This window comes from Heteronotia binoei, chromosome 18 (genome assembly GCF_032191835.1).
Source record: "Heteronotia binoei isolate CCM8104 ecotype False Entrance Well chromosome 18, APGP_CSIRO_Hbin_v1, whole genome shotgun sequence".
NCBI lineage: Eukaryota > Metazoa > Chordata > Lepidosauria > Squamata > Gekkonidae > Heteronotia > Heteronotia binoei.
Window position 1 is genome coordinate 38,020,706 of NC_083240.1, and position 138,862 is coordinate 38,159,567.

At 47.2% G+C, this 138,862-nt stretch overlaps 4 protein-coding genes across 5 annotated transcripts in view; 2 read left to right on the plus strand and 2 right to left on the minus strand.

Moving 5' to 3' along the window:
- Nucleotides 1-15,951: 15,951 nt before the first annotated feature.
- TRPV3 (transient receptor potential cation channel subfamily V member 3) lies at nt 15,952-62,614 on the plus strand. The gene is made up of 18 exons (XM_060258888.1): nt 15,952-16,079; nt 22,574-22,606; nt 25,034-25,138; nt 26,214-26,300; nt 28,989-29,146; nt 31,002-31,178; nt 34,587-34,727; nt 36,532-36,812; nt 37,995-38,171; nt 40,620-40,778; nt 42,949-43,050; nt 46,740-46,813; nt 48,577-48,742; nt 50,323-50,389; nt 55,775-56,046; nt 59,118-59,230; nt 60,905-60,975; nt 62,520-62,614. Exons 1-18 carry the CDS (start codon nt 15,952-15,954, stop codon nt 62,612-62,614), a joined length of 2,406 nt encoding a protein of 801 aa, XP_060114871.1.
- Nucleotides 62,615-65,038: 2,424 nt separating this feature from the next.
- ASPA (aspartoacylase) lies at nt 65,039-96,584 on the minus strand. Of its 2 annotated transcripts, XM_060259034.1 has the most exons (7): nt 96,442-96,584; nt 89,262-89,524; nt 82,750-82,948; nt 78,927-79,020; nt 74,502-74,609; nt 71,070-71,179; nt 65,039-66,671 (listed from the first exon to the last, which is right to left on the minus strand). In XM_060259034.1, exons 1-7 carry the CDS (start codon nt 96,451-96,453, stop codon nt 66,474-66,476), a joined length of 984 nt encoding a protein of 327 aa, XP_060115017.1. In that variant the 5' UTR covers nt 96,454-96,584; the 3' UTR covers nt 65,039-66,473. The 2 variants fall into 2 exon arrangements, with proteins under 2 accessions (XP_060115017.1, XP_060115018.1); XM_060259035.1 differs by lacking the exon at nt 74,502-74,609 and having other exon boundaries at nt 66,456-66,671.
- A 9,970-nt stretch (nt 96,585-106,554) lies between these two features.
- SPATA22 (spermatogenesis associated 22) lies at nt 106,555-118,592 on the plus strand. Its single transcript, XM_060258976.1, has 8 exons — nt 106,555-106,622; nt 107,795-107,923; nt 109,608-109,668; nt 109,841-109,940; nt 112,605-112,949; nt 116,369-116,498; nt 117,711-117,808; nt 118,367-118,592. Exons 1-8 carry the CDS (start codon nt 106,580-106,582, stop codon nt 118,556-118,558), a joined length of 1,098 nt encoding a protein of 365 aa, XP_060114959.1. The 5' UTR covers nt 106,555-106,579; the 3' UTR covers nt 118,559-118,592.
- Nucleotides 118,593-131,814: 13,222 nt separating this feature from the next.
- LHFPL7 (LHFPL tetraspan subfamily member 7) overlaps nt 131,815-138,862 on the minus strand; it is a 180,372-nt gene continuing 173,324 nt past the window's right edge. The window contains exon 3 of the mRNA XM_060259066.1: nt 131,815-132,749. Coding sequence (XP_060115049.1) covers nt 132,523-132,749 — 227 coding nt within the window. The 3' untranslated portion in view covers nt 131,815-132,522. The remainder of the gene's footprint in view (nt 132,750-138,862) is intronic.

Here is a 138,862-nt window from a genome sequence, read left to right on the forward strand (position 1 = left end):
CTGTGCGAGAAAAAGTTATTTCCTGAGGAAAAGGTCACTGAATTGGGTGTGAGCAGGGAGGCCAAGAGATGTTCCTAAAATTATGAAGGGCGAGGAGAGAACAGAAGGGCCTTTCCCACCATGCCAGAAATCGATGTAGGGGGAGGGCAAAGGTCGCAACCGGCAGGAGGTTCAGGCCAGGCAAAAGAAGAACTTTGTCACAAGGCTGAAAAATTAAATTGGGACATTCGCTAATACCGGAGATGTTACAGGGGGCGGACACAAGCGTGTGTGCCTTTTTAACAAAACAATTAAACCAACGCACAACTGTTTGCCATTGTAGTTAAATGGAGCTTCCATGTTCAGAGGCAGCTAGGGTTGCCAAGTCCAATTCAGGAAATAGCTGGGGACTTTGGGGGTGGAGCCAGGAGACTTTGGGGGTGGAGCCAGGAGACTTTGAGGGTGGAGTCAAGAGCAAGGCTGTGACAAGCATCACTGAACTCCAAAGGGAATTCTGGCTGTCACATTTCAAGGGACCGCACACCTTTTAAATGCCTTCCCTCCATTGGAAATAATGAAGGATAGGGGCACCTTCTTTTGGGGCTCACAGAATTGGATCCCCTGGTCCAATCCTCTTGAAACATGGAGAGTATTTGGGGAAGAGGAACTGGATGCTATGCTGAAAATTTGGTGCCTCTACCTCAAAAAACAGCACCCCCCCCTTCCTGAGCCCCAGGTACCCGTGGATCAATTCTCCATTATACCATATGGGAATCGGTCTCCATAGGGAATAATGGAGTGCCCAGCAGACATTTCCCACCCCCCACCTCGCTTTCTGATGACCCTGAAGTGGGGGGAGGGCCCCCAAACTGGGGGATCCCCTGCCCTCACCTGAGGACCATATGACAAGGAGAAACAACAGAAAGGCTAATTTTCCCTTCTTGTTTGCTGCCAGAGACTCTGTTAGATGGAACCTGGCCTGATCCAGCAACATGAGTCCTGTGTTCACAAAACTCCCATGCATGAGGAAGGCCCCGTTTCCCTGGGTAACAGAAGAGAGGGGTTTGTATGCCCTCCCCACTGCTGTCGGCATTAATGAAGCAAGCAGCTGGGCAGGGAGGGAGGGGTGGAGAGCGGAGGGTCTTGCCTCAAGGATCTAACCAAACATGCCGGTTTTCTAGACTGATGTTATCATACCCGTTCAGGCTGCAACACGATTTAATTCATTCTGTGGGCAAAAGACAAGGAACACTGCCCGGGGTGGGGGTGCAAGATTGCATAACTCTTTCTACTCCATCCATTTTCCCATTCAAAATGCTCCACTGACTTCCCTCCTCCCCTCAAACCAGGGGAAAGTTAAATACATCCCCATCTCTTCCCCTATGGGTGGAAAAGTTGGTGTGTGTGTGTGTTAGGGTTGCCAAGTCCAATTCAAGAAATATCTGGGGACTTTGGGGGTGGAACCAGGAGACTTTAGGGGTGGAGCCTGGAGCAAGGGTGTGACAAGCAGGATTGAACTCCAAAGGGAGTTCTGGCCATCACATTTAAAGGGACCACACACCCTTTTAAATGCCTTCCTTTCACAGGAAATAATGGATAAGGGCACCTTCTTTTGGGGCTCCTAGAACTGGACCCCCTGGTCCAATCCTTTTGAAACTTGGAGGGTAATTTGTGGAGAGGCACTGGATGCTATACTGAAAATCTGGTGCCTCTACTTCAAAAAACAGCCCCCCCTGAGCCCCAGATACCTGTGGATCAATTATCCATTATTTCCTATGGAAATAAGTCTCCATAGGGAATAAGAGTTCCCAGAAGACATTTCCCTCCCCTCCCCCTGCTTTCTGATGACCCTGAAGTGGGGGGAGGGCCTCCAAACCAGGGGGTCCCCTGCCCCCACCTAGGGATTGGCAACCCTAGTGTGTGTCAACTTTGTATGTAGAAATGGAGAATGGGAAAAGGTTTCTCAACTTGAACTCGCAACCTCCTGAGTCTGCTTTGGGGTTTGTTTGTTTTAAATGGAGGGAGCTACAGCATGACTCACCTGTGAGGTCAATGTTACAGAGTGAATCGTATGATTTCCGCAGAGGTGGCAGCACACTCCATCTCCCAAACTCAACCGTCATGGTTCGAACCTTCAGGCATGACGCGGTGATTCAAAGAGTTCTGGCTGGCCTCATTCACCTCGACGGAAAGGGGTTGCCCCAAACACTCTTTCCCAGTTGAGGCAAGCATTGCCTGGGAAGAGTTTCACAAGACCAGTGGGGATGCCAACCTCCAGGTGGTGGCTGGGGATCTCCCACGCATCAATTATAATTGATCTCCAGGCAGCATAAGTTGGGCCTAGTTTTCCTTCACAGACTTAGCAGTTTTCTGTACAACCATAGATCAGCTCACCTGGGAAAATGGCTGCTTTGGGAGGTGAGCTCTGTGGCATTATACCCTGCTGAGGTCCCCCCATCCCCAAACCCTGTGTCCTTAGGACCCACTCACCCCCCTCCAAATCTTCAGGTATTTCCCAACCCTGAGCTGGCAATCCTACTGTGTGTACTACCACAAGAGGTGGTGGTAGGGCTGCCAAGTCCCCGCCCCCACAGCCTCCGGACGCTCTAGCATTTTGGGAGGGGAAAACTCTATGGTACCTATTGTACCATAGAGTTTTCCCGCTCAAAATGCTAGAGCATCCAGGAAAACCATAGAGTTTCCCCAAAAATGCCTAGAGAGGCCAGCGTGCGATGTCGCCAGCGCGATGCCATCACTTGTGGGACTGGCAGGTTGGAAACCTCCCAGGCAGGAGAACCCCTGCCTGGACAAGGGGCTTGGTAGTCCTAGTCCTCAGTGCTCCCCCCCCCCCTCAAATCTTCAGGTATTTCCTAACCCTGAGCTGGCAAACCTACTGTGTGTACTGCCACAAGAGGTGGGGGCAGCTACAAGCCTAAACAGCTTCAAGAGGGGATTGGTTAAGCCAGGGGTGTCGAACTCATTTGTTATGAGGGCCGGATCTGACATAAATGAGACCTTGTTGGGCCGGGCCGTGTTGGGTTGGGCCAGGCCATGCGTGTACCTATTTAAGATTAGGTAGAGGACAACTATGGTGAACCTGGGCAGTATAATAAAAAAGTAGAGACATCACCCTGCCAACTAAAGTCGGTATAATCAATGCGATGGTATTCCCAGTAGTAATGTATGGCTGTGAGAGCTGGACCATAAGGAAGGCCGAGCGCAGAAGAATAGATGCTTTTGAGCTGTGGTGCTGGAGAAGACTCTTGAGAGTCCCTTGGACTGCAAGAAGATCCAGTCAGTCAGTCCTAAGGGAAATCAACCCAGATTGTTCCCTGGAAGGTCAGATGCTGAAGCTGAAGCTCAAATACTTTGGCCACCAAATGAGAAGGGAGCACTCACTGGAGAAGACCCTGATGCTGGGAAAGACAGAAGGCAAAAGAAGAAGGGGACGGCAAGAGATGAGATGGCTGGGCAGCGTTACTGATGTAACTAACGTGAATTTGAGCAGACTTCGGAGAATGGTGGAGGACAGGAGGGCCTGGCGTGACTTTGTCCATGGGGTCACAAAAAGTCGGGCTCGACTGTGCGACTGAACAACAACAACAAAAGCAGAGATATAAATGTTATAAAGAACACTGACTAACACAAATCTTTTTAAAAAAAACTTAAAACATTCTTAAAACATTAGCACTCATTGGTCTTAAAGATGCTTTCTTTGTATTTCTCCCATGGGATCCAGGAAACTGGGCAAAGGAAGCTCTGGCTCTTTCCTGCCTTCCCCAGGGGACGGGGGGGGGGGAGCCTCAGCCAATAGAAGGGAGAGAGGCTTGGTTCAGTAGCTGTGCTGTGCAATTGAGAGAGCCTGGCAAAGCAAGCTATTCCTCTCCCCATCCTCCCCAAGGGAGGAACCTCAGCCAATGAAGAAAATAGAGGTTTTGCTCTGTAGCTCCTGTGCAATTGAGCAAGCTTTGATGCAGAAGGAAGCAAGAGAGAGGGAGAAGGAAGCAAATGACAGCCAGTTGCTCGGGGACCTCATAGGAACCCTCTGGGGGCCTGATTCAGCCCCTGAATGGCATGTTTGACACCCCTGGGTTGAACAAATGGAGCAGAGGTCCATCAGTGGCTGTTCGCCACAGGCTATTGTTGGAACTCTGCCTGGGGCAGTGATGCTCTGTATTCTTGGTGGGGCAACAGTGGGAGGACTTGTAGTGTCCTGGTCCCACTGATGGACCTCCTGATGGCACCTGAGTTTTTTTGGCCACTGTGTGACACAGAATGTTGGCCATTGGCTTGATCCAACATGGCTTCTCTTCAGTGCCGGATCAAACCCTGTGGAGGCCCCTAGGCAGTTGAAATCTTGGGGGCCCCCTTGCAAATTATCTCAGAGTCTGAGCGCCTGCCCCACCGCCCATGGCCCCCGCTGCAGCCTGCAGGCACCTTCTTAAAAGCCGCTTTTGCTAAGCTGCAGGGGAGAGGCAGAGAGAGGGAAATGTGGCGACAACGCCAGTAGCAGCTGCACCAGGCAAGCTGGGCAAAAAGCAGCTCAGTTTAGGATTGCCAAGTCCAATTCAAGAAATATCTGGGGACTTTGGGGGTGGAGCCAGGAGACTTTGGGGGTGGAGCCAGGAGAAACAGTGTGACAAGCATAATTAAACTCCAAAGGGAGTTCCTGCCATCACAAAGGGACCACACAGCTTTCAATGCCTTTTTTCCATAGGAAAAAATGGATAGGGGCACCTTTTTTTGATGCTCATAGAATTGGACCCCCTGGTCCAATCTTTTTGAAATTTGGGGGGGGGGGGTAATTTGAGGAGAGGCACTGGATGCTATACTGAAAACGTGGTGCCTTTACCTCAAAAAACAGCCCCCCCCAGAGCCAATGTTCCCTCTAAGCAGTAGAGTCTTGTGAGCTACTGGCATTCAAATTGTGAGTTACTGCATAAATTAATTTGTTCTAGGGCCATTTTTTCCTGAGCTGAGGCAAAAATGTGTGAGCTGGAGGCTAAAAAAATGTGAGCTAGTTCACACTAACTCAGCTTAGCGGGAACACTGCCCAGAGCCCTAGATACCTGTGGATCAATTCTCTATTATTTTCTATGGGAATAAGTCTCCATAGGGAATAATAAGAGTTCCCAGCAGACATTCCCCTCCCCTCCCCCTGCTTTCTGATGACCCTGAAGCGGGGGGAGGGCCTCCAAACCGGGGGATCCCCTACCCCCATTTGGGGGTTAGCATACCAAAGGGAATGAAGCTGGGAAACAGGGGAGACCCGTGTTCTGCAAAAAAGTCAAATTCAGTGACATTTCCAAGGCTATGCTGTAGTCGCTCAGTACAAAGAATTTTTTCAAAGACTCACTATTAAAGGAATATCTCATACTGCTTTATAACATATAATGTTGTTGTTCAGTCGCACAGTCGAGTCCGACTCTTTGCGACCCCATGGGCAAAGTCACGCCAGGCCCTCCTGTCTTCCGCCATCCTCCGAAGTCTGCTCAAATTCGTGCTTGCTACATCAGTCACGCTGTCCAGCCATCTCAACTTTTGCCTTCCCCTTCTTCAATTATAAATTAAAATTACAGTAGAGCATTTGCCATTCTTCATCATGAAAGAGTCCGTGTAGAATAAAGACTCCAAAGAGTGCAAAGTCCTAGTAGGTGCAGACTCAGCACATGAGGCAATAATGAAGTGTAAATGACAACACGTTTCCTAGGTTTAAAAAGCCGTGTTTCGGTGGTAGACCTTCGTCTTGCTCAATTCGCTTCATATTATCTGGAACCAACGCTCACGACAATACGCACGCGACTAGTCGATTTCTTTTAGCAAAGATTTCCGGTTTTCGCGGCCGGTAACATCATTAGGGTTTGTAGAATCTTTCGGGCTCAACGCCACTGAGGATGTTCTCCGCAGCTGAGAATGAAATGTCTGGAAGGAAAACTTTCTCCAGTAGAACACGGCACTTGAGCCCGAAAGATTCTACAAACCCTAAAGTTGGCTTCTTTATTTGGCATGACCCTGAAGCGGGGGAAGGGCCTCCAAACTGGGGGATCCCCTGCCCCCACCTGGGGATTGGCAACCCTAGCTCAGTTGGTGGCTGCAAGTGCAGGCTGGGAGGGCTGCAAGCAGGGAGGAAAATGGGGGGGGGGGAAGCTGGCCTGGGGCCCCTAAAGGCATGGGGGCCCATAGGCCAGTACCTACTTGGCCTAATTGTTAATCCAGCTCTGCTTCTCTTATGTTCTTAATAATCCAGTTTTGACCTAAGCAGGGTTTCTTCTCCATTGCTAGAAAGCCAAAGAGATCCTTTAGGGGTATATCACCTTGAAGGGTATGTGTAGGGACAATCCTTCTTCCACCACCAGAACAGGGTACGCTGCTCCTTGAAGAATATACACCACTGGCTCTTCTTGGGGAACAAGAAAAGAAAGCGATTCTAAGTGATTTAGGTTGGGGCTTTTTTTAATCATAAACTGTTTATTCAGAAGCATCCTGGTGGCAGGCAGTTCCATAGGCTTCTCTTTTTGTTTCCCATGCTGACCCAAGGCCATTCCAGCAACTGCAAGTGGAGGAGTGGGGAATCGAACCCGGTTCTCCCAGATAAAGAGTCCGCGCGCTTAACCATTACACCAAAAGAAAGCATGTGGGGGAAGGGGAAGCGCACAATACTGATAAGGGAGGAGGGTATCCCCAAGAACGAGCCATTTTTGTGTAGTGGTTAAATGTGCAACCTCTTATCTGGGAGAACCAGGTTTGATTCCCCACTCCTCCACTTGCAGCTGCTGGAATGGCCTTGGGTCAGCCATAGCTATCTCAGAGCTGTCCTTAAAAGGGCAGCTTTTGAAAAAGCTCTCTCAGCCCCATCTACCACACAGGGTGTTTGTTGCGGGGGAGGAAGATGAAGGAGATTGTGAGCCGCTCTGAGACTCTGATTCAGGCTGGAGGGCGGAATATAACTTCAATGTCATCTTCTTCTTCTTCTTCTTCTTCTTCTTCTTCTTCTTCTTCTTCTTCTTCTTCTTCTTCTTCTTCTTCTTCTTCATACAGGGAGAATCAGTGGGTCAATGGAACAGCATCTGCTTGGGGTACAAAAGCTCCCAGGTTCCATCCCCAGAATATCCTACTAAAAAGGATCAGGTGATAGGAGAGATCACTGCCTAACCTAGAAAGCCACTGCCAGTTGGAGTAAACAATACTGACTTCAGTGGATCAAGGAGAGTCTGATTCAGTAGAATCATAGAGTTGGAAGGGACCTCCAGGGTCATCTAGTCCAACCCCCTGCACAATGCAGGACACTCACAAGTACTTCTCCCTAAATTCACAGATCTTCATGGCTGTCAGATGGCCATCTAGCCTGTTCAAAAACCTCCAAGGAGGGAGAGCCCACCACCTCCCGAGGAAGCCTGCTCCACTGAGGAACCGCTCTAACAGCCTAATGTTGAGCCGGAAACTCTTTTTGATTTAATTTCAACCCATAGGTCCTGGTCCTACCTTCAGGGGCCACAGAAAACAATTCCAAACCATCGTCTATATTAGGGGTGGCCAAACTGCGGCTCAGGAGCCACATGTGGCTCTTACATATGTATTGTGTGACTCTTGAAGCCCTCACTGCCCTGTCAGCTTGCTTGGAGAAGGCAACTCTCTCTTTAAATCACTTCTCCAAGCCTAGCCAAATGGCAGCTTAGAGAATGCATTTAAAGTTAATGTTACTTTCTTTCCACTTCCCTCTCCCCATCTATGTCCTTCCTTCCTTCCATCTGATGTTGCTGTCTTGCGGCTCTCAAACATCTGATGTTTATGTCTTGAAGCTCTCGAACATCTGATGTTTATTTTAAGTGGCTCTTATGTTAAGCAAGTTTGGCCACCCTTGCTCTCTATGAAGGCAGCTTCGTGCATGCAGGTGTTGTGAATCAAGACCCCAGAATGGACGTACAAGCTGTTCTGGTTGGGATTTCTATAGCAATGCTGATCCTGTGAATTCCGAGGGAGGTATTTGTAAATTTCCCGCATTGTGCAGGGGGTTGGACTAGATGACCCTGGAGGTCCCTTCCCACTCTATGATTCGAGGATTGAACTCCCCTTGAAAGCTGCACAGTTTGGGGGTGTTTCCCGATTCATCACTGTCTCGGGATAAGCTCAGATACCAATTGCAAAGAAACCATCCTTGACCACAGTCACACACACCTTGGTAACATCCAGACTGGATTACTGTAACATTATCAAAGATTTCAGGTTTTCACGGCTGGCATCATCATTAGGGTTTGTAGAATCTTTCGGGCTCAAGTGCCGTGTTCTGCTGGAGAAAGTTTTTCTTCCAGACGTTTCGTTCTCAGCTGCGGAGAACATCCTCAGTGGCGTTGCAGCCAGAGCAGGCGCTCTGACCTTCTTGGCTGCTGTGCTGAGAACGAAATGTCTGGAAGAAAAACTTTCTCCAGTAGAACACGGCACTTGAGCCCGAAAGATTCTACAAACCCTAATACTGTAACATTGTCTATGAGGCTGTACTTGAAGACAATTCGAGAACATTGTCTGGTGCAAAATACATAGGCCAGGATATGGATGGAGAGCTGCCATTTTGAGCATGTTGTAGTGAAGGTATGTCAACTGGGTTGGCTATCAGTTCAAATCAAGCTCAAATCAAGGTGCTGATGTTAACCTTTAAGGTCCTCAAGCCCTACACCAGGGGTGGCCAATGGTAGCTCTCCAGATGTTTTTTGCCTACAACTCCCATCAGCCCCAACCATTGGCCATGCTAGCTGGGGCTGATGGGAGTTGTAGGCAAAAAACATCTGGAGAGCTACCGTTGGCCACCCCTGCCCTACACCATTTAGTTCCAAGGCACTGCAAGGGCTATCACCACCCAGGCACTTCTGCTTGAGCTCTGATGTTGGTCATGGAAGCGGAAGCTTAGCGCTGTCGAAAGTGAGACAGACAGGTGCCTGCAGCAGGGCCTTTTAAACAGTGGCCCCCAGATTGGGATGGTCCCTCCATTGGGATGCATCTTTGGTGGCCATCCGGCACCATTTGAGCATGTCTTTTCTGGAGTGTCCTTTGAGACTGCTGGATTATGAGCCAGCATGGTGAAATGATTAAAGTGTCAGGAAACGGGTTCAAAAATCCCCACTTTGCCATGGAAGCTTGCTGGGTGACTTTGGGCCCGCTGCGCATTCTTAGCCAAGGCTACCTTGCAGGGTTGTTGTGAAAATAAAATAGAGGAGAGGAGAACTAAGTAACCTGCTTTCATTCCCTGCTGGGGAGATGTCGGAGGTCACTCTGTTTGGCCTCCCGAGATCTTTTGACTGTCCCTGGCCCAAGAGATGCCCGTCTTGCCTCTACCAGGGTCAGGTCCTTTTCGGTCCTGGCCCCGACCTGGTGGAATCAGCTCCCTATGGAGATCCAGGCCTTACCTGGCTTGTTAGCCTTCCATGGGGCCTGTAAAACGGAGCTGTTCTGCCAGGTTTTCAGGTGAGGCGGTGGGCATCTATCCACTAAATCGGTTGGCCTCCCCTACTGTACTGTCCTACTGCGCTGATTTGCTGTACTGCCCGGACCATCCTGTCGTACTGAATACTGTAATGGGTTTTTATTATGATGATGTTGTGATTTTATTGTGATTTTATTATCTATGACGTCCTCCGCTCTGAGCCCCTATGGGAAGAATGCGCAGAATATAAATAAACAAATTAACAACAACAACAATAATAATGAATAGATATGAGTGCACTGAAGTCCTGTAGAGCTCTTATATGCGTCTTAGACAGGCACCATATTTTATATATGGGTTTTATTCTGCCTTGTCCATCATGATTTTGTTTTGGTCTTCCTGCTAATAACCTCTTGATATTTTAGCGGAAGACACTGAATCCGTCGGTTGTCCCTTAGCGCGTTTGCAGCTTTTGGTAGTTTAGATATGGACCATTAAGTATCGATTTTCTTTCTCATTGGGCGTTTTCGCACTGACCTTTTACTGGCGCGACCACCCTCCTCACGCCGGCGGATCTGCAGGGATTTCGCACCAGAAGCGCCGGCGCAGCCAAAAGAGCCGGCTACTTCCGTCGCGAAACCCGCTCAAACGTTTTCCTGCGTCTTGGCGGTTTCCGTTTGAGCTGGTTTTGCGACGGAAGTTGCCGGCTCTTTTGGCTGCGCCGGCGCTTCTGGTGCGAAATCCCTGCAGATCCGCTGGCGTGAGGAGGGTGGTCGCGCCAGTAAAAGGTCAGTGCGAAATCAGCCATTGTTATTTTCTCCTTATTTATCGTATGCCCCCTGGCTGTTTCTCAGAATAGAACGGGGAGGGGGACAAACATCAACAAAATAAGCACACTTATCTCCAGATGTTGATAGTCCCAAAGCAACATCTGCCCAGTGCTCCTAATATCTTAAATCAGGAGTGTCAAAAACATCCAGCCTGCGGGACAGAACCGACTCACCCAGGGCTTTAATCAGGCCCATGGGGCTCTTTCTCCTCCCCCTCCTGTCCTCACTCTTTGAAGCTCAGAGGCTGCAAAGTTCCCTGCTCTTTCTGCCTTGTCTTTGCTGGCTGCTGCAGGAAGCAAAGCAGCAAAGACAATGCGGAGGGGATTTTCCATTAAGGTCTCTGGGCCCAGATAAATAGGAAAATCCATTCCACATTTTCCTTGCAACATTGTCTGTGCTGCAATGTATTTCATTGGAGTGGAGACCAGTTTCACTTTTCGATGTTCCTAGAGCCAGCTAAAACTCATGCTTTCTGGAGTGGCGTCCTTGCAAATAAAGGGTTGATGCTTTGAGCCAGCTTGTCTCTGCCAAATGTACCTGAGAACTGGTGCCTAGTGAGTGCTCTAACCTGGGAACCCATAGCCAAAGGGTGATGTTACACTGAAGAGCCACTACCAATCTGAGTAGACCCTGGGGGAAGGGGAGAAGCTTGCAATGTCCAGCCATTTCATGTTTTTCCCAGGCTTGGAGCATTTTATATTTTTACAGGGCTTTTTTGTAGCAGGAACTAATTTGCATTTTAGGCCACACACCCCTGATGTAGCCAATCCTCCTGGAGCTTTCAGTAGGCCCTGCACTAAAAGCCCTGTAAGCCCTTAGAGGATTGACTACATCAGAGATATGTGACCTATTATGCAAAGGAGTTCCTGCTGCAAAAATGCCCTGTCTTTTTATACTTCTGCTGTGATCCTTGTGCTTTTTCTTGATGTTTTAATTTTAAAATTGCATTGCCAAATCCCAAGATTTCCCCACTTTTCCATTTGCAACAAAAACTGTGCAAGAGTTTTAAGCATGTTTGTATTTTAAGTTTTAAAATAATATCTTTAATTGTGTTTGTCTGTGTCCTTTATAAACTTTATATCTCCGCTACCTCATTTCACATTTTGTGACACGCTTGGCCTGGCCCCAGGCACAGACACAGACACAAGTAAAGATTTTTTTTTTCAAAACTTAAAATAAAATATGCCTAAAAGATTAGCACTCTTGCAATATTTTATTGAACAGTTTCTGATTACTGACGCCTCTTGCTTTGAATTATTGCATCAAAATCTGGAGACAAGGTCTGCGCTGTAGCAATCTTGAGCATGCCGTTCAGGTGTGTGACTGTAAAGTTGCAAACCTACTTTGGATTTATTGACATTCATTGCAGAAATCTCATGTCAATGCTTTGAGCCTAAGACCCAGAGGATAATGTGAAATGGCTATGCATTGTGAGCTTTTGTACGAAAGTTTCTTCATGCGCTGGTCAGCCAACGGAGAAAATAGAGGCTTTGCTCTGTAGCTCCTGTGTTTGGCAAAGCAAGCTGTGATTCAGAAAAAAGCAAGAGAGAAGAAAGCAGATGACAGTTAGTTGCTTGCAGGCCTGAGAGGAGCCTTCCAGGACCTGATCCGTCCCTCGGGCCACATTCTTGACACCCCTACCTTAGCAGTCTTGGTTTCATGATACGCAATGGATTCAGGATGGACAGGGGGAGTGTTTCTTCACTCAGCAAGTTATTGACTTGTGGAACTCACTGCCACAGGATGTAATGAGGTTCACTTTCAGGGAGAAGAGGTCCATCAATGGCTACTGGCCATGTAGGGTTGCCATCTCTGGGTTGAGAAAACTGGAGCTGTTAGGGGTGGAGCCTGGGGAGGTCGGGGTTTGAGGAGGGGAGGGGCCTCAGCAGAGTATAGTGCCAAAGCGCCCACCCTCCGAAGCAGCTTTTTTCTCCAGGGGAACTGATCTTGGTCAACAGGAGATCAGTTATAATAGCGGTATCTCCAGGTGCCATCTGGGGGCTGGCAACCCTACCATGGGTGGTTTTACATTCAGTTTGATCCAGTGTTTTAGAGTCTTCAAATCGCCTGCCTCTGTTGCGCTTTAATTATTTTCCTTTTACATTTAAGTGTTTCAATTGGGGGGGGGGGTCTCTGATCAGAGGGCAGCTGGAATCCCAGTGCTTAGTTCAATATATACGATTGCTTGGAAATCGTGTCTACGCTGCAAAAATAATACAAATTTAAATTTCTAGATGAGGCAAGCAATGATACGTAAAAATTTTAAGTGCGGTCAGTTCTCATGCAAATTACTGCACCTTGTGGCTTTCGGAGGAGACTTTTAAAATGCATGAAAACTTCTATAATACAAGTTTGAAACACCTGTAGAGAAAAGACCAGATCAAAACTAGTGTCGAGAAAAACATTGCAGCAGCAGCTCCGAAACGCATCTCACCGAAACGAATGTAGATGCTTTGGGCAGCAACGATGCCAAAACAGTTGTGAGAACGTTAGGTAATGTAAAAGGTGAGTTTCCAATGCAGTGATAGAGAGCCACAAACTGTCAGTGTAAAAACGCCCCATGATGATTAAATGTAATTTCCATGTACAGAAGGTAGTACACCTCTGAATGCCAATATCGGGGGCGGGGGTGTGTGTGTGTGTGTATACACACAGGAAACCACCGCAGATGGATTGAACGACACAGATTGCTGGTGAAAAAGTCTTAAAGACCACTTAAATCCTTTGCAAGCCAAATTCTATTATATGCATAGAACACATCAAAAAGAGCATATTCTGCTTCTCATCTGTTACATACATCATTCGTATCATTACATTTAGAACATAAACCCTTATCAACGTTCTTAAAGTCACAGTCCCAGGCACTTGCAATGAGTGGGCCCTGCAGTCATCACTCTGCTATTGAAATATCCAGCACAAAATCCAGTTGCCGACTTTTCTTCTCTGCTGGGTGATGTTGTCAGGTAGCACTTGTAGCGCTATTTCTTTAAAAAAAATAGGTGGCAACACGAATCCTAGGTTGACTTCATGTTTCTGTAATCCTTTTTCTCGGCCGCAACTAAGATCAGAACCAGTGCTTCTTAAAGGTTGTTTTTACACCAACAGTTTCTGACTCTCTATCACCGCATTGGAAACTCACCTTTTACATTACCTAACGTTCTCACAACCGTTTTGCATCATTGCTGCCCGAAGCATCTACATTTTCTTGAGTCCGCTTGCGGAGAGGGCGGGATATAAATTGAAAGTAATAAATAAATAAATAGTTTCGGTGAGATGCGTTTCGGAGCTGCTGCTGCAACGTTTTTCTCAATACTCGTTTTGATCCGGTCTTTTCTCTTCAGGTGTTTCAAACTTGTATTGTAGACATTTTTCATGCGTTTTAAAAGACTCCTCCAAAAGCCACAAGGTGCAGTAATTTGCATGAGAACTGACCGCACTTAAAATTTTTACATACCATTGCCTCCTCTAGTAATTTAAATTTGTATTGTTTTTGCAGTGTTGACACGATTTCCAAGCAATTGTATACATTGAACTAAGCACTGGTATTCTGGCTGCCCTCTGATCAGAGACACACACACACCCCCGCCCCAAATAGAAACACTTAAATGTAAAAGGGAAATAATTAAAGCGTAACAGCGGCAGGCGAATTGAAGACTCTAAAACTCTGGCTCAAACTGAATGTAAAAACACCCATAATCCTTATTCTGGCTTTACACAGCTCTCAGTCACTCATCATAGCACTATAGTTCTACAAGTGCTACCTGTAGGGTTGCCAAGTCCAATTCAAGAAATAAGTGGGGACTTTGGGAGTGGAGCCAGGAGACTTTGGGGGTGGAGCCAGGAGACATAAGGGGTGGAGCCAAGATCAAGGCTGTGGCAAGCATAATTGAACTCCAAAGGGAGTTCTGGCCATCGCATTTAAAGAGCCATCACCTTTTCAATGCCTTCTTTCCATAGGAAATAATGAAGGATAGGGGCACCTTCTTTGGGGGCTCCTAGAGTTGGACCCCCTGATCCAATCATTTTGAAACTTGGGGGATATTTTGGGGAGAGGCACTAGATGCTGTACTGAGAATGTGGTGCCTCTGCCTCAACAAACAGCCCCCCCAGAGCCCCAGATACCCGCGGATCAATTCTCCATTATTTTCTATGGGAATAAATCTCCATAGGGAATAATAGAGTTCCCACCAGACCTTTCCCTCCCCTCCCCCCGCTTTCTGATGACCCTGAAGTGGGGGGAGGGCCTCCAAACCGGGGGATCCCCTGCCCCCACCTGGGGATTTGGCAACCCTAGCTACCTGACAACATCACCCATCAGAGAAGAAAAGTCTTCTATGGGGGTGGGGGGGGGCAACAACAGAGACAGGGTTTGCTTGTTGGCATTTTGGGGGCACCTGGTCATCTGCTTCAAGCACCAGGGTGGAGGTCTCGGCAGAGCCCTGCTCTGACCCAACAAGACTCTTCAGATGCTGTTTCAACTCAAACAGTTGGATCCCCTGTTCCTTTCCTGAAGAAAAGTATGCTGAGGCCTCCTACTTAAAGGATTCTGGCTGGTGGGGAAGGTTCCTAGGTTCCAAGATTCCCTCTAAGCTGTGGAGTCTTGTGAGCAGAAATTCTACTTGGTGAGCTGCTATTGGCGTTAACGTTGTGAGCTGCGGCCTAAATTAGTTTGCTCTGGGGCCATTCTTCCTGACTGAAGACAAAAATGTGTGAGCCAGAGCCTAAACAAACTGTGAGCTAGCTCACACTAACTCAGCTTAGAGGGAACACTGCTAGGCTGCTAGGCATGCTCACCTGTACTCCTGCTCATCTATACATTTGTGAATAAGCACATTGAAATGATTGACAAGAATCGAACTCAGGTCATGAGCAGAGAGTTCAGACTGCAGTACTGCAGCTTTACCACTCTGAAAGGCATCTTGTTAAACGTAATTTTTGCTTGAAATGCTGAAGAGTCACTGGTAAGCAGTACATTCTGAGTTAGTGTCCAGGGCTTTTTTTTTTTTTTTTTTGCAAGAACTCCTTTTGCATATTAGGCCACACCTCTCTGATGTAGCCAATCCTCCTGGAGCTTAAAGTAGGCCCTGTACTAAGAGCCCTGTAAGCTCTTGGAGGATTGGCTGCATCTGGGGGAGTGTGGACTAATATGCAAAGGAGTTCCTGCTACAGAAAAAAAAAGCCCTGAGTGTCTCTGATACTTTGTGGTTGGCTTCACCTCCACGGCAGCCATTTTGTGGTTTGCTCCAGCTCCCACGGTGGCCATTTTGTGGCTGTGCCCACTACATCCTCTGAAAATTGCAAAGGTGCCTACAGGCTCAAAAAGATCAGGGACCCCTGTAATCCAGGTTTAGGAGAGAGGGGGGCCAAGCAGTCCCCATCATGGAATCCAAGATATTTTTGGGCCTCCATTTTGTATTAATCTACTGGGATGCCAATAAGAGCCCCGGCGGAAGCTGGTTTCAGGTACCCGGCTCAGGTTGACTCAGCCTTCCATCCTTCTGAGGTCGGTAAAATGAGTCCCCAGCTTGCTGGGGGGAAAGTGTAGATGACTAGGGAAGGCAATGGCAGATCACCCCATAAAAAGTCTGCCGCGAAAACGTTGTCATGCGACGTCACCCCAGAGTCGGAAAATATTGGTGCTTGCCTTTAAAGGACTACCTTTACCTTTTCACTGGGATGCCAAATGAAATTGAAAAGTTCACTGACTAGACAATTCATTCCAGGACGATGATCAAGGACGACAGTGAGAACAAAGAGATGGCTCCTTTGATGGGCAAGAAAGCGAACCCCCCGGGGACTCCACCCTCCGGGCAGCCAGAGAAGAGGCCGTCTGAAGGCACCCCCCCAAAGAAAAGGTAGGCCCCAATGGCACAAGGGGGGGGGGTCTCTGGAGAACTGTGGCTCACTTGGAGGACTGAGATAGGGCTGCCAACTCCAATTCAAGAAATATCTGGGGACTTTGAGGGTGGCGCCAGGAGATTTTGGGGGTGTGGCCAGGAGCAAAATTATGACATGTGTAATTGAACTCCAAAGGAAGTTCTGGCCATCACATTTCAAGGGACTGCACACCTTTCAAATGCCTTCTCTCTATTGGAAATAATGAAGGATATGGGCACCTTCTTTTGGGGCTCATAGAAATGGACCCCCTGGTCCAATTGTTTTGAAACTTGGAGAGTATTTTGGGGAGGGGCACTGGATGCTATGCTGCAAATATGGTGCCTCTACCTCAAAACACAGCCCCTCTAGAGCCCCAGATACCTATGGATCAATTCTCCAATATACCCTATGGGAATTGGTCTCCATGGGGTGGCCATAGGGTTGCCAAGTCCAATTTCAGAAATATCTGGGGACTTTGGGGGTGGAGCCAGGAGACTTTGGGGGTGGAGCCAGGAGACACTGGGGTGGAGCTAGGGGGGAGGGGGGAAACGGCGCCAAGGAGCGTGGCGAGCCGCCCCATCTCGGAGCGGGCGGCCGCTGCGCTGCTGCCGCCTCTTCTCCGCTCACCGTAGCTCCTCCTCCTAGAAGGACCCAGATTCGCGGCTCGCCACGTTCCTGGCCTGCCTCCAGCCTCCCCTTCTCTGCTTTTACCTCAGAGGCGGAGCGGGCGATGGCGCTGTGCGGCTGCCGCCTTTTCTCGGCTTCATCTTAGCTGCTCCTCCAAGATGGGCTCAGCCTGAGCCCATCTCGGAGGAGCAGCTACGGTGAGCGGAGAAGAGGCGGCAGCCGCGGAGCGGCGTCGCCCGCTCTGAGATGGGGTGGCTCGCCGCGCTCCTTGGCGCCGTTTCCCCCCCCCTTCCCCGCTTCCGTTTTTTTGGGGAGCGGGGGAAGAGGTTGGAAATCCTGGGGTCCCCCGCCAGGGCGGGAGGGTTGGGAAGCCTAGGTGCCCAGCAGACATTTCCCTCCCCTCCCTCCACTTTCTGATGACCTTGAAGCGGGGAGAGGGCCTCCAAACTGGGGGAACCCTTGCCCCCACCTGGGGATTGGCACCCTACTGCTGGCACTGCTCAGGAGAGTTCGCCTTCCCTTTTGCACATCCCACAAGGATCATTCCAAAAAGAAAACTGGCTCTGTACCCCGGCTGGGCTTCGTGGTTCTTAATCATGCCTTGGAGCTATGCCATGCAGTGCAGGAAGAGCTGTGCACAGGGAAAGCGCATGTCAGCACAACTGTGGAAAGCCACAGGTTCATTTGCCAGATTCCATCCTCCGGTGTTGGCAGTGTGGAGGGGGCTGGGCGGGGATGCTTCCTTCTCCGCCTTGCTCTGGGGACATGGGGTGTGGCAAAGCACATTCCTTCTACGCAAGCAACAGTGGTCACGTGAGCCTTAATTGCAGAGATGCACTCCCTGGTTGGGTTTAATTACATGTTTCCCTGCTTCCCTGCTTCAAATTCCTTTGCAATATTTTCAAACCTAGGGCTCTGGCAGGTGGATTTTACTTCCGGGAAGCATCTCTCTTGTCCCATCTTCTTTCCTTCATGCGCCAAATTGGTGTCTTCTTCTCCAGGGGTCACAGAAGGGTTACATTTCTAAGCCCTTCTCAACTAGGTCAGGGTGTTGGGGTGTACCTGGGCATGTCACTGACTCAAGGTGGCGATCTGACCCTGGAAAGTTTGCAGCTGGAGTTGTGGTATCTTTTTTATTCCTGGATGTCATCGCAGTGAATATTTTTTTTGTCTGGCCCGTTTTGGTTGCTTCTTTGACACCACTTTTCCATGGCGAATTGCGGAAAGAGCAATGTGGAACTGTCACACCAAAAAATTGCAGCGATGGGAAAAATTCAGTGGGAGGAAACAGAAAATGACCTAGCAGAGACTGGCAGAGTTGACTCTTCCACGAGGAAAAGGCAAAAAACGGCTTCTGGGTTTCTGAACGGAGACAGCTGCCAATTGTGAAGTTTGTGTGTGGCTGGCACAGGGGGGTGATGGTCCGCAGAGCAGCTAGGCTCCTTTTCTACTTCGTTGTGTTTTTACAACCATAACGGAGGGCTTTCTTGGAGGCAAACTGCGCAGCGGAAAGACCACATGAACATCAGGTGCCTTGGCTTTGTATTTTGGGGAATTCAAAACATCGCTGACTTTTGGGGCCAAGAGAATTCATTCCGTTTTTTGCTGGAGAGTTCCTTCCCGTGGGGGAAAAGAAAGCTCTTTGAGAATATGCAGCAAGGGACCATGTAGGGTTGCCAAGTCCCTTGCAGCCTCCGCCGGGGGACTTTCTTCGCTTGCACGTTGACGTCACCATCGAGTGACATCATCGCACCGGCGACATCATGTGGCAGCCACTCTAGGCATTTCCGGGGAAACTCTATGGTTTTCATGGATGCGCTAGCCATTTCGGAGGGGGAAACTCTATGGCACCTATCGTACCATAGAGATTTTCCTCCCAAATGGCTAGAGCGTCTGGGAAAACCATAGAGTTTTTTTTTTCTGGAAATGCCTAGAGAGGCCGCCGCATGACATTGCCGGCGTGATGATATCACTCAATGGTGACGTCAACGTGCACGCGAAGAAAGTCTAGAGAGTGGCGACGTCACTTCCGGTCAACGTCATCGCGCCGGCAACGTCGGGGGAGGTTCCCCCCGCTGGCCCAATGTGGAAGAAGAAGCCCAGCAGGAACTCATTGACGTATTAGGCCACACACCCCTGATGCCAAGCCAGCTGGAATTGCGTTCCTGCTTAAAAAAAAAAAAAAAAAGCCCCGAGCCGACACCCCCCTCCCCAACCATCAGAGCCCAGAGGGCCAGAAACTTGCTTTCAAGAAAAGCAGGCAAGATGTGGATGCTGAATTCTGTGCCCAGCTTGTCAAGCCTCTCTTTGCCCAGGCCTTGAGCGGAAGCGCAGGACATTGCCGGGTGTTCCTTCATATGAGAATCTGCAAGTTGGCTTTGCTGGGTGAAAAATACTTCTGTGGGTTTTTTTCTGAATTGTTCCCAGCAATATTCAGTCATTTGTTCCAGTCTGCCAGCTCCACAGGGCTTTCCAAAAAGCTGCCTTAACTACCCTGTTTCCTGGCAGGCCACCCTGACGCATTGGCTTTCTCCCCTGCCCACGCACCCCGCCATGGGCTATAAACAGCCAAGGCTTTGGTGCCCAGAGCAACGTCCAAAGCGCAGAGCTTTGGAATCCATACACTGAGGCCTGGGGTGTGGGAATGCCAGGCGTGAGCTGCCCAACCTTGGCATTGCTAGATTCAGAGCAAGATGTGCCTCTCAACTTCATCCAGCATGCTGTCACCTCGGCTGTTGCGGTGACCCCTTCCAGACCCAAAGCCTCAGATTTAGGGTTGCCAAGTCCAATTCAAGAAATAGCTGGGGACTTTGGGGGTAAAGCCAGGAAACTTTGGGGGTAGAGCCAGGAAACTTTGGGAGTGGAGCTAGGAGACTTTGGGGGTAGAGCCAGCAGCAAGGTTGTGACAAGCAGAATTGAACTCCAAAGGGAGTTCTGACCATCACATTTAAAGGGACCGCACACCTTTTAAATGCCTTCTCTACATTGGAAATAATGAAGGATAGGGGCTCCTTCTTTGGAGGCTCACAGAATTGGACCCCCTGGTCCAACCGTTTTGAATCGTGGAGGTGTTTTGAGGAAAAGCCTTGGATGCTACACTGCAAATTTGGTGCCTCTATCTCTAAAAGCAGCCTCCCCAGAGCCCCAGATACACACAGATCAGTTCTCTATTATCCACTATGGGAATCGGTCTCCATAGGGAATAATGGCATGCCCAGCAGACATTTGCCTCCCCTCCCCACCGCTTTCTGATGACACTGAAGTGGGAGGAGGGCCTCCAAACCGGGGGATCCCCTGACCCCACCTAGAGATTGGGAACCCTACTCAGATTCAGGACATTTTTTCTGCTGGAGCCCCCAGGAGCAGAACTCCACCTGGACCGGCCAGGGCTCCAAAAGGCCCAACCCACCATGTAGAAGCCATGCGCTCCCAGGCCAGGGGGTGTGGCCTCATATGCAAATGAGCTCCCCTTGGGGCTTTTTCTACAAAAAGAGCACTGCTCAGATTTCTTTATTGACTGACTTCATTTAGGCCCTGCTTTCCTCTCCAGTGGAGACCCAAAGCGTCTTACATTATTCTCCTCTCTGCCATTATTTATTGGAAGCCTTTTATTTATTTTATTTGATTCGATTTTTAGCCCACCCTTCCCATAGAACAGGCTCAGGGTGGGTTACATCATAAAAAACAGTCAACAGTCAAAACAGTAAAAGACCAATTTAAAATATATAAAACCTAACATCTAAAATGGCGGGACACCCTGACACGTTTTATTTTATTTATTTTATCAGATTTATATTCCGCCCTCCCCTGACGGGCTCAGGGCGGCTAACAACAGCAAATTAAACCACATAAAAAAACAGATTTGACAATTAAAATCAATCATACAGTTTATAATCATTAAAACCAAGATGTGCGTTTCTGATAGGGTTGCCAAGTCCAATTCAAGAAATATCTGGTGACTTTGGGGGTGGAGCCAGGGGACTTTGGGGGTGGAGCCAGGAGACATTAGGAGTGGAGCCAAGATCAAGGCTGTGACAAGCATAATTGAACTCCAAAGGGAGTTCTGGCCATCACATTTAAAGGGACGGAACACCTTTTCAGTTCCTTCCTTCCATAGGAAATAATGAAGGATAGGGGCACCTTCTTTGGGGCTCATAGAATTGGACCCCCTGGTCCAATCCTTTTGAAACTTGGGGAGTATTTTGGGGAGAGGCACTAGATGCTATACTGAAAATTTGGTGCCTCTACCCCAAAGAACAGGCCCCCCCAGAGCCCCAGATACCTGCAGATCAATTCTCCATGATTTTCTATGGGAATAAATCTCCACAGGGAGACATTTCCCTCCCCTCCCCCCGCTTTCTGATGACCCTGAAGCGGGGGAGGGCCTCCAAACCGGGGGATCCCCTGCCCCCACCTGGGGATTGGCAACCCTAGTTTCTGATTACTCTGATGTTCTTGATTCAGTTATAATAATTTGGTGGGATCATCGGTGCCATGGAGTAATATGTACCTCCCTTCAGCCACTAAAAGCGAGTTTAAATCATTCAGTTTTACAGGCCCTGCAGAACTGTGGCAGGTCTTGCAGGGCCCTGATGTTTTCAGGGAGGGCATTCCACAAAGCAGGGGCTATTACTGAAAACACTGTGTCTCTTGTGATGGACAGTCAAGTCTCTTTCAGCCCGGGGATCTTAAGGAGGTTTTGAGACCCCGAACGGAGTGCTCTCTGGGTCACATATGGGGAGAGGCAGTCCCGAAGGTAGGCAGGTCGCAGGCCATATAGGTTTAAAGGTTTAGTAGCCACCTTGTGAAACTCAAGGCAGCTTGCAGAGCAAATAAGACAAGGATGATAAAAAAAAACAAAGAAGACCACAATTTAAAATCTCGGCTAGGACTTCCAATAAATGAAAACTAAATTAGTCAATGCACTCCTAAATAAGACCTTCTTCAGCTGTCTCTGAAAGATGGGAAGTGAGGGAACCAGGTGCACCTCTCTGGGGAGGTTGTTCTACGATTGAGGGGCCACCACCAAAAAGGCTTTGTGCACTGGATGAGCTTCTTTGACTGGTGGGACAGTCAAAAGGGCTCCTCCCCGTGATCTTAATTCCTGGACAGGAATGTCTGAGACAAAGCAGTCCTTCAGCTTTCCTGATCCCAAGCTACATATATCCTTACAACAACCCTGTAAGGTAGGCTAGGCCTAAAGTCAACCAGCAAGGCAGAAGTCCTCCTACCAGATGACAGCTAGACTTATGCTGTGATTGTCACATAGGTTCAGATATACAGGTGTAGTGGCTGCAAAACATTGGGGGTGGAGCCAGGAGCAAGGTTGTGGCAAGCATAATTGAACTCCAAAGGGAGTGCTGGCCATCACATTTCAAGGGACCGCACGCCTTTTCAATGCCTTCCCTCTATTGGAAATAATGAAAGATGGGGGCTCCTTCTTTTGGGGCTCATAGAATTGGACCTCCTGGTCCAATCTTTTTGAAACTTGGAGGACATTTTGGGGAGAGGCTCTGGATGTTATGCTGAAAAATTGGTACCTCTACCTCAAACAACAGCCCCCCCACAGAACCCCAGATATCCGCAGATCAATTTTCCATTATACACTATGGGAATCGATCTCCATAGGGAATAATGGAGTGCCCAGCAGACATTCCCCCTACTGCCCCGCTTTCTGATAACCCTGAAGCAGGTGGGGAGGGCCTCCAAACTGGGGTTGGTCCCCTGCCCCCACCTGGGGATTGGCAACCCTACCTCCAAAATATCGTACTTCTCATTTGTGCTTTGCTGGCCTGATTCAAATCTGCTTTTTTTTCCTCCCCTTCTGTTGGCATGCACCGCCCAGGCAGAATGCCGTCATCATCCCCAACCTCGGCAGGTAGGTGTGAGCTACATGACATGCATTTCTCTGAATGGTACCTGTGGTGGGTAACAGGCAGGGGGATTTTATTTACTGGGCAATTGGTCATTTATAAAGTCTACGGATGAAACCAGCTGAAATGCTTTTCTCAGTGAATAGCTGCAGTTTCTTTACTCCCCCACCGTACATTAACAAGCTAATGCCTAAGGGTTGCCAACGTCCAGGAAGAGCCTGGAGAACTCCCAGAATTATAACTGAGCTCCAGAATGCAGAGGCCAGTTCCCTTGCAGAAAATGGCTGCTTTGGAAGATGGTTTGGGTGACAATAGACTTTCCCCAAGCCCTCAGGCTTCAACCTGAAATCTCCAGGAAATTCCCCAACTGGGGGTGGCTACCCTACCATGTCTGGCTGCACGTAGACTTCTTAATGAAAGGCAGAAAGGTACAGTGGGCGCACACACATGCCCCAAACTCAAAAGAATGTCATATGTATGATGTTTGGTTCCACTAGGGTTGCCAAATTCAATTCAAGAAATATCTGGGAACTTTGGGGGTGGAGGCAGGAGACTTTGGGGGTGGAGCCAAGAGACACTGCAGGTGGAGCCAGGAGCAAGGTTGTGACAAGCAGAAATGAACTCCAAAGAGAGTTCTGGCCATCACGTTTAAAGGGACCGCACACCTTTTAAATGCCTTCCCTCCGTTGGAAATAATGAAGGATAGGGGCACTTTCTTTGGGGGCTCATAGAATTGGACCCCCTGGTCCAATAATTTTGAAACTTGGAGGGTGTTTTGAGGAGAGGCACTGGATGCTATGCTGAAATTTTGGTGCCTCTACCTCAAAAAACACGCTCCCCAGAGCCTCAAATAACCGTGGATCAATTCTCCATTATACACTATGGGAATTGTTCTCCATAGGGAATAATGGAGAGCCCAGCAGACATTTCCCTCCCTCCCCCTGCTTTCTGATGATCCTGAAGCGGGGGAGGGCTTCCAAACCTGGGGATCCCCTGCCCCCAACTGGGGATTGTGTGCAGACATTTCTCTCCCCCCTCTTTCTGATAATCCTGAAGCGGGGGGACTATCGGACATGATAAGTTTGCTCAGGCACCAAAGGCAATGGGGTATGCCAGACATCAGCCCCTCTGATTGGCTGGCAGTATGAAGCCTCCTGATTCGCCCTGCCTGGTATAAATACCGTAGGCTTGACCTCTGGCATGCCCAGTCTCAGGGCACTAGTTCCTCCAACTTCTGGCCCAGTTTGCCCCTCCTTTCTGCATGGTTTAACACAACTTGGATGCTATGGGCTCAGTTTTGGCCCAGGCAGCAGGGCTGTAGCCAGGATTTCATGTTTGGTGGAGCTAGGGTTGCCAAGTCCAACTCCAGAAATATCTGGGGACTTTGGGGGTGGAGCCAGGAGACACTGGGGTGGAGCTAGGGAGGAGGGGGGGGAACGGCGCCGGGGAGCATGGCGAGCCGCCCCATCTCGGAGCGGGCAACACCGCTGCGCAGCTGCCGCCTCTTCTCCGCTCGCCGTGGCTGCTCCTCCGAGATGGGCTCAGCCTGGGCCCATCTCGGAGGAGCAGCTGCGGTGGGCGGGGAGGGGGCGGCAGCGGCGCGGCGTCGTCGCCCGCTCCGGGATGGGGCGGCTCGCCATGCTCCTTGGGCGCCGTTTCCCCCCCTCCCCCCACTTCCGTTTTTTTGGGGAGCGGGGGAAGAGGCTGGAAATCCTGGGGTCCCCCACCAGGGCGGGAGGGTTGGAAAGCCTAGGTGGGGCCTACAGCAGGATTTGTTGTTTGGGGGGGGGCACCTGGTTTGGTGACCCTGGGCTCTCGGCACTGTAAGCTGCCTTGAGATCCACAAGCTAAACAAGCACACACCGGGGTGGCCAATGGTAGCTCTCCAGAAGTTTTTTGCCTACAACTCCCATCAGCTCCAGCCAGCATGCTGGCTGGGGCTGATGGGAGTTGTAGGCAAAAAACTTCTGGAGAGCTACCATTGGCCACCCCTGCTCTATATGTTGTGTTAGGGAAAAGGAGAGCAGAAAGCGAGAAGACCTGCAGCAATGATAATACTTGTTCAGAGTGGCGATCAGCAAAGGGGACAGCTTGGAGGCCCTCCAATGGAGGGGCCATACAGTTGGAAGGGGAATTTGAAAGGATGGGCCTGCCCCTCCTCCGGGCCCCACTGTAGCTACAGGCCAGCCGAGCAGTGCCGTGCCGGATGGGGTATGTGTTCAAACGAAAAGGGAAAAGGTTCATGTTCGTGGGTTCCAGCTGGCCAAGAGATGGTAGGACAAAGTTTCCTAAAGACTGCAAAGAAACTTCTCACAAGCCATGTTGACCAGAGATGGCCATGGGGGATGGAGCTTGCCCATGAGAAAGAGGCCTTGCGTTGCTGGTTTTGCTTATGCACTAATAGAGCTCTTATCCAATCATGTGTTCAACAGTTCCCACTTTTTTCTCGAGATTGAAGGCTTGGAGAGTAACGTCACCCCGAATCGGACCTCGCCGCCAGTTTTCTCCAAACCGATGGACTCCAACATCCGCCCATGGTATGAAGGGACTGTGGCATGTGCCTCTCTCACACTGCAAGCGCAAGGCGGGAACAAAGCTACCAGGGTTGCCATCCCTCTGCTTCTCTCAAACCCACAACCCCGTCAGTGCCTTCTCCTGTCTTAGGTTAGGGCTGGGTGCAGGATTCTGTCGGTCCCTTCCGCTGTAGCTCCTTCCCTCCACGACTCCCTTTCCCCAAAAATAATTTTGGGGGTAGAACAGCCAAATCTGAGTAGGGTTGCCAGGCCTGACTGAAGAAATATCTGGAGACTTTTGGGGGTGAGGACAGGAGACTTTGGGGGTAGAGCCAGGTCTCACACCGCCTAGGCCAGGAGTAGCCAAGGGTAGCTCTCCAGATGTTTTTTGCCTACGACTCCCATCAGCCCCAGCCAGCATGGCCAATGGCTGGGGCTGATGGGAGTTGTAGGCAAAAAAACATCTGGAGAGCTACCCTTGGCCACCCCGGCCTAGGCGCCTCGCCTGCGCCCTTCCACTTCCAGATGCCGTGGAGGCGACTGGTGAGTGGCTCAAAAATTTGCTGCCACTTCGGAAGTGGTAGCTTTTTGAGTCGCACTGCCAAGGTAGAGAGAGAGAGGATGAGGTAGAGAGAGAGGAATCCTTCCTCCTCCTCTGGTTGCAGCAACTTTGGAAGCAAGCGAGAATAACCTTTGAACCCTTTTCGCAGAGTACAACCCACCTGCTCTTTACTTTCTGTGGTTCTGCCAGCCACTTCTTCCTTTGGGACCTGGGAAATCGACCGAGCTGGGAGGAGAGCTTTTTGCCAGGCTTGTGTGGCCTTTGCCAAGTGCCCACCCGAGCGGCGGCTGTGAAATTCAGTCGCATAGCATCCCTAATCCGAAGTGAAGAAACAGTGCTTACCCGACTGGTTTTTTCCCTAAAGCTTAGCATTTAAAATGAAAACCAAAGGCTGTATCTTAACGCTCGTGCAGAGGGGGTAATGAAGGAGGAGATTAAAAAAGGTTTGTGCTCAGATGCTGACTGATTCGCCGCGTAATTCACTCGGACGGTTCCCTGACTGTAGCATTTCTCTCTCCTCTTCTGGATGTCGTCCAGCGCCTCTGCCAACTGCGAAGATATGGATTCTCCCCAGTCTCTCCAAGACGATATGACGGAGTACACGCCAAATGCAGACAGCTGTTGGTGAGCTGGCCCGTCACGTATTGCCGCCGTTGTGGTTTCCGATAAATTAAAGGTTACGATGAGAGGGATTTACTGATCTTCTTTCCCCCCACCGTAGTTAAAATTAAGGTCCCTGAGGGCCAGACATCGATTTGTGCATTTCTTTAGCCATGACTGCCAACAAATAACTCTGCACAAACCACAAATCAAGCAATTTTATGTGAAATATTAAAGAGGGGGGGAGTCCACTGCAGAATTAATGCTTTACCAAAGTCAGTGCTAACCAGTGTTCCCTCTAAGCTGAGTTAGTGTGAGCTAGCTCACAGTTTTTTAGCCTCTGGCTCACACATTTTTGTCTTGGCTCACAAAGAACGGCTCCAGTGCAAACTAATGTATGCAATAGCTCACGACTTTATTGCTAGTAGCTCGCAAAGTACAATTTCTGCTCACAAGACTCCACAGTTTAGAACAGGGATGGCCAACGGTAGCTCTCCGGATTTTTTTTTTGCCTACAACTCCCATCAGCCCCAGCCATTGGCCATGCTGGCTGGGGCTGATGGGCGTTGTAGGCAAAAAACATCTGGAGAGCTACCGTTGGCCACCCCTGGTTTAGAGGGAACATTGCTGCTAACCCTAGTTTGTTGCCTTTACTAAGGTTAAAAATCCCAGAATTGTAAAGATGTGGTTGGTGAGTGGAGATTAGGGTTGCCAGGTCTGTGTTGGAAAATACCTGGAGGCTTTGGGGGTGGAGCTGGGAGAGGGTGGGGTTTGGGGAGGGAGGGGTCTCAGCATGGTACTTTTGCATGTTTGGTTAAGCCTCCGGGTGGGCCTTGGAGACCTCCTGCTTTTACAACTGATCTCCAGTTAGCAGAGATCAGCTCCCCTGGAGAAAATGGCTCCTTGGAAGAGTGGACTCTACAGCACTGTACCATGCTGAGTGCCGTAGAGTCCACCCATCCAAGGAGCCATTTTCTCCAGGGGAGCTGATCTCTGCTAACTGGAGATCAGTTGTAAAAGCAGGAGGTCTCCAAGGCCCACCTGGAGGCTTAACCAAACATGCAAAAAACTGTGGAAAAATAATGAAACTATTCCAAAATCCAAAATCTAAACGCCAGTTAGACAATATATAAATGGGAAAATATTATTAAGTTCATTATTTTTAACGTAATGCGTTCAGCATTCCAAGTTCCAGACACGCATGTCAATTTCTGACTTCAAGCACTTTAAAGACAATTCGCCTGCTCCTGCGGTTAAAGTAAAGTGCCAGTGCTTGTCATGATTCCATGCAATGTAACTTCTTATCTTCTCTTTTGAATCCTCTTCCCGAATCCCAAGCAGCCTGATTAAAGGCTTCACTCATTAAACATGACGATTTTGCAAAGGTGGGTGCAGAAATAGCCTCTGACGGTAACGCTCACGTGTGTTACTGTTTCTGATAGAACCTTCCTTGAAGAGGCGTCTCCCACTTGTCAGTTCTCATCGGAACACTTTCACACAGCAGCAAGCATGGAGAAAATACTAATATGGCCTAATGTGCAAATGGGTTCCTGCTGCTGGGCTTTTTCTGCAAAAAAAGTCCTGCGGGAAACCATGGTGATGTCAGAGGGTGTGGCCTAATATACAAATGAGTTCCTGCTGGGCTTTCCCTACAAAAATGCCCTGCTTGCTTCCCTTACAGACAGGGCCGACTTCTCCATTAGGCGTTATAGGCCTAGGGCTCATGATGCTTTTAGGGGCCCATGAAAATGTTTCAGTTTCTTTTAAAATCAGAGAGGGAGAAATGGACCTTTAGGGTCTAAGAAAATGTTTTAATTTTTTTCTCACATCAGAAAAGAATTAAATTTTAGGGCCCATGAAAATCTATTAAACTCTGCCTGAAACGGTGTGTGTGTGTGTGTGTGTGGAGTTGAAGCATTTTTAAAGTTATATCAAAAATTATCGCAAATGTGGCTCTGCTTTCAGAGGATAGCACCTAGGGTTGCCAAGTCCAATTCAAGAAATATCTGGGGACTTTGGGGGTGGAGCCAGGAGACTTTGGGGATGGAGCCAGGAGACTTTGGGAGTGGAGCCAGGAGACTTTGGGGGTGGAGCCAGGAGACTTTGGGAGTGGAGCCAGGAGACTTTGGGGATGGAGCCAGGAGACTTTGGGAGTGGAGCCAGGAGACTTTGGGGGTGGAGCCAGGAGACTTTGGGAGTGGAGCCAGGAGACTTTGGGAGTGGAGCCAGGAGACTTTGGGGGTGGAGCCAAGATCAAGGCTGTGACAAGCATAATTGAACTCCAAAGGGAGTTCTGGCCATCACATTTAAAGGGACGGAACACCTTTTCAATGCCTTCCTTCCATAGGAAGTAATGAAGGATAGGAGCACCTTCTTTTGGGGCTCATAGAATTGGACCCCCTGCGGATCAATTCTCCATGATTTTCTATGGGAATAAATCTCCATAGGGAATAACAGAGTTCCCAGCAGACATTTCCCTCCCCTCCCCCCGCTTTCTGACGACCCTGAGGGTCTCCAAACCGGGGGATCCCCTGCCCCCACCTGGGGATTGGCAACCCTAATAGCACCGCTAGAGTTTCAGTCAAGAATCTTCAGCGTCCTGGGTAGCTTTGGTCCTCCGAGGGAGTTGGTGCCAGAGAAGAGGGTCTTCCCACCTCACCGTTCACAAACGTGATTAACGCCCCACCGCCTCGTCTTGTTTTTTTCACCCAGCACCAATTTATCTCAAAGCGTTCAACAAAACAATCGCCGCAAAAAGCTGAAGAAATACTTGTTCAGGGCCGTGTCAGAGGGCAACGTCGAAGAACTCCAGCGCCTCCTTGTAGAAGTGAAGGATCGGTCCCACATGTGCAGGAACCTGACCGTCCAAGGTGCGATGCCATTTATGGGAAGGTAGAATTCTCCAGCAGGGTTGGCTGGATTAGGTCACCTGACTAAGTGAGGCCCGAGTCTGGTCTTTTCATATGGCTAGGGTTGACAGCTCCCTCCCTGGCTACTGGTGGGGAATGGGGGAGTCAGGTTGCCAGATCCAGTCTGGGGAACTCCTGGAGATTTGGGGATGGAGCCTGGGGAGAACAGGGACCCCTGTGGGGTAGTGCCACAAAGTCCACCATCTTCCAAAGCACCCATTTTCTCCAGGGGAACTTTGGTAATGGGACAGGGACTCAGAACTATGCTACTGCATACTCTTTCCTGGTGTAATTTTAAAAAAAAATATTGACATTCTTTACAATCCCCCTTTCTTACAGAGACTCAAAGCAAATTACAGAGTGGGTCAGTACAATCCACAAAATGGGATATTCAAAAACCAGTGTAAATGCCTGGAGCCGCCAAAGAGAACTAAAGTATAGCACAAAAATTTAAGAAGAGCCCTGCGGGATCAGACCAGTGAGGGTCCGTGTAGTCCAGCCTCTTGTCTCACACGGTAGCCAGCCAGTTCCTCGGGAGGGCCAACAATGGCATAGAGGTCAAGGCCTTCATAAGAACATAAGAAGAGCCCTGCTGGATCAGAGGAGTCTTTTCAATACCGCTGAAAATGGTCCCAGTGTAAATTGAGGATTAGATCCAATTATTTCCTCTTTCCTTAGTTTGAGGGCGTCATTGGACTTAATTCAAACCTGTTTTCAATTCACCCCTAAGGGGCTTCTGGAAGACTTTTGGTCCACTTATCACAGGGTTGGCCAAACTGTGTTTCGGGAGCCACTTGTGGCTGTTTCACACATAACGTGACTCTCAAAGCCCCCACTGTCAAGCATCGATATTTTGAAATAATCAAGCTTTTGTTTTAAATCAAAGACTTGTTTTATTGAAACTCCATGACTTGTTCCAAGGACCAATACCTTGGAAGTAATACAGGTCACAATGTTGCATAGTATCTTAAAGGCTACTTCAAAGACAGGGTTACAGATAACTTCAAAAAAATAACATAAGGATGCAAATTGCATTGAGGGTTCAAAGGCTACTTTACTAATATCTCTTTGGTGACTAAGGAATGTTAACATCTCTGTTTCTCACACATTCCCTGCTAGCTGATAAGACAGGGCTGTGAGAATCTGGGGGAGAGGCATTTTACAGTACTAATACAAGGCTACCCTACACATCCTGAAGCAGAGAGATTTATTATGCATTCACAGAGAGAAGTGAAGAGAGGGACGGGGGAGGGGGGAGAAGAAGAAAGGAAAAGTATAGATGAACCAGCATTTAGAAATAGCATGCTTGACACCAACCGCCCCATTGGTTGGCTTGGAGAAGGCATTTGTCTCTTTAAATCACTTCTCCAAGCCAAGCCAGCCAGTGGCTTGGAGAATGCATTTAAAGTTGCTTTCCTTCCTTCCTCCCGGCTCTCAAACATCTGACACTCATGTCTAGCAGCTCTCAAACATCGGATGTTTATTCTATGCAGCTCTCACGTTAAGCATGTTCTGCCACCCAGGGCTTGTCACATACAAACGCCTGCTTTAACAGGGAGGGACGGTGGCTCAGTGGTAGAGCATCTGCTTGGTAAGCAGAAGGTCCCAGGTTCAATCCCCGGCATCTCCACTAAAAAAGGGTCCAGGCAAATAGGTGTGAGAAACCTCAGCTTGCGACCCTGGAGAGCCGCTGCCAGTCTGAGTAGACAATACTGACTTTGATGGACCAAGGGTCTGATTCAGTGTAAGGCTGCTTCATATGTTCATATATGTTCATATGTTCATCATTCTGCCATGCCAATTTTTTGTTCTGCAGACTACCTGATGAAAAAATTGACCGCTTCGGACACAGGAAAGACCTGCCTTATGAAAGCCTTATTAAACATCAACCAAAACACAAAGGAGATTGTGAATGTCCTCCTTTCATTTGCAGAGGAAACCCAGATTTTGGACAGGCTGATTAATGCGGCGTACACAGAAGAGGCATACAAAGGTATTGTTAGGCTTCTTCAGGCATTTAGAGTATTGTGATACAAGCATTTTCTCTCCTAAAGCAATTACATCAGAGTGGGGAGGCGGGAAGGGCAGATCGAGGTACGTGGAAGCTCAAAAGGATATTCCCAGATTTGAACACCTGGAAGTAAAGAATAAATTACCAGGTGTTTGAGATCTCTGCGATGGAGGAAGTTATTATCACAATGCAAGCGCAAGGACGTCAGAAAAGCCCTGCCGGAGCAGATCAAAGTGACTTCCTCGAGTTTTGCATCCTGTCCCCACAAATTAATTATGTGTTGTATGAGGAAAAGGGCTGCCACCTTCCAGCTGGCACCTGGAGACCTTTAGATGACCAAGATAAATTCCTCTGGAGAAAATGGCCGCTTTGATAAGGGGACTCTATGGCACTATGCCCTGCTGAGGTCCCTCCTCACCCCAAACCCTCCAGGCTCCACCCCACCCCCCAGTCTCCAGGTATTTCCCAACCTGGAGCTGGCAACCCTAGAAGTGCATCCTCCTAATGTCGTTCCTAAACCTACCGCCCAGCCATTTCATTGGCTGACTCCAAGTTCTGTTAAAAAGGTAAGGGCAGTCCCCTGTGCAAGCACCAGTCGTTTCTGACTCTGGGGTGACATTGGATCAAGGCAGACTTTTGACAGGGTGGTTTGCCCTTGCCTTCCCCAGTCATCTACACTCCCCCCCCCCAGCAAGCTGGGTACTCATTTTACCCATCTCAGAAGGATGGAAGGCTGAGTCAACCTTGAGCCGGCTACCTGAACCCAGCTTCTGCTGGGATCGAACTCAGATCATGAACAGATGGCTTGGACTAAAATACTGTAGCTTTACCACTCTGCACCACGGGGCTGTTACACAGGGATAAAAAAGGGGTTCTTTCTATTTGTTTTCTCCATGCAATGGATAATTTCAGAGATCTCTATCATGCTGCTTCCCCACCCACCCCATTTTATTAGTGATCTTTTTGTCTGAACCGAAAAAGGCGATGTCAGGGGAAATCCAAAAAATGCCAAGAACGCAGTCTGCGTAATGCCAACCCAATAATACGCAAGCTTTTGAGTTTGGCAGAACCAGAGCCTTTTTTTGTAGCAGGAACTCCTTTGCCTATTAGGCCACACCCCTGATGTAGCCAATCCTCCAAGAGCTTACAGGGCTCTTAATACAGGGCCTGCTGTAAGTGCCAGAAGGATTGGCTGCATCAGGGGGCGTGGCCTAATAGGCAAAGAAGTTCCTGCTACCAAAAAAAGCCCTGGGGAGAACGCTTCATCAGGCCAAATGTTACAAAATAAAAAAGAAGGGACAAGAAAGCGGGGTTTTAGGGCATCGTGATCTTAAGACCTCCGCAGGACAGAATATGGTGGACCTTTTGCCAGGCAAGGAATATTCTAACAAAGGGAACTTTGACTCTCGAAAGTTTGTGCCCTGTTAATCTTGTTGGTCTCTAAATTGCTGTGTGTGTTCTTTCCCGGCAAATCTCAGCCAATTTCGGCAATCTCATAGGGAATGAACGAACAGGAGTGATCTGCCATTGCTTGCCTCTGTGTAGTGACCCTGGACCTCCTTGAAGGTCTCCCATCCAAATACAAACCAGGGCTGACCTCGCTTAGCTTCCGACTGGGTCAAGGCCCTCCTGAACTCAGATCTCGTTCTCCTCCTTCAGAACAGCATGCCTGCCGTCTGAAAGAAGATTCAGATTTCTTTTTAACTTACTTTTAAAAAAATTAATTTTCAGTTTTCAGCCTTATAATACAGTGGACGTCGTCTGTATCTGCTAACAAAAGAACTGTATATCAAAAATTCATCCTGTAAGATACATTCAGTAAAAAACCCAAAATCTTTATATTTGGATAGTCATTCACACATTTCGGCTGTTTGACCAGTAACGTAGCAGTAGTAGTAGTAATCATCATCATCATCATCATCAAACCATTTCTTCATAAAACAATTTGAAATCTGAGGACTTTCCATTGGTATTATCTGAGATGCAAGTTTATCTTGTACCACCACTACGTCCCAGACTTTTGAAAACCAACAATCAAGAAGCGGGATCTTTATTTTTTTTGAATATTGGGCTAAAACCACTTTTCCGGCTGAAAGAAGTCGCGAAATTAATTCTGCTGGCCAAGGGCCATAAAACAAGAGGCCATAAAAGAATTAAACTCCGTAGTAACAGTTCCCCCCCCCCCCCCCCATGTTTCTAATCTCCCCTTTAACCAGTGAAACTTAAGAATCTAGGGGGAAACTGGCCTTAGCTTGTCAAATAAGGTTGCCGATCTCCCAGTGCTGGTTGGAGTTCTGAGGTTTCATACTGGTCTCCATCCAGGTGGCAGCGATCAGGAGAAAATGGCTGCTTGGGAGGCGGGGCTCTACGGCATTATGCTCTCCTGTCCCAATCCCACCTCCATCTCCAAAATCTCCAGTTAGAAGAAGAATATGTTATACCTCACTTTTTCTCAACCTTAAAGAGTCTCCAAGTGACTTCCAATCGCCTTCTCTTCCTCTACCCCCATGGGCCCCCTGTGAGGCAGGTGGGGCTGAGAGAGTCCTGAGAGAACTGGGACAAGCCCAAGGTCACCTAGCAGGCCAGGTGGTGGAGGAGGGCGAACCAAACCCAGTTCTCTCAATCAGAGTCTGCAGCTCTTAATCACCTAGGGTTGCCAATCCCCAGGTGGGGGCAGGGCATCCCCCGGTTTGGAGACCCTCCCCCTGCTTCAGGGTCATCAGAAAGCGGGGGGAGGGGAGGGAAATGTCTGCTGGGAACTCTATTATTCCCAATGGAGTTTTATTCCCATAGAAAATCATGGAGAATTGATCTGTGGGTATCTGGGGCTCTGGTGGGGGGGCTGTTTTTTTGGGGTAGAGGCACCACATTTTCAGAATAGCATCTAGTGCCCCTCCTCAAAATACCCCCCCCCAAGTTTCAAAAAGATTGGACCAGGGGGTCCAATTCTATGAGCCCCAAAAGAAGGTGCCCCTATCCTTCATTATTTCCTATGGAAGGAAGGAATTGAAAAGGTGTGCCGTCCCTTTAAATGTGATGGCCAGAACTCCCTTTGGAGTTCAATTATGCTTGTCACAGCCTTGATCTTGGCTCCACCCCTAATGTCTCCTGGCTCCACCCCCAAAGTCCCCAGATATTTCTTGAATTGGACTTGGCAACCCTATAACCACCACAGCATGCTGGGTATTTCCCAACCCAGAGCTGGCAACCTGTTGGAAGTTAACGAGCCTGAACTTCTGCTGTAGCTTTGTGAGCAGAACGTAATAGCCTGGTCGGGTGTGAGAAGGCTTGACTGGATGAAGATTTTGGACTTGTTATTTGGTTTGCCACCCAAATATTTTTTTCTTCCTGCCACCCATCAAAAAGGATTTCTTCTTCTTCACCGGGTAGGGCAGACAGCATTAAACATCGCTATCGAGAGAAGGCAGTTTGACATTACTCAGACCCTGATTGAGAAGGGAGCAGACGTGAACGCCCACGCCCAGGGGGTCTTCTTCAACCCTAAACGCAAGCACGAAGGTTTTTACTTTGGTAAGTGCAGTAACTGATGAGTCTGGATGATCTGTGAAGCTGTGGAAGTGGGGATACTGTCAGCACTGCTAGGGTTAGGAGCACTAGGCCTGGGTTGAGAAATAGGTGGAGATTTGGGGGGTGGGGCCTGAGGTGGATGGGGCTTGAGGAGGGGAAGGGCTTCAGTGGGGCATAATGCCATAGCACCTAGCTTCCCAAGTCGCCGTTTTCCTCCAAATGACCTAATCTCTGTCATCTAAACATCAGTTGTCATTCCAGGAGATCTCTAGCCATCACCCAGGAGTTCACTATAAGAAGAATTATAGTATTCAAAAGGCAACACAAATAATATGAATACTGTAATGAGACACTTTCAAGTTAATAAAGATTCAGTTACGCAAACAACTATGTGTGTAATTATTCAGTAATACAAACAAATACAGAAGTGACAGTTTATAAAGAATTCAACAGAGATCCATACAAAAACATCTGAAACTTTCCATCATACAGGTCAATGCAAAAAAATGGCTACCAGTCTATGAAGACCTATTTAGTGCAAAGTTTATCAAAAATCATCAAGAAGAATCAACCAGAAGAATCAATCACATGAGAAGTCCGGGAAATGACAGTTCTCGTTTCTGTCACCTTCTTCAGTGAATCTGCTTGAAATTTATCTTAATATACACAGGCATAGTATATTCTCTGTACCTCAATTTGTTTGAAGTCAATTCCACTTGGATTAAAAAGACAGTCTCACTCACAGGCTCCATATAATGTTCTTAAAACATGAATGAATCAGGATTTCTCTCCATTAATAGAATAGTCTGGTATGGAGACTATACCATTTGATGGAGAGAAATGCTGATTCATTTGTGTTTTAAGAAAACTATGGTGATTTTATATAATCTGCACTAAATTGGTCTTTGTGGACCTGTAGACATCTGCTGTATTTATCTGTATGATGAAGACTATGCATTGATTCAGATCTTCTTGTACGGATCTTTGTTGAATTCTTTATAAATTGTCACTTCTGTTTTTGTTTCTGTTTCTGAATTATCACACACATAATTGTTTGCATAACTGATTCTTTATTAACTCGAAGGCGTGTCATTACAGTATGTATATCACCTGGATGTTGGCAACCGTAAGGGTATCAGTGAGGGCAAAAAAGAGTGGGGCGTGAGGATGAGAAAGAGAAAGGAGCCACATAGTAGGTTTGAACTGTGAGTCAGTCAGGGAAGCAGTGCTTTTTTTGTAGAAAAAGCCCAGCAGGAACTCATTTGCATATTAGACCGCACCCCTGATGTCACCATTGTTCACACTGCTTTTGTGTAGAGAAAGCCCAGCAGGAACTCATTTGCATATTAGACCGCACCCCTTGGCACCACCATTGTTTTACACAGCTTTTTGTAGAGAAAGCCTGGCAGGAAGTCATTTGCATATTAGACCACACCCCCTAACACCACCCTTGTGTCACATGGGGCTTTTGTGGGGAGAGCCCAGCAGGAACTCATTTGCATATTAGGCCACACCCCCTGACACCACCATTGTGTCACGCAGGGCTTTTGTGGGGAAAGCCCAGCAGGAGCTCATTTGCATATTAGACCGCACCCCCTGACACCACCATTGTGTCACACAGGGCTTTTGTGGGGAAAGCCCAGCAGGAACTCATTTGAATATTAGGCCACACCCCCTGACTCCAAGGCAGCTGGAGCTGTGTTCTTGTGCGTTCCTGCTCAAAAAAAGCCCTGCAGGGAAGGGAAGTCAAGGAAAAGTCTACATTAAAAAAGTACAACAGTCCAGTCATAGGAGACGGTTTCTCTAGGCGAAACCCCGCTGGCCTTAGCTGCCTGCACCAACCAGCCGGACATTGTTCAGCTGCTGATGGACAATGGCAAGACGGACATCATGTCCCAGGATTCGAGAGGGAACAATATCTTGCACGCCTTGGTGACCGTGGCAGAAGATTCTAAAACGCAAAACGACTTTGTGAGGACGATGTATGACACCATTCTCTTGAAGAGCAAAAGCCGAGCCTTGGAGATTATGAAGAACAAGGACGACCTGACGCCTTTGCAGCTGGCTGCGAAGACGGGGAAGCTGGAGGTAAAACTGGCTCCCAAGGAAGGGGAGGGAGAGGGCAGGACACTCCAGATTGGGGCGGAAGCCATTTTGGATTTGGGCGGAGGAATGGGGAGGAGGGCCCAGCCAGCCTCCCTGCCTAGGTGGGACGGCCTGTCCTGTTTCTTTTTTTGTGTGTTAAAACAATTTTATTTAGTAATATATGGTAACAATATCCATTTCTTAAATCATTAATAACTTCTTTTTATCTATCCCATATATTACTTTCCAACCACCCCTCCCCCTATTACTTGACTTCCGCCGGTGTTATTTACTTAAAATACTAATATTTAAAGGTACCCTTAACTAATACAACAAAAATTAAGTATCCTTCTTCCTTCTGTTACTTAATTATTATCAAAAATTGCCCAATGTCCTTTTACTTTCCACTCTTTTTCTACATATCTTCTAAACTTTTTCCACTCCATCCTAAAATCTTCTAGATCATAGTCTTTTAAAGTCCTTGTTAATTTGTCCATTTCACTCCATGTCATAACTTTTACAATCCAATCCCATGTCTCTGGTATTTTTTCTTGCTTCCACAACTGCGCATACAATGTCCTAGCAGCTGAAAGCAAGTACCAAATTATAGTTCTGTCTTCTTTTGGAAATTTTTCCATTTATAATCCCAACGGCCTGTCCTGTTTCTAAGTGGGGCTTTGAACAGATAGAAGGAAAATCACGGCTTTCCTCCTAACTCCCAGAAACTTCTAGAACTTCAGATGCTTTGATGCTTGAAAGCTTATACTCTGGAAATCAAAGGCGCTACTGGGCTTGAATCTACCTGTACTTGAACTCAGTTTGTCAAGTGTAGGTGGACACTTACGTTGTATTGCCTATGAATTGTTAGGTGACTCAGAATAATGTTTCCCCCCCAAGTGTTTTTTAATGTTGCCAAGCCTCCAGGTCCCAGCAGGGGAGGACCAACTGGTGGGCGGGGGAAGGGCTTGTTTTGTAGCAGGAGCTCCTTTGCATATTAGGCCACACACCCCTGATGTAGCCAGTCCTCTAAGAGCTTACAGGGCACAGAAGCAGAGAAAGACAAAGAGGTGCCCTTTTTCCCAAGCAAAAAGTTTTATACTTTTGGGACTTAGGCTGCTGCTTTGCTGGTCTCCTCTACTCTCTGCCAAAATCAGGCTGGCCCTGATCACTGTCTTGTTCATTTAGATACTGAAATACATTCTGGCCAGAGAAATCAAGGAGAAAGCCCACCGAAGCCTTTCCAGGAAGTTCACAGACTGGGCTTATGGGCCTGTCCAGTCCTCCCTTTACGACTTGACAGAGCTGGACACCACCTCCCCCAACTCCGTCCTGGATATCATCGTGTACAACACCAACATTGGGGTAAGTCCTCCTGCCCTCTGGATAAAGGAAGATGGGGGAGGGAGGGAGAGGTGGAAAGAAAACAGCTTGAACTTTTAAATACATTCTTTAAAAGCTGCTAACTGGCTTGGCTGGGAGAAGTGATTTCAAGAGGGAAATGCCTTCTCCAGGTTGACCAGTGAGGGGGGTGAGGGCTTTGAGAGCCACACAATACATGTGAAAGAGCCGCATGTGGCTCCTAAGCCCCAGCTAGGCCACCCACGTTAAGTCGTCCAATCCTGACAGACAGACAGACAGATGGATAGATGAATAGATGGACAGATTTTTTAGAAAGCAAACGGATAATATAAGGAGAATACAGAAAAAGAAGAGTCATTATATATAATAACCAAGATTAAAAATATTTATTCCCAACACCCCATTACATTCTTTAAAAAAAAAAACACTTATAAAGTACAATAGAAATATCAAAGAATTCAGGTTTTCACGGCTGGTAACATCATTAGGGTTTGTAGAATCTTTCAGGATCAAGTGCCGTGTTCTACTGGAGAAAGTTTTCCTTCCAGATGTTTCGTTCTCAGCTGCGGAGAACATCCTCAGTGGCGTTGCAGCCGGAGCAGGCGCTCTGACCTTCTTCACTCAATGCGCCTGCTCCGGCTGCAACGCCACTGAGGATGTTCTCCGCAGCTGAGAACGAAACATCTGGAAGGAAAACTTTCTCCAGTAGAACACGGCACTTGATCCCAAAAGATTTTATAAACCCTAATTACAATAGAAATAATCAGGGGTCTACGTTGTGGTTTGTGAGAGATGATTGTTTATGTATTCTCTGTCTATTTTTATTTTATTTCTTTGTCTTTTCTTTTATTTGTATTATTTCTTCTTAATAAAACTTAAAATTTAAAACGAAAAAAAAAAAAAGACATACCTGCTCAGGCAGGCTTTTAATAACTAAGTGGAGGCACTTTTAACATCTATGGGGTGTGTACTATCTACCCCACAATGGCATCACAAATTAATTCAAAACAGACAGAGCGCGCTATGTGAACTGTATTCAAACTGTTTTAATATTTTAATAATGTTTTATTGTTATAGTGTGACTCTGTCATCGAATTGTGACCGTTGTTAGCCGCCCTGAGCCCGTTTGGGGAGGGCGGGATACCAGTGCAAGAAATAAAAATAAAATAAATAACTAAAAAAAAAAAAGAAAGAAATAATCAGGGGTCATTTTGTAGAAAAAGAGGTGCTGGAGCTCGTTAGCACAACTTATTTGCACAACTCGTTTGCAGATGCCACACACCCCGACATCCCCGAAAGGTGGACTCAATTATATCAGCTCAGCATCTACCTTAAAATGCTTCTTGAATTAGAATTGTCATAATTAAATCTTACTCCCATCGTACCTTTAACATTACTTTCTCCTATGTGACCACAGTGGCATGAGGAAGATTTCCATTTGTCTGCTTCGTGTGTTTTGGTTATTTTCCCATTTTTTGTGGGGAAAATATTAGAAAGTTTGTCAAATCTTAGAGTTCAGAAGCAAGGGGTTTCTTTGGGGGGGTGGGGTTTAAGAAAGAAAGAGCACAATAAAAATTTAGAGGTTCCAGAGCTCCGCTCCTGTGCACTCCTGCCCAAAATAGGGTTGCCAAGTCCAATTCAAGAAATATCTGGGGACTTTGGGGGTGGAGACAAGAGGCTTTGGGCGTGGAGCCAGGAGACATTAGGAGTGGAGCCAAGCTCAAAGGTGTGACAAGCATAACTGAACTCCAAAGGGAGTTCTGGCCAGAACATTTAAAGGGACGGCACACATTTTCAATGCCTTCCTTCCATAGGAAATAATGGATAGGGACACCTTCTTTTGGGGCTCATAGAACTTGATCCCCTGGTCCAATCTTTTTGAAACTTGGAGGGTATTTTGGGGAGTGGCACTAGATGCTATACTGAAAATGTGGTGCCTCTACCCCAAAAAACAGCCCTCCCAGAGCCCCAGATACCCGCGGATCAATTCTCCATGATTTTCTATGGGAATAAATCTCCATACAGAATAACAGAGTTCCCAGTAGACATTTCCCTCCCCTCCCCTCGCTTTCTGATGACCCTGAAGCGGGGGGAGGGCCTCCAAACCGGGGGATCCCCTACCCCCACCTGGGGATTGGCAACCCTAGCCCAAAATGAGGCCTAGAAATAATTGGGATAAATTGGGATGAATTTATATTCAGCAGTTAACATTTAAAACTGCTTCTCACACTACATCTTAGTTGCAGTACATTTATATACAGTATTTGAGACTGCTTCTCATCCTAGATTTGTCTCCTGCTTTCATACACACAGCACACCCTCCACCCCTCCTCATGGCAGTCCAATTCTTCCAACCACCCTGGCTCTCTGAGCGCCTCTCTTCCAGGGGCCGCCTCAGACTGCCAGTCAGTTTGCTGAGGCACTCACACGGTCTGTTCTCCTCTCCCCTAGAATCGCCACGAGATGCTGGCGCTGGAGCCGCTGCACTCCCTCCTGCGGATGAAGTGGAAGCACTTTGCCAGACATGTGTTTTTTCTCTCGTGCACCTTATATTTCATGTACAACGTGCTCCTGACGCTGGTTTCCTACTACAGGCCTAATGAAGAGAAGGTTGGTGCTGTTGCCTCTGGGCCTCTACTGGGTTGGCCATTTGGCTTTTTAATTTAAAAGACACCGTAATACGCAGCTCACACTTTTCGGGGCAGTGAGAAGGTCCAGGGCAGTTAGGGCTGTCAAGGCCCCGCTCTGGGCAGGGGTTTCCCCACCCAGGAGGTTTCCAACTCGCCAGCCCACATTGGGCTGGCAGAGGGAACCTCCCCCTATGTTGCTGGCACGATGACGTTACCCAGAAGTGATATCATCATGCTGGCGATGTTGTGCAGCAGCCACTCTAGGCATTTCCGGGAAAACTCTATGGTTTTCCCAGACGCTCTAGCCATTTGAGAGGGAAAACTCTATGGTACAATAGGTACCATAGAGTTCCCCCCTCCGAAATGGCTAGAGTGTCTGGGAAAACTATACAGTTCCCCTGGAAACGCCTAGAGCAGCTGCACGTGACATCACCAACGCGATGACATTACATCGCGCGCGAACAATCCTAGGGACAGTGCATGCATACATTGGTTCCCTCTCCCTGGAGGCTCATGGTGTTTTTTGGAGTGTTGCTTGCTTTATTTACAAGGTGGCAGATGGGGTGGCAGAGAAGAGCTCGTGGCTTTTTTTGAGCAGGAATGCACAGGAACGCAGTTCTGGCTGGCTTGGTGTCAGGGGGTGTGGCCTAAAATGCAAATGAGTTCCTGCTGGACTTTTTGTAGAGAAACAATGGCGATGTCAGGGGGTGTGGCCTAATATACAAATATGTCAGCAATGAATGCTCAATGGTCTTTGATGTCTTTTCCGCATAAAAGAGATGGTGGTACTGCTGAAAGTCTTTTAGTGCTGTTCATTGACTGTAATAATTAATTCCTTCATTCCTTCATTCCTTCATTCATTCATTCATTGGAGAGCCAGTGCGGTTTAAATGAGTTCAACAGAATACTCAGTGGTTTGTCCTGTGGGAAGGGTAGGAAGAAATCCTTGGCAAGTGCAAAGGGGTGTTTGGGGCATGTCCCTCTTTTCACCTGACAGGGCATTTTTTGTAGCAGGAACTCCTTTGCATATTAGGCCACACACTCCTGATGTAGCCAATCTTCCTGGAGCTTACAGGGCTCTTAGTACAGGGCCTACTGTAAGCTCTAGGAGGATTGGCTACATCAGGGGTGTGTGGCCTAGTATGCAAAGGAATTCCTGCTACAAAAAAAGCTCTGACCTGTGACATGCTGGAAGGTGAACATGGTCCTGTGGAATGAAGCGTGGCTGCTGGGCTTGTGGGGGCCAGCCTCCAACTGGGGGTGAAGGGACTTTTCATGGGAGAAATTTGGGGAGTCTGATGGGCTAGGTCTGCACCAGGCATTTTATTTATTTATTTATTTATTTATTTATTCTATGACTTATACCCCGCCCTTCCCATAAAATGGCTCAGGGCAGCTCACAACAAATGATAAAACAATAAACAGAGTGCAAAGTTATTACATTTAAAAAAGTCGAAGTGTTTAAAACCTAAAAACCTTAAAATCTTAACGTTAAAACTATACAGTATATTTCACTGAAGTCTGATAAGCTACATTTATCTAGTCAGGCGTAGGCTAACCGGAAGAGGCTTGTCTTACAGGCCCTGCGGAACTGAGTAAGATCCCGCAGGGCCCTCACCTCTTCCGGCAGCTGGTTCCACCATGTGGGGGCCATTGTAGAAAAGGCCCTGTCTCTGGTTGTCTTGAGACGGACTTCTTTGGGCCCGGGGATGGTGAGAAGGTTTTGCATCCCAGACCTCAGTACTCTCTGGGGAACGTGCCAGTTGTCATTGGATATTACCAGCCATCGACTGATGATGAAGCAGAATCACACGTTCACTGCGTCACAGTTTGCTCACAATGCCTTCTAGTCCATTTTATTGGGTTAAATGTTAAAAAAAAAACCCACCATTTTGACTCGGAAGCACAGAATCCTTAACACAGCTTCCCCAATTATCCGTGTTTCCCAATGGCGAGGAAAATGTTTTTCAAATAAATTGCAAAGATGTTATTCATCATTGGCTACATCAGGAGTGTGTGGCTGAATATGCAAAGGAGCTCCTGCTAGAATTCCATCCCTGCCCCGGTGAGAGAATTCTCTTCCCTCCCAGATCCTCTTGCATGCAGAATTACGATATCCAACACATTTCTCTTGTCTTTCTCCTTTTCAGCCTCCTCCATATCCTTTGGCTTTCACAGACAACTTGGACTGGTTGCAGTTGACGGGGCAAGTGATTGTCATGCTGGGGGCCATCTTTATTGCCATCAAAGAGGTATGTGCAAATGTGTCAGCGATGAATGTTCAATGGTCTTTGATGTCTTTTCCATGTAAAAGAGATGGGTGGTACTACTGAATGTCTTTTAGTGCTGTTCATTGACTGTAATAATTCATTCATTCATTCATTGGAAAGCCAGTGCAGTGTAGTGCAGTTGGCTGCCTTGGGTCAGTCATGGTTCTCTCTGAGCTGTTCTCTCAGCTCCACCTACTTCACAGGGTGTCTGTTGTGGGGAGATTAAGGGAAGGAGATTGGAAGTTGCTCTGAGACTCCAAGGGTGGGGTATAAATCCAATCTCGTTTTCCTTCCTTCCTTCCTTCCTTCCTTCCTTCCTTCCTTCCTTCCTTCCTTCCTTCCTTCCTTCCTTCCTTCCTTCCTTCCTTCCTTCCTTCCTTCCTTCCTTCCTTCCTTCCTTCCTTCCTTCCTTCCTTCCTTCCTTCCTTCCTTTCTTTCTTTCTTTCTTTCTTTCTTTCTTTCTTTCTTTCTTTCTTTCTTCCCCACCCCCCACGTCCCAAGAATTTCCCAAGCTAGCATTGGCTGTCTGAGTTGTCACTGTCCTGCTTCATTTGTTCTTTTTGTACTACTTATGCAACCAGAATAGCATTAAAATTGGGTTTAAAAATTACTGGAAGGGAACAGAAAATGGTTTGGAAAAGATGGCTTGTGAGTTGGATGTTGCACCAGGGGAAAACACAAAGGGAAGGGGGAACTTTCAAGTCAGAACACAGGACTTGGGAATGTTCAGTCTGGAGAAGAGGAGGCTGAGGGGGGAGATGATTGCTCACTTGAAGTATTTGAAGGGCTCCTTTTGGCAGCAGAGGCGACGATTCGTAATAATGGGTCTAAATTAAGGGTGGGAAGGTAGAAGATCTGGATTTATATCCCGCCTTATACTCTGAATCTCAGAGTGGTCACAATCTCCTCTACCTCCCCCCCCCCCACAACAAAACCCTGTGAGGTAGGTGGGGCTGAGAGTGCTTTTATAGCAGCTGCCCTTTCAAGGACAGCTTCTATGAAAGCTATGGCTGACCCAAGGCCATCTCAGCAAGTGCAAGTGGAGGAGTGGGGAATCAAACCCGGTTCTCCCAGATAAGAGTCCGTGCACTTCACCACTACACCAAACTGGCTCTCACCAGGTATCGGCTGGATATTAGGAAAAACTTGTTGACTGTTGTTCAACAGTAGAATCAGCCACTGAAGGAGATGGGTGAGCTCCCCCTCAATGGCAAGTCTTTAAGCAGCAGCTGGACAAGCATTTGTTGGGGATGCTGTAGGCCAGGGGTGGCCAAACTGTGGCTCAGGAGCCACATGTGGCTCTTTCACACATGTTATGCGGCTCTCAAAGCCTGCACTGCCATATCGGCCGGCTTGGAGAAGGCATTTCTCTCTTTCAGTCACTCCTCCAAGCCGTGCCAGCTTGGAGAATGCATTTCAAGTTAAAGTTACTTTCTTTCCACCTCTCCCTCCCTCCTCCCATCTAGTTGCATTCCTTCCTTCCTCCATACCTACCTACCTACATCTGACAATCATGTCTTGCGGCTCTCAGAAATCTGACATTTATTCTATATACAGGAGAGCCAGTTTGGTGTAGTGGTTAAGTGTGCGGACTCTTAGAATCTGGGAGAAGCGGGTTTGATTCCCCCCTCCTCCACTTGCAGCTGCTGGAATGGCCTTGGGTCAGCCATAGCTCTCACAGAGTTGCCCTTGAAAGGGCAGCTTCTGGGAGAGCTCTCTCAGCCCCATCTGCCTCACAGAGTGTTTGTTGTGGGGGGAGAAGATATATAGGAGATTGTAAGCCACTCCGAGTCTCTGATTCAGAGAGAAGGGCGGGGTATAAATCTGCAATTCTGCTTCTTATGCTGGGCTTTTTCTACAAAAAAAGCCCTGACAGGGCGCATTCACCATTTGGGCAGGGCTGTAGCCAGGATGAGTCCCCCAGGTGTGCTGCCCCACCTGCAGTACTGATTTGCCCTGCCTTTGAATTTTCCTTTTAATCAGGATTTTTGTGACATCCTTATTTTAAAGAACCAGAGATTCCGTTGAGACTGGGCAATTTTTGCCTGGTTGCTAAAATTAGTGACTGGTATAATAACATCTCCTCCCACCCCCGGCAACTGGAATCACTCCAGCCTCTGCCCATCTGGCCCATCCAAGATTCCCCGCTGTGGACTTCCCGAAAATGTCTTGAAAAGACACTTCTTTCCCTCTAGCTGTCCTGGCTGTGGACATATCAGGAAATCAAAGGTAGGGTGATTCCGCACTCACGATTTGCCCCACCTCAGTGTAAACCTGAAAAAATAGGTTTACGCTCCCTCCCCAAGGTGGCAGCCCCACCCAGTGGAGGACTGGGTCTAAAAATACTGGTTGCCAGGAGACAAAGGGGGCCCACCCACAACTATAAGGCTATCATTTAATTTTTATAAGAAATAAATAAAATTTTCAAAAAATACATGTGGAAAAGGGTGCAATTAAAACTTTTGCAAAATAAACGTGTATATACATATACATTTAGCTATTACAGTGTACGTATGTTGTACATTTTATTGGCAGTATGCAGCAGATATTAAATGTCAATACAGACTGCATTTTCTCCAGGGGAGCTGATCTCTGCCGGCTGGAGATCAGTTGGGAAAGCGGGAGATCCCCAGGCCCCACCTGGAGGCTGGCAACCCTAAATACAGTGCAGAACACTGCGGCACGGCTGTTAATGGGGCTGCCGCGACGGGAGCACATTCAGCCAGTGCTGAGAGAGCTGCACTGGTTGCCTGTTGTATTCCGAGTTCGCTTCAAGGTGTTGGTATTAACCTTTAAAGCCCTCTATGGTCAGGGACCTGCCTATCTACGGGACCGCCTTTCCCCGTATATCCCCCAGAGAGCACTGCGATCAGGGACAAAAAATCTGCTGTCTGCCCCTGGCCCAAAAGAAGCCAGGCGGTGTATGACGAGATCCAGGGCTTTTTCGGTGGCAGCACCAGAACTTTGGAACACCCTCCCAGAAGCTATAAGGGCCCTGCGGGATCTGTCTGTGTTCCGCAGGGCCTGTAAGACCGAATTGTTTAAACAGGCTTTTGCGGTTTGATTGAGAAAGGGCTGCCACCGGACATCCTACAGAATGCTGGCGATCATAGTCGAGAAGTCAATACCGCCTATACTGGACTGAAATAGCGCTATAGAATGGTTTTAAAGTTAATATATGTAAATTATGGTTTTATATGTTTTATTGGATTGATTGTTTTTATAATGTTGTGAGCCGCCCTGAGTCCGCTTGCGGAGAGGGCGGGATATAAATGGGAAGTAATAAAATAAATAAATAAATTGTAGTTGCATTACAGCAATAATATTGGAACTTCTATTATATTTTCAAGCTACTAAAAGGACATTAACATTTTCAACACATTGCCTAATGTTTAGGGGGGGGGCCTTTAAACATCGGGCCATCGGGCAAGCTGACATCCTGGACAGTCCACCGTTGGCCCGACCCCCAAAGCCTGACATCTGGGGCATTGGCCAGTGGTGGTGGACTGCCCCACAGAGTTAGCAACCTTAGGATTCAGCCCTACAGCTGCACATGTCGGAGGCAAAACAGTTCAGTGATCTGCATTCCCTAGAAACCTTTGCATGAGATCTACTCCTCCCGTCCTCAGGTTCTGCTGCGGCTAATCTCTCTGTAATATTTCTGCCCACAGAGCGTAGCCATTTTCCTGCTCAGGCCCTCTGATCTTCAATCAATTCTATCGGATGCCTGGTTCCATTTTGCGTTGTAAGTCTTGCCTATGAATCCAGATGATTGCCTCTCTGAAATACCATCTGGCCTCTGCCAGAAAGCTGTTTCTCTTCAACAGCTGCCCTGCTGCTTTTCCCTTTGGGTCGTTTATCTGGAGGAACCTGACTTTTTGATGTTAGCACTGCCTTAAGACCCGGTGCTTTTCTGACAGCGGGGAGCAAAGGCCCCGGGACCGTAAAATAAATTCCACAAGCTTGCTTTTCTCAGAAACCTCTGCTTTCTTCTGTTCCATATTTTATTTGTCTCCCCTTGCTGCGCAACAACACAAAGTGACATGGCCATTCCGGTTAGAGAAGTCTTGTTTATGACAAGGCTTTTAAAAAAGCAGCAGCAGCCGTCCACTTCCTGGGGGAACCTGCTGAATTTCCCTGGCCTTGCAATCCATCAAGCCTGATGTTGTTAGAAAATCATTAGAGTTAATTGATCAGCAGTAAAGCAAAGGCGCAGAGCGGTGAAGCTGCAGTACCGCAGTCCTAAGCTCTGCTCACGACCTGAGTTCGATCCCAGAAGAAGCTAGGTTCAGGTAGCCGGCTCCAGGTTGACTCAGCCTTCCATCCTTGTGAGGTCAGTAAAATGAGTACCCAGCTTGCTGGGGGCGGGGGAGTGTAGTTGACTGGGGAAGGCGATCCAGCCCGTAACAAAGTCTGCTGCGAAAATGTTGTGAAAGCAACGTCACCCCAGAGTCGGAAATGACTTGTGCTTGTCTTTACCTTTTTAAAAGACTGGGACTACCTTTACCGTTTTTCAAAGTGCACTGAAGTGCCTTGTGCCAACTTTTATTGAATTCTCTGGCTACTCAGGCCTCAGATTCAGCAGGAGTGGAAGGGAATCGGAAATTGAATTCAGCCAAAGTGAATATAGTATTTCCCTATACACTGAAGATCCTGCAGGTCATTAGGTTGGGATGCTCAGGTTTAGAAGACCAGGTGTCATTTTCAAGGAAACTCTGGCCTCTTTCCAACAGGAGCATCTTCTGGTACCTTGCAGTCTAACCCATTTTTATTCTAAGAGACAGTTTGGTGTAGGGGTTATGTGCGCGGGCTCTAATCTGGGAGAACTGGGTTTGATTCCCCATTCCTCCTCCACACGCAGCTGCTGGGTGACCTTGGGTCAGTCCCAGTTCTCTCCGAGCTGTTCTCTCGAGCAGTTCTCAAAAGAGCTCTCTCAGCCCCACATGCCTCAAAGGGTGTCTGTTGTGGGGAGTGGAAGGGAAGGAGATAATAAGCCACTCGGAGACTCCGAGTGAGGGGCAGGGTATAAATCCAACTCTTCCCTTCCTCCTCCTCCTCCTTCTTCCATAAGCTTTTGCAGGCTCGTATATGAGCGGCATGACAAAGAGGGCTTTAGTCCACAGACACTTCTGCAAGAATAAAAATGGGAGGGACGGTGGCTCAGTGGTAGAGCATCTGCTTGGGAAGGAGAAGGTCCCAGGTTCAATCCCCGGCATCTCCAAAAAACGAGTCCATGCAAATAGGGGTGAAAAACCTCCGCTTGAGACCCTGGAGAGCCGCTGCCAGTCTGAGAAGGCAATACTGACTTTGATGGACCCAGGATCTAATTCAGTAGAAGGCAGCTTCATATGTTCATATAAGTCTTAAGGTGCCAGATGGCTCCCATTTTGTTGTTGTTGTTGTTATTGTTGCCACAACAGATCTATGTGACTTCCTTTCGGGAAACTAGCCAGGGTGCGATGCTTCCCTTTTTCTCATGTAGAAAAAAAAAATCTTGTTTTTGGACAGCTTTATCCAAGCTCTGCTGGTCATCTTCTCCGTCTGCTTGTACCTGTTCTCGTACACGGAACACCTGGCCTGCCTCGTCTTGGCCATGTCCCTCGGATGGTCCAACATGCTCTACTTCACCAGGGGCTTGCAGTCCATGGGAATCTACAGCGTTATGATTCAACAGGCAAGGACTCCATCGGAATCCCATGTATTTATGGGCCTGCCTTTCCCTGAGCCAGTCAGTACTTGGGTGGGAGACCAGCTGGGAAGACCGGGGTTGCTATGTGGAGGGAGGCAATGGCAGGCCACCTCTGCTCGTCTCTGGCCTGCAATGTCCCGTGGATAGAGTCGCCATGAGTTGGTTGTGACTCGACGGCTGGCTACAGACCACCGGCTCAGGGCGGCAGCAAGCCGACCTGGAAATGGGCCAGCCAGAAAAGGAGCACCTGGGAGCGTCCAGAGTTCTCATGTGCCCATCTGCAGTTCCCTGGGAGCTCCCTGAGCGCTTCCTGGCCATCCAAATGGCCGGGGAGGTGCCTCAGAGCCGCCTCAGATATTAGGTACCACTTCAGAAGTGGAGGCCCCCAGCCAGATCAGGACGAGTGAGTATGGGATGGGGACAGCAGGCAGATGTGCTCTTTTGGATGTGCTTTTTAGATCCGCTCGCCTGTGATCCCCAAGGCAGATTAACCCCCCCCCCCCGGTCTAAAACCAGCCAACAGCACATTTTTCTTTGTCATCTTGGGGAGTCCAGCTCTCAAAATTTATTTATTTTTTGTTAGCCACCTTTCTTCCTATGGAGCTCAAGGCAGCTTACGATATTGATAAAACACATTAAAAACTTTTTTAAAATTACCCTGACCTTGATAGCCCAGGCAAACCCAGTCCTGCCAGATCTTTGAAGGTAGGCAGGGTTGACTCTGGCAAATACTTGAATGGGAGACCTCCTTGGAATACCAGAGCCAGGAGGCAGGGGCAGCTTTATTCAACCACCTCTGAATACCCTGCAGATCACCAGAGGTTGCCATGACTTCCAGGCACACACCCACACGCACACACAAAATACAAAGGCATTTTAAAAACATAAAGCCGAATTTTTAAAAATCACGTCTCAAGACTGCCACTGAACTTCAATGCAGTCCTAAATAAAACCATCTTCGGCTGCTTCCTAAAGATGGAAAGTGAGTAGTTCAGGCACACAGCCCCCTGGGGAGGTTGTTCCATAATGTGGGGCTGCCACTGAAAAGGCCCTATCTTGAGTGCCTACCAAGTGAGCAGCTTTGATTGATGGGGCTGTCAGAAGGGCCCCTCCTTGTGATCTTAAGGCCTGGGCAGGAATGTCGAGGAGAGGGCAGTCCTGCAGGAACCATGTTCTTGAACCATGTAGCGCTGTAAAGGTCAAAACCAACACCTTGAATTGGGCTCGGGGCACAGCACAGGGCTTAGAGGGTGGATCATAGCTGGCGGCAGGGCCGGCCCTAGACTGTCTGGCACCCTAGGCAAGGCTAACCTGGTGTGCCCCCCTGCAGTGATAAAATCACTGAGTCACATGGGGGGCACTCAATTTGGCGCCCCCAGAAGGCTGGCGCCCTAGGCGATCGCCTAGTTTGTCTAGTGACTGGCGGGCTGGCAGTGTAGAAAGAGATGGACTTCAAACACATATCAATAGGTCCCATTGTCCAAAGGAGCACCTTTGGTCCACCAGAAGGGGTGTAGCATGAAAGAAGAGTCTAATCACGTCTTGTTTTGTTTCCTTTTTTTAAGGTCATCTTGCATGACGTGATCAAGTTTTTACTGGTGTATCTCGTATTTCTGCTTGGATTTGGCGTAGGTAAAAACCTCTCCAGGGCGTACGCGAGAGCGTTGGGATGCTTGTGAAAATGATGACTGTGGTTTGAATGAGGCGCTCATGCCAGTTCCTCAAAATGCATAAATGACAGCCCGCTGGGATGAAAAGAGCCCAGAAGCCAGGTTTGGTAGGTTTAGGTTTAGGTTTTATTAAATTTATACCCCACCCTCCCCGCCAAGGCAAACTCAGGGCAGCTGACAACAATTCTCATGAGACAATAGGAGACTAACACGTTAGTACATCGTATTAATAAAATCAATTAAATTTAAAACAATTTAAAGCAGTCGGTGCTAATAGCATTCTGATGTTGTTCAAGTTCGACTCTGATGCTATTCAAGTTCGATGACGTCAGTATTCCCCCGGATTCCTCTCGCTGTTACAAGTCTGAAAAGTCAGCCGAAAGCAAGTCGGAATAGTGTTGTCTTGCAGGCCTCGCGGAACTGAGTGAGGTCCCGCAAGTCTCTAACCTCCTCCGGCAGCTGGTTCCACCAGTAGGGGGCTGCTACTGAGAAGGCGCGATCCCTGTTAGCCGTCAGCCTCACCTCTCTAGGCCCGGGGATCACTAAAAGATGTTGATAGATCCCAGTAGGGAGGGAGGGTGGCTCAGTGGTAGAGCATCTGCTTGGGAAGCAGAAGGTCCCAGGTTCAATCCCTGGCATCTCCAAAAAAGGGTCCAGGCAAATAGGTGTGAAAAAACCTCAGCTTGAGACCCTGGAGAGCCGCTGCCAGTCTGAGAAGACAATACTGACTTTGATGGACCAAGTGTCCGATTCAATATAAGGCAGCTTCATATGTTCAGTAGGCTGCCGCGTTGGTTTGAAGCAATAGAACAAAGCAGTAGACAAGCACACCTTTTGAATGCTCTTAAGCAGACTTCATCAGACAAAATGGGAATGGAAGCAGCAATTCTTAATGTAAGTGGGCAGTGCAGAATCATGGGAATGTTTTTAGCAGATCAAAAGAATCGCAAATAGGGATCCGTATTTGTTAGTGTTAGGACAAAGCGGGGCTGAAAAAACCCTGGAGGCTGATAAGAAGCAGACTGCTGTTATAGATGTGAAGTGCCATAAATCTAGGTAACATTCTGGCTTTGTTAGTTTAAATAGAGGGCATGGTTTCTCAAGCGATTATAACATCCATTTTAGTTTGCCATTAGAAAAAAAGGAAGACATTAAAATACAGTGGAGGATGGGTTGGTATATGTTTGTCTTATTGCACATACCAACCCATCCTCCACTGTATTTTAATTTCTTCCTTTTTTTCTAATGGCAAACTAAAATGGATGTTATAATTGCTTTCCGTCTGGCGGGCTTCAGGTGGGGCAAGGCCTGGAGTGGTTGCCGTGTAGATTCCAGGAGTGAACTTCCATAAAGATGCAGGGCTTTTTTTTTGTAGCAGGAACTCCTTTGCATATTAGGCCACACACCCCTGATGCAGCCATTCCTCCAGGAGCTCATGGTAGGCCTTTTTTATGGGGTGGTTTTGCCATTGCCTTCCCCAGTCATCTGTCCCCCCCCACCCTGTATAAATCGATGGTGCGGTCTCATTTGGAGTACTGTCTGCAGTTCTGGTCGCCGCACCTCAGAAAGGATATTATAGCATTGGAGAAAGTCCAGAGAAGGGCAACTAGAATGATTAAAGGGCTGGAGCACTTTCCCTATGAAGAAAGGTTGAAACGCTTGGGACTCTTTAGCTTGGAGAAACGTCGACTGCGGGGTGACATGATAGAGGTTTACAAGATAATGCATGGGATGGAGAAAGTAGAGAAAGAAGTACTTTTCTCCCTTTCTCACAATACAAGAACTCGTGGGCATTCGATGAAATTGCTGAGCAGACAGGTTAAAACGGATAAAAGGAAGTACTTCTTCACCCAAAGGGTGATTAACATGTGGAATTCACTGCCACAGGAGGTGGTGGCGGCCACAAGTATAGCCACCTTCAAGAAGGGTTTAGATAAAAATATGGAGCACAGGTCCATCAGTGGCTATTAGCCACAGTGTATGTGTGTATATAAAATTTTTTGCCACTGTGTGACACAGAGTGTTGGACTTGATGGGCCGTTGGCCTGATCCAACATGGCTTCTCTTATGTTCTTATGTTCTTAGGCCCTGTAACAAAGAGCCCTGTAAGCTCTTGGGAGGATTGGCTATATCAGAGGTGTGTGGCCTAACATGCAAAAGAGTGCCTGCTACAAAAAAAAGCCCTGTAAAGACGGTTTTTGAATATTCACTGAGCTCCTTCGAGGACAGCGCCTGTGAAATGTGAAAGCCTGTGTACCCTTACAGGCAGCAACCGACATTGTTCTCAGCCGCTTGATATCCTCGCTTCTCCTAACAATATTCTACAAGCGTCTCTGGGAACAAATCCTCATGCCAATCAGATCGCATGCCTGTAGTGACGGCAGAATTTGCATCCCCAACAAAAGCCCCTGATTTTATTGAAACGGCTCCTGCAATTTGGCTGGAGAGACCGTATCTATCCCCGCTAAATACCTTGCCTTCTGCCGTCGCAGAATGTTTCCCCCCCGAATGCAGGGTTACTGTTAGCGTAGCATCCTGATACCTGCTTTAATATTCAATATTCAAAATTTGCCCAAGGCATTTAAAGAAGCCCTTCATCAGGAATAACCAGTGAACACGTAAACACATGTTGCTGCCTTAAAATGAATCAGACCGTTGGTCCATCAAACTGTCTTCTCAGTGGCTGTCCAGGGTCTCAGGCAGAGGTCTTTCACGTCACCTCTTAACTGGTCCTTTTTAACTAGGGATGCTGGGGATAGAGTGGCCAAGTCCAATTCAAGAACTATCTGGGGACTTTGGGGATGGAGCCAGGAGACTTTGGGGGTGGAGACATTGGGGGTGGAGCGAGGAGCAAGGCTGCGACAAGCAGAATTGAACTCCCAAAGGAGTTCTGGCCATCACATTTCAAGGGTCAGCACACCTTTTAAAATGCCTTCCTTCCGTTGGCGCAGAGTGGTAAAGCTGCAGTACTGCAGTCGGAGCCCTCTGCTCACGACCTGAGTTCAATACCAGTGGAAGCTGGGTTCAGGTAGCCGGCTCCAGGTTGACTCAGTCTTCCATCCTTCTGAGGTCGGTCAAATGAGGACCCAGTTTGCTGGGGGGAAAGTGTAGAGGACTGGGGAAGGCAATGGCAAAACCACCCCATTAAAAAGTCTGCCGTGAAAACGTTGTGAAAGCAATGTCACCCCAGCGTCAAAAACGACTGGTGCTTACACAGGGGACTACCTTTACCTTTTTAGGGGCACCTACTTTGGGGGCTCATAGAATTGGACCCCCCTGCTCCAATCTTTTTGAAACTTGTGGGGGGGGGTGCTTTGAGGAGAGGCCCTGGATGCTATGCTGCAAATTTGGTGCCTCTACCTCAAAAAGCAGTCCCCCCAGAGCCCCAGATACTCACGGGGGTGAAAAAACCAGTTCCTATGGACCCTTAGACCTTTTTTTTTTCGAGTTTTCAAACCATCTTCCTTCAAAGGAAACATCTCCACGTTGGTCCTTTTCACGAATTCAGTGAACACGAGCACATGGGTGGGGGAAGAGTTGCAGCCCCTGTTCCTGCTTGTGGACTTCATATCTTCATCAGAAGTGTCATTAGAGCATAAACACTCTTTGTGCAGAATATACTTCAGGGCTGGCCAAACTGTGGCTCTGTCACACATATTGTGTGGCTCTCAAAACCCCCACTGCCCGGCAGGCTTGAAGAAGGCATTTCTCTTTTTAAATCACTTCTCCAAGCCAAACAAAGCCAGCCGGGGGGTTGGAGAATACATTTAAAGTTGAAGTTGCTTTCTTTCCGCTTCCCTCTCCACATCTGTTTCCTTCCTTCCTTCCTTCCTTCCTTCCTTCCTTCCTTCCTTCCTTCCTTCCTTCCTTCCTTCCTTCCTTCCTTCCTTCCTTCCTTCCTTCCTTCCTTCCTTCCTTCCTTCCTTCCTTCCTTCCTGTCTTTCAGCTCTCAAACATCTGACGATAATGTCTTGCAGCTCTCCAACATCTGACATTTCTTCCACGTGGCTCTTACATTAAGCCAGTTTGGCCACTCGTGAGGCTCTGTTGAGATGTTCAACTGAATGTACAGTGATGAAGGCGGGGGGAGCAAGAATGATCCTGCTTGCCCCGTCTACACATTCAGTGCATCGGTGACTATTGTCTGAGCGTAGCCATTGCTTTCAGTGCGACACACCGCTGTGAATTCTGGGCACATTCCCAAGCCGTTTCCCCCAAACTGCTGGACAGACCTGTTGAGTTATACACAACGTTAAGTGTGTCCATTTGAACATCTCCCGCATGTCCTGGGGGCCGTGTGTTTTAGAAGAAGAAAGGGAGCAGTAGGAAAACTTTCCATGGAAGCTCTTTGAGGAAGACTCTTCAAGTGGATGAACTCCAGGGTTGCCCGCTGTGTAACATGAGAGCCACCAGGGCCTTTTTTTAGCAGGAACGCATAGGAACACAGTTCCAGCTGGCTTAGAGAGCCAGTTTGGTGTAGTGGTTAAGTGTGCGGACTCTTATCTGGGAGAACCGGGTTTGATTCCCCACTCCTCTACTTGCACCTGCTGGAATGGCCTTGGGTTAGCCATAGCTCTGGCAGAGGTTGTCCTTGAAAGGGCAGCTGCTGTGAGAGCCCTCTCCAGCCCCACCCACCTCACAGGGTGTCTGTTGTGGGGGAGGAAGGTAAAGGAGATTGTGAGCTGCTCTGAGACTCTTTGGAGTGGAGGGCGGGATATAAATCCAGTATCTTCATTTACCTCACAGGGTGTCTGTTGGGGGGGAGGAAGGTAAAGGAGATTGTGAGCCGCTCTGAGACTCTTCGGAGTGGAGGGCGGGATATAAATCCAGTATCTTCATTTACCTCACAGGGTGTCTGTTGTGGGGGAGGAAGGTAAAGGAGATTGTGAGCCACTCTGAGACTCTTCGGAGTGGAGGGCGGGATATAAATTCAATATCTTCTTCTTCTTCTTCTTCTTCTTCTTCTTCTTCTTGACGTCGAGGGTGTGGTCTAATATGCAAATAAGTTCCTGCTGGGCCTTTTCTATTAAAAAACCCCCTCCGCGGAACAATGGTGGCGTCAGGGGATGTGGCCTAATATGTAAATGAGTTCCTGCTGGGTTTTTTCCTATTCCAAAAGTCCAGCACGAAACAATGGTGTGCTGCCAGGGGATGTGGCCTAATATGCAAATGAGTTCTTGCTGGAGTTTTTTTGCCAAAAAGCCCTGCACAAAACAATGGTGATGTCAGGGGTGTGTGCCCTAATATGCAAATAAGTTCCTGCTGGGCTTTTTCGACAAAAAAAAGCCTTGAAAGCCACAATATAATCTTAGGCTAAAAATGCCTCCTCCCCTTTCTTCCAACACAGCCTTGGCTGCACTGATCGATCCTCATCCAGATGATGCTAAGTGCCATTCCAACAGCACCCTGGGGGACGTGGTGATTCAGCTATTTGAGCTCACCTTGGGACTGGGCGACTTGGAGATGCACGACAAGGCAAAATACCCCGTGCTCTTCCTGCTCCTTCTCATCTCCTACGTTGTCCTCACCTTCGTCTTGCTCCTTAACATGTTGATTGCACTGATGGGAGAGACGGTGGAGGATATATCCAAGGAGAGTGAGCATATCTGGAGACTCCAGGTAAGTAGATGAGGAGGACGATGGTTACGTGACAGGGGTGTCAAAAATGCGGCCTAGGGGCCAAATCAGGCCCCCCCCCCGGAGGTCTCCTCTCAGGCCCCCCACTAACTGGCTGTCATCTGCTTCCTTCTCCATCTCTCTTGCTCCCTTCTGCATCACAGCTTGCTTTGCAAGGCTTGCTTGATTGCACAGGAGCTACAGAGCGAAACCTCAATTTTCTCCATTGGCTGAGGCTCCTCCCCCTCCTGGTCCCCTGAGGAAAGAATGAAAGAGCCAGAGCTTCCTTTTTCTCAGTTCCCTGGATCCCATGGGAGAAATACAAAGAAAGCACCTTTCAGACCAATGAGGGCTAATGTTTTAAGCAGGTTTTAGTTTATGGGGTTTTTTTAAAAAACAAATCTTTAATTCTGTGTGTCTGTATACTTTATAAAGTTTCTATCTCTGTTACCTAATCTTAAATAGGAACACACGTGGACCAGCCCGACACGGCTTGGCTCAATAAGGTCTCATCTATGTCAGATCCAGCCCTCATAACAAATGAGTTTGACACCCCTGGGTTACCATATTTGGGGACCACAGGATAGAAAATCATCGCACCTGCTCTCTTCTCTAAGCTCAGGTTGAAATCGTAACCATCTGTTTCCCCAGCTGTCGGATCAGGCCAGCGATCCACCTAGTGCAGCCTCCTGTCCCACAGTGGTCAAGCAGCTCCTCTGGAGAGCCAGCAACAGGGCACAGAAGCCGAGGCCTTCCCCTGACATTGCTGCCTGGCTCTGGGATTCACAGGATTAGTGCTTCTGAACGTGGAGGTTCCCCTCAGTCACCATGGCTAGAACAGACACTGACAGACTTCTTCTCCATGAATCTGGGCCTTTTCACACTTACTGGTGGAAACCGGAAGGGAGTCGGTATTGTGCCGCCTTGCAGTAATCCGAGACAGGGGTGGGAGTTTTCAGACACATGTGTTTTTTTCCCGGTAGGGTTCCGTGACTGAAGCGAGCCATTTCACACTGTTCCGCTTTTATCTTGCTTCCACCAGCGCCAGCCGTTTTCGCCTGCCGACGCGCAATCTCCAGCTTATTATTTTATTTTATTTTTTGGAACGTCAGGCAAAGATCGCTATAGCGCTATAGTGACATATCACAACAGCACCACCATAGAGATGGCTAGGCTCCATTGAGATAAGTTACCAAGTTTCATCGGCGGCGATTTCTGGCATCTTAATGGAACCCAGGCATCCCTATGGTGATGCTGTTGTGATACGTCGCTATAGCGCTATAGCGATCTTAGCCGGACGTTCCAAAAAAAAAAAAAACCTGGAGATCGCGTGCCGGCGGGCGAAAAAGGGCGCGAAAACTGCTCCCGGATTAGATACTGGACATTTCACACAGCACCCCATACCGATTTCAACCCGGAAGGAGGGGTTGAAAACTGGAAGAAGCTGCTCTTTGTTAGTAACGACTCAGGCATGCCTCACTACCGAGACAGCCGCGGGACTGTGTGAAAAGGTGACAGTATTCCGGTAGCAGCCAGTTATTGAGTCGGGTCTGTCTGAAATGCCAGCAGAAAGCCGTTACTGTTCAGTAACTGACCAGCTTCCATACCGGAATACATAGGCTGTGTGAAAAAGTTCTCTATCTCATCCCCTTTGACAGCTGCTTCTTCCTGTGACCATCGCTCCATCTTCCGGCAGCGATTTCCACATTTGAATCACTCTCTGCGCAAAGAAGTACTTCCTTTTGTCAGTCCTGAATCTAGTTAATGTAAAAATGATGTAAAATACCACTGAAATGATTTAGGAAAAAAAAAACACAAATAAACTGGGGACACTGGCCACAAAAACGAGCAAAACAACATGGTGCCAGTTTGATGTAGCACAGGGGTGGCCAACGGTAGCTCTCCAGATGTTTTTTTTGCCTACAACTCCCATCAGCCCAAGCCATTGGCCATGCTGGCTGGGGCTGATGGGAGTTGTAGGCAAAAAAAATCTGGAGAGCTACCATTGGCCACCCCTGGTATAGCAGTTGTGGACTCTTATCTGAAAGAACCGGGCTGGATTCCTGACTCCTCCGCTTGCAGCTGCTGCAATGACCTTAGGTTAGCCATAGAGGTTGTCCTTGAAAGGGCAGCTTCTGGGAGAGCTCTCTCAGCCCCATCTACTTCACAGGGTGTCTGTTGTAGGGGAAGGAGATAAAGGAGATTGTGACCGTTCTGAGATATAAATCCAAAATCTTCTTCAATATCTTCAATGGTGCACAGACCACACTGATTGAGCAAGAGAAAGGAATGGCAGGGCTTGAATTGTACCTCTTTCCCCAGCATATTGCACCCCTCTGGGCTTATTGGTGGTGAGCACCTATTGGAACCCAGTGAACATTGAAGCAGATGGAGCCTAGGGCTTGAGCATAGATTGCTTCTAGATACATAGACTGCTCTCCCCCATCAAAGTTGTTGTGCATGCCTTGACCTGAATACCCCGGGCAAGCCCGATCTTCTCAGAAGCTAAGCAGGGCCAACTCTGTCAAGTACTTGGATGGGAATACCAGCAGTCAGGACGGAGGGCAGAGGCAGGCTTGATTCAGCCACCTCTCTGAATATCCTCCAGGCCCCCAGTAGGGGTCAGTCACCAGAGATCCCCGTGACTTCCAGGTGTGCAAATAAAAAAGGTAAAGGTAGTCCCCTGTGCAAGCACCAGTCGTTTCCGACTCTTTCACAGCATTTTCACGGCAGACTTTTTACGGGGTGGTTTGCCATTGCCTTCCCCAGTCATTACACTTTCCCCCCAGCAAGCTGGGGACTCATTTGACTAACCTCGGAAGGATGGAAGGCTGAGTCAACCTGGAGCCGGCTACCTGAACCAGCTTCTGCTGGGATCGAACTCAGGTCATGAGCAGAGTGCCCCGACTGCAGTACTGCAGCTTTACCACTCTGTGCCACGGGGCTCCAGGTGTGCACTCACACACACAAAAAAGTCGCTGTGCATGTGGCGCCCATTGATCGAGGGCCAATGTCCTCTGCCTGGTGGACATCCGGAAGCCTCTTTGTAATGCTGCTGCCATGGTTTTCCCTAGAGAGCAAGGACCATTGTGGAAACGGAAAAACTTTTACCAAAATGGCTAAGGAAGAAATTCCAGCTGGGAGAATGGTGCAAAGTTGCCGACAACGATACCAGGTTATGTTTAAGGTAATTAACTTCAGAGTTCAGTGGTTGATGCTGTTGCGCTTTAGTAGAGAAAAGCTGACCACAGTATGTGGTAGCAGTATGAACCTCATTTACTTTAACAGGAGGCTGGTTCTCTTACAACTGTGAGTATCCACTTTGAATGCATGTCCTTCTGTTGTAATGCTTTCCAGCAGGGCTGAAATCCTAGCAGGAGCTCCTTTGCATATTAGGCCACACCCTCCTGATGTAGCCAATCTTCTAAGGGCTTACAAAGCTCTTTTTGGTAAGCTCTTGGAAGATTAGCTGCATCAGGAGGGTGTGGCCTAATGTGCAAAGGAGCTCCTGCTAGAATCCCACCCCTGCTCTTCAGGATGTTAATTTGAAACGATGGAGAAAGTCAATTTTTTTTTCCTTTTGCAAACTTAGATTTTTAAACGTCTGTCAAAACAGATTCAAAATCCTGCCATTGCTTATTGTGACACTGGGATTCCGGTGTAGAAAAAGTGAAATAAAGCCTCAAACAAATATATACCTTTTCCTATACTAAATAATGCACTTTCAATAAACTTTCAATGCACTTTGCAATTGGATTTAACTGTGTGAAATGGCAAAATCCACTTGTAAATGGTTGCTAAAGTGGACTTAAAAGTGCATGATTTAGCACGTGTGAAAGCATCCTAAGAAAATAGAGACAATATGAATTAAATTTGACAATAACCGACTTTGACATTCTGCCCCAAAATAAGTACTATCATGATTTAATAATAGGGGTGTCAAACATGTGGCCTGGGGGCCGATCTGGCGCCTGGAGGGCTCCTATCAGACCCCCTAGCAAGTTTGCTTCCTCCTCCCTCTTTCTTGCTTCCTTCTGTGTAACAGCTTGCTCAATCGCATAGGAGCTACAGAGCAAAGCCTCTATTTTCTCCATTGGCTGCGGCACCTCCTTTGGGGAGGAAGTGGGAAGAAGGAGAGCTGGCTTTGCCAGACTTTTTCAATTGCACAGCAGAGCTACTAAGCCAAGCCTCTCTTCCTTCTATTGGCTGAGGCTCCTCTCCCTCTTGGTCCCCTGGGGAGGGAGGGAAAGAGCCAGAGCTTCCTTTGCCTAGTTCCCCGGATCACACAGGAGAGATACAAAGAAAGCACTTTTTTTAAACAAAAAAAAAGCACCTCTGTGTCCTTTATAAAGTTTGTATCTCCACTTCCTGACATTATATTTTATGACCCACATGGCCCGGCCCAACAAGGTCCCATTTATGCCAGATCCGTCCCTCATAACGAATGAGTTCAACACCCCCGATTTAATATCCTTTTGAAAAGATGAGTTCAGGTAACTGCTTTCTGATGGCTGCATTTTCTGTTCTTGTATATTCCTCCAGAGGCAAATTACACACTTTGACTTACTTCTTAATAAGGAGACTGCAAAATATGGTAACAGTAATAGATGTGCAGCTAAGCATAAAAGTTTGTAAGCATAAACATATCCTAGGCTTTAAAAACATTTTAGAGATGTCATGGTCTTAAGCTTGTTTGATGATGTACTTAGGTATGTATTGTGTTGTCTGTGTGCGTGTGTGTTTAATGGGATTTCTGTATGATGTTACTTCGCACCGCTCGGCTTGGTATCGTGAAATTGAAATAAAAACAAAGGTTTTTTTTAAAAAAAATAATGACTGAATTTCTATACTCTGCAAACAGGATTAATGAAGTCAAGTGGACCGAATGGAAAACTCATGTTTCCTTCATCAATGAAGACCCTGGGTCAACAGGTACTGTCGACAGCATCATGCTTAGAGTCGTGTCCTTTTCTTGAAAAGTTCTGCAGCCTTCTTGCCCACAGCACTGTTTAAATATGTACTAGTGTGCACATGTGTAGCTCCATTCATTTTAATTTAATAATCTGTTCTGAGCGTGAGAGACCAAATGCACAGAGGAGTCTTCTGAACACGTCGGGGTATATGTTCAATAGTTTCCTTACTGGGGATCGAATTCATTTTAAAGTCAGGGATCAAATTCATTTTAAAGTCAGGGATTGAATTCATTTTAAAGTAGGAAGAGTTTCCAGCTCAACGTTAGCAAGAACTTCCTGACCGTTAGAGTGGTTCCTCAGTGGAACAGGCTTCCCCGGGAGGTGGTAGGCTCTCCTTCCTTGGAAGTTTTTAAACAGAGGCTAGATGGCCATCTGACAGCAACGCTGATCCTGTGGTTTTAGGGGGAGCCCCATGGCGCAGAGTGGTAAAGCTGCAGTACTGCAGTCGGAGCACTCTGCTCATGACCTGAAGCTGGTTCAGGTAGCCGGCTCCAGGTTGACTCAGCCTTCCATCCTTCCGAAGTCGGTAAAATGAGTCCCCAGTTTGCTGGGGGGAAAGTGTAGATGACTGGGGAAGGCAATGGCAAGGAAAGGAAAGGTCCCCTGTGCAAACATCAGTCGCTTCTGACTCAGGCGTGACGTTGCTTTCACGTTTTCACGGCAGACTTTTTATGGTGTGGTTTGCCATTGCCTTCCCCAATCTTTTTACACTTTCCCCCCAGCAAGCTGGGTACTCATTTGACCGACTTCGGAAGGATGGAAGGCTGAGTCAACCTCGGGCCGGCTACCTGAATCCAGCTTCCACTGGAATCGAACTCAGGTCATGAGCAGAGAGTTCAGACCACAGTACTGCAGTACTGCTGCTTTACCACTCTGCGCCATGGGGCAATGGCAAACCACCCTGTAAAAAGTCTGCCGTGAAAACGTTGTGAAAGCAACGTCACCCCAGGGTTGGAAATGACTGGTGCTTGCACAGGGGACTGCCAAGCTCCCTGGCCAGCCGGGGGTTCCCCCGCCCTGGAGGTTCCCAACCTGCTGGCCTGCATTAGGCTGGCGGAGGGATCCTCTCCTGACATCGCCGGCGCGATGATGTCACTCGCAAGTGACGTCATCGCCCCCGCGATGTGCTGGCTGCTCTAGAAGCTTCCGGGAAAACTCTATGGTTTTCCCGGACACTCTAGCAATTTGCGAGGGAAAACACCATAGAGTTCCCCCCCCAAAAAATCTGCTAGAGCGTCCGGGAAAACCATAGAGTTTTCCCGGAAGCTCCTAGAGCGGCCGACATGCGATGACATCGCCTGCGAGTGACGTCATCGCAGCCCGTGCGCACGGGGACTTGGCAATCCTAGCCAGCATGCACATTTTAAGACTAAATACTGTGTGGTATATTCTCCCAAGTTAGCTCCTGGAGAATTGGCTGCATCAGGGAGGTGTGGCCTAATATGCAAAGGAGTTCCCGCTACAAAAAAAGCCCCGCACAAAACTATTTTCTCTCTTTTTTAGATTACGATCGAATGCAAGACGCATCGAGAAGCAACAGTAAAATCACTTTGAATAACTATGAAGAAATCGAAGATTTGCCAGAAACCTCTGTTTAGCACCCGATAGGTGCGTGCAAGACTGTTCAGATCGCCTGACTGATAGCCCCAGAGGCTTCTGCTATTGCTGCTGTGGTTCCCAAAATGCCTTTCATTCCTCCAGCTTGTTCAGAGCATTTCAGTCAAGACGAGAGGCCCTACTATTGCCTGAGGGAGCGGGACGGATTCAGAAAGGAAGCTAGAGACAGCAGCCGAGAAAGGAAAGAGCACTTATTCTGAGCGATGAAGGAAGGAACGCAGAAGACAGCCTGATTTGCACTAGGATTGGGCTGAAGGTGGTCAAGTTTGGTGTAGTGGTTAAGTGCACGGACTCTTATCTGGGAGAACCGGGTTTGATTCCCCACCCCTCCACTTGCAGCTGCTGGAATGGCCTTGGGTCAGCCATAGCTCTGGCTTCTGGGAGAGCTCTCTCAGCCCCACCCACCTCACAGGGGGTCTGTTGTAGGGGAGGAAGATAAAGGAGATTGTAAGCCACTCTGAGACTCTGATTCAGAGAGAAGGTTGGGGTATAAATCTACGGTCTTCTTCTTGGCTTGGAAATGTGGTTGATGTTCAAGTGGGCCAAAGACGTTTGGTGAGGCGACCGCCAGACATCACAACCGGGCCTCTGCGCTTTGACCTACAAGGAAGTCAGAGTGCCTTTGCCACCCACCGAACAAAAACCACGCGTCTTAATGTCATCTCTTTTTTTTTTAAAGAATTGCTTTTCTAAATATTTGTAAAGCTTGCCGACTGGATGTATAATTTATTTTCCTCCTTTCGGAGGACGGGATGTTTACCTCTCCTCGAAAGCGCAAGACTGTTCCTGTTGGCCGACCTGTGGAGCGCGAACCGTTTTGAGACGCTTGACGACAATGAAGGGATGAGAAACAAAACACATTTCAGATTTTAGAGGAAAACCGCAACAGGAAATGTTCGACGCTGGCTGCTTGGGGAATTGTTCTCCTGCTAGACCCGACTGGGGTCTCCTGGAAGGCTGCTTATTGCTCCATTCGGCAGCTGCTGCTAAAAAAACAATTGAGAGTGGGGGAGGGTTAAAAAGCTCTCTCCTCCCGGGGTCTTCCCTCTCAGACTGAGGCTTCTGCGGCTGCATTTCTGCGGTTAATAGTAAGGGTAAGGGGGAGGAAGGTAAAGGAGATTGGAAGCCGCTCTGAGACTGAGATTCGGAGTGGAGGGTGGGATATAAATCCAATATCATCTTCTTTCTTTGTAGCAGGAACTCCTTTGCCTATTAAGCCACACACACACACACACCGATGCAACCAATCCTCCAAGAGCTTACAAGGCTCTTCTCACAGGGCCTACTGTAAGCTCCAAGAGGACTGGCTACATCAGGGGTGTGTGGCCTAATATGCAAAGGAGTCCCTGCTACAAAAAAAAGCCCTGGCCTCGCCTAGGGTGCCAGACAGTCTAGGGCTGGCTCTGGCAGGGGGGCTTGATAACCCTAGGTCTTTTAAAAGGACATTGAGACTGTAAATCTGTGAGCAGGACATGTTTTAAATCTTGTATACCACCTAGCAGTTTGAGGCCACTGATAATTTATTTGGGGGGGGTTGCACATGCAGTATTTATTGAATCATCCCTGAAGAATGTGCCTTAATCCTGATGGATCTTGATTTGAATGCTTTGAATGCTTGGAAATGCTGTATGGTAGCCCGAGAGGCGGATCCCGGTGCTGCAGAAGGCTGGCCTGTTTCTGAAGGCTCTTGCTGGCAACAGGCCCTCCCGCGTACGCAGCTGTTGCTTTCACTTCAGGACTTGAGAGGCAAGCGGGCTGCTGGGAAACACCCTTCAATAAAGGAGATGTTATTTGGGTGCCAGAGTTGCGCAAAACGTTGTGGTTTCTATTTAAATAATTGTCCTATTTTTTAAAAAAATATTTATTGCAAATAAAATGGAACTTTTGGAACAACCGTCTCACTACTGCTTTATTGCCTTTATTGTGGCCTTGCAGTCTCTCTCTCGGCTTGGCTTCGCGAACGAAGATTTAAGAAGGGTGCAATAGTCCACGTCTGCTGCAGGCTCGCTGGTGGCTGACAAGACCAATGCGGGACAGGCAGGTCCGGCCACAGTGGCTGCAGGGAAAAGTCTGATTTAGGGTTGGTGCTGTAGCAGTGCGATTCTTCCTCAATCTCCTTTTGTCCTCAAGACCAGCTATGCGTGCGTTCTCAAAGGAAGAGACAGCCTGGGGGATGGTGTGCCTCCATGCTTTGCGATCTGAGGCTAGGTCAGACCACTGGTGATGGTTGATGCGACAGGTGCTAAGGGATTTCTTCAAGGAGGCCTTGCAGTATTATACCAATAGTATACTGATATTGCAATATTATACCAATGAGTTGTGTGTGGTTAGTTTAAAAAAAACAAACACCCACATTTTTTAAATGAGGAAAGAGAAACTCGACACGTTGGAGGATGAAGAACTGCTTGATGAGGAACGTTTTGTGGTTTTATTCGTGCAGTACATTCCTTATAGTTAATTGCAACATGTTAAAATTAAATGACACAATAGCATTCATCTCCCGTATCAGCTTTCGCTCATCAATCATTCCTGCATTTTAAAAAAGTTCTCTTTTTTTTTTCCCCAGCTAAAGGCAAGAGGTGTGGTCTGCATAACAACCTTAATAGCTCAGTTCAAAAGGGGGGCAAAAAACATACAGTTCATTTAGCACCACCTGTGGGGTTAACAAGGAACTTTACCGATTAATAATTTCAATACGATCAAACTAAAGAGCGGCATGCCTTTGCTTCACTGGAATGGAAAATTACATTCAAGAATGCTATCCAAATGGTTGTTTTCCTCTCTGCCGGGATTTTTTTTTTAAAAAAAAACATCTGTTTTCTGTCTTTTAACAATAATTTGTGCAAGATGTCCTCACTTTAGGCTATCTACTACCTTACGCCATTTGGTAATCTGCTCACCCCAATTTCAAAAATATTTCTATTGTGACATTAATGTGTGACTCAGAATGTTGCTTCAACAACTAGTATTCTCCATGGTGTAATCTGTCTCTGCAGATTTCTTGTTGCATAATATTAGGATATCCACCCTGGTTCTGATAGAGCGGCTGTGCTCGTAAAAGAGCTGCAGCAATACATGGCAAACCCCACCCCCAGTAGGATTTATCTGAAAAAAGATTCCATTATCATTATAAAACACTACAAAATAAAGGTTAAATTAATTCATTGGTACCTCTTTTTTCCTTTTCATTAATGGCTGTGAACTATCTCGTGGCTCAGAAAATAGCTATAGGATACATTAAATATAAAACATCTTGCCTTATTAATAAACTTGTTAATATTAAAAACTTTTAAATTCTTGATCTCGATGCATAAAAATAAACTCCACTAAAATAGGAGATTCGTATAAACGCGTACAATTTTTGGTAAGTGCATATTGCCTTCAAAGTGCTTGAGAATATTTCCTCACTACTTAAGATTAGTTAAATTCCCAAACCAAGTTACGGCCTATCCTATATATTCCAGCCGTCTTGAGTTACAGAGGCCAAAAACATCTGCCTTGTATTGTATTGGTCCCTAAGACATTATAACTAAGGTTGATTCTGCACTAACCTTGCTCCGCGCCAGGCTTACATTTCTCTTCAGAGCAAGCTGGCGATTTCGCAGCAGCTGCTCCATGCAGCCATTTTGTACCGGGGCAACCCACAATTTGCCGCACCGCAGCGTAAACCTGAAAAAACAGGTTTACGCTGTGGTGTGGCAAACCGCAGGTTGCCACGGTGCAACATAGCGGTGCGGAACAGCTGATGTGAAATCGCTAACTTGATCCAGAGCGAAACAGAAGCCTGGCACGGAGCAAGGTTAGTGCGGAATCAGCCTAACAAAATCATTCTCCCCATTTCTAAGAGAGACAGGCTCTAATGCCTTTGGCACTTAATTTTTGTTTTACAGTTTTTATGAAAGCTTGATTCTTCTCGTAATAAGCGGCTTCGTTCACAAACGCCGGATACACAACGGAATCTCCTTCGTAGGGGATTGTCTTTCCTTCGAAAGTCAAAAACATCGGATCACCTGGGTTGAGAGGCTGCCAGTCTTGGTCCTTGAAGAAACAACAGAATACAGGATTTCTGTTAGAGGGCTATCTTGATAGCTTTGATGCAAGCATGTACTGTATACTTGACACTGAAGGAGACCCAGCAGGGGGGAGAAGTGTGGAAGGGGAGTCCATGTGTTGCATCAGCGCTCTGTAGGGTTGCCAAGTCCAATTCAAGAAATATCTAGGGACTTCGGGGGTGGAGCCAGGAGATATTGAGGGTTGATCCAGAAGCAAGGTTGTGACAAGCATAATTGAACTCCAGAGGGAGTTCTGGCCATCACATTTAAAGGGATCGCACACCTTCCCTCCCTCCACTGGAAATAATGGATAGGGGCACCTTCTTTGGGGGCCCCCCTCCCCTTTTTGAAACTTGGAGGGTGTTTTGAAGGGAGCCATTAGATGCTATGCTGAAAATCTGGTGCCTCTACCTCAGAGAAACAGCCCACACAGAGCCCCAGATACCCACGGATCAATTCTCTATAATACCCTATGGGAATTGTTCTCCATATGGAATAATGGAGTGCCCAAGCAGACATTTTCCTCTCCCTGCCCCCCCCCCTCGCCGCTTTCTGATGACCTTGAAGTGGGGACAGGGCCTCCAAACCAGGGGATCCCCTGCCCCCACCTGGGGTTTGGCAACCCTAAAGCTCTGCCCCTTGGAATGGCACCAGGCCTCATTCTGGACAGGAGACTTTGTAAAACCTTTTTGTTTAGTTCCACAGAAGTTATTCCGCACGGCTTTAAGCCGTGAGAGAGAACCCTTATGCCTTGGAAATTGAAGTTGTTGTACGTTTCATGAATTGAGCATTGGGTGTGAGAAGCCTTCCCTAACCAGTTCATTGTGATGAATAAGACGCATGGAGTGATATATTATGTGTTTTTAGTTCCAGGAAAATTGATTAATAGTCAGATAAAGGAGTCTTCTACCAAAACACGCCTATATTGTTACCGGAAACGTGTCACTTATTCTTGGAAGAACTGCTGTCACCTTACTCATCCATGATACTGATGAAGAGGAATCAGTTCTGAATGCTTATGGTGCCTGTATGACTATCCTACTCATTGTATAGGAATTCATTGTTTAAGACAATTGTAATATTGTAACAGGTATTATAGGATAATAATTGCAAAGTGAGTGTTATAAAATCATCAGCAGAAGCATACAATTGGTGTAATAATTTCAGAGTAGCCATTGTATTAATTAGTACAGTTGTGCACGGTTATCTCCAGGTTCCCCATTTGGGGATTGGCGACCCAAGTGCTCTGCCTCTTGGAATGGCACCAGGCCATTCTGGACAGGAGCTTACAGTAGGGTTGCCAATCCCCAGGTGGGGGCAGGGGATCCCCCGGTTTGGGGGCCCTCCCCCCGCTTCAGGGTTGTCAGAAAGCGGGGGGAGGGGAGGGAAATGTCTGCTGGGAACTCTGTTATTCCCTATGGAGATTTATTCCCATAGAAAATCATGGAGAATTGATCCACGGGTATCTGGGGCTCTGGGGGGGGGCTGTTTTTTGAGGTAGAGGCACCAAATTTTCAGTGTAGTATCTAGTGCCTCTCCCCAAAATTACCCCCGAGTTTCAAAAAGATTGGACCAGGGGGTCCAATTCTATGAGCCCCCAAAGAAGGTGCCCCTATCCTTCATTATTTCCTATGGAAGGAAGGCATTGAAAAGGTGTGCCGTCCCTTTAAATGTGAGGGCCAGAACTCCCTTTGGAGTTCAATTATGCTTGTCACAGCCTTGATCTTGGCTCCACCCCTAATGTCTCCTGGCTCCACCCCCAAAGTCCCCAGATATTTCTTAAATTGGACTTGGCAACCCTAGCTTACAGGAGCAGAGCTCCGGAACCCCTAGACTTCCTTGTGTTCTTTCTTTCTTACCCTCCCCCCCCTAAAAAAAAATACTCGCTTCTGGGCTCCATTGTTCAACCCCCCCTGTGAGAACTCTGACAAACTTTCTAATACTTTTCCCCACAAAAAAGGGGGAAATAACCAAAACTTTCTAATCTTTTTCCCCACCAAAAGGGGGGAAATCTTCATTGTGCCACCATGGCCACATAGCAGAAAGTAATTTTAAAAGCATGACGGGAGGAAAGTTTTATGATGACAATTATAATTCAAGAAGCACTTTAAGGTAGATGCTGAGCTGATGTAATTATTGAGTACACCTTCCGGTGTTGTCAGGGGTATGTGGCATCTGCAAATGAGTTATGCAAATGAGTTGTTCTAATGAGCTCCAGCACCTCTTTTTCTACAAAATGACCCCTGAATGGCACAGTTAAGAGGACTCCCACATGGTAGGGAACGTTGGCTCTCCGGATGTTTTTTGCCTACAACTCCCATCAGCCCCAGCCATTGGCCATGCTGGCTGGGGCTGATGGGAGTTGCAGGCAAAAAACATCTGGAGAGGCAATGTTCTCTACCCCGACATGCTGATGGAGCTTTATTTGGATCTAGCTGATACCCCAAGCAGTGTTCCCTCTAAGCTGCAGAGTCTTGTGAGCAAAAATTCTACTTTGTGAGCCACTGGCATTAAAGCTGTGAGTGACTGCATAAATTATTGTGCTCTGGGGCCATTTTCCCTGAGCTAAGACAAAAATGTGTGTGTGCTGGAGGCTAAAAATCTGCGAGCTAGCTCACGCTAACTCAGCTTAGAGGGAACGCTGCCCACAAGGGAGGGGAGATGACAGTCGTGGCTTATACCTGTGATCGGCTCAAAGTCCCACCAGCAGCAGCTAGAGCTGAGGTTAGGGCTGCCAAGCTCCCGGTCCAGGAGGGGATTCCCCTGCCCGGGAGGTTCCCAACCCGCTGGCCCACATTGGGAAGTGATGTCATGCCAATAGTCCACATCGGCCGCTCTAGGCGTTTCTGGGAAAACTCTATGGTTTTCTCAGACGCTCTAGCCATTTGGGAAGGAAAACTCTATGGTACAATAGGAAATTCCCCTGCTCCGGGACGAAGAGGACTTGGCAACCCTAGCTGAGGTGAACTTTGGTGTGCTGACCCAGTTCTGCAAAGCCTTGGCTTTCACCTAGTGCAGAAGGTGACAACAGGAAGGACACGCTTTCCTCATTGCTTCCCAGACCTGCCCTTTTGCCAGCAAGGTTTGAAGTGAGCCCCTGAATCACTGTAGGGGGCACCAAAGCACCTAGAATCACCTATGCATGCCCGGATGCCTCTCTTCATTTCCAACAAGGAAAGCCAGGTGTGTACAAAACAACTGTGTGTGGGGATCTGCTCCCGCACTGCGGCGAACAATGAAACCCTCGCAAACAGGATTTTCTTTGTGCATCTGAATCCTGCATCAGAAATAAGGCTGCCAACCTCCAGGGGGGCAACCAATAACATAAACCCAAAGGTTACTGTGACCAAAATTACTTAAATACATACAATATTTCTTACAATAAGGACAGGCAAACCATAGAAATATTACTTACACAAAGAAATTCTCAGGCCAGTCCTTCTGAATACAGTTCAGAATATTATTTCCAGGGCCTTGAGCCAACTGAACATTTTGCCTGTGAGAAGCATGTAGGAAGAGAGACATCGTCTAACATATGCTGACGTATTGAGTTTGTATCTTTAAGAATGTTATGGAAATAATATCACAATCCCATGCCTGAGGGAAAGCATTACTGAAACAGGAATTGAAATACCGTCTGTCCTGTTGCACACCTTATATTTTCAAGGGATTTATGGAGATGGAACATTACTCACATGTATGGGATGCATTGATATCAGTTTGAGCCAGTATGGTGTAGTGTTTAAGTGCGCGGACTCTTATCTGGGAGAACCGGGTTTGATTCCCCACTCCTCCACTTGCACCTGCTGGAATGGCCTTGGGTCAGCCAGAGCTCTCGTAGGAGCTGTCCTTGAAAGGGCAGCTGCTGGGAGAGCTCTCTCAGCCCCACCCATTTCACAAGGTGGCTGTTGTGAGGGAAGGAGATAAAGGAGATTGTGAGCCGCTCTGAGATTCGGAGTGGAGGGTGGGATATAAATCCAATACCTTCAGGAATACTGTGAATTCTACAGGAGTACTGTGAACTGTATTCAGAAGGACTGGACTGAGAATTTATTTGTGTGAATAACATTTCTATGGTTTGCCTGTCTTTATTGAAATAAATATTGTATGTATTTGAGTCATTTTGGTCATAGTAGCCTTTGGATTTATGTTGTTAGTTAACCTCCAGGCCTGGAGATCTCCCAGAATGAGAGCTGCTACCTAGACAACATAAATCAGTTCCCCTGGGAATGTGGCTGCTTTGGAGGGCAGACTTTGCCACTGAGGTCCCTCCCGCAAAATCCACCCTTTCCAGGCTCCGCCCCTAAATCTCCAGGAATTCCCAACCCAGAGTGGTCAGCCCTAGCGAGAGACGGCAAAGAGCACAAGTTGGGGAAGAACCTACCTGCAAGTTAGGGTGAACGATGGCAGTTATCTCATTGTCTTTGTTTCTGGGGTAGTCGACTTTCTCCGTTATTTTGTAAACCTCAAGTGTGCACGGTGGAAATTCTGTCCCTAGGGCGGCAAAAAAAAAAAAAGATATCTATCAAGTCATGTCCGTCCTCGTGTTGCCAGAGAAACTTACGATCCTCAGGTGCATTCAATTGTTATTTCTATTTCCTTCATACTGTAATTAGATCTAGTCTCAGGAAAAGGTTTTTCTCTTCAGGAGGCTGAGTTACTGAAAGATGACCCATATATTCAATGATGCATGCAACTCCGATCTCAATTTTACCAGAGTGGCTAAATATAATGGAATTCAATCATAGCGTATGATGCATCAGAAGTATTTTTCAGAGGACAGGCTTTATGAAAAATTCCTCCTGTTGTCGGTATATATGAGGTTTAGGACTGGATTAGGATTTGATGGGATGCCACCAGATCACCGCTTGGGATAAGGCTATTGTCAGGCAGCTATAACCCCTACCAAGTGCTTTTTAAAATTCAGAACAGTTCAGTACAAATGGCTGTTTTTAAAATATATGATTATTTTGCATTTGTACAGCATTGTGCAATTGACACTGAGTGGGTGCATAATTTTTAAAAAGGCAGGGCTTTTTTTTTTTTTTAAGCAGGGACGCACAGGAATGTAGTTCCGGCTGGCTTGGTGTCAAGGAGAGCCAGTTTGGTATAGTGGTTAAGTGTGCGGACTCTTATCTGGGAGAACCGGGTTTGATTCCCCACTCCTCCACTTGCACCTGCTGGCATGGCCTTGGGTCAGCCATAGCTCTGGCAGAGGTTGTCCTTGAAAGGGCAGCTGCTGTGAGAGCCCTCTCAGCCCCACCCACCTCACAGGGTGTCTGTTGTGGGGGAGGAAAGTAAAGGAGATTGTGAGCCGCTCTGAGACTGTCCTTGAAAGGGCAGCTGCTGTGAGAGCCCTCTCCAGCCCCACCCACCTCACAGGGTGTCTGTTGTGGGGGAGGAAGGTAAAGGAGATTGTGAGCCGCTCTGAGACTCTTCGGAGTGGAGGGCGGGATATAAATCCAATATCATCATCATCATCATCATCATCAAGGGGTGTGGCCTCATATGCAAATGAGTTCCAGCTGGGATTTTTCTACCCCAAAAGCCCTGTGTGGAGCAATGGCGACATCAGGGGTGTGGTCTCATATGCAAATGAGTTCCTGCTGGGGTGTGGCCTTATATGCAAATGAGTTCTTGCTGGGCTTCTTCTACCAAAAAAGCATAAAAGGTATGCTTCAAAATTGTGTCAAATTATTTCGCCACAAACATACAGAAAAAGGAATCTTCATTGCGGTAATACTTGATTGCTTTAAGGCTGCCATACTAAGAGCCCTTAGTAAGCCCCACTGAATAACAAGGGACTTACTGCAGAGTAGACCTTCTTAGGGCCAATCAGAACTAAGGTTGCCAATCCCTAGGTGGGAGCAGGGGGTCCCCCAGTTTGGAAGCCCTCCCCCCGGGTAATCAGAAAGCGGGGGAAGGGGAGGGAAATGTCCGCTGGGAACTCTATTATTTCCTATGGAGATTTATTCCCATGGGAAATAATGAAGAATTGATCCACGGGTATCTGGGGGGGGCTGTTTTTTGAGACAGAGGCACCATATTTTCCGCATAGCATCCAGTGCCTCTTCCCAAAATGCCCCCCCATTTCAAAAAGGTTGGACCAGGGGGTCCAATTCTATGAGCCCCCCAAAAAGGTGCCCCTATCTTTCATTATTTCCTACGGAAGGAAGGCATTTTAAAAGGTGTGCGGTCCCTTTAAATGTGACGGCCAGAACTTCCTTTGGAATTTAATTATGCTTGTCACACCCTTGCTCCTGGCTCCACCCCAATGTCTCCTGGCTCCACCCCCAAAGTCTCCTGGCTCCACCCCCAAAGCCCCCAGATATTTCTTGAATTGGACTTGGCAACCCTAATCAGAACAAATGTTTTTATAGGAGCTGAGGCCTGCGACCTTACACCAGAGCCTGCAGTCAAACAGCAGCAGGGAGAGGATTTTTAAAGCACCGCAGGGACCTAATTTGGATCAGGGCCTCATTTGCCATACAGGAGGAGGGGGAGGAGGAGGAGGGGCTCCTGCTTCCTCCCTGTCCTGTTTTCCCAAACCGAAACATCCCCAGAAGGTGTGAGTTGCCCCAGTTTTGGAGCTGCATGTGCTCCCGATTTGTTCTAAAATGTCACATCCCGTTTAGCCCTCAGCAGATGGTCTCGTTCTGAAGTAGGTCGTCTTGCCAAGACAGGGTTGCCAACCTCCAGGTGGGGGTCTGGAGATCTGGAATTAGAACCACTCTCCAGCCAGCAGACACCAGTTTCCCCCGAGAAAACGGCAGCTTTGGAGGGTGGCTTCGATGGCTTTATACCCTGCTGAGGTCCCTCCCTTCTTCAAACCCTGCCCTTCCCCACTCTCTACTCCCAAATCTCCAGGAATTTCTGATGGGAAATACACGTTAAATTCAGAGGCTTGGAGTGGCAATAGTTGGAGTCGAGGCTTAAGCTTATCAAAAGAAATAAAGTTTACTAGAAAACATCCGGATAGGGTACTTGGGATAAAAAAAGAAAAACTTTTTAGCATATCAGCTAGTCTAGCTATGTCTGGCCTCTACATGGCTACATTATACAACCCTTTGTCTCACAGTTCTTCTTCCCAAAGAGCATTTCGGCAGGAAGAAGAGCAATTCAGCTTGCATACAAGATCAAACCTAACATCCTTTCTGTCCAATGTTGTGTCTACATCTTTCCTGGGTAAAGAAGACTCCGCTCACAATTGGGTTTAGGTTACGATACATCATTTCGTCTTTCAGGGAAACAAACAGTTCACTCTATAATGGCTGGAATGTGCATAGCTTGTATTCCAACAATTTCCCAATGCAGAGCTGGCAACCCTGTGCCAAGAAACAACTGCTTTCCACCAACGAACCTGGAGCACTGTCAAAGACATCGCATTCTGGCTGGATTGCAATGGCGACTATGGCGGTGGAAAGTGACATCAAGTTACAGCTGACTTATGACGACCGGGGGTGGAATTCTAGCAGGAGATCCTTTGCATATTAAGCCACACACCCCTGATATAGCCAATCCTCCTGGAGCTTACAAAAAAAGAGACTTGTAAGCTTTTGGAGGATTGGCTACATCAGGGGTGTTTGGCCTACTATGCAAATGAGCTCCTGTTAGAAATCCACCCCTGATGACGACCGTGTATCGTTTTCAAGGCAAGAGACATTCAGAGATGGTTTCCTATTGCCTGCCTCCGTGCCATGACCTGGTATTCCTTGGCGGTCTCCCATCCACATACTACTCAGGGGCGACCCTGCTGAGCTTCCAAGATATGATGAGATCAGGCTAGCCTGGGCCATCCAGGTCAGGGCTACTATACCTGCATTGAAAATGTGTATGAAGTCAAGGCCGTGTCTGACGATCTTCCTCATTTTATCCAAAACGTCCGCTCTAAGAACTCCTTGGGGCTGAGGACCAACTTCCACACCTGAATGTGAACGAAGGAGAGATCAGTGCCCTTCCTCTGGGGGGCAGTCAGTGAATATTTGAAGACCGGTCTCCCGACTCCCACCTTTGGTTCAGCTAAACCAGGGGTGTCAAACTCATTTGTTATGAGGGCCAGATCAAACATAAATTTTGGGGCGGGCCATGCCATGTCTTGGCCATGCGTTGTGTGTACCTATTTAAGATTAGGTAGCTGAGATATCAACTTGATAAAGGGCACAAACACAATTAAAGATTTTTTTTTAAAAAAAAACTTAAAATAAAACATGCTTGAAACATTAGCATTCATTGGTCTTAAAGGTGCTTTCTTTGTATCTCTCCCATGCAATCTAGGGAACTGGGCAAAGGAAGCTATGGCTCTTTCCTTCCTTCTCCAGGGGACCAGGAGGGGGAGGATAATCAGCCAGTAAAAGAGAGAGAGACTTGGCTCAGTAGTTCTGCTGTGAGATTGAGTCAGCCTGGCAAAGCAAGCTCTCTCCCCCCCCCCCCACTTTCTCCCCAAGGGAGGAGCCTCGGTCAATTGAGAAAATAGAGGCTTTGCTCTGTAGTTCCTATGTGATTGAGTAAGACTGGCAAAGCAAGCTGTGATGCAGAAGGAAGCAAGAGAGAGGGAGAAGAAAGCAGATGATAGTCAGTTGCTCGGGGGTCTGATAGGGGCCCTCCAGTGGTCTGATTCAGCCCCTGGGCTGCATGTTTGACACCCCTAAGCTAAACGTTCTCAGGAATGTTTACATTTTTCCTTCATGCAGTATACAAACCAAGCTACTCAGCATGCTAGAGTGGCTAACATCTCAATCTTTTTTCCAATTGCCGACATCCTTCATGAAATACGGCACACGCACCCCTTCAGAAATAGCTCTTCTTCCTCATTACTAGTTCCGTTCACCTTTCCAGCTCACAGTAGTTTATAACCTTACAACTAGTGCAGACATTTTCTGAGGCCAAAATCAGCAGAGTTTCTAATCTACCCAACTGACTGCTTCAGCCTTGCCTGCGGCTGGGAATGAATAAATCAACACAGCCCCTGCGTTGGGTGAGACTGGAGCATTCCATCACTCCTGAGGTATAGAAGGATGACTTGCGTAGGGAAGAAGCCACCTGTTGTAATTCTGCATGAGTTTCTGGTCTGTGTCTACCTCTTTCCAGTTATCAGGTACATCTGGAATAGGCAATCACACAAGAAACACAGAGGAACAAAGACCTTCTCTGAGAATTTCTTATGCACCGCAAATGTAAATGTGTTGAGAGCCTAGTGTGCCTCTTAGATTCATCCAGAAAGGAATGCCTTGGCGATTCCAAATTTGGGAGTCACTGCTTTAATGGGACTTCTAAAGATGCTGCAAGAGGTGGGCCACTTCGGTCCCTCTAATCTCAGGGCTAAAGGTAAGGTCCCTATTCATGCAATGCTTGGGAGGCCCATTCAGAGACTTCTCTTGATTTGCCTCTTATCTGGACACAGTTCTATATTATTCACTAGGAACTGGACAATACTAATAATTTTCATATTTACCAACAGGACCAGTTGTGATACTGCTTTCACGATGTTTTCACGGCAGACTTCTTACGGGGTGGTTTGCCATTGCCTTCCCCAGTCATATACACTTTACCCCCAGCAAGCTAGAAGCTCATTTTGCCAACCTCAGAAGGATGGAAGGCTGAGTCAATCCTGAGCCGGCTACTTGAACCCAGCTTCCGCCAGGATTGAACTCAGGTCATGACAGAGCTTGGACTGCAATACTAAAGCTTGCCACTCTGTGCCACAAGGCTCTTACCAAGAGCTTACAAGGCTCTTATTACAGAGCCTACTGTAAGCTCTTGGAGGACTGGCTACATCAGGAGGGTGTGGCCTAATATGCTAAAGAGTTCTTTCTTTTTAAAAAGCCCCTGCTTATAGGTACTGATGTGCTACATGTAAGTTTCCCCACCATGACAAACAGCAGCTCTCCAAGGCTATTTCAGGTTAGGAAAATGGCAAGGGAGAGCTGAGATGTCATTGTTTGATGTCGTGGTTAAGAGCCACAAACTCTAATCTGGAGAATTGGTTGGATTCCCTATTGCACACCTGGAAGTGACATTGTTGTTGTTGTTCAGTTGCACAATCGAGTCCGACTCTTTGCGACCCCATGGACCAAGTCACGCCCTCCTGTCTTCTACCATCCTCTAAAGTCTGTTCAAATTTGTGTTTGTTACATCAGTAACGCTGTCCAGCCATCTCATCTTTTGCCGTCCCCTCCTTCTTTAGCCTTCTGCCTTTCCCAGCATCAGGATCTTCTCCAGTGAATTCTCCCTTCTCATATGGTGACCAAAGTATTTGAGCTTCAGCTTCAGCATCTGACCTTCCAGGGAACAGTCTGGGTTGATTTCCCTTAGGACTGACTGCTTGGATCTTCTTGCAGTCCAAGGGACTCTCAAGAGTCGTCTCCAGCACTACAGCTCAAAAGCATCTATTCTTCTGCGCTCAGCCTTCCTTATGGTCCAGCTCTCACAGCCATACATTACGAATGGGAATAGCATCACTTTGACTATACGGACTTTTGTTGGGAGGATGATGTCTCTACTTTTTATTATATTGCCTAGGTTCGCCATAGCTCTCCTCCCAAGGAGCAAACATCTTTTAATTGCATGGCTGCAGTCACCATCTGCAGTGATCTTGGATCCCAGAAATGTGAAATCTGTCACTACTTCCATGTCTTCCCTTCTATTTGCCAAAGTATGATGGGGCTGCGTTTCAAGCCCCATCAGTATGATGGGGCTGAGTTGAGTTTCAAGCCTACTTTTGAGCTCTCCCCTTTCACCCTCAACAAGAGGTTCTTTAGGTCCTCTTCACTTTCTGCCATTAGAAGTGACATTACAGCATCTGAATTCCCCCCTTTTCTCTCTCTTGCTGTTATGATGGGTGTTTTTACACTGACAGTTTGTGACTATCACCGCATTGGCAATTCACCTTTTACATTACCGAACATTCTCACAACTGTTTTGCATAGTTGCTGCTTGAAGCATCTACACTTGTTTCAGTGAGATGAGTTCCCATGCTGCTGCTGCAATGTTTTTCTCGAAACTAGTTTTGATCCAGTCATTTCTCTACAGGCATTTCAAACTTGTATTGTAGAAGTTTTCATGCACTCCTCCGAAAGCCACAAGGTGCAGCAATTTGCATGAGAACTGACAGCACTTGAAATGTTTGCTTGTCTCATCTTGTAATTTAAATTGGTATTGTTTTTGCAGTGTTGACACGATTTCCAAGCAATTGTATACATTTAACTAAGCACTGGTATTCAGTCTGCCCTCTGATCAGAGACCCCCCACCCCGCAAAAAAAAATTGAAGAAGAAGAAGATATTGGATTTATATCCCGCCCTCCACTCCGAAGAGTCTCAGAGCGGCTCACCATCTCCTTTACCTTCCTCCCCCACAACAGACACCCTCTGAGGTAGGTGGGGCTGAGAGGGCTCTCACAGCAGCTGCCCTTTCAAGGACAGAGGCTCAGAGCGGCTCACCATCTCCTTTCCCTTCCTCCCCCACAACAGACACCCTGTGAGGTGGGTTGGGCTGAGAGTGCCCTCACAGCAGCTGCCCTTTCAAGGACAGAGGCTCACAGTGGCCTACAATCTCCTTTCCCTTCCTCCCCCACAACAGACACCCTGTGAGGTAGGTGGGGCTGAGAGGGCTCTCACAGCAGCTGCCCTTTCAAGGACAGAGGCTCAGAGTGGCCTACAATCTCCTTTCCCTTCCTCCCCCACAACAGACACCCTGTGAGGTGGGTGGGGCTGGAGAGGGCTCTCCCAGCAGCTGCCCTTTCAAGGACAACCTCTGCCAGAGCTATGGCTGACCCAAGGCCATTCCAGCAGGTGCAAGTGGAGGAGTGGGGAATCAAACCCGGTTCTCCCAGATAACAGTCCGCACACTTAACCACTACACCAAACTGGCTCTCCTTGAAACCTACAAATGTAAAAGGAAAATAATTAAAGCGGAACAGTGGCAGGCGATTTGAAGACTCTAAAACTCTGGATCAAACTGAATGTAAAAACACCCATTGAGTGAGTGCAGGGAATGCTATGCAGGGGTGGGCTATTGCCTGCCACAGAGAGGGAGGCGACTAGTTAGCCTACTAGGGAGTGACTTGGGGCCACAGTGAAGCTCAATTGGTTGCTATCTGTCCTATCAGAAGAAGCAAACAGACAACATTCATGCAATGTTTGGGAGGCCCATTCAGAGACTTCTCTTAATTTGCCTCTTATCTGAGGACGCAGTTCTATATTATTCACTAAGGACTGGACAATACTAATAATTTTCATATTTACCAACAGGATATTTTGCTATAGACCGGGTCGTTGCATATTTCAGGTTGGAATGCTCGATCAGGAAAACGGCACAGGTTTCTGGAGCCAAAGCAGCCTGTGGGAAATATTGGTTTAGTGTTTTTTTCACGATGCAAACAAAAAACTACTGATGAACGTTATTATTATTTAATCGGTGATATTCCTTCAGTTTCCTGCAGTCCTAAAATACAAAGGACTTTTTTAGAAAATGTACAAAGCAGTGGGGTTTTTTTTAAATTCAGCAAGCATGCTCTGCTGAACTTTGCCATGCACTAATACAAATGAACATGATCTTCAATGTTAATTCAACAGCAAAGAGGGAAATTAACATTGCAGTGTTCATTCTCCTGCCTTTAAGGCAGTTTTCAATTTTTTTAAAAAGCCCCAACAAAATCCACCAGCAAATGTCTTTCCAAATAGCTCCTATATTTCGTTTAGCTACATGACATTCTTCAGATATTCTCCAGTATAGAGTGACCTTTTGATGGACATAAATAGTTAAACAGGACTGGAAAGATTAAGCACCATATTGCTTTGGGGGGAAATGACAGCATTCAGCTCAACTTAAAACAGATCCCTGTGACCTCATCGTGTTCATTGTTCTTTTCTGCATCCTGCCTCTTTCCCCCATGGGCAAGCATCTGCCTTATTGCTTTCACAATAACCACAGCGTAGATTGTATGTAGCCATTAGAAAAGACTGTTCTCTCCTCTCATTAGTCCTGATGCAAGAATTCTCTTGGATATTGCTAGGGTTGCCAAGTCCAATTCAAGAAATATCTGGGGACTCTGGGGGTGGAGCCAGGAGACATTGAGGGCAGAGCCAGAAGCAAGGGTGTGACAAGCATAACTGAACTCCCAAGGGAGTTCTGGCCATCACATTTAAAGGGACAGCACGCCTTTTTAAATGCCTTCCTTCCATAGGAAACAATGAAGGATAGGGGCACCTCCTTTTGGGGCTCATAGAATTGGATCCCCTGGTCCAATAGTTTTGAAACTTGGGAGGTATTTTGGGGAGAGGCATTAGATGCTATACTGAAAATTTGGTGCCCCTACCTCAAAAAACAGTCCCCCCAGAGTCCCCGATACCTGCAGATCAATTCCCCATTATTCCGTATGGGAATCGTTCTCCGTAGGGCAGGGGTGGGGAACCCTTTTTCTGCCAAGGGCCATTTGGATATTTATAACATCATTCGCAGACCATAAAAAATTATCAACTCAAAAAACAGTGCTCCGCCGAGGGAGAACGATTCAGGCCAGCAAAATTAATGCAAATAATTGAAGTAATGTGGGGAGAGCCTAATCTGGCACAAACACACACATATACACACAGAGAGCCTGCCGCCCTAGGCAAATGCATAGGTCAAGGACTTTTTTGTAGCCCAGCAGGAACTCAATAGCGTATTAGACCACGTCTCTTAATATTAGCATATTAGGTCACGCACTCATTAGCATATTAGGCCACACCATCTGGGATAATCAAGTGCAAACTGAACAGTGACAGTAACTTTTCCAGGCCCTGCAGCAATTCTGGCCGGCCAGCCAGGCCCCAGGGAGGCTGCCGCACAGTACATCTGGGCCCTGTGATCCCTGCCTGGCCCTGGGGAGGCTGCTGCACAGCACGGCTGGGCACCACAATCCTCGCTGGCCAGCCAGGCCCCAGGAAGGCTGCCACATGGCTTGGTTCAGTCCAGCAATCTCCGAGGGCCACACCAAGTGACCTTGAAGGCCGTATACGGCCCTTGGGATGGAGGTTCCCCACCCCTGCTATAGGGAATAATTGTCCAGTAGACAATTCCCTCCCCCCCACCGCCGCTTTCTGATGACCCTAAAGAGGGGGGTAGGGGCTCCAAACCTGAGGATTGACAACCCTCTCACACACACACTTACTGGGTCTGGTTCTCCACAAAGACATCTGAAAAGGACAGGGGCTATGCTGCTCTCTTTCTCTCTCTCACATACACACACACCTAGTAGCTCTGAAATGAAAGCAAACAAACCAAGGGACTGTGTTGCTGACCCTTCCCATGAAGTACTTCCTGCTCAACTTTAAAGGCACACAGACACACACACATTTTGAAATGGACCTGTTTGCAGGTTTCTAAACCTGCCCAAGATCTAGAGCTGCATGGTGGCTGTGGGGGCGAGGCTTCCCCCCCAGATACCTGGCTGGGGGCGGGGGGAAGCCTGTAAAACCTGGGGATCCCCTGCTGGGACCTGGGGATTGGGAAGCCTAGTGCAGAACCTATTTTAACACTTCTAGCTTTGGAAAAACCCAAGGTGGGACAAATGATAAAACTTCACAGTTCTCTTGGCTCCATGGTAGGGCCCTGATCCCATGATCAGATCCCTGATTCCATAGGGCCCTGATTTACCTTAGGGATCATCTCTCTCCACACGTTCCCCAGAGGGTCTTTAGATCTGGGACGCAAAATCTATTAGTGATCGCCGAGCTGAGAGAGGCAAGATTGAAGTCCACCAGAGAGACAGCCTTCTCGATTGCTGCTCCCTATTGGTGGAACCAGCTGCCGGAAGACGTTAGGGCCTTGCGGGACCTCGCCCAGTTCCTCAAGGCCTGTAGGACACACTATTCTGGCTGGCCTTTAGTTGATTCAGAATGACTGATATGGTAGTAAGGAATGACACATAATATATACTGAACGCCATCTGGAACGAAACGATATCAAATGATATTACCACCAGACTGTTTTTAACTGTTTTAACTGTTTAATTTAATTTATGATGTAAGTAATGTGAGTAGGCTTCCCAAATCCCCCGCCTGGGCGGGGGACCCCCGATTTGGAGCCTCCTCCCCCCGCTTGGCAAAAATCCAGAAAGCGGGGGGAATGGTGGCCCTTCCCACGCAGCCTAGAATCCAGCAGCTTCTCCTCTCCCCTTTCCACCGATCCCTGATGGTTCTCCTCCTCCCTTCCCTTCCCTTCTTACCTCCGATTGCAGCAGCTTCTCCTTGCCCCTCCCCTTCCCACCCAGCTCCATCGCAGCAGCCGGAGCTTTCCCAGGCTGCTTCCTGCCCCGCCCTAAAGGACCATGTGCCTTTGCACCTCCGGAGGTGGTGAAAGGCTTCAACTTTCTGTCTCTGTGTCTGTGTCTGTGTCTTTGCTACTGTGAAGAAGCTGGCTGGTGAGTAGAGAGCCAATCCCCTACATCAGATTTGCGAGAAGGGGGTGTGTGGAGGAGAGGGAAACGTCGTCATTATTCCCTATGTGAAATATTTCTCATAGGGTATAATGGGGAATTGATCTGGCGGTTTCGGGGGCTCTGGGGGAGCTATTTTTTGAGGTAGAGGCACCAAATTTTCAGTATAGTATCTAGTGCCTCTTCCCAAAATACCCTCCAAGTTTCAAAACGATTGGACCAGGGGGTCCAGTTCTATGAGCCCCAAAAGAAGGTGCCCCTATCCTTCATTATTTCCTATGGAAGGAAGACATTTAAAAAGGTGTGCTGTCCCTTTAAATGTGATGACTAGAACTCCCTTGGAGTTCAATTATGCTTGTCACACCCTTGTTTCTGGCTCCGCCCCCAGTGTCTCCTGGCTCCACCCCCAAAGACTCCTGGCTCCACCCGCAAAGTCCCCAGATATTTCTTGAATTGGATTTCCCTCCTCTCCCCCCGCTTTCTGACGACCCTGAAGCGGGGGGAGGGCCTCCAAACCGGGGGATCCCCTGCCGCCACCTGGGGATTGGCAACCCTAAAACGTTCCGTCTATATCTGATTCATAGTACTCGGATGGTAAAACATTCTGGCACATAAACAGCTAAAGAAGTTCCAGCTTTGACCTTTGCTACCTTAATATAATGACACAGCTGAATGGTAAAGTGGTCCCTGGAGGTTTCCAGTATCAAAGTGCTGCCCATATTAGCTGTTGTGTTGTGAAGATCAAAGATAAGGTCATAGGCTTCTTCGCAGCTACCTTTTGGACCGAACATGGAATTGATTTCTTGAGCCCTTTTCACTTCATACGGAGTATCCTCTGTAACTTTCATCCTGTTGACAGAAATACAAAAATATCACTTCAACAGAAATGGCTACTTCCCAGTTTTAAAGAAAGCAATTATTTTAACTGTCCCAAGGGAGGAACTAAGGAGGACTCTAAATAAGGGAGAAGGGTGGCTTAACAATGTTTTAAATTAAAAAAAAACAAACGAGATAAAAATTAAATTAAAAAAATACACATATTCCATTCCATTTTTCTTCTTTAAAAAATACTATACAGCAGGGCTTTTTTGTAAAACAACAACAACAACAGCCCAGCAGGAACTCATTTGCATATTAGGCCACACCCCTTGACACCAAGCCAGCTAGAACTGTGTTCCTGCTCAAAAAAGCCCTGTTATACAGCTATAGAGCTTTTCTGAATTCTCATTTTCCTTGTTTGACAGTTCCTGTTTTGCGGGGAGGGGGGGAGTGTCTGTTCTGCACGTTTTGCTCTCTAGTGGTTGGTTTGATATTACAATGGCTTATGTCCTCTATACCTCCCTGCAGGTTTTTATGCCAGACATAAACCAATATAATATTAATATGCCACCAGAGAGAGCAAAATATGCACAGAACAGACCCCCTCCCTAATAAACCCCAGGAATTCACAAGCCAGGAAAATGAGAATGCAGAAAAGCCCACAGTTGCGATTTAAAGGGCAAGAAACGTTTTAAAATCCCTTCCCTTTGTCACATTTTCCTGCTGCAAATTGTCAGACTCTGTTCATTGATACTATTTCTGAATGCTGATTTCTGTATGCTGATTACTAACCAGATTGATTAATAAATATAGATGCTCACTAACCTGTAATAGTAAAATAGGGGAAGGGGGGCCAAGTAGGGAATAGCCAAGGAGTAGCTTCCCAAGAATATCAAAGGTTGTTAGGCAGTCTATGAAGTAGAGAATGCCTGGCAGATTCTCACCTCCCCCCTAGAGGCAGCAAGGACATTGCCACCGGAAAACGTAACCACCAACTGTAGAAGATAAGGGGAGCCCTGTGAAAAGTCTCACATGCAAAAGCAGCCTTTGTTTTGGGAATTGGGGTTAGTTACCATTGCTTTGATGTATAATGTTAAATACCAATGACTCGAACTGCTTGCCATCAGTTCCAATGTCTTTCATGCTGAAGTAACTTTGGAGAATACAATAAATGCAACTTTGTTTCAAATAACCAGTCTGCTCATTTGGAAACTTCAATGAACCTTCGCTGACACAAATCAGGCCTCCCCAAGCGGTTCTGGGCTGTGCTAGGGAAAGTTTGTAGGAACAAGCAAGTTTTAACTAAAAAAAAAAAAAAGGTAGTCCCCTGTGCAAGCACCAGTCGTTTTTTCGACTCTGGGGTGACGATGCTTTCACAACATTTTCCCGGCAGACTTTTTACGGGGTGGTTTGCCATTGCCTTCCCCAGTCATCTACACTTTCCACCCAGCAAGCTGGGGACTCATTTGACCGACCTCGGAAGGATGGAAGGCTGAGTCAACCTCGAGTTGGCTATCTGAACCAGCTTCTGCTGGGATCAAACTCAGGTCGTGAGCAGAGGGCTCCGACTGCAGTACTGCAGCTTTACCACTCTGCACCACGGGGCTCTTTTTTTTTTTTAACTAGCAGAGGTCAAAATAGCTCCTTAAATCACAACCATGACAGCTGCATTTGTATACATTTTTAAAAGCTGGTCCTTAGGACAATGTATTATATTTCCCCCTTTTTCCTCTCTAGATCGATGTGGTCAAATATGCATCACAAATGTTGTGCAAAGGAACTTCATTTCAGGTCTGTGTGACCCCAATTCATACCAGAGCTGGGATGTGAAGGGAGAAGGGATTCCAGACTTTCCCCATTCACCTTTTTCCCAACCTGAAATGACCCTGGAAGGGTGTTATTTCCCCCACAGGGCGCTACATAAACTGATGGGATATTCCAAGGTTTTCCCAATGGGGCAAATTACATTTTGGTGTAGTGGTTATGCGGACTCTTATCTGGGAGAACCGGGTTTGATTCCCCACTCCTCCACTTGCAGCTGCTGGAATGGCCTTGGGTCAGCCATAGCTCTGGCAGAGGTTGTCCTTGAAAGGGCAGCTGCTGTGAGAGCCCTCTCCAGCCCCACCCACCTCACAGGGTGTCTGTTGTGGGGGAGGAAGGGAAAGGAGATTGTGATCTGCTCTGAGACTCTTCGGAGTGGAGGGCGGGATATAAATCCAACATCTACCTCACAGGGTGTCTGTTGTGGGGGAGGAAGGTAAAGGAGATTGAGAGCCGCTCTGAGACTCTTGGGAGTGGAGGGCGGGATATAAATCCAATATCTTCTTCTTCTTCTACATCCCTAGGGGCTTTTGGGGGCAAGACTTAATTAAGACCCCACCTCCCCCATACTGTGATCCCCACTTCCATCTTGACCAGCATGTGCCTAAGATTAAGGTCCCATCATAGAACCTGCATTTAATCATGTGGACCCAGGAAAAAGGCAAAGAGCAGAATCATAGAACCATAGAGTTGGAAGGTATTGCATATTGAACTCTGCCTTGCCAAAGCTTGAGCCTTCAGTTGGGCTTCTAAGAACTCGACGCGTTGCCCAATCAGGAAAGAGGCTGATTCGGCGGGAACTGTCTTGATTGGGCCTTCAATGAAGATTTGGATTGGCTGTCTTTTGGAATACTTGCAACGCTGTATATAGTTATTAAAAGATGATTGGCTGGAGGCAATGTCCAGGGTGTATATAAGTGCAGATATCGTTGGGCTGTTCTTGTGTTGTTTTATGAGCTGAATAAATCACATGCTGTTTTCAAGGGATTTCCAGGATCATCTAGTCCAACCCCCTGCACAATGCAGGACATTCACAAATACCTCCCCCCCACTCATCCCCAGTGACCCCTACTCCATGCCTGAAAAATGTATGTAATTTTAAGTTTTGCCTCATGCTTAAAAAAGGTAAAGGTAGTCCCCTGTGCAAGCACCAGTCGTTTCCGCCCCTGGGGCGACTTCGCATCACAATGTTTTCATGCCAGACTTTTTTACAGGGTGGTTTGCCAAAGCTTACGTTCTGAAAAAAAATTGGTTGGTCTTAAAGGTGCAACTTGACTCCTGCTTTGTTCTGCTGCTTCAGACCAACACGGCTGCCCACTTGGATCTATTTGCCTTCCCCGGTCATCTACACTTTCCCCCCAGCAAGCTGGGTACTTCTTTTACCGACCTCGGAAGGCTGGTAGGCTGAGTCAACCTTGAGCTGGCTACCTGAACCCAGCTTTCACTGGGATCGAACCCGGGTCATTATGAGCCGAAAGCTCGTACTGCAGCTTTACCACTCTGCGCCACGGGGCTCCTTTCCCTCATGCTACATTAGCACTTATATGGAAAGATTTAACAAAAGCTAGGCCAAGAGCATGTACAGAGCAGCAGCCCTTTTTAGAAAGACGAAGTCCTGCTGAGCGTCTGTTCCTCAAGGAATGCAGCCACTCCCGAGCACGAAAAGCTAATCAGGATTCCAGTGTTTTCAACAGGGTTTGGTATATGCATATTCAGGGCTTTTTTGGAACAGGAACGCAGCCCCTGCTGGCTTGGCATCAGGGGGTGTGGCCTAATATGCAAATGAGTCCCTGCTAGGCTCTTTCTGCAAAAAAGCCCTGTGCATATTCAAATCAGCCAAGGACTTTTGCATGAAGCTCTAAGTGTACTCATCCACAGTTCATCACGTGGACAGCAGAGAGTGCACAGAAGACTAGCACGATTGCTAATAATGCGACAAATAACTAAAATAGCTTTCAACGTGTGTCATGATGTTTCCATTCGTCTTTTCCTGCAGCAAGGCAAGCTGCTGTTAAGCTTATTATCTGCATGGTAAGTTTCTTGCTTAACTAGTCATATGGACTTTGGTAGGCGACGGAACTAGCAGGGAGTTGTCATTTTAAATCCATGATCCACTTCAGTGCTCCCTCTAGCAGGTTAGAACAATGGTTAATTATGTGTCCCATCCTTCTATGCCAGGGGTGGCCAGCGGTAGCTCTCCAGATGTTTTTTGCCTACAACTCCCATCAGCCCCAGTCATTGGCCATGCTGGCTAGGGCTGATGGAAGTTGTAGGCAAAAAACATCTGGAGAGCTACTGCTGGCCACCCCTGTTCTATGCCATCCACTTTATTTATTTTTTTAAACTAATTATAATAGTATATTACATTTTGAAATCCTTCTTCACACCATGCAGAGGTAGGTGGGAGCTGGGGATCCCCCAGAATTATCTCCAGACTATAGAAATCAATTCTCCTGAGAAAATGGATGCTTTGGAGCAGGGGTGTCAAACTCATTTGTTGTGAGGTCTGGATCAGACATAAATGAGACCTTGTTGGGCCAGGTCATGCCATGTTGGGCTGGGCCATTGGTGTACCTCTTTAAGATTAGATAGCTGAGATATAAACTTTATAAAGGACACAGACAAACACAATTGAAGATTCTTTTAAAAAAACCTTAAAATAAAACATTAAAACATTGGTCTTAAAGGTGCTTTCTTTGTATGTCTCCCATGCAATCTAGGGAACTGGGCAAAGGAAGACCAGGAGGGGAAGGAGTCTCAGCCAGTAAAAGAGAGAGAGGCTTGGCTCAGTAGCTCTGCTGTGCGATTGAGAGAGCCTGCTGAAGCAAACTATTTCTCCCCCTCTTCCTCCTCAAGAGAGGACCCTCAGCCAATGGAGAAAATAGAGGTTTTGCTCTGTAGCTCCTGTGCGATTGAGCAAGCCTGGCAAAGCAAGCTAAGATGCAGAAGGAAGCAAGAGAGAGGGAGAAGGAAGCAGATGGCAGCCAGTTGCTCAGGGGGGGCTGATAGGAGCCCTCTGGGGGCCTGATTCAGCCCCCAGGCCGCATGTTTGACACCCCTGCTTTGGAGGGTGGAGTCTAGGGCATTGTACTCCTCTGAGGCCCCTGTCCTCTCCAGGCTCCCCCTCCCAAATCTCCAGGACCTTCCCAGCCTGGAACTGACAACCTTACCCTCCACCCCCACCCCCTGCCAGTGACCTGAGAACTTGGCAACCCTAACGCAGAGAGATGCAAATATCTGTACTGAAAATAGATTTGCAGCTTTACTTTGGGCTCTGCGATGCTGCTATCTGTGCTGTCCAGCAAAGCTAAAATTGCACAGGAAGTTCATTCCAGGACACTGACTCAGCACGCTCAGCTTAACAGCCGTGCGTTAGTTTTACACACGTACAGGAAACCGGCACGAAGTCACAATAAACATTTGTCCTGGCTGTTAGTGTCCTATGGAATTACCGTTTTTAAAAAAAACAAAGCAAAGTCCATCATTTTAAACGCTTGTTCCTTATTAACTTTATGTGGCTGTGCTGTAAAGATCATTAATTAATAAGGGGTGGAAACCAGGGAAGGCAATGGACTTGCCCAGTAGAATTTGTTTGTTTTGGGAGGCTGCAAATGTCCTTTTCATTTTGTTCACTGTTGGTGGAAGCAATGTTCCCTCTCAGCTGAGTTAGTGTGAGCCAGCTCACAGGGGTTTTTTTGCCTCCAGCTCACACATTTTTGTCTTAGTTCAGGAAGGAGGACCCCAGAGCACACTAATTCATTCAGGAGCTCACGATTTTAATGCCCATCACTCACAAAGTAGAATTCTTGCTCACAAGACTCCACAGCTTAGAGGAGTATTGGTTGAAAGTGTTACCTATTTGGTTTTTCGCCCATATCCTACGCCACTGGCACAAAAACCATGTTTAATGTTAATGTTAGATTTGCATAATGTTAAAATTGCATTAATTGCAACAGAAAAAAAAAAACACTGGTACAAGAAAACAGACAATGGCACAAAACCCAAGACCCACAGGTTGAATTTGCACAAGGGAGCCATGAAAATCAAGTGGGGATTCCCAGGTCGAAAGACTGGGGATGCAACATTTGCTAGTAGTGCCCTTCTCCTTTTAATTTTGACCGACAGCTTCCATCCATCTATTACTACACTACAAACAGCTTTTGAAATGCTTCAGCTTCAAAGGCAGCTTGAAATGCAGGAGGGGAGGGAGGTACTCTAAAAATCATGCATGAATCACAAGCCCAGAAGTCTCTTGAGCACAGAGAACAAACCGCTTGTTGTTTTGGATCCAGGCGAGGGGAAGTTTCTTGCAAACAATTGTGCTGATCCAGCAAAAACTGGCTTCCAGAGAATCTACCACACAACACACAAAATGCTGTTGCAGTAGGACCACAGAGCCCATAAATACATGTGGAGCCTTGCCTCAAAAGGGCCCCAACGATACCCTAAAACGGGCCACCAGTTCCAGTGATAAAATGCATTGGCTTTTGCCCAAAACACAAACACACAGAGTAAGGCTTACCCAAGATTCTCAGCGTCAAAAACGCGGTTCAGGTCACAGTCAATATACCGGCAACATTTTTCAACGGCTCTTGGATTGGCAAGAAAAGGCTTCACCTCCAACCCCGGTCTTTGAATCTCAGTCCCGTCTTCCTGCCAGCGTTTGACCAGAAACACCCCTGACAACTCGTTGCCATGAGTCCCTCCAAAGATAGCAGTCCTTCTCAGGGGAACTTCTCGTACAACCTGTGAGGAAGTCATTCTATGCAGCGACTTGAAGGACTGCTGCAAACCAAAAACAGAAAGGACTTTTCAAAACCACCGTTAGAACCAATGACCAAAATAGAAAGTTTCAGATTGTTGTTTTAATTCCTGGTCTGTCTCTGGACTGAATGTTCAACATTTCCCTACCAAGTCTTTTTCTGCCACATGAGTGTTCCTGAAACTCTCTCTCCTGCCAAGACCAGCCCTTGTCTTTACTATATTTGGAGAATAACATGTAGGGAATCTTTTTAAGAGAACATGGAACTCCTATGACCTGTATCTGCAGCGACAGGAGATTTCCTCACTGACAAAAACAAAGGTCTTCTTTTTTTGCACATGGCGTGCCAACAAATACTGACAATCAATGTTCTTTCAATCCCCCCCACACACACACACACACTGAGATGAGCAGTTCACATTCTGAGTAGAATGTGAACTGCTGTAAAACAGGCAACGGGTCGGTGCAGCTCCACACTGCTGCTGAGCAGGGCTTCCTGGGTTAATGAGTGGCTGCTCATCGGCACAGCTTAGAGAGAACATTGCTGACAAGACACACACACACACGCACACAAAAAGCCTAGTTAGTTGAAAGGCAGTTTGAGCACTGATTTGTTTTAAAGATTTCTGTCCAGCTCCATCACATGTGCCTCCTGTGAAAGATCACAGCAGAGCATGACGTTAACACTGAACTGTGGAAACCGGGTGTTTTTTTGTGTTTTTTTTGGAACTGGAAAGCACAGGAATTCAGTTCTGCCTGGCTTGGTGTCGGGGCGTATGGCCTAATATGCAAATTAGTTCCTGTTGGACTTTTTCTACAAAAAAAGCCCGGGTCAAAATGAATGACAATCTGAAATGACAGCCAAATAAATGACCTCCTGTTCCAAGGCAAACCCCAAAACAGCAATCCCATTCCGGAGAGTACACATTCCACCACCCCCTAGCTGCCTTCTCTGCCACCCACCCACCCCCCAAGATACCACCTTTCTTCCAATCTCCCCACCTCTCCCACTTAGTCCTGATTTAAATATTTTTTTGTGTTTTAACAATTTATTGATAACATATGGTTACAAAACTTAATTATACATTTCCTGTACTAACCCATATGATATTTCAATCCCCCCTCCCTTCCTTGTTTGACTTCTCCGAAGTTATATATTTAAGTTCAATACTAAAGGTACCAGTAACTAATCAAAGTTCAATATTTTTTTCCCCCTCATCAATACTAAAAAATTGTCCAATGTCTTTTTACATTCCACTCTTTCTCCATATATCCTTTAAATTTCTTCCACTCCTGATTTAAATATGATACTAGCAGGAGAGAGAGTTTCAGGCCACCCACCTTTTCATGGGCTCAGCATCTTGTTTCAATTAGGCTGTGACCAGTGTTCCCTCTAAGCTGAGTTAGCGTGAGCTAGCTTACAGATTTTTAGCCTCCAGCTCACACCTTTTTTGTCTTAGCTCAGGAAAAATGGCCCCGGAGCACAATAATTGATGCAGTCGCTCACCACTTCAATGCCAGTAGCTCACAGAGTAGAATTTTTGGCTCACAAAGACTCCACAGCTTAGAGGGAACCCATGCAAAGTACTTGCAGATCCTGAGCTGCTTTGCACAGGAAGGCTGCCAAAATTCCTGGAGATCTGGATGCAGTGCCAGAGGAAGGAAGAGTTTAGGGAATGGTGCTGCAGATGGTGGGGCTGTGGTGCCATGGAGTCTGCTAGCCAAAGCTGTGGTTTTCTGCACAGGAACTAATGCCCATAGTCTGGAGATCCATTATAATCCCAGGAGAACTCCAGGCCTCACCTTGAGGTTGGCAATGCAAAGCTGGGTGTGTATGTGTATATACACACACATTTGGCAGGCTGCCCAGAAATGAACCGCCTGGCAGGAGAGGACCTCGGACTCAGCAGCAAAACTCACCTGGGTGGAGCAGGGTGGGGCCAGGAACAGAAAGGTACAGTCAGGATAGCTTCAGCGACAGGACAGCTTTGGCAGTCTGGTCCAGGGAAGCTGAAAGGGCATGGAAGCGATAAGCAGCAATGGCTCTCTGGGCCCAGGTGTTCTGACGTAGGTCACGGAACAGAGAAGAGGAGGGCGGGGCTTAGCTCAAGGGCCAGGTGTGAAGTTGCAGCTATAAAAAGGGAGGAAGGAGGCACTGGAAGGAAGCCAGCAGGAGACAGGCTGCAGAGCTGTGGTTCTCCTCCAGTATAACGCAGAATAACCCTAAGGTGGGTGAAGGAACCACACCTGCAGGTGCCTGAACTGGTAAATAAAGCAACTTGCAGAAGGAAACTGTGACTTGACTTGTGGTTCAAGACATCATGGGCTCCAAGTATGATGTTCCCCTGCCCTCAGAGGGTACTACAACATACACTGATTTACTTCTCAATTTATAGGGCACTCACATGTGCTGAATAATGTTGTTTCAGCCCACTTCAGTGACTGTTTGCAAGTGGATTTTGCCATTTCACAGAGTAAAATCCCATTGCGTTGAAAGTGGGTTGAAAGCGTGTTATTTAGCACATGCCTTTCTCGCTGAGAATCAAGGAGGATGACTGTTATGTATGTGGACTCAAGGGAAGACGTTGGTGTTTCTGCTTAGCTCATTGGAGTCATACGGACTGAGCTTGGGGACTTGGGAACAAAGGGCTGTAGGATTCAAACCCCCACAGTCCAGGACCAATCACAAGCCCCCGCCGGTTTGAATGACCCAATAATATGCTTGTGCGGGAACCCACAGATGTATATAAGTTTGGCCCATGGGCCCCAACACCAGTCTTGTATTGTAACCTTTTACTATGCGATTCCTATTAAAGGGCTTGTTACCACTCACTCCTAGACTCTGCCATGCTTAGAACCCACTATGTTATAGTGCGACGAAGGTGAGATCCGGATGAGTGAGTGCCAGCGCGCAACAGGCACCGCCGCCCAGCCCGATCATGGCTGCCGCGTCCGGATCACAAAACTCCATTCCGGAGTTCGACATGGCACAGCCCGAGGCCTGGGAAGCCTGGGTCAAAAGACTCAAGTACCACCTCGTGGCACAGCAAATCGAGGATGATGAGCCCAAAATCAAGAAGGCCATCCTGCTGAGCAACTGCGGCATCGCCATGCTACAGCTAGAGGAGGGCCTAGTCGCTCCAGAGACGCTCGAGGCGTCTTCCTTCGACAAGATCATCGAGGCGCTGACCGGCCATTTCGTTCCGAAGCCTACTCTCCTCACCCGGAAGCTATGGTTCCTCGACAGCTTCCAGGTGTCAAGTCTGTCTGTAACTCTGGCTCAGTCAAAGAGCATTCTGGGTAGAACCAAATGCTGCTAGCTTGTATCTTCCCTACCCCTCCCTTCCTGTAGTGAATAGCCTTGCTTTGAAATGGAAAGCTGTGAAAGTCTTATCTGTGCCTTCTCAGGCCTGGCTCTCAGAAGGGAGTCAGGAGCCTACAACGATCAAGGCCACGCAAGCCTGAGAATGTAGTGGTAACATCAATGTGTGAATGTTCCCTGCATAATCCTCCCCCCTTAGGAATCCCTTTGAAGTGTCCCTTATATGCCATGCATTTACAGGTTATTCTTTAGTCTTTTCAAAGCTGGTATAATCTCAAGTATCAGTATCAATAAAGTAGTTTCTTTGTATCAACAACAACTCGTTATTGAATCTGCCGACTTGACACCAGGAGCCAAATGAGACTGTAGCAACCTTCCTAGCCCGCCTGCGAGATTTGGGCAGGAAGGCGGAGTATGGCGCACAATTGGAGAAGAACCCGCTCGTGAAGTTCACTCACGGCCTCAGCGACGGGAAGGCACATCGGAAAATTGCGATGGAATCAAAGCCGACTTTGGAGAAGGCCCTACAAATAGCCACCACCGCCGAGGATGCGCACAAAGAGAAAGCCCACCGCCCAGGGACCAACGTCCACCAGCTGCGACCGGCTGCAGAATCAGACGACTCAGACGGGGACGACGCCCTCAAGCTGCATCAGGCTACCCAACAAAATCCTAGGCTGCGAGCAGCGGAATCGATCACTCCCAAGACCTGCGCCAGCTGTGGGGAGCCACACGGACAGCGCACGTGCAGGTTCAGGAGCACAACCTGCCACACATGCGGGAAGGCTGGACAAATAGCTTGGGTGTGCCGATCGGTGGCGCTGCATCAAGGAAAACTTCCTCGTCAACAGAATGTCCGCCGCCACAAGGTCACACCAGTGGACGACATCCAGGCACTCACCACTGCCGGGACCTAGGTATGCCAGTTGCCCATTCCCTCCCCGGATAAATACTACGTGACTGTGTTCACAGAAGGCAAGCCCTGCAAAATAGAGGTAGACTCCGGGGCAGGCCAGATGGTCATTTCGCCCCACACGTTCAGGGAGATGTGCCCCGGGGAAGAAGCTCAATTAAAACCAACCTCATTCCTGGTCCAGGACTTTCAAAAGTGGGAGGCTGCAGTCCAGGGAGTGGGCCTGGTCCACGTTAGGTATGGAAAGTTCAAGGGCGAGCTCTCCCTCATCGTGGTGGAGGGCGATCTGTGCAGTCTTCTAGGTCGGTCCTGGTTCCAGGCACTAGGCATCCAAGTGACGGGGATCCTACACCCTCATTCAAAGGGACTTTCAAAGGGTGTGCAAAGAATTCCCCGTGGTTTTCGACAGAACTCTGGGGACATACACCGGGGGCCCCTGTAGCCTTACAACTAGACCCCAACATGCAGCCCATACGGTTGAAGGCCAGGCGGGCGCCACTAACTCTCAGGCCCAAGATGGAAGAGGAGCTTGACCGCCTTGTGGCCCAAGGGGTTTTGGAACCAGTCGCTAATGCAAAGTGGGAGACTCTCATAGTAGCCCCAATCAAACCCAATGGCAGCATACGCATCTGCGCTGACTATAAATGCACGATAAATAAGGCGTCACAAGGCCATGCATACCCCATTCCGGTGGTGAGCCACGTGTTAGCATCCCTAGCAGGTGCAAAAAACCTTTGGGAAACTGGATTTGGTACAAGCGCACCAACAGCTCCCTGTAGATGCAGCCACAGCAGAAGCGCAAACTATCGTAACGCACCGGGGGGGCCTTCAAAGTTAGACGCTTGCAGTTCGGGGTCAGTGCGGCTCCGGGACTGTTTCGGAACTTAATGGATTCCCTTCTTAAAGGCATCCCCGGTGTACAGCCGTTCTTCAATGATGTGCTGATTGCAGCAGCCACCGAAGACTGATTTGGCAACCGCCTCCGAATGGTGTTACAGCGTTTTGAGGGGGCAGGGTTAAAGGTAAAACGTGAAAAATGTGTATTGGGGGTGCCCACCATAGATTTTCTGGGATATACAGTGGACGCGAGTGGCATTCACCCGGCCCAGGACAAAATAAAGGCCATTCGTGATGCACCGGCTCCCACCAACAAGGCTGAATTACAATCATTCTTGGGAATTCTTGTGAGAATGTAACTTCTCCAGGAGGATTCCAAATTGGCATAATGCTCTAAGGCGGCTGTAGACCAGGGGTGGCCAACGGTAGCTCTCCAGATGTTTTTTTGTCTACAACTCCCATCAGCCCCAGCCATTGGCCATTGGCTGGGGCTGATGGGAGTTGTAGGCAAAAAACATCTGGAGAGCTACCGTTGGCCACTCCTGCTGTAGACTCCTGACTTAAGTGTTAGAATTGCCTGCACTGCGTGAGAGTCCACAAGGAGGATCTGAGTTTGCAGTGCTCCCTTATGTTCACACACACTGCACATAGAAAACTAGCATCGCAAGACGAAAGGAGAGGGCAGAACCTTTCTCCTTGTTGTGGCTAGTTTTTAATTCTTAAATTTGAAAGGAACATTTCAAACAGGAATCCACCTCCTGCAGTCTGAAATAGAAGAAGATGAAGAAGATGATATTGGATTTATATCCCGCCCTCCACTCCAAAGAGTCTCAGAGCGGCTCACAATCTCCTTTCCCTTCCTCCCCCACAACAGACACCCTGTGGGGTGGGTGGGGCCGGAGAGGGCTCTCACAGCAGCTGCCCTTTCAAGGACAACCTCTGCCAGAGCTATGGCTGACCCAAGGCCATTCCAGCAGGTGCAAGTGGAAGAGTGGGGAATCAAACCCGGTTCTCCCAGATAAGAGTCCGCACACTTAACCACTACACCAAACTGGAAATAGTGCATTCTTCCCCAGTGGCAAGACTTCACTGCTTCATTCTCTTGCACATGCGAACCAGCTTTTTTCAGTTGCTTTTTCGGTTCTCTCAAGCTGAAGGTACAAGCACAAAAAAGCCCCAAACACCAAAAAGGCACACAGAGTAACAAGAAAACAGCTCGTCCGACACAGCTGAGAATATGAAAGACTCCTCTGTTTGCAACGTCATGTTCACAGAGACACAAAATAATTGAAATATTGCATTGCTCATGAAGGCTTGCTTTCCCTCCATTAAGATTTGGCAATGATTTCATTAAAAATTAGTATGTACAAGGCTGATTTGCTAGTAGGCAGAAGAACAGATAGCAAGAGATTTAAAGAGCCTCTGTTTGACACTATAAACTATGCACTTAACTTTGCCAACCAGGGGCATAGATTTACTGAGCCTGTCTTCACATTAAGCCTGACAGATGCTGTATATTTTACCGACACTGTCTCTACTTACAATAAAAAGAAGTTGTCATGTAGTTTGTCGAAAAGTAATGGCAGTAAATAACCCATTAAGCAAGAGACAGTCATAATATTTTACACGCAAGTACCCTTCCTGACTTTCCTTTGCTCCCATTTCCCTAGGCCATTCATTAACACTCCAGCAGCACCAGCAAATCACACGTCAGACGAAACACAGACACAATTCAGCACTATGCAAAGTCTGCAGCGCATCGGGTGAGTAAGCTGTGCTCATAACCGAGCCTGTCAACAGACCGAAATGTCCCAAACTTCTTTCCAAAAGCTGGCTGTGTCGGACACTGTTGTTTTGATAGGACTTACCTCATTCGACATTCAAGAGGTTTTGTCTCCAATTTTTTTTTTTAAAGGCACACTAAAAGAACAGACACCCTGCGCTGCCAAACCCAGGGAGGGACTCAAGCCATGGAGGCGTCTTTGACCTCTTAGGGCAAACTGACTTTTTGCAAAGAATGTTTAACTCTCACTAGTCAAGTGCTTCTGATGAAAGAGGAGATTAGGAAACAGTACTTTGCAGACAAGTTGCAGACAGCAATCACAACTCAGTGAAATTAAATGTGTATTTTCTTTTCAGTGTGGCCACTAGGGCATGCACTAGGGGTGTCAAACATGCAGCCCGAGGGCCAGATCAGGCCCCCGGAGGAGTCCTATCAGGCCCCTGAGCAACTGGCTGTCACCCCTGATGTAGCCAATTCTCCAAGGGCTTACAGGGCTCTTAGTACAGGGCCTAATGTAAGCTTCAAGAGGATTGGCTACATCAGGGTTGTGTGGCCTAATATGCAAAGGAGCTCCTGCTACAAAAAAAGCCCTGATTCTACCTAATCTGCCTTGCAGTGTTGGCGTGAGGATAAAAGAAGAGGAAACTATGGAAAATCTCCTTGGATGAAGGGGATAAGAAACAAATCAATAAAAGAGGCTTCGCTAGTTTTATGATTCTAAATACCTTCTTTAGCATTATGTTTCACTGAAATCAGTACCATTTGCCTTCAAAGAGGGAAAGCTGAATCAGGGAGATGAAGCATTTGTCCCCCCCCTCTCCCGCCAATAGCTCCTATGGATTTAAAAGCTGTTTGAGAGGCAGAAAATCAACAGGTGACACCTGTCCCACCAGAGAGAACTTGTGAAAATTGCTTTACTCGCTGAACCAGCCTTTATATGCCTGAACCAGCAAGAGAAGTAGCATTAGGAGATCTAAAATAAGGGATACTTAATTATGTTCTGTCGGCCGCCAAGGAAGACTCCGCAGAGAAAGGTGATGGCAAACCACCTCTGCTTCTCACTTGCCTTGAAAGCCCCACGCTGGGGTTGTTGTAAGTCAGTTGTGACATGATGGCACTTTACACACACACACACCACGCCATGTCCTGTAACCACCAAGGAAGACTTTTCAGAGGAAGGCAACAGCAAAGGCCACCCTTGCAAGAGAATGAAGTTTGAGTACAATGGTGCCTTTAAGACCAACACAGTTTTATTCAGGGTTCAAATAAGTGCTCTCCTTTGGCGATATATTTTAAAATCAGTGGATGGTATTACCATATTCTTTTAACAGAACAAAGTTTGAATCCAGTGGTACCTTTAAAACCAACAAAGTTTAATTCTGGGTATAAACTTTCATGTTTATTTCCTTCACTAAACTATACCCAAACAAGTAGTAACCGTATAAACTAAGCTTGTTGTTCCTGTTTGGTCCTCAAACCTGTTAAACATCTTCATTATGCTGTATGCTAATTTACTGCTCACTCTCTACCTATATGTATGGGCAGGTAGTTTCAGTTTAATTGTTATCTGAAGGAGTGTGCAGTGACACAAAAACTTATACCTTGAATAAAACTGTGTTGGTCTTAAAAATACTTGTGTACTATACTACAAAGAAACCAAAAACATTGTTGAAGTGTTTAGAAATTAGCAGGGAAAACTAACTAGTCACGTAGGGCTTCATAAGTGCACGCTTATATCTGAATCAGGCCTGACAAGATGTCAGAACTCAAGAACTTCAAACGGATCCCATACTTGGTTACAAAGCTAGGATTTTATTGGAGAGAACTAGGTACTGGAAAAGGCAAGATAACAGTAATGGCGAGAGCCAGCATCAGCTCGATTTTATACACGTAAAGCAAACATCTCACAAAGCCACAATTCACATTGTAGGGCGCATCTGTCTTCTCACCATCACTATCAGTAGAGAGGATGCCTCCCTACTCCGAAGGCCATGCTATTCGGCTTCAAAGGGTTCCAGTGTGAGAATGTGCAGAGACAAGACATAACTCATTCTACAGCCCCAAATATTTTGGATACCAGTGGGGCAAGGTTAATTACTATTCAGGCACTCTGGGTTAGGCAAAGGTTACAACATGGAGTCAGTTTGGTTCATTAACAATACAGCTCTAAGCCCCAGTAAAACTACCATACAGCATTGGTCACATTATAGGGGACCAGCAGCAAAGATACAAGTTCTGACATACTGCCCCCCCTAAGCGCCCCCTCCCGCGGGGCCGGCCTTGGGCTTGTGCGGGTACAGTAGGTGAAACTTTTTCAGCAGTTGCGGAGCCACTACGTTCTGAGACTCGACCCACTCGTCACAGCTCGGGGGGAAGTGTTTCCACCTGATCAAATAATACAGTTTCCCCCTTTTGACTCTGGAGTCCAGGATCTCCTGGACCTCATGGTGACTCTGACCCCTCACTGTCGTCGGAGGGGGCGGTGGGGCCCTGGGATGGAAGGACGTAGCACCAGGGTCTTTTCGAAGCAAGCTGCAATGAAAAACAGGATGGATCTTACTTAGAGACTTGGGTAGTTCGAGTTCCACCGTTACTTTATTTATCACCCTTTTGATTTTGAAAGGTCCGAGGAACTTCAATGCAAGTTTGCGGCAGGACTGGGGAAGGGGGAGGTTTTTTGTCGACAGGAAAACTGTATCCCCCACCTTCAGATCCCACTCTGGGGAGTGTTTTTTGTCAAACTGTTTTTTGTAGGCTTTTTTCGCTTCCTCCAGGTTTTCCTGAATTCCCTTCCAGCCTTCACGAAGTCCCTCCCACCACTGTTGGCAAGATGTTGGTTGGGACGGGCTGGCCGGGAGGGCGAGCGAGGGGAACGGCTTGCCCTCGTAGCCATTGATGATTTGAAAAGGGGAGGTTTTGGTGGAGCTATGGAGGCTATTGTTGTAGCCGTATTCTGCAAAAGGGAGGAGATCTACCCAGTTGGACTGTTGGAAATTAATGAAGCAGCGGAGGTATTGTTCTAGAAGGCCATTAACCCTCTCCGTCTGTCCGTCCGACTGGGGGTGGTAGGCGGAACTCAGTCCCTGCTCAATGCCTGCCAGTTTGCAGAACTCCCGCCAGAAGTTGGCAACGAACTGTGTTCCGCGGTCACTAATGACCTTGTCTGGGAATGAGTGTAGGCGTACAATGTGGGTGAAGAAGAGTTGGGCAAGTTTCTTGGCCGTAGGTAACTGTTTGCAAGGAATGAAGTGAGCCTGTTTTGAAAAGGTGTCGACTACGACCAAGATGACTGTTTTGCCCTGTGAAGGCGGGAGTTCGACAATGAAATCCATGGAGACTACCGACCAAGGTCGGGTGGCTGTAGGGAGGGGAACTAGGTGGCCCGGAGGTTTGCCCCCCCTTTGTTTCGCCATGAGGCAAGTGGGACATGACAGTACAAATTCTGATACATCTTTTTTCATTTTTGGCCACCAAAATTGGCGGGTGAGCAAGTTGAGTGTTTTTGACATAGCCAAAGTGGCCGGCCAAGCGACTTGAGTGGCCGCGGTCCAAGACCTCCCTCCTGAGGGGATCGGGCACATAGATTTTTTCATTGTGCAACCAGAGTCCGTTCTCGGCTTTGACCAAGTTGGGTGGGCGGTCAGTTTCTTGGTTGTACTCTGCGAGGAACCGAGAAAGTAATTCTAAGTCTGGAGGGTTGGTCTGTTTACCGGAGCGGGTGGTGACCCCCCCCGCGATGGCTGAGGGGGAAATTAGTGAGTCCACCACCTCCTCCCTGAGACTGTCGTGTTGGGGCATGCGGGAAAGGGCGTCCGCTAAAAAGTTTTTTGAGCCTGGGATGTGTTTCAACACAAAATCAAACTTAGCAAAGAAGCCTGCCCACCGGATCTGTTTTGCAGTCATTTTGCGACGCCCAGTGAGGGCTTCCAGGTTTTTGTGATCGGTCCAGATTTCGAAGGGGACTCTCGCTCCCTCAAGCCAGGAGCGCCAGGTTTTTAAGGCAAACATGACCGCAAATGCCTCTTTGTCCCAGACCGACCAGTTCCTTTGTTCATTGGAAAATTTCCGTGAAATATAGGCACATGGTCGGAGCACCCCATTTTCCCCCCTCTGCATTAATATGGCTCCTACAGCGGCGTCGGAGGCGTCGCATTGGACCACGAAGGGCTTTAGTTCGTCAGGATGAGCCAGCACGGGTTCGGAGGTGAAGAGGCGTTTTAGCTCAGTGAAAGCTTTTTGACAGTCAGGCGTCCACGTTAGGCGTGCGCCGGGTTTTTTAGCCTCGTCACCCTTCCCTTTAGTTTTGAGGAGTTCTGTGAGGGGGAGCATGACCGTGGCGAACCCCTTTATGAAGTCGCGGTAAAAGTTAGCGAACCCGATAAAACTTTGTAACTGTTTGCGGGTTCGAGGGGGTTCCCAGTCTAGCACCGCTTGGACCTTTGCTGGGTCCATGGACAATCCTTCCCCCGACACCCGGAAGCCCAAGTAATCCAGTTCGGTCTTGTGGAATTCACATTTCGACAATTTGGCATACAGTTTGTGTTTACAAAGGGTGCTTAACACTTTTCTGACCAAAGGCACATGAGACTTTAGATCTTGTGAATAGATAATGATGTCATCAAGGTACACCACCACCCCCTTAAACAGGAAGTCCCGCAGCACTTCATTAATAAAGTTCATAAAAACACCCGGGGCTCCCTGTAGCCCAAAAGGCATGACAAGGTACTCAAATTGTCCCAGTGGGGTGTTGAAGGCTGTCTTCCACTCGTCCCCCTCTTTGATACGGACGCGGAAGTACGCGTCTCGGAGGTCGAGCTTGGTAAATATTTTCCCCTTTGCTACAGTGTTTAATAGGTCCTTTATCAACGGGATCGGGTAGGCGTTGGACATGGAAATCCCGTTTATCGCACGAAAATCTGTGCAAAGCCTAAGAGACCCGTCCTTCTTCTTTCGGAATAGGACGGGGGCAGCATGGGGAGCTGTGGCGGGTCGAATAAAGCCACGCTTTAGATTCTTGTCCAAAAACTTTCGGAGTTCAGCCTTCTCCGCCCAACCCATGGAGTACAGTTTCGCTTTGGGAAGCTGCTGCCCTGGGATTAGCTCAATGGCACAGTCTGTAGGGCGGTGGGGCGGTAGCTCATCCGCTTCCTTCTCGCTAAATGCCAGCTTTAGGTCTCGGTACTCCTTGGGGATGGAGGCGACTTCCTCGAGTGTGAGGCACGCCCGCATGTTTTGGGGGGGAGCGTGCGGCCCCCACTCGGGGCGCCAGTGGTGATGCTCGCACCTCCAATCCGGGAACCGGACGATCTGTTCCTCCCACCTTATGTCGGGTTGGTGGCGGGCGAGCCAAGCTGAGCCTACTACCACGTCGAAAGAGCAGGAGGGGGCGATTACGAAAGTCTCAATCCCCCAATGCTCCTCGGTCCCTACCGGGACCGCCTGAGTCTCTAAAGTACATGGTTCCCCTCTCATGGGCCCCCCGTCCATTTGCTGGAACTGCATCGGTTGTGGCAGGGGCGAGGTGGCTAATCCCAGCGCCTCAACTAGGCGGGGGGTGATCAAGTCCCTGTTACACCCTGAGTCGATTAACGCTCGGGCGTGCATGAATCTCTTTAGGTTCGGGTTAAGGAGGGTGACGGCCATAAAAAGTAAACCCCCAGTTGCTCTCACCGTGAGGAGTGCCGGCTGTTGTTGGACCTGCTTTGCGGCACCCATTAAAGCAGGTCGCTGTCGTTTCCCGCCGACTCGGTATCGTCCGATTCCTCGGTCGATTCTTCGACGGCCGCCAGGCTGGTGGTAAAATCCTCGTCAGTCGCCAAGGAAGTGGCGACGGAGCCCCGACTGGGCTCCTTCGATCGGCTGCTCTTCTTCTTCTTCGGGCCCGGGGTGGTTGGCCGCGCCGTGGGTGGTGTGGAACCCGCTTTCCCAGGGCAGTTAGCAGCAAGATGATTTGGGTCCCCGCATTGGAAGCACTTGCGGGCGGGAGACGGGGTGGAGGTCGTCGGAGCCTTCTTCCCTTCGGATTTAGTCGGGGTGTGTTTGGCTCCCTTCCTCGCTAGTTGCTGTCTCCTCATCCCCACGTGTTGGAGGTTGGTCTCCACCTCTCCGGCCAGTTGGATCCAGCCGACCAACGTGTCGGGCCTTCCCTGACTGTAGCAGCGGTCGAGGATGCTCGGATTCAACCCATTGATGAACGCGGTGTATTTCATGACCTCGTTCCATCCCCTCGCTGCCGCACAGTACCCCAGGAATTCGGTGGCGTACTCGCGGGTGGAGCGGTTGCCCTGTTCGATGCGTTGAAGGGCAGCGACCGCCTTCTCCTCCCGTAAGGGATCTCCATACTGGCGGAGCATTGCGTGCAGGAACCCTGCCACGGTAGCTAATTCGGGCTTTCTCCCCATGAAAAGCCCCACATACCACTTGCGGGCCGCCCCTCTCAGTCGAGACGCGATGTGGTACACTCGGCTGGCCTCGGTAGGGTAGTCGGCGCCCCAGTGGGTGAAAAACGTGTCGCACTGAATAGTAAAATATTCCACGTCCTCCGGATTCCCATCGAACGTAATCTTCAACTCTCTTCCCCGTCCCTCGGCCCCCCCCGGCGCTCGCGGCGCCCCAGGCGGCGGTGCTGGGCCCGGTAGGGCCGGCGGGATCGGGACGGGTGGTGCCGGCGGCGCCGGGGCGGCCGGGGCCCCTAGTGCGGGTGGCGCCGGCGGTGCCGGGGCGACCGGAGCCGGCGGAGCCGGAGGTGCCGGGGCCGCTGGGGCCAGCGGCGCCGGGGCAGCGGGAGCCTGCGGGGCGGGGGCCGGCGGGGCGACAGGCAGTTGCCCCAGTGGCAACACTCCATACGGTATCCCCAGGACCGCCGTTTGCAAAGTGCGGAGCTGGTCGTGGATAGCGCCCAGGTTCTGCTGCATCTCCTCGGCCATCGTCACGCGGGAACGGTGCACGTCGCCGTGGATTTCCCGCACCCAATCGAATAATTCGTTGCGGAGGGTCCGGATCGGGTCTTCCCCCCCTCGGGGCTCCGTGCCCTCCGCCTGGCCCTCGTCGTCGTCTCCTGCCCCTCCTTCGCCCAACATGCTTCGGTACCGCTGCTCCGCGGCGTCGATTGCTGCCGTGGACTTCCGCGGGCTCCAGGTTCGCGGGGCCAGGAAGGCGGCGTCGACCGAGAAGGGCGCTGGAACCTTAATTTTGCGTCGGACCCCCGTCACGTTTGGGTCGAGCGGCGGGTCCTCCGATGGGGTGGTGGGCTCTCCGTCGTCTGGTACTTTTGCCGCCATCGAGCCAAGCCTCCAGTACAGATAAGCCACGAACAATGGGATTACTGTTATAATGTCAGAACTCAAGAACTTCAAACGGATCCCATACTTGGTTACAAAGCTAGGATTTTATTGGAGAGAACTAGGTACTGGAAAAGGCAAGATAACAGTAATGGCGAGAGCCAGCATCAGCTCGATTTTATACACGTAAAGCAAACATCTCACAAAGCCACAATTCACATTGTAGGGCGCATCTGTCTTCTCACCATCACTATCAGTAGAGAGGATGCCTCCCTACTCCGAAGGCCATGCTATTCGGCTTCAAAGGGTTCCAGTGTGAGAATGTGCAGAGACAAGACATAACTCATTCTACAGCCCCAAATATTTTGGATACCAGTGGGGCAAGGTTAATTACTATTCAGGCACTCTGGGTTAGGCAAAGGTTACAACATGGAGTCAGTTTGGTTCATTAACAATACAGCTCTAAGCCCCAGTAAAACTACCATACAGCATTGGTCACATTATAGGGGACCAGCAGCAAAGATACAAGTTCTGACACAAGAGCCATCAAGAACAACAATTCTCAAGGAAGAACTTGTGAAGGGCCAGTATTGATTTTATTAGTTATTTATATAAATAATTTCTGGAACCATCTCGCCCTGCTGCCCAAGTAGAACTGAACTGGGCTGTTTTAAAAGAAAAAGGTATCCATTTAGACACTGTAGGCTGGGGCGGTGTAAGGAACTATAAAAGAATGTTAAAAGCAAAAACAGAAAGGGGGTGTACTGGCCAATGTTGTTACCCTGTCGCTGAGGGGGGAAAGGCAGTTGCCGTTTGAAATGACAACTGTGTTTATTACAATGGGTCACGGTGCTTGGCTCAGAGGCCACCTCTCCTCCCTCAGGAGCTGATAGTGCCACTTCTTGATATCTAGAGCAAAAAACAGGCAGGAGAAGGAGATCCCCTTGACTTTCTTCTTAAAGTCCTGCTCTCTGTAAATCTGAGTTCTTCTTTACTGAGTCCTCCCTGAAAGTTAAGCTGGGGATTTTGCTCGACACTTTATGCCACACAGAAATCTCTTAACAGAGAAATCTCTCTCTGACAGGACCTGTCTTGACTTCCTGCTAAGTCATTGAGAGGCCCTTTTCTGAAACCTCCCGCCCCCCAGCCTTGCACTGAAGGATTTGGGCGCTTTCCCGCCCATTCTTACTGTAGCTTGACACACCGGTCTGTTTTACCTCAGCCGTCAACTGGCATCAACCCTTAGCATAATTTCTCCTCATGACTTTGAGTCTGTCTTGTTTTTCTTCAGTAGGCCTTTACTTGATTTCCCCGCTCTGAAATATCCCGTTTTGGTTCCCTTACCATCTTCAGTCCAAGATTGCATGCAAAACTATAATGAAGTTATTCCCGCCCCCCCAAGGGAAATATTAACCCATGATTTTAAAGCAAAATAGAGCTTGGTTAACAACCTGAAGCTGTTTATTAACCTCTGTTCTCTATTGAAAAATGGTTTAGGGCATCCCTACCCCTTCATTGACACAGGTGTGAAAATTCAAGTGGGTTACTTAAACACAATTTGGCCCTTGAGACCCAAGGGCCAAAAATCTTGAGAGATTTTGTCTCTTCCCCAAACTACACGGCCATTTAATTTCATAACCTTCTGTTGTTGCTCTACCAAGATTTGCTTCATATCTGTTACTGTAAGGATCCCCCCCCCTCCCCAGTTTTATACTTTGTTCCAGAACAGCACATCTCCATAAACCACTAGCCCTGGGATTCTGGATTGGTTCGTTTGTACTAAAGCTGAAAATGTCGATGTTGCCCATTTCAGACAAAAAGACAGACTGTGTTTAGTGCATTCTCACCACCCATATGGTAAAATGTAATAGCTGGAAGGGGGTTATGTTGTTGTATAGTGTTACAAATCTGGCATGGCATAATGTTTAGATTATGTCCACACAGACCTGGGTTCAAATCTCGGTTCTACCATGAGGCTCACTGGTTGACCTTGGCTTACTCACTGTATCTCATCCCAACTTATCTCACAAAGCTGCTGTAAGGGGAGGGGGGAGATAACAGAACAGATTTTATCTGGTGGTGTGAACTTTTTAGAATTTCGTTTTTATTGTACCTTTCTGGAAGTTCAGGGTAGCCTGGGCAAAATTGGAATTAATAGAGACAAAGTTTAGACCACAGAAACCCACCGTGTCCCTTATTCTTGCCCATTAAATATTGATTTCTAAAATGAACATAATACTGAAGTTGAAGAATATTTTAACAGAATAATATGGTAATGATTAATCATGAATAATGGCTTGAGCATAGTGTATGGATTAATATTATCTTGCACTTTGATCTTCCAGCACATCTTGGATGCTGACTATTAATAAGCAACAGATTTTCTAATCACTCCCCCTTGACAAATGCAGTTTGTAAATGGCGTTTACATCTCAGAATTCTAGACAGGCAATCCATTTGCAATGCTGAATTTATCTTTTTTGCATCCTTCTATAATAAAAGGCCAATGTGCTTCCCTTATGACTATATTGATCTTCCTGGCTACATCTATACATTTCAATTTTCATCCCGCCTTTCCCTGCAAGGAGTTCTGGGTGGCAGTGCACACCGTTATTTCCTCCTCAATGTTATCCTCACAACCATCCTGTGAGGTAGGTGCGGCTGAGAGGGCAGGACTGTTCCAAGGTCCCCATGTGGCTGAGTATAGATTTGAATTCAGGTCTCTGTATTCTAACAATACACAACAAATGTTGAGAACCTTGGTTTGCTGGTGTATCTTCTATATTCCATCCAGCAATTTCAGCACAATCTAACTGCAAACTACAATGGGTTTTGCTAATGTTTTACATTAGTCTTAAAAAGCTACCTTCGTGTTGCATTAAGAAAAACAGGGGGCTACTCAGAAAATAATTTTTGTATGTGTGCAGGTGTGTTGAAAAAAAAATGAAGAGAAACTTCACTGACAACTCCACCCGTACTACAGCAGGTATCAATATTTTATTAGCACTAAAGTTGCAAATGTACATTAGTAGAAACATGCATGCTGTTGTGATAAATGAGGCATCGGCCTGGCTGACAGAATGGGCTGCAATAGTCTAAGAATTGCCACCAGTATGCAAAATATCTTGGCAGCCAACCCCGCTCCCCAGCCCCCAATAACTACAGCACTGTTCATATGTTACAGTGAAGGCTTATACATCCTACCTGTAAATCAGGTTGCAAGAAACAGCCAACACGCGTTCACTTTATAAATGAAACCATGGACTAAAAAGGCAAAGGTAGAGGTAGTCCCCTGTGCAAGCACCAGTCGTTTCCGACTCTGGGGTGATGTCGCATCATGACGTTTTCACGGCAGACTTTTTTATGGGGTGGTTTGCCATTGCCTTCCCCAGTCATCTACACTTTCCCCCCAGCAAGCTGGGTACTCATTTTACCGACCTCAGAAGGATGGAAGGGTGAGTCAACCTGGAGCTGACTACCTGAAACCAGCTTCCTCCGGGATTGAACTCAGGTTGTAAGCAGAGAGTTTGGCTGCAGTACTGCAGCTTTACCATGGGATAAATGCAGGGTTTGAATAACATGTGCAGCTGTACATGTGTTGTCTGCAAAACAAGAATAACTAAATACACATATAAAAAAAATCAGGTGTATACTATACACAGATTGCATGAGCCTTCACTTTAACTTGTGAACAAAGCTATCGTCTTTCTCCTTCTCCCCACTGCCTACTTAATTACAAATTGTAAAATCTTTAGAGCACAGCATACATTATTTTTCAATGTCATGTCACTGTGAAAAGGCCGTGTCCATTGACAATGCACTGCCATCTCCCAATGACAAACAGCAGCGGAATAAATTACGCAACAACACACGAATACATGAAGCTGTCTTAAACTGAATCAGACCCTTGGTCCATCAAAGTCATATTGTCTACTCAGACCGGCAGTGGCTCTCCAGGGTCTCAGGCATGGGAGCTCATAGGCCAATGCCTACTTGGTCTAATTTTTAATCCATCCCTGCAGGGGAGCTTTATGAGTGGCTCAGTGTCCCTCATCTGCAGCAAATGGCAAATGGCTGGATTGCAGTATGTGCTCTAATATTACAAATTTTATTTTACATCGAACAGTTTACCATTATGTTGCAAATCCACCTTTTTAGGCTGCCTACCTGTGCCGCTGTTCAACCAGAAAAAGAGAACCAGACAGCCACTGACTTCGAACCCGCTTAAAAATGAGCCAAGTGCCAGTAGCACAGCAGAAACTTTGGACCTTTCTACCATGCTAGCAGGTACACAGTGTTCAGCATTTTATCACCCCTCTGTAACTCCTGTCTCAATAGATTTTACTTTCGTTGGAACATTCGCTAACGTTCCAGGGTAATTTGTGTCAGTTGTCAAAGCATCGCACATTTTTCCGCTTCAAAAACACAACAGAAGGCGAGCTTTTAAATTAAGTGTCTTGAAATGGTGCCCTTTTCCTCTGAATGTTGACGTTCCTTACAAGAAGGAGCGTTTTCTGGTGGATTACCATACTCTTGGAGAAGAGATGCCAGTTGTCCTCCTCGTAGGCTTGAAATAGCTACATTATGGCAGGACTAACTATTGTAATAAGAATTCATCCTATTGCTGCATTTAAACGGGGAGGGGGGAATTCTTCTGTAGTGAATGGATTTCTGCTTTTCAATTGCTTTGTGCTTTTACAACACTGCCTTGGGAAAATGGTAATGTGCAACCATAAAATAATTGCTTATTCAGCTTTTTTAAGAGGCAATGGTAGACTGTGCTCCATTTGCTCAGTGTCCACTTATACAGAATGAAACCAATAGATTATACTGACAGCTGCTTATGCTAAGAGAAGAAGGGACCACAAGCCGCTATATTGATACGCCAGGTCCAGAGGCAGTGTGTTTCTATTTATTTAGATCGTTTGAAACTCTGCTTTCTATTCAAAAGAAGCACACATCTGATCTTCCAGATGCTGGGGATGGATAACAGGATACAGCTCTCAGCTTCAGGTTCTCTTTGTATAGCATCTAATTGGCCAGTGAAGGAAACAGAACTACATGGACCTCTGGTCTGATCAGCACTCACTGGTGAAATCAGGGAGGAACACCCCAGTTCTTACAACAAGACCTCCCTACCATGTTGTTGAAACTAGTGTGCTTATGATACACCATATTCACTTGCTCTGTAACTGCCTCTCCTACGTCCATTTAAAAGTTAAGGAAGCATGTGTTGTTTGGTTTCAATAAGGCAGAAAAACATAGCTGCCTGTCAAGTTCATCAATAAAACATAGCAGCTGCAGTCCGTGAAATGACAGACCATGCACTGCACAGTACTTTAGTGATCATGCATCTGTTTTAACAACACATTGCACATGTGTGCATGCATACAGAGAGATTTAACTAATAGATAGTGAGGTAAAGCTGCTGAATAATGACAGCTCAAGCAGTTCACACTGATTTTTAACAAGCATCTGCAAAAGGCAGACATTAGACACCGTAATTTACCAAGGACAAGAACCAGCAAAAAAGGGACTGTCCCTGGTAAAAAGGGACTGTCCCTGGTAAAAAGGGACGGTTAGAGCACATGTTGATCCAGCAAAATTGAAATCAGTATCCTATTACAAGAATGCTATGGGTTAAACCGATAGAAAGGCTCATCTCTTAGTGCTCCTGTAATGTAAGGGCTCTGGGGACTATTTTGAACAATATGACAGTGAACCAAAGTCTCACAGTGCTCACCTAGAGAGTTTTTTGAACATCTATAGTACTTAATGTTGGAGAATGCTGTGTGTGTGTGTGAGCGAGAGATAGTGAGAGAGAGAGAACATATCCCTGTTATGAGCACAGACCAAATTAGTTCACAGCAAATAATATGGGTTTCTTTTTTTTTGCAAGATCTCAGATTAGGTATTGCAAGATTGCATACTTATACATCATTAACTGTTCCACATCTTTTGATTTTTAAAGATTTTGGCTGGGAAGTTGCAAAGCCAGAACCAACTCAGCTACAGAAAACAACAGGCATTGAGTATGTTTTCTAAATTCCTTTATCCCATGATACTAATGTATTTAACTACTTGCAATTAATGTCTTAAATCTTACTTTTCCTGTGAGATCTTAAAAATTATGGAAATAAATATTTTTAAAACTGGCTGTGTCGATATTATCCAGTGCAAACTCTTAATACTGTGTCTCTGAAGTCCAACAGAGCTTTCTATGCCTTCTCCTCTATTAAAACAACAAACTCCATCCAAGTCCATTGAATCAAGTACAGGAAGGAATGTGAACAACTGGAGGTTGGTACCATTTTTAATAACTTGTGTCCATTTACTGTTGAGAACACAGTGTTGCTGATTCAGGTCATGACAAATGCCTGAACTGGCCATGAAAGTTTGGTTTGCTGTGATCCACACATCTGACTTTTGAATTCAGATACTGAAGATCTAGCTTACTCTTGTATAGGAATTAGGTGACTATGACTGTACCACTTCACCTACAGTCACATTTTGGAAAGTTGCTCTATTTTTAAAAAATCCTTGCCGAATACAAAGCAGTATTCCCTCTATGCTGAGTTAGCGTGAGCTAGCTCACAGATTTTTAGCCTCCAGCTCACACATTTTTGTCTTAGTTCAGGAAGGAGGACCCCAGAGCACACTAATTTATGCAAGAGCTCACAACTTTAATGCCAGTAGCTCACAAAGTAGAATTTTTGCTCACAAGACTGCAGTTTAGAGGGAATATTGATTGATTAGAGGGAACTGATTCAGAGATACAGTGAGAGAGAGAGAGAGAGAGAGAGAGAGAGAGAGAGAGAGTAGAGAGTCAACATGGCAAGGAAAGGGCAGCGGAAATAAAACTTCTCTCTGTATTCTGCCAGTTTTTTATTCGCATGAAGGTATCACTTGCAGTCCACAGAGGTCCAATCTATTCCGTTACCTCAGGACTCAGATGGCGTGCGGTACAAAAATGTGCTACCACTTTGGAAGTGGTAGCTTTTTGAGCCATCTCAGAGATGCCTAAGGATAGGGTGAGTACAGGAGCGGGACAGGAAGCAGATGTGCTTGTTTGGACTTGATTCTTTAATCTGTCCAGGAGGCATCCCTGTGTTCGCTTAAAGTGCTGATCTGGACTCAGCCATATTCAGCCTGTTCTATGCCAATTATCTTGGCTAGCACACAAGTTCTGAACTCAAGTCAAGATGCTGGTTTCAATCTTTAATCTCCTGCATGGCCTGGGAATATCATATTTCTTTCTATATGAACCAGCCCACCAACTAAGATCTAGTCAATAGGCATTGCTTGCTATCCTGTCTCAACCATGTTGCTAGCTAGAAGTAGTACTTTTAATGTTATAGGTGCTAAAAGCTGGAACCTCCTTGTGGGAGATGTTAGGAAACCTCAATCTTTGTTAGGGTTCTGGAAAGGTTGAAGATCTTTCTTTAACCACACGAATTTGGCAGATTTGTGTCATTCTACAAAGAAATTATTTTACTTATTTATTTATAATTTATTTTTATTTATTTTATAAATAATTATTTATATATAACTTATTTTTATTTATACTTACCTGAGCTTGAAATGATTTTTGCATGAAGGTGAATATTTTGAACAAACAAGGTGACGTAGTCTACAGGGAAAAAAGCCGAGTAAATCAGAAGGTAAAGACAGAAGAGAAGACAGATTAGAAGGGATCCAAATACTGGATAAATTAATAATATGTTAAGGTTTATTAAGTGCAGCATCCCCTCTCCATAGTATCTAGTATGGTGAACATGCTATTATGCCACATTTCAGACACACACCATTGGCAGCCAGGTATCTGTACCTGCCCTGACTTTGATGGCTCAAGCTAGCTTGATGTCAAATTTTGGAAGCTAAGCAAGGTCGGCTCTGGGTTAGTATGTGGAGCGGAGAGAGCCAAAGAGGTCCACAGCCACAGCACAGAGGCAGGCAATGGCAAACCACCTCCCAATGTCTCTTGCCTTGAAAACCCTAGGGCAGGGGTGTCAAACTCATGAAGGCTGAATCTGACATAAATGAGACCTTGTCAGGCCAAGCCATGTTGGGTTGGACCAGGCCATGTGTGCACCTATTTATGATTAGGTAGCAGAGATATAAACTTTATAAAGGACACAGACAAGCGCAAAGATTTAAAAAAAAAAAAAAAACCCTTAAAACATCCTTAAAATATTAGCATTCAGTCTTAAAGGTACTTTCTTTGTATTTCTCCCATGGGGTCCAGGGAACTGGGCAAAGGAAAAGGGCAAAGGAAGCTCTCACTCTTTCCTTCCTTCCCCAGGGGTCCAGGAGGGGGAGGAGCCTCAGCCAATAGAAGGAATAGAGGCTTGGCTCAGTAGTTCTGCTGTGCCTGGCAAAGCAAGCTCTTCTCCCCTTCCTCCCCAAGGGAGGAGCCTCAGCCAGTGGAGAAAATACAGGTTTTGCTCTGTAGCTCCTGTGCTGTTGAGCAAGCCTGGCAAAGCAAGCTGTGATGCAGAAGGGAGCAAGAGAGAGGGAGAAGGAAGCAGATGGCAGCCAGTTGCTCAGGGGCCTGATAGGAGCCCTCTGGGGACATGATTCGGCCCCTGGGCTGCATGTTTGACAACCCTACCGGATGCAACATGATGGCAAAATGTTGCCGGTTGCAACATGATGGCACTTTTCATCATCTCTGAACCTGGGGGAGAAAAACACAGAAACCTGTATGGCCAGGACATTATGGAGGGAAGAAGTAGATGCCCATTTAGATCAAAATCTAATTTGTCCCTGTGTAAAATTTATGTGGGATCATTTGACTCGTCTTCAGAGGGACTGCTCTGGAGTATATGGCTGATGATCGTGATACTGGATGCTGTAGTTATTCCTGGAATTAATATGGGGGAGGAAGGGTTTCAAGCAGTGGGATTCTTACAAGGAATGATTATATAGACAGTTACATATTAAGCTATATAAAATGATTTCACTTCAGGCTAGGGGGAAAAAAGTCAGTTCTGACATTTGGAAAAGAAATGACTGTGTGACATTTGGCTGCAGAACTGAAAACAGAAAGATTCCAAAGCTGGAGTATGGCTCCAGTTACTTGCCAGAGACAGGATCACGTCAGAAGAAACTTCCTGGCCCTCCAAAAGCATCACAAAACATCAGCACAGGAACAGCTGGGCAAAGTTATTCATCTACAGTGCAACAGCTAGGACTACCAAACATCATGCCGAGAAGCCAGCTGGGTACATCCTATATGGTCAGACACAACCCACAACAACAGAAAGTGAATGAGAAAAAAGCTGATCATATCCAAGGTGACAAAATGATTCAGGTAAAATTGAAACACACCTGCTTGTTTGGTATTTTTTTTTTTAATCAGGGCTTGAGTTTTTGTTTTAACCCACCTACCTAAATTTACAGCTTCTTATGACAACTGTAGTGAATAAATGTCTTTCCATTTTTAAAATAGTTTCCTATGGATTGGATCCAGTCTGTTTTCTGCTAATGGAAACTGTGATTTCCACCAATTCCGTCTTCCTGCTGCAGACCCCCCCCCCCTTTGCCTCTCATGCTATTCTTGAGGATCCCTGTCTGCCAGGAACAGTATTTTGGTCAGTGGTCTGCAGCTGGAAGGGACAAGGCAGGAAATTCTGTTCTGCAACAGAAGTGCCTTGTGTTAGCATAACATTTAGTCTGGATCCAGCAATATGGACCTTTTAAATTACACCATACTGTATGCACAAAAAAAAGGGGGCCAGATTTCTTGATGAAAAAAGTAAAAAGGTAAAGGTAGTCCCCTGTGCAAGCACCAGTCATTTCTGACTCTGGGGTGACATCGCATCACAACGTTTTCACAGCAGACTTTTTTACAGGGTGGTTTGCCACTGCCTTCCCCAGTCCTCTACACTCCCCCTCCCCCAGCAAGCTGGGGACTCATTTGACTGACCTCGGAAGGATGGAAGGCTGAGTCAACCTTGAGCCAGCTACCTGAACCCAGCTTCTGCTGGGATTGAACTTGGACTGCAGTACTGCAGCTTTACCACTCTGCACCATGGGGCTCATTTCACTGTTGAAGCAGTGTTGATGAAAAAGTAGTGACAAGTTAATGACTCTTATTTCAGTTTAGAATCTGTTTGGTATTTATGACTTCTTTCAGTGAGCTTTTTTTTGGGGGGGGGGGGAACGTGTGTTTCTGAGTGTTCTGCCACAGCTCATAAGACTGGCACCAGCACATTGAGGGTCAGCGGGTGCTGCCCCCTGAGAACTGCCACTTTGTTTTGCCTGTCATGCACGCACTGCGCAGCACCCACTGTGGCAGAGAACCACTTGAGAGTTCGGCCACACCAACCCACACATGGGCATAAGAGAAGGTTTTGAACCTGAATGTGGGGACAACCGTCATTTATATTTAAAAGTTTGCAAGAAACAACATAGAGAGCTGAACTAAATATAGAAAATTCTTATCAAACCCAAATGCCAACCGGTTGGGTGGGCTGGTCACAGAATTCACAGTCATGAACATTTCAAAAGAAGCAGGGAGTTCAACTTTTAAAAAAAGTTTTAAAAAAAGTTGAACTGCTTACAAAGCAGCTGGCTGTGAGTATCCCCTGACAAAGCTGCACAGAATCTCACTGCATAAGGAAAAGAGTTTCTGAAGAAATGCTGCCCAGTTCATAATACTGTTGAGTATTGCGAGCTTAAGACTTTTATCTTCTAAGCCAGTTAATTATAAACTTTGGGAACGTCACCAGTAAAAAGTAAACAAACCTACAGGGTTGGATCCAAGACTGAATTTCCCAATGACAGAAGTTTCCTGCTTCTCCTTCTCCCACTGCTCACCAGTCTCCACAAAATTCTGATCCTGGGGGAATATGGAGCCCTGAGGGATGCCAGGAAGAGGGTATGATGTGAGAAAAGGGAATTGGTGAAAACTGCCTATTTTGTCTAGATCTAACCCACAATGTGGATTACTTATAAACAAGTTGGGGATCCACAAGGGTGGTGGTGGGGGGAACAATGTTGGAAGTCCCCTGATTTCCAGGGTGTGAACAAACCAGTTTCCCATCTTCCCTTTCCCCCTTTAATGGATTCTAAGCAGCCCTCAACATTTCAACACCTCCTGAAGTGTTCTCAGTCCTCACCAGATAATTTTCTGAAGGTTTTCTTCTCTGATCGTCCTATTTTTATTCATAGGAGTCTTTCAAGTGAATAAAAACAGCAGCCTTACCAGTGGGTGGGTCACTTGTGCAGCTTTCACAATGGAATGGACGGCTATCTTAAATGCAATCATTTGAGCAGTGAGGGCTGTTCCATTTACAGCACCAACACAACCAACTTAGTGGTAGAGCATCTGCTTGGGAAGCAGAAGGTCCCAGGTTCAATCCCCGGCATCTCCAGGCAAGTAGGTGTGAAAAACCTCAGCTTGAGACCCTGGAGAGCCGCTGCCAGTCTGAGTAGACAATACTGACTTTGATGGACCCAGGGTCTGATTCAGTAGAAGGCAGCTTCATATGTTCTCTTCCTTACATCCCAGGCATGGCATTAGTAAGTTTTATTTATTTATTTATTTATTTATTTGATTTATATCCCGCCCTACCCCACCAAGGCGGGCTCAGGGTGGCTCACAATACAAAGATTCTAACATAAAGTTCAAATTTAAATATAATAACAATTAACATAGTTAAAAAATTAAAACATTAAAAAACATTTAAAAACAGTGCATTCGTCCAACAACATGCAATCCATACACTTCCTTCAGTTTTTGGTACTTTAGTGGTTTGGTGCCGGTCAGTTATAGGCCAACCGGAAGCGGACTGTCTTACAGGCCCTGCGGAATTGTCCAATATCCCGCGGGGCCCTGACCTCTTTTTAAAAAGCATGAAGGTTAGCCAAGGTTTACTTCTATTCTGAAAGCTCAAAATAAACATTTAAAAATATTTTTATGAATGAAGAGTTCTATACATGTGTTCTGGCAAATTATTGTTCCTTTAGATCAATATTACTGCTCGTAATGAAGCAAGTGGCATATATTTTACATTAGCCCAGCCTTTCCAGCATGCTGGCTTTAGAAAAATAACTTTTACTGTGCCAAGAAAAGTAGAAAATTGCCTTTCTTACACAGGAATGATGGGCAGGGCTGGCCCTAGAGTATCTGGCAGCCCAGGCAAGGCTAACGTCTGGTGCCCTTCCCCCCTCATTGGAAACCATTTTTCAAAAACAGATGAATTGTGGGGGAAATGAAAAGCACAACACTTGAACTTGCTCCCTGACATGGAGAGCCCAGGCAAGCCTGATCTTGTCAGATCTCAGAAGCTGAGCAGGACCAACTTTGGCAAATATTTGGAGGGCAGCCCTCCTTCACTGAGTTACATGGGGGCACCCAGTTTGGCTCCCCCAGAAGGCCAGCACCCTAGGCAATTGTCTAGTATGCCTAGTGGCAGGGCTGGCCCTGATGATGGGATCCAACGATTCATAGCCTAGGAGGTATGGCAGTCCTCATAGCAGGCTGTGGAATTGCCCTGGCGTAACTAGCTGGAACATGGCGAAATTGCTGTCCTCAGAACAGGCAGAAAGGCAAATCTACTATGAGTTCTGTCTCACACACGCACGGCCTCTAGTATCACAAAAACGAGATTTCAGCGGCAGAAGAGCAAATAATGATCAGTTTCAGAATATGTGCACTCACCTAAAAACCCACATATTCCAAGTCTTTCGCTGACACGTCCCTTTTATTTTCTTTCTATGTGAAAGAAAGCACCATCCTGTCAACTCAGAATGAAAGAAAAAGACCGTTCGCTCAGAATCCTGTCTGTAGTCATTGAGAGTATGAAACACTGGAGCCAGTATACCAATAAAACACCACTGTTGTTTGAAGTATTAGGTAAGAACAATATCTTTGTGGCATTCTCAGGAATTTTCCAGGAAATCTTTTCTTTAATGTTGCAGTCACTTCATTGATTGTCTGAGCAGGAGGTGCTTCTGGGCAGTCATACAACACACAGCTACTTTCACATGTCACTAAAGAGCCAGTTTGGTGTAGTGGTTAAGTGCACGGGCTCTTATCTGGGAGAACCAGGTTTAATTCTCCATTCCTCCACTTGCAGCTGCTGGAATGGCATCGGGCAGCCATAGCTCTCGCAGGAGTTGTCCTTGAAAGGGCAGCTTCTGGGAGAACTCTCTCAGCCCCACCTACCTCACAGGGTAGCTGTTGCGGGGGAAGAAGATAAAGGATATTGTAAGCCGCTCTGAGACTCCGATTTAGAGAGCAAGGTGGGGTATTATTCTACAGTCTTCTTCTTTAAAAAAAAAATCAATTCTTGGATAACCCAGTAGAGAGATCCAGGGCCAATTTCACACCGGACAAAATCACCAAAAATGGCACAAACATTATTAGGTGTTGGTAGTTCCTCTTGTGGAATGGCACTCCTTTTTTAGTGCTGGTTCTCATTTGGAAAGTGGCCTACCCATCCTTCTGTCACAGAGTTGCTTGCTGAAATTGGATAAAGACACTCAATTGTAGTAGCAATGACATAGCACATGATTTAATTTGCTGGGGAGGTAGCTTGAGAAATGACATATAAAGTCTGAACATACATAATTCTTGCTCACAATTCCTGCTGCACTAGATAGGAAGCACGGCAACCCCATCATATGTCTCATGCAAAGCAGGAAGGGTTCCTTCAAACCGGAGACTGTGTAATGTCATGACATCAGTTACACGGTTGGAAGGATATTATCCTAAACACAGGAACCAGCACATGCCTGATGCCATTACTCCATGCTCTCCTCTTCCTGTGCCACTGCTAATATTTAGATTGGTTTAAAGGGAGGTGGTTGGAAGAAGGTCTACAAATTCTATATATATCAACACACTTCTAGCTCCCACCCTGGAGTACTCTATACAGTCTACTGTCTACAGCTAAGTACAATCTATGTTACAACTACAAGTGTTCCGCTTGGACAGGAACTCAAAACTGAAGGATTTCTAACAGGCATTCTTGGAATTATGATCCCCATGCGGTGAAGTAAAGGAATAGATCAACCAAGACAGACTGGTATCAGGAAATTGTCTATTCTTCTCTGTTTCATTTAGGCATTCTGGATTCTGCAGTTACCCCCGGACTGTACAGTGCAAAGACTTTCCTTTTGAGAGATGGGAAGGAGAGTGTCTCATGTGTATTCTATGAGATTGTAAGTATTTTTCATATATAATCAGGACATGTAAAGAAGGTACCTCAAATAACATCATAACAACATAATTCTAATATACAAAGAAACATATAACAATTAGAAAATAAATTCTATACAGAATTGTGGAGTCTTGGCAATGGAACTCTTCCTCCCCTGTTTGGCCATATGTGATTTTTACCAACTATAACCAGAATTCCCCATAAACTATATCTATTCATAGAATCATAGAGTTGGAAGTGGCCATATGGGCCCATGTAGTCCAGCTCCTGCTGAGTGCAGGATTAATTTAAAGCATCCCCAGCAAGTCTTTGACCAACCACTGCTTGAAGACTCCCAGTTTATTAAATTAAACAGAGAATGTAATTAGTTAAATTAAACAGAATTAAATTAACCCAAATTTAATTTTACTTAAAGCAATTTAGCCCATAAGTTACAATGGGAACAGACATCCAGATACAACTGTTGTACAACCTGTAATCCTTCACTCATTGTAAAAACAGCTTGTTTTTATGCTAAGCAAAAGACAGAAAACAAACTTTTACCATACTTCTAAACCAGGACCGGGAACTGCCACGATTAATCCGAGGTCGGGCCCATAGGTGTGTGGGAAATTATGACACAAGTCGGAAGCTCTTCAGGTGTGTCTCTGTAAGACCAGCCAGTGTTCCCGAACAACAAACTTTTCAAGATTTTGTCAGAATTGCAGATGTTGAGATGGGTGAATATGTGAAAGCAAGTAATGAAGTCTAAGTGTTCACAGCCGAAACCTATGAAGGAAAGCAAGCACCAATGAAAAGCTGCTCAGAACTCTTACTGGCAGCAAAGTTTCGTTATTATAATCAATTGCATTGTTACATGCTGCCTAAAAATAAAGGAGTTTTTGTTTATTGGTTTAAACTGGAGTCGCTTATTAGTTTTTCCTGCTGTTACTATAACAAGTGGGCTGGTACTAAATGAGGACAACTCGCTCTGGCTTTTACGAGGTTTCCAATTAGATGTCAACACATGGCTTCATGGAAGAAGAGGGACATCTGGAAAGGACCTGGAGAACTTGGATGCAGCCCAATTGCTAACTCATGGGAGTGCAATGAAGGATAGTTTATATTATCCACTTTAGCTTTTATCCAAGATAAAATACTATCTGTTGGATAGATTCCTGTTACATACAACCAATAGTGATTCCTTGGCGACATTGAAGAGGGTACAGTAGAATCCTCGGGTGGGGGAAGGGCCTCCCCCTTGTTTTGCATTTTCATGAATATGGTTTGAAGGATTTCAGGAAGTTGGGATGGGATGTATGGAAGACTCCTTCTTATATGATCTATTCTCTGGGTTAGTTTTGTCATTAATCTGCTCACATTATTTTGGATTTATAACTAGAAATACACAAGTATGATTAAAAAAAACTATTTAAAAATTTGGGCAAGTTTAGGATAGGGTTGCCAATCCCCAGGTGGGGACAGGGGATCCCCCAGTTTGGAGACCCTCCCCCCGCTTCAGGGTCGTCAGAAAGCGGGGGGAGGGGAGGGAAATGTCTGCTGGGAACTCTGTTATTCCCTATGGAGATTTATTCCCATAGAAAATAATGGAGAATTGATCCACGGGTATCTGGGGCTCTGGGGGGGGCTGTTTTTTGATGTAGAGGCACCAAATTTTCAGTACAGCATCTAGTGCCTCTCCCAAAAATATCCCCCAAGTTTCAAAACGATTGGACCAGGGGGTCCAATTCTATGAGCCCCAAAAGAAGGTGCCCCTATCTTTCATTATTTCCTATGGAAGGAAGGCATTGAAAAAGTGTGCCATCCCTTTAAATGTGATGACCAGAACTCCCTTTGGAGTTCAATTATGCTTGTCACAGCCTTGATCTTGGCTCCACCCCTAATGTCTCCTGGCTCCACCCCCAAAGTCTCCTGGTTCCACCCCCAAAGTCCCCAGATATTTCTTAAATTGGACTTGGCAACCCTAGTTTAGGAAGATGTTTTTGTTCTATTTTCTTTGGCATATTTTCCACATGTTTCTTTTATGCCATTTTTCATAAAACTAATGCAAAAACAGGTATGCATTTTGAATAGCAATATTTTAAATAAAATTTATTGATATAGTTGAGAAAAAGCTGACCACAGTTTTGTGCCGAGCACCAAAGGAAACTTGAACTTTGGGATCAAACTGGAAGTGTTATGAAATCTGGTCACATCTCCACTTAGGATTCATCCTTATCTATAGAAATTAGTATCTAAAAGAAAAACATACTTGAAAAGCATTGTAACAAACTCTCCTTTTTAAAATTTTGACAATTACAACAAGCGTTAAAAAATCTCATTAAGCCTTCCAGAGATTGGAATATTAGTGCCCCTGCTACTTACGGCTGTGAATAGAATTTAATGTAATTTTCCTGCATTTGGTATCTTCATGGCTACTTAGCTCAACAGTTAAATTTTAGACCAGTAAGGTGCTACTAGACGCAAATCTAATTGCTCTACTATAGACCAACGTAGCTATTCTTTGCAACTACTTATTTCAAGAAACTGTAGCAGAAACAAGTAACTATTTTGTTACTACCTCAAATTAATTAAATACAATCACAAAATCAATACCAATTCTCAACTACTTCTATTACCCCTTTTGCTTTTTCAGTGTAATATGAAGAAATTACTGAGAGTGGGTAACTTAAAAAGATTCAAAATACTTCAAAATTCTTCATCTAAGTTTTAATACCTGCTAATTGCTAAATATCTAATATAGGAAAATGCATTTTATTTTGTGGTTTGGGCTCTGTAAAAAATCCCCTACTCAGTTTTAATTTTTTTTTTCTCAATTAGCAGAAGTTAGGAAATAGGATGTCAACTTGCTCCCAAGCACTGCCAATCTCGCCAATAGGTATAGCAAATCCCAAGCATCAAATGAAATGGCCAGCTCACACCTTGACCAGACTCTGACAACTAGGAAGGAAACAGACTTGGGGGTACAAGGGGCTAGATGGCATCTTGCTGGAGATTTCAGGGATGGGATTTTTGAACTACGAGGTGAGAAACTGGATGAAATGAACATCTCTTGGCATGGAGGGAGAGGGGCCCATTTTGGTTGATTCCATGTGGAGGAAGGTGTCACATCTGGGCTCCATCTTGATGACTCTCATTGCCACATGAAGCAGACAAAGGGCTGATAGTCCGACAAAGCCTTCAATGTAACGGGAAGCTTTTAGAACTCTGTAACTGCTACGCTTAAAAAGCCTGCCTTAGAATAAGACTAGCTAGGGCATGTATAGATTGGAGGTACAGAAGAAAGCGCATTTACTCATTTTTTTTTTTGTCCTTCTTGTCAATCTGTTGATGTGCAGAGTATCTGTGTGGACTTCTTCCTTTCAATAAATTCTTTACTATTTCCAATGCTGGTAGTTGTTCTCCATACCACATACATCTCCACCATTCAAACACGCTCTTTAAAAAGGTGCCAAGGGAAGGGAAGCAGTTAGTTAACCGAATGCTAATCCCTTGTGAGTAGGAGAGTGCAGTAAGCCATCCCCATGGTCACCAGTTGCTAGGTAGCAGGAGATGTGGGAACTAGGCTGAGCCTTTAATCAGCACTGCAGAAGGAAGCTTTGAGTGTTAGCCCTCTAGGCAGGTAATTCCTAAGAAGACCATCTGGTGCAGCATACCAAAAGACAAGCAAGAGTCATGTGGGCCAGGAGAGTGTAAATTGTGGGGCAAAGGCTTGGTGCCACTGGTGCCAAGACGCCTAGGAGGGGTGGAACAGGGTTAGTGAGACTGTTCTGCCACAGACCACAGAAAGCCTGAACAGCTGCAGTGCAATATCCCATTCAGACCTTTTCCAGTCTAAGACTACTGAAATCAAGTGGACTTCGTAGTAGTTCTACCTAGGATTTTTTCCTATTGATGGAAAATTCTGCCTCTGCATATATCATTATGTAGTATGTAAGAACCATTTTAGATGACAGTAGGAGCTAAACTGACAGGGCTTTTTTTTGTAGCAGGAACTCCTTTGCATGTTAGGCCACACACTCCTGACGTAGCCAATCCTCCAAGAGCTTACAGGGCTCTTAGTTCAGGGCCTACTGTAAGCTCCAGGAGGATTGGCTACATCAGGGGGCTGTGGCCTAATATGCAAAGGAGTTCTTGCTACAAAAAAGCCCTGTAAACTGGAGACGGTATATGAGAGGCATGACGGGAGGAGGGGAAAGTGAACAATGCAGAGGCACAACAGGCACCAACGGCACATGCCAGGTTTTAGTGAAATGATGGGCAAAGAAAAGCCAGCTCCTGACAGCATAAACTGCTTTATTATCATACAATGTTGGCAATCAGAAAATTCACATTTCAAATAAGAATTTTATTCAACAAGTCCAATGGGGGGGGGAGGGAGGAGTTAATAATCGAAGCAAGGAGCCACATAGTCAAAATGCAGAAACCACAGTCATGGAAAATACAGCTTTTAATTACACATAAAAATTATATATATTTATATATAGATTTAGAATAAAACTTGAATCCTGAACCAGTAATTTAAAAAAAGCTATTATGCACAATAGAACTCACAGACAGTACTTGTTTAAAAAGTGATTTATTAGCATCAACCAATATATTGGTAGATTATTTTCCCAGCAGAGTTAGTAATACGTCTGTATCTACTCTAGATTTCATCAGGGATTGTGTTTATTTGCATGTTTGCCTCCTAGGTCTCCACCTGTGTCTAATGTTATTAATGTTAACATCAATTCACACACCCACAATCACACTCCACACACGAACAACTGCAGTTTTAGGCTTGCTTTGCACAACACGGGATCTGTTGGAAGAAAGGCAGTCAGTAAACATAATCAATCAATCCAAGAGGTGGATGAGCCATCACAGAATAATTCTACACAGTTTTTCGCCAACAGCACCAAATTCTTTCTCCACTGACACCATTCACACCATCAAGCTAAATTCCATTAAGGCTGCATGCAGGCATGAAAAAGAATGGTTCGATTAAACCCCAGTTAATTGACACTTGAATATACTCAAGTAAAAAAATAATAATAATAATGGTTTGGCACCAAATCAGGATTTCAAAGTAAGGTTTATAGCTGGTTTGTGAACCACAAATTGTACTATTTGTGGTTTGTTGTAATGTCTGAATACACCATTAGCAGTTGATGACTACACCACCTGCAACTGTAGAGACAACGGTATAAGAAAGATGGTCTCCTTGTGGAGATGAGGCAGGAAGCAGATAGAATGGGGCGTTATCAGCCAACCAGGACTGTGATCACACACACACTAAACAATGCACTTTCGACTCACTTTTGATGCACTTTCCAACTGAATGCACATTCCAACTGCCAGTGCACACAATAATATGCAGTTGGAATGTGCACTAAAAGTGCATTATTTAATGTGTGTGATTGCGGCTCAGGATTTATTGACTAACCAGAGCTTGTTCATAAACCATGGTTTAAACCAGCGATGCCCACTCAGTGGCTCAGGAGCCACGTGTGGCCCCCTCCTGAGTCTCAGCGTGGCACCTGCCCCCCCCCCCATTTCAGGACAACGGGCAATGCCCTCGTCTGGTAGGGCTGATTGGCAGGGAGTTCTCCCCTTGAAACGACGACTGCCAGGGGAATGGATGAGCTGCAGGGCCTTCCTGAGGTGCTGCCCTCATGCCACGAATGGAAGTAAATGTGGCCTTTTCAGCCGATGGTTATTGCTGAAGTGGTTCTCAGAGAGCTGTGGCCCTGCATTCCCCAAACTTCTGACAGCTGGAAGAACACATCAAAATAATAAACGGAAGCATGCTTCACTTTCACACCCTCATAGAAGTCCAATCCTTGAGGTCTGCACAGGGCTTTTTTTTGTAGCAGGAACTCCTTTGCATATTAGGCCACACACCCCTGATGTAGCCAATCCTCCAAGAGCTTACAGGGCTCTTCAGACAAGGCCTACTGTAAGTTCCAGGAGGATTGGCTATATTAGGGGGGTGTGGCCTAATATGCAAAGGAGTTCCTGCTACAAAAAAAGCCCGGGGTTACAGAGGCAGCTTCCTCAAAGGGCAAGGAATCAACGTGGCATAGTTGTCAAGAGTGGAGGACTCGATCTTTGGAAAACTGGGTCGGTTCTGCCATGGAAGCTTGCAGAGTGACCTTGGGAACATCACCATCTATCAGCCTGACCTGCCTCACAGGGTGGTTGTTCTCAGGATAGAAGAGGGTAGAATGATACAATAAACTGCTTTGGGTCAAGAAAAGTGGGATACAGATTTTTTTTAAAAAAAATAAAAACAATGCAATTCAATTAAAATGTCTATTTCTGTATTAAGAGCAGTTAAATGCCTCACATACACTCACTGCAAAGAAACAACAAAATTCCATTAACCGCTGCAAACCGGAGAATAAAATGGTCAGAGAAATTAACTGCGCAGGGACACAACGGGCAGCCTCATTTGTGATTTTGGGCTCACAGGAGCACTTAATTAGGAAATTCCTCATGGCTTCGCTAGGACTTGTTCTCTTGCAGTACAGAATCTGGGAATCACAGGGAAGAGTCTTCAATGTTATCCATACTTGTATGAATGAGCGCTCAAGAGGTCTTGGCTGTTCAAAGAAGCAGGAAACAGTAAGGGGAAGGGACCAGTGCTTCTTTGCTTAACAGCCATGCTCTTATGGAAGGGGGGGGATTTACCAGCAATAAGAAGACGACTGCAGATTTATACCCCTCCTCTCTGAATCAGAGTCTCAGAGCAGTCACAATCTCCTTTATCTCCTTCCCCCACAACAGACACCCTGTGAGGTGGGTGGGGCTGAGAGAGCTCTGACGGAAGCTGCCCTTTCAAGGACAACTCCTGCGGCCTCAGGTCAGCTATGGCTGACCTGAGGCCATTCCAGCAGCTGCAAGTGGAGGAGTGGGGAATCAAACCCAGTTTTCCCATATAAGTTCATGCACTTAACCACTACACCCAACTGGCTCTCATTTGCATATTAGGCCACACCCCCTGATTTTACCATAGTTTCACACAGGGCTTTTTGTTTTGGTAGAAAAAACCCTGTGCAACCCCTGATGCCAAGCCACCCAGAACTGCATTCCTGTGTGTTCCTGCTCAAAAAGAGAGACCCTGCCTGCACCCACCAGCCAAACATCCAAGAGCTGTTGTTTTAAAGCAGGGGTAGGGAACCTCCATCCTGAGGGCCGTATCTGGCCCTCGAGGTCATTCGGTGTGGCCCTTGGGGATTGCTGGGCTGAACTGAGCCATGTGGCAGCCTCCCTGGGGCCTGGCTGGCCAGCAAGGATTGTGAGGCCCAGCTCCACCGTGCAGCAGCCTCACCAGGGCCAGGCAGGGATCACAGGGCCCAGATGTGGTATACGGCAGCCTCCCTGGGGCCTGGCTGGCTGGCCAGAATTGCTGCAGGGCCTGGAAAAGTTACTGTCACAGTTCTGTTTGCACGTGATTATCCCAAATGGTGTGACCTAATATGCTAATATTAGGGGATGGGGTCTAATATGCTACTGAGTTCCTGCTGGGCTTTTTCTACAAAACCCCCCTGGACTTATGCATTTGCCTAGGGCAGTGGGCCGTGTGTGTGTGTGTGTGTGTGTGGGCCAGATTAGGCTCTCCCCACATGACTCCAAATAGAAAAACAATTACCCGGTATTTGCATTAATTTTGCTGACCAGAATAATTCTCCCTCGGTGGAGCACTGTTTTTTAAGTTGATAATTTGTAATGGCCCGCGAATGATGTTATAAATATCCTTATGGCCCTTGGCAGAAAAAAGGTTCCCCACCCGTTTTAAAGTGAACACTACTGACATTGCATTTCATTGCTGCTTGTGTTGATATACAAGGGAAAAAAAACCCACTGCCATCACCAAAATATGTTAGTGACAAAAAAGACATTTTAAAACATAATCTCTGAAGAACTTATCAGCCTCCATTAATCACATGTACTTTAAAGAAAGATATTAAAGTGCTAGAAATGTGAAATGACAGCACCCTTCAATCCATTGCATTAAAAAAAATGAATGATTTTCTCCTGCTCTAGATATGTATATGGATGATGAGCTTCTAAGGGCATAAAAGAAAAGGAAGTATGCACTCTCCTACGCGTTCTGATCTATACTTTTAAAAACAATTGCTTAACTCCAGCATTCACACTGAATTCTAGAAAGCAGTTTTAATACCAAACCGTTTTGGTTGCAGTGATATTTGTTCATATCCTTCAAATGACAAAAGCTGATGAAAAGATTCTCACTTCTGACAATTTCTTCAAACCAGAATAAGCTTCGTAAGAGCCTCAGGAATCAACTCGGGTGTATTAACTGCCCATTTTTGCAAATGATGAACTCCTAGTGCAAGTGACCTAGAGAAATATTTCAGTGAGGATGTAAACATTGCACAACACAGATAAAACACACACGCACACACACAGAAATACCATTTTTTACAACACTATACAATGTTTTCACTGGCCGATGAACTTTTTTTCTAACCTAATGGTTTATTACTGATCTTTCGTTGTGTACACCTGTTCTGTTTAAAAGGCACCGGTTGGTAGGAAAGAAAAGACAGCAAAGTTCCAATTTCTCCCTCTCTTATTTCAGCATTTAAAAAAACAAAACAACCCCCCCCCTCCTGTTAGTTGCTTTTCTTAGATCCCTACTTTATTCATCATTTAGGAAAACATTTCCAAATTGCCCTAAGTAACTTATGTCAAGAGAACCGAACGATCACTATGCCCCAAGGATATTTGATGCTGCCAATGTGACATCAGAATTTTAATGCTTTATTCTTTCCCAGTTTCTGGCCACGGAGGTACCACTCCCATTTACGCAAAGGTGAGCTAGGCTGGTATTAGTCTCCTCATTTTGCACAAAAGGTGGGGATAGGAACAGATGCAGGGCCGGATTAACAATTAGGCCAAGTAGGCACTGGCCTATAGGCCCCCATGCCTTTAGGGGCCCTGGGCCGGCTCCCCCCGCCCCCATTTCCCCCCTGCTTGCAACTCTTGGAGCCTGCATGCACAGCCAGCAACTGAGCCGCTCTTTGCACGACTTGCCTGGTGTGGCTGATGCTGGTGTCATTGCCAAGTTTGCCTCTCTCTGCCTCTCTAGGGTTGCCAAGTCCAATTCAAGAAATATCTGGGGACTTTGGGGGTGGAGCCAGGAATCTTTGGGGGTGGAGCCAGGAGACATTGGGGCGGAGCCGAGAGCAAGGGTGAACTTCAAGGGAGTTCTGGCCATCACATTTAAAGGGACTGCACAAATTTTTAAATGCCTTCCTTCCATAGGAAATAATAAAGGATAGGGGCACCTTCTTTTGGGGCTCACAGAATTGGACCCCCTGGTCCAATCTTTTTGAAACTTGGGGGGTATTTTGGGGAGAGGCACTAGATGCTATACTGAAAATTTGGTGCCTTTATCTCAAAAAACAGCCATCCCAGAGCCCCCGATACCCGCGGATCAATTCCCCATCATTCCCTATGGGAATCGTTCATAGAGGTGCATGATGCTCTGGGGGCGGGGGCTTCTCCGCCGGCCAGCTGCTGGGGGAGGGGGGAAGCCTTTAAAACCGGGGGATTCCCCTCTGGGACCTGGGGATTGGGAAGCCTATGCCTCTCCCCTGCAATGCTGCCAAAAGGTCTTTCAAGAAGGTGCCTGCAGGCTGCAGCAGGGGCAAGGGGCTGTGGGCGGGCGCCCCGACTCTGAGATAATTTGCAACAGGGCCTCTAAGATTCTGACTACCTAGGGGCCTCCACAGGGTTTAATCCGGCACTGAATGGCCGGCCAAAGGCTGTCTTGTGAGTTCCAGCTGCAAAAAAGAACAAGTAACAATTGGTGCCGGGGGGGGTTAATTTTAATATTATATTATACGTTTGGATGTCTGCCTTTTGAAATGCTTATTCTCCTTATACGCTCAGTTTGTTCTGTCTTTTAAACGGACATTTTTCAATTAAAGCTGGTAAGGTTTTTATTTATTCTTATATTTATTTCAGATACCCTTGGTGAATCGTACATGAAAGGCATAGAAGGCCCTCAGAGTGAATTAAAATTCTCCCCCTGCCCACTCACCTCTTGGGTTTTTTTTGCTTCAAGCTTGATGAGACCCTCTTCCTCTTGCTAGTACTTTGGAGACAAGATTTGAACCTAGGGCTTTCGGAATCATAAGCCTCCGCCACCATACGACACCAGCTTTCCAAAGCACGTATGGAGCTCCATCTAGCTGCCCTCTAGTAAAAGGAATGCTTTGTATGGAGCTCCCTGAATTTCTGAGGTCATAACAGGTCATGCAAGGCTTTTTTTCTGTAGCAGGGACTCCTTTGCATATTAGGCCCACACACCCCTGATGTAGCCAATCCTTTTGGAGCTTACAGTAGGTCCTGTAAGAAGAGCCCTGTAAGCTCTTGGAGGATTGGCTACATCAAGGTGTGTGGCCTAATATGCAAAGGAGCTCCTGCTACAAAAAAGCCCTGGGTCATGAATGACAATAGGTAACTCCCCTGTGCTCACAGCCAAGGCCTCCAATCCCAATGATCCGCTGGGCGAATTCATTTACTCTGCAATCGCTTGCCCTCCACGGATTCACAAGCTAGACGAGGCTCATCCTTTTTGTGCAAAGCTATGTTTAAAAATCTAGTGTGAAACCCATCAGGGTGTGGAAAGAAAGGCTGTGCACCACACAGTGTTCATCGGCAAGATCAGACAAGCAGGCGTGTGCCTGAGATTTCACACTTAGAGATGCTGAACGGAAGCAGAACTCTGAAGAAAGGCAATGCTGAAAGCATGTGCTAGCAACATTTTAACAGGGTATCCCTAAGATGTGAACATCTGGGACAAAAGAGCGATAGTGATTTCCCAGGGACAGGAAACAACAATAACCCCAAAAAACAACAGTAACTGTCTTTGATTATTAGAGGCAGCTTAGCCATATATTGCAGCTGCCTGAATTAAAATTTGGGGACCGTTCCACTGTTATTCTTTTGGAGGCGCAGGGATATTTCCTATCTCTGTATGAGTCACTGTTCTGGGCGTGCCTCCTGAGAATTCCAGAGCGGTGAGTCACACAGAGGTCCCGCAGGCAGGGCTCTCCCATTCTGCGGCATCTCTTCAGCTGGAGCGATTGAATGATAATACAGGCATGAATTATTTATTACGGTCAAAGACAAATGATAAGACATGAGGCAGGGAAAGGCAAAACCTGGAAAATGCAGACGCTGCGGCCTTGAAAATCGCAAGCGGTTCTTTTGAGAAACACATTTCAGGGATTATTTCTCTGTATGCACAGTGGGAAGGCATATATGAAGCATGGTTTCCTTAACAGGGTTTTTTTTTTGTAGTAGGAACTGCTTTGCATATGAGGCCACACCCCCCCCAATGGATTCCCCAAGAGCTTATAGGGCTCTTCTTACAGGGCCTCCTGTAAGCTCCAGGAGGATTGGCTACATCAGGGCGTGTGGCCTAATGTGCAAAGGAGTTCCTGCTACAAAAAAAAGCCCAGAAAGAAGCTTCTGTATGCACAGCAGAACACTGGATCCAGACAAAAGTTTATACACTGATTCCGTCTGATTGCCTGAGCCACGCAACAAAACAAAGTCAGCCCAGCAGCTGTGGATTGCTAAGTGGGAGGATATTCTGCTGCTAACAAACGGTCACTCATAAAAGCCAGAGGCCTTTATCTGAACTGGGACCCCATTTGCTTCTCGTTTAATTTAAGGCAAATGGTGTGTTTATTAACAGAGTTCAAGGTCCCCTCGCTTGGCACCCACCAAGTGTTCTTAGGAAGCGGAGGAGGCCAGGTCGGGCTCTTGCTCCAAGGGCTGCTGATCTGCCTCCAGAGAGTCGATGAGCTGGGCAGATGAAAACCATGTTGATTTGGTGGCAGCTGCCCCCACGGGGTCACTCTTCTTCCCTCTCACCCTTTTTTTCTAGCATATTTTTTAAACTACCCTCCCTTTCCCTCTGAACTTGGACTTGCTCTGTGTTTGCGGCTCTGGCTCCTACAGCACCCCCCCACCCCTTTTGTGGTTCACTCCACCTCCTGTGGCCGCCATTTCGTGCCAGAATTCCAACGGTGCCTGAGAACTCAAAAAGACTGCAGACCCCTAGTCGGTCAAGGAAATAAAGGCACAGCAAATACAACTGCTGCTACCAGATGTCAACCCATTCTGCTTTTCCTTCCCTTTTCAAGTTAAGTTTTGTTCTGATGTTGAGTCGCTAGACTCCAGGTGGGGCCTGGAGATCTCCCATTTTTACAACTGCTCTCCAACCGGCAGAGTTCAGCTCTCCTGGAGAAAATGGCTGCTTCGAAGGGCGACTCTAGGCATTGGGCCCATGAGCTGAGGCCCTCCCCTCTCCAAACCCCGCCCTCTTCTGGCTCCACCCCCACAAGTCTCCAGGTAATTTACAACATAGACCTAGCAACTCTAGGTCAGAATTAGCTGACTCCATTTACACCATGGAGCTGGAGTCTCCCGCTATTACAACAGATCTCCACGTGACAGAAATCAGTTCACCTGGAGAAAATGGCCACCTTGGAAGGAAGACTCTATGGCATTATAGCCCACTGAAGTCCTTCCCCTTCCCCACCCTCCTCAGACGCACCTCCAAATTGCAACTATTTCCCACCTGGACCTGGGAACCCTAAACACACATCACCTCTTGCAATTCCCAAAAGCCTGTTCCAGCGCAATCAGCTGCCCCCCTCATCCCCCGTTTCACCGTTTGACGGGCTGAGACGATTCTTAACATGAAAAGAGGGGCCCTCCCCATCTCTCTTTTCCGCCTCGCGTTCTCGTGCTCCGGCATCAAATGTGCTTTCGAGATAAGTGGCCTCAGCTCCTCTAATCCTCGCAAGCTGTGAGACGCGAGCCGCGGGGGCCTTAACTGACCACACGCGGGCGGGCACTTCACGCACCACAGGACTGAGCCCCGCATTTGCTATAGATTTTCTTCTTTAAAAGTCAAAATTAATACTCATCGCTTAAAGAGGTGCTGTTTCAACTGGTCAAACGATCACATGAAAGTAGGCTAGATAAACGTACGCTCTGGTTCCAAATGCTTCTGTTAAGAGCTCAGGGCTAGACAGAGCACCATTTACGGAGCGGGGAGGATTCTCCACCTCTTTGCTTGGGGTTCCAATCCTCAGCATCATCCACACATCTGCTCTCCGTGTTTCTACATTTCTAAGCAAGCCTGTAATTCTATGCCTTAGGAATGCATGTCAAAAGCCCCTGGGGTGGTGGCAAGTCCCAATGACTTGCAGTCAACCTACAGCGACCCCATAGGGTTGTTAAGGCAAGAGACGGTTTGCTATTGTCTGCCTCGGTGTAGCAAGCTTGGCATCTGTTGGAGGGCTCCCACCCAATGTCTAAACAGGGCTGACCCATCGCGGCGTCCAAGAGCTGATGAGATCAGGCTAGGCTGGGCCTTTGCCTAATTTTTAAAAAGGCGCAAGGCTTTAAAACAGATGTTCATCACCTTGCTGCAGTTACTACGGGATATTAAGATTTTAACCACAGATGCTCGATATCTAAATCAAAAGTTAACACCGATTATACACAATAACGGGCAGGGCTCACTTTCATAGCAGGAGCTCTTTTGCATATTAGGCCACACCTCCCTGCTGGGGCCAATCCTCCAAGAGCTTACAGCAGCCGCTGGAAGAAGAGCCCTGTACGCTCCTGGAGGATCGGCTACATCGGGAGTGTGTAGCCTGATATGCAGAAGAGCTCCTACTACGAAGAAAGCCCTGATAATGGGACTTTGGAACAGTGCGGAGATCTCTGTCACGCTCCTATGAAAAGGCTCTGAGTCTGTGCATAAGGATGGTCCCAGGTCAATTCCTGGAACCTTTCAGGGAAGGAGCTCCAGTGTTAATGCGTCACCTTTCTCTGCCTGAGACCCTGAAAAGCCACCGTCAGTTACATCAGACAAGTTAGGGCCTAGACGGACCAAGATGTTCTGACTAGGTGTCAGGCAGATGTTGAGATAAAATCGGAATCCTCCCCCTCCCCCCCCCCCCCCGAATATTGGCCAAGTATTTTTAGAAGCAGACACACCTCTTTTGAGCAAAGACAAGCCAAATCATGTCGTGGCTGGTCCAGAGAGTCATACTTGGGCTGTACGAAAAGGTGTGCCTGTACGTTTTCAATATTCAGGCACATTATCGGCATGTACCAATTTACAAAACAAAACGGAAGAACACACTTCTACTTTTTTTTTTTTTTGCACACAGTTTGCCTCTACTAAACTAGATTTGTAAGCTCTCCGCTTATCGTATAAATAAACTCTAACAAAATAGCCCCGTCAGGTTCCAAACGACTGGGTTCAAAAAAGCCCTGACGTTTAATAAGATATAAAAAAGCGAGGTGAGGCTTGACAAAAAGATCCTGAACACACACACACACACACAAAGAAACTGGGAGGTAGACAGGTACTTCGAGGACAAACACGGATTTCTGTCTTTCTTTTTTCTTCTGAAGCATTCAGCCATTATAGATGATCGCCGCAGCATTCTCAACAGCCGCTCAGACCTCGCTGCGGATCCAGAGTGATGGATATGTCACCTGTACGGAAGACTTTAGCAGTGCACTTTGGGTCTTTGTAACGTCTGACTCAATCTCTCTCTCTTTTTAGCAATGTGGCTAAAAAAAAAAAGGGAAGTGCTTTGATACTTCTGCTGCCCTTCGGTCGCAGACAGAACCGGTCTTTTGTTCGGTACAAATAAAATACTATAAAATCGTGGGTAGTGGAGTCGGAGAGGCGTGCTCTTTTGGTGCATATTTTGCAAAGAACGGCAAAAAGACGGACAGCATGACGCCGACGATCGCCAACATGTACCCCCAGCCGATCTGGCAATCTCCTGCATAGTAAAGGCTCGCATTCTCACAGCGTCTCCGCACGGTGGCAGAACCGAGACCGAAAGGGTAGACCAGAAGCCCAGAACCCATGATGAACACTAGAAGGGAAAAGATAAAAAGGAGAAGGTGTTAGTATTTGGAAAGGGATTTTCTATGCTTGCCTAAAGCAAGTATTCATCTGTTAACATATTCCATGGGGTTTCAGGCCACGGATCAAGTGATCTAAAGTAATCGGTTCAGTTTATTATTACAGTCATTGACCAGAACATTTTAGTCAGATCTAAGTAATCAAGTGAATGAAACTCTACACGGGCCAGGGCCTTCTCAGTGGCAGCACCGACGCTATGGAATGCTCTCCCAGAGGCCACAAGAGCCCTGCGGGACCTCTCCCAATTCCGCGGGGCCTGTAAAACCGAACTCTTTCGACAGGCCTACAACAACTAATGTGGGATGAGGCTGCCATTGCTATGCTGCTGAGCTATACTATCTGCAAGACCACTAAGAGATTTAACAGAAGAACGGAGAACTGGGATATCGATATAAACTGCCTGTTAAATCTCTTTCATAGCACCAAACACTTGAGTTTTTAAACTGTTTTAATCCTTTTACGACTGTAATTTAAATTGTTTTATTATGACCGTTGGCCACCCAGAGTCCGCTTGCAAAGTGGGCGACACAGAAATCCAACATTTAAAAAAAATGATTTGCACGCTCATTTATACAGATTGGAATGCAGTCGTACTGAAAGCACATCAGTTTTAGATAAGGCTTGTGTTAGTATTTGGAAAGGGATTTTGTATGCTGGCCTAAAGCAAGCGTCATCTATTAACATATTCCATCTGCTCATGTATGCAGACTGAAATGCCGTCGTACTGGAAGCACATCAGTTTTAGATAAGGCTTGTACCTGTCACGACTGGAACAGCCTTAGAAGAAGCACTCCTTTCTGTACACGGGAGGGAGTCGTCTCCTCTAGGAAGACACCAGCCATTGACCAATTTTTGTAAGTGTTTGTAAGAAAAGCAATGCGTTCTTAAACAATTACGTTTCTGGATTAACCAGAGGTACAGAATAGCAGTATCCGCTGTCCTGCAGGGAGGCCGACCAGTGTGTCTCTTTGTGAGTCCCTGTGATGGAACGGCTTCCTCCCAATGAAAAGAGCCATGACCAGCCACTGCAGCAACTGGCAAAGCAATACAGGTACGTTGAGGGCAGATGGATCTTCAACTCAGCTCACACATCCTGCAGAACTTTAGCAGCTGGCCAGAGGCAGAGCACTTGAAAGTCATATAATGTAAAAAACATCCTTCAAATAAATACATGATCCTGTATCATGCCAGAAACATGCTGGCTTTCTTTTTGCAGGTTTTTTTTTATGCAAAAGAGGAGGAAGAGGAGGAAGAAGAAGAGGAAGAGGAAGGAGAAGAAAGAGGAGGTGGAGGAGATTGGATTTATACCCCGCCCTTCACTACCCAAAGGAGTCTCAGAGCAGCTTCCAATCTCCTTCCCTTCCCCTCCCCTCCCCACAACAGACACCCTGGGAGGAAGGTGGAGCTGAGAGAGCTCTGACAGAAACCGCTCTTGAGAGGAATAGCTGTGAGAACTTGTGACAGACTCAAGGTCACATCAGCAGATGCATTACGTCATTACTTCCAAAGATTCTGTCCTTGACTAAGCTATGGAGTTTTACAATAAAGCAACTTTTGATTCAATAACAAAAGCTTGATTGTCGAGATGCTTGACAGCAGAGGAGTGGGGAATCAAACCTGGTTCTCCCAGATAAGAGTCCGCGCACTCCACCAAACTGGAGCATTCCAAGATGAAACACATCAACACGAGCCGAACCTCAACTTCTGGTGTAAATGCCTCACAAGAGTTGGGAGGAAGGGAGATGGAGCCCACTGGTGCATTTTTCTCTCTGGTCCACCACCACCACTTCCAGTAGAGATCCTGCTTCCAGGTGGGACTTGGGATCCTGTGGAATTACAGCTCATCTCCAGACTATAGGGGTCAATCTCCACAGAGCAAATGGATGCTTTGGAAGGTGGATTCTGTTGCATCGTACCCCGCTGAAGTCCCTGTCTTTCCCAGGCTCCATCTCCAAACCAGGAGTTTTCCAACCTGAACCTAGCAACCCTGCCCCCACCAATGGCAGGGGGGAACCGCCAACCCCAGCTTCCAGACTTATGAATGCCTTGGTTATGGACTGTCCCATTTTGCGGACTGTACCAGTTCACGATATGTGACCCGCCCAGAGTCCCTGTGAGAAAGGCGGATGATAAAAGATGTAAATGACACCGACCGATTTCCCACTAGTCTTATGCCGCCCTCCAGCTCCTCTTCTCCGCGGGGCTTCCCTCGGATTTCACACTGTCTGCCCCGGGACTGCAACTCGCTTCGCCTTTTTGTGTGGCAAACAGAAACTAATTTTTAGAGGCTCTTGCTTGCTGTGTGAAAGAGGTGGAGCGAGCTGCAGCCTCGGGGCAGATAGTGCGAAATCCAACAGAGAGGAGAGTGAGAGGAGGAGAGTGAGCGGAGGAGAGTGAGAGGAGGAGAGTGAGTGGAGGAGAGTGAGCGGAGGAGAGTGAGAGGAGGAGAGTGAGCAGAGGAGAGTGAGAGGAGGAGAGTGAGCGGAGGAGAGTGAGCGGAGGAGAGTGAGAGGAGGAGAGTGAGAGGAGGAGAGTGAGCGGAGGAGAGTGAGAGGAGGAGAGTGAGAGGAGGAGAGTGAGCGGAGGAGAGTGAGAGGAGGAGAGTGGGAGGAGGAGAGTGAGCGGAGGAGAGTGAGCGGAGGAGAGTGAGCGGAGGAGAGTGAGAGGAGGAGAGTGAGCGGAGGAGAGTGAGCGGAGGAGAGTGAGAGGAGGAGAGTGAGCGGAGGAGAGTGAGAAGAGGAGAGTGAGCGGAGGAGAGTGAGCGGAGGAGAGTGAGCGGAGGAGAGTGAGCGGAGGAGAGTGAGCGGAGGAGAGTGAGAGGAGGAGAGTGAGAGGAGGAGAGTGAGCGGAGGAGAGTGAGCGGAGGAGAGTGAGAGGAGAGTGAGAGGAGGAGAGTGAGCGGAGGAGAGTGAGCGGAGGAGAGTGAGAGGAGGAGAGTGAGAGGAGGAGAGTGAGCGGAGGAGAGTGAGAGGAGGAGAGTGAGAGGAGGAGAGTGGGAGGAGGAGAGTGAGCGGAGGAGAGTGAGCGGAGGAGAGTGAGCGGAGGAGAGTGAGAGGAGGAGAGTGAGCGGAGGAGAGTGAGAGGAGGAGAGTGAGAGGAGGAGAGTGAGCGGAGGAGAGTGAGCGGAGGAGAGTGAGCGGAGGAGAGTGAGAGGAGGAGAGTGAGAGGAGGAGAGTGAGAGGAGGAGAGTGAGCGGAGGAGAGTGAGCGGAGGAGAGTGAGCGGAGGAGAGTGAGAGGAGGAGAGTGAGAGGAGGAGAGTGAGCGGAGGAGAGTGAGAGGAGGAGAGTGAGCGGAGGAGAGTGAGAGGAGGAGAGTGGGAGGAGGAGAGTGAGCGGAGGAGAGTGAGCGGAGGAGAGTGAGCGGAGGAGAGTGAGAGGAGGAGAGTGAGCGGAGGAGAGTGAGCGGAGGAGAGTGAGCGGAGGAGAGTGAGCGGAGGAGAGTGAGAGGAGGAGAGTGAGAGGAGGAGAGTGAGCGGAGGAGAGTGAGAGGAGGAGAGTGAGCGGAGGAGAGTGAGAGGAGGAGAGTGGGAGGAGGAGAGTGAGTGGAGGAGAGTGAGAGGAGGAGAGTGAGAGGAGGAGAGTGAGAGCGGCATAAGGCTAGTGGGAAATCGGTGACTGATTTAAACTATGTGGGGCTCATAGGTCTGCATGCAACCCTGAACTGGCAGTATGCAAAGAAAGAGGGGCTGCCTGTAAAATGACTGGGTCCAAGGGCCAGAGAGAGGGCGCAGGATCGAATCCTGCCACTTCTTGGAAACCCAAGAGGCCTCCTGATGAACCCTCTCTGTGAGAAAAAATAAATGAAGGAGGAGGAAAAGAAAAGAGCACAGAGACAGAATCTTGGGATTTGTTCCAACCTGGCAGGCTGTTAGGTTCAAAAGACTGGTTTTTTTCTCTCAGTTTGGGAGTGTCTGAGCACTCTCTGCGGTAGGTCTGTTCCTCTGGATTGGCCTGCCAGGCTGGGTGCAAAGAGCAGACTTGCTAGCTTCAGGATGGTATCGTTTGTCCCTGAGGGCGCGGGGTGGAGGAGAAAGTGTCTTTGGCTGGTTTTTTTTTAAAAATGGTATATTGATTTTTTTAAATTGTGCTTTTGAGTCATATGAATGTATGAAGCTGCCTTCTACTGAATCAGACCCTCGGTCCATTCAAGTCAGTATTGTCTAAGACTGGCAGTGGCTCTCCAGGGTCTCAAGCTGAAGTTTTTCACGCCTACCTGCCTGGATCCTTTTTAGTTGGAGATACTGTGGATTGAACCTGGGACCTTCTGCTTACCAAGCAGATGCTCTGCCACTGAGCCACCGTCCCTCCCACATATGAAGCTGCCTTCTACTGAATCAGACCCTCGGTCCATCCAAGTCAGTATTGTCTACTCAGACTAGCAGCTGCAAATTATCTCCTAATACAGAGGCTCAGAGCACCGGCCCCTGCCACCTGTGACTCCCGCTACAGCCTGCAGGCGCCTTCTCAAAAGCCCCTTTGATGAAGCTGCAAGGAAGAGGCAGGCAGAGAGAGGCAGCAGCTGCACCAGCCAAGTCAGGCAAAGAGCAGCTCAGTTGCTGACTGCGCATGCAGGCTGGGAGGGCTGCAAGCAAGGGGGGAAATGGGTGGGGGAAGCCAGCCCAGGGCTCCTAAAGGCGCCGGCTTCAGATTGAATTCCAGATCAAGGTCATGGTTGGTGTTCATTTTAACCAGGGGTGAAATTCTAGCAGGAGCTCCTTTGCATATTAGGCCACCCACCCCTAATGTAGCCAGTCCTCCAAGAGCTTACAAAAAAGACCTTTGTAAGCTCTTGGAGGATTGGCTGCATTGGGGTGTGTGGCCTAATATGCAAAGGAGCTCCTACAAGGATTTCACCCCTGGTTTTAACCCTTCAAGCCCTTCACCGACATGTCTTCGGGACTGCCTCTTCTCGCACCCCCGCACCCCAAAAAAGAGCATCATGTTCCTTAGGTAGCAACACACTGATGGTCCCAGGACCAAGGACCATTTGTCTGGCCTCAACTGGAGCTACAGCCCTTTTGGCGATAGCTCCAGTCTTTTGGGATAAATTTCCGTATAAGATCCGGGCCCTATGGCTCTTAGCTCAGTTCTGCAGGGCCTGCAACACGGAACTGTGTCGCCAGTCTTATGGGTAAGACCACGGAACTGTTATTTATACACTGTTCTCTGTTTCACCTCCCCTCTCCCCAGAAATCAATGCTGTAGCTACATGCTGTCTGGTCAATGGTTGAATTGTATATATAGATTTTAATTATCACCTGCTTACTTACGTTGTATTTATCTTGAGCCCCACAATCGTGGGGAAGAGTGGAATAGAAATCAAATAAACAAACAAACAAACATTGTCGTTACGCTATATGCCGGGGTCACCAGACTGTGGCTTGGCAGCCACACGTGGCTCTTTCACACACATTGTTTGGCTCCTAAAGCCCCCATCAGCCAGCTTGGAGAAGGCCTTTCTCTCTTTAAATTGCTTCTCCAAGCCAAGCTGGCAGCTTGGAGAAGGCATTTAAAGTTAACGTTGCTTTCTTTCTACCTCTTCCTCCCTCATCTCCCTTTCTACCTCTCCCTCCCTCTCTCCCTTCCCTGTGGCTCTCAAACTTCTGATGTTCTTGTCTTGTGGCTCTCAAACATCTGACATTTATTCTGTGTGACTCTTACGTTAAGCAAGTTTGGCCTCCCCTGCTATATACTAACTTTACCGCTCACCCTCCATCTGCATGTGCAGATCGGTCATTTCCATTTCATTGTATCCGAAGAAGTCTGCGTGCACATGAAAGCCTCTACCTTGAATAACACTTTGTCAGTCTTAAAGGTGTCGCTGGATTCAAACTTTCCCTCCAGGAGACTGGTAATCTCTACTGCCAGCACTCTCTCGTGAAGAGAGTTTTTCTCTGCCCGGTTTCAGTGGGCAATGCATGTTTTATGGCTGGGTTATAAATCCTTCCGAAGCGGGTTGTATATAGCGAAGACCATCAGCTACCGTACGGCTCAGGGAAGGCGAACCAGTAAACTATAGCAAAGGAGAAGTGACACTTTCTCTTCTCCAAAGTCTGGGAGATT

Excerpts from the sequence above, each read along its gene's own strand:
- TRPV3 (XM_060258888.1), top strand. The coding sequence starts at position 15,952 with ATGATCAAGGACGACAGTGAGAACAAAGAGATGGCTCCTTTGATGGGC. Across the intron at positions 16,080-22,573 it reads GGCACCCCCCCAAAGAAAAG|GCAGAATGCCGTCATCATCC; the intron begins GTAGGCCCCAAT and ends TGCACCGCCCAG. Across the intron at positions 48,743-50,322 it reads ACAGCGTTATGATTCAACAG|GTCATCTTGCATGACGTGAT; the intron begins GCAAGGACTCCA and ends CCTTTTTTTAAG.
- ASPA (XM_060259034.1), bottom strand. Across the intron at positions 79,021-82,749 it reads AGCTGTGTCATTATATTAAG|GCTGCTTTGGCTCCAGAAAC; the intron begins GTAGCAAAGGTC and ends TATTTCCCACAG. Across the intron at positions 74,610-78,926 it reads TATAGCAAAATATCCTGTTG|GTGTGGAAGTTGGTCCTCAG; the intron begins GTAAATATGAAA and ends GTTCACATTCAG.
- SPATA22 (XM_060258976.1), top strand. The coding sequence starts at position 106,580 with ATGAAGAGAAACTTCACTGACAACTCCACCCGTACTACAGCAG. Across the intron at positions 109,941-112,604 it reads ATGTGAACAACTGGAGGTTG|GCTAGGGGGAAAAAAGTCAG; the intron begins GTACCATTTTTA and ends ATTTCACTTCAG. Across the intron at positions 116,499-117,710 it reads ACTGTTGTTTGAAGTATTAG|GCATTCTGGATTCTGCAGTT; the intron begins GTAAGAACAATA and ends TGTTTCATTTAG.